General features: G+C 37.8%; 10 protein-coding genes and 1 long non-coding RNA gene across 21 annotated transcripts in view; 6 read left to right on the top strand and 5 right to left on the bottom strand.

Annotated features, from left to right (window-relative positions):
• LOC129436071 (ferritin, middle subunit) overlaps positions 1-1,175 on the top strand; it is a 1,464-nt gene extending 289 nt beyond the window's left edge. Inside the window, exons 2-4 of the mRNA XM_055193940.2 lie at positions 203-349; positions 474-599; positions 787-1,175. Coding sequence (XP_055049915.1) covers positions 203-349; positions 474-599; positions 787-942 — 429 coding nt within the window. The 3' untranslated portion in view covers positions 943-1,175. The remainder of the gene's footprint in view (positions 1-202; positions 350-473; positions 600-786) is intronic.
• Positions 1,176-4,284: 3,109 nt separating this feature from the next.
• LOC129436072 (ferritin, middle subunit) lies at positions 4,285-5,561 on the top strand. Its single transcript, XM_073857275.1, has 4 exons — positions 4,285-4,519; positions 4,685-4,831; positions 4,941-5,066; positions 5,215-5,561. Exons 1-4 carry the CDS (start codon positions 4,418-4,420, stop codon positions 5,368-5,370), a joined length of 531 nt encoding a protein of 176 aa, XP_073713376.1. The 5' UTR covers positions 4,285-4,417; the 3' UTR covers positions 5,371-5,561.
• A 5,951-nt stretch (positions 5,562-11,512) lies between these two features.
• On the top strand, positions 11,513-31,474 carry LOC129436066 (ferritin, middle subunit). 3 transcript variants are annotated; one of them, XM_073857274.1, is made up of 4 exons: positions 11,513-11,756; positions 11,886-12,032; positions 12,124-12,249; positions 31,105-31,474. In XM_073857274.1, the coding sequence occupies exons 1-4, from the start codon at positions 11,655-11,657 to the stop codon at positions 31,258-31,260; spliced, it is 531 nt and encodes a 176-aa protein (XP_073713375.1). In that variant the 5' UTR covers positions 11,513-11,654; the 3' UTR covers positions 31,261-31,474. The 3 variants fall into 3 exon arrangements, with proteins under 3 accessions (XP_073713375.1, XP_055049913.2, XP_073713374.1); XM_055193938.2 differs by lacking the exon at positions 31,105-31,474 and adding an exon at positions 12,434-12,772 and having other exon boundaries at positions 11,514-11,756; XM_073857273.1 differs by lacking the exons at positions 11,513-11,756; positions 11,886-12,032; positions 12,124-12,249 and adding exons at positions 29,539-29,785; positions 30,231-30,377; positions 30,772-30,900 and having other exon boundaries at positions 31,108-31,474.
• Positions 18,373-19,669, top strand: LOC129436069 (ferritin, middle subunit-like). The gene is made up of 4 exons (XM_073857272.1): positions 18,373-18,604; positions 18,771-18,917; positions 19,033-19,158; positions 19,314-19,669. The coding sequence occupies exons 1-4, from the start codon at positions 18,503-18,505 to the stop codon at positions 19,467-19,469; spliced, it is 531 nt and encodes a 176-aa protein (XP_073713373.1). The 5' UTR covers positions 18,373-18,502; the 3' UTR covers positions 19,470-19,669.
• Positions 22,369-23,987, top strand: LOC141351074 (ferritin, middle subunit-like). Its single transcript, XM_073857271.1, has 4 exons — positions 22,369-22,662; positions 22,829-22,975; positions 23,068-23,193; positions 23,431-23,987. Exons 1-4 carry the CDS (start codon positions 22,561-22,563, stop codon positions 23,596-23,598), a joined length of 543 nt encoding a protein of 180 aa, XP_073713372.1. The 5' UTR covers positions 22,369-22,560; the 3' UTR covers positions 23,599-23,987.
• A 2,747-nt stretch (positions 31,475-34,221) lies between the features above and the next one.
• Positions 34,222-39,932, top strand: syt5a (synaptotagmin Va). 2 transcript variants are annotated; one of them, XM_073857269.1, is made up of 10 exons: positions 34,222-34,344; positions 36,531-36,697; positions 36,839-36,853; positions 37,021-37,193; positions 37,981-38,076; positions 38,304-38,471; positions 38,697-38,864; positions 38,986-39,103; positions 39,201-39,334; positions 39,455-39,932. In XM_073857269.1, the coding sequence occupies exons 2-10, from the start codon at positions 36,541-36,543 to the stop codon at positions 39,662-39,664; spliced, it is 1,239 nt and encodes a 412-aa protein (XP_073713370.1). In that variant the 5' UTR covers positions 34,222-34,344; positions 36,531-36,540; the 3' UTR covers positions 39,665-39,932. The 2 variants fall into 2 exon arrangements, with proteins under 2 accessions (XP_073713370.1, XP_073713371.1); XM_073857270.1 differs by lacking the exon at positions 36,839-36,853.
• A 37,700-nt stretch (positions 39,933-77,632) lies between these two features.
• tnnt1 (troponin T type 1 (skeletal, slow)) lies at positions 77,633-94,296 on the bottom strand. 4 transcript variants are annotated; one of them, XM_055193932.2, is made up of 15 exons: positions 94,019-94,296; positions 91,994-92,025; positions 91,859-91,872; positions 90,993-91,028; positions 90,716-90,742; positions 88,961-88,984; positions 88,120-88,141; positions 87,969-88,029; positions 87,183-87,299; positions 86,702-86,779; positions 82,075-82,188; positions 81,868-81,977; positions 80,149-80,239; positions 79,963-80,003; positions 77,633-77,965 (listed from the first exon to the last, which is right to left on the bottom strand). In XM_055193932.2, exons 2-15 carry the CDS (start codon positions 92,017-92,019, stop codon positions 77,920-77,922), a joined length of 807 nt encoding a protein of 268 aa, XP_055049907.1. In that variant the 5' UTR covers positions 92,020-92,025; positions 94,019-94,296; the 3' UTR covers positions 77,633-77,919. The 4 variants fall into 4 exon arrangements, with proteins under 4 accessions (XP_055049907.1, XP_055049908.1, XP_055049909.1 ...); XM_055193933.2 differs by having other exon boundaries at positions 88,967-88,984; positions 94,019-94,290; XM_055193934.2 differs by lacking the exon at positions 88,961-88,984 and having other exon boundaries at positions 94,019-94,280.
• A 1,361-nt stretch (positions 94,297-95,657) lies between these two features.
• Positions 95,658-113,492, bottom strand: pih1d1 (PIH1 domain containing 1). 4 transcript variants are annotated; one of them, XM_055193929.2, is made up of 11 exons: positions 113,354-113,492; positions 113,080-113,162; positions 105,103-105,160; positions 104,800-104,988; positions 102,641-102,702; positions 102,442-102,523; positions 100,148-100,244; positions 97,834-97,866; positions 97,363-97,441; positions 97,131-97,274; positions 95,658-95,747 (listed from the first exon to the last, which is right to left on the bottom strand). In XM_055193929.2, exons 2-11 carry the CDS (start codon positions 113,158-113,160, stop codon positions 95,712-95,714), a joined length of 861 nt encoding a protein of 286 aa, XP_055049904.2. In that variant the 5' UTR covers positions 113,161-113,162; positions 113,354-113,492; the 3' UTR covers positions 95,658-95,711. The 4 variants fall into 4 exon arrangements, with proteins under 4 accessions (XP_055049904.2, XP_055049905.2, XP_055049906.2 ...); XM_055193930.2 differs by having other exon boundaries at positions 113,237-113,382; XM_055193931.2 differs by lacking the exon at positions 113,354-113,492 and adding an exon at positions 113,246-113,320 and having other exon boundaries at positions 113,080-113,163.
• A 353-nt stretch (positions 113,493-113,845) lies between these two features.
• On the bottom strand, positions 113,846-123,329 carry LOC129436060 (uncharacterized). Of its 2 annotated transcripts, none has more exons than XM_073857267.1 (8): positions 123,204-123,329; positions 122,827-122,847; positions 120,329-120,373; positions 118,032-118,076; positions 117,696-117,740; positions 115,455-115,529; positions 114,804-114,889; positions 113,846-114,665 (listed from the first exon to the last, which is right to left on the bottom strand). In XM_073857267.1, the coding sequence occupies exons 1-8, from the start codon at positions 123,235-123,237 to the stop codon at positions 114,600-114,602; spliced, it is 417 nt and encodes a 138-aa protein (XP_073713368.1). In that variant the 5' UTR covers positions 123,238-123,329; the 3' UTR covers positions 113,846-114,599. The 2 variants fall into 2 exon arrangements, with proteins under 2 accessions (XP_073713368.1, XP_073713367.1); XM_073857266.1 differs by lacking the exon at positions 117,696-117,740 and adding an exon at positions 117,373-117,417.
• LOC141351072 (uncharacterized) lies at positions 118,368-119,154 on the bottom strand. The gene is made up of 3 exons (XR_012359233.1): positions 119,007-119,154; positions 118,683-118,724; positions 118,368-118,395 (listed from the first exon to the last, which is right to left on the bottom strand). It is a non-coding gene; the product is annotated as an uncharacterized lncRNA (long non-coding RNA).
• Positions 123,312-138,003, bottom strand: LOC141349153 (uncharacterized). Its single transcript, XM_073856647.1, has 6 exons — positions 137,756-138,003; positions 130,733-130,827; positions 126,268-126,342; positions 124,621-124,677; positions 123,435-123,566; positions 123,312-123,320 (listed from the first exon to the last, which is right to left on the bottom strand). Exons 2-6 carry the CDS (start codon positions 130,766-130,768, stop codon positions 123,312-123,314), a joined length of 309 nt encoding a protein of 102 aa, XP_073712748.1. The 5' UTR covers positions 130,769-130,827; positions 137,756-138,003.
• Positions 138,004-144,179: the final 6,176 nt, after the last annotated feature.

Genomic DNA, 144,179 nt, shown 5'->3' with positions numbered 1-144,179 from the left:
GGTGGTGGGGTTTTTTTGCATCGAAAATTCTGTTTTTTTTCTATTATTGATCGAGTGTTTAACTGAATAAGTCTTTGTTTACTCAATTTGGCACTGCGTCATAAGTCTGCCATCAGACTAGCCCGATTTATCGTGCGTAAGTTCTACGCCGTAGCGACTGCGTGAACGAACGTGTTTCAACGTTTCCTTTTGTTTTCAACAGGCTCATTACTTCAAACGAGATGATGTCGCCCTTCCTGGTTTTGCCAAGTTCTTCAAGAAGGAGAGCGAGGAGGAGCGCGAGCATGCCGAGAAATTCTTGGAGTTTCAGAACAAGAGGGGTGGACGCATTGTCCTTCAGGACGTAAAGGTGACACTATTTGAAACTAACACTGATCTTTAACGGGGTTTTTTTGTATGCAAAGCAGAGTATATAAGGCGTTTCTGTGCCCATTGTTTGAATTGTTTACTAATGTGTTTGTCTCCCTCTACAGAAGCCCGAGCGTGATGAGTGGGACAATGGACTGACTGCAATGCAGTGTGCTTTGCAGCTGGAGAAGAAGGTCAACCAGGCTCTGCTTGATCTCCATAAGGTTGCTTCTGAGAAGGTTGATCCTCATGTAAGTTTCAAGATATTAATCCAAACCTACACTGACCCTTAGGCCAATCTCTCAAAACCTACATGTTCCGTTCAACCTCTTGTCAGATTATGAATCTCCTATTTTTGCTAATTGACTAGCATCAATGTTAGATGGTATTAAAAGTGACTTAATTTATGATACTTAATCCTTTTTTCTTGTCCTACAGCTGTGTGACTTCCTGGAGACTCATTATCTGAATGAGCAGGTTGAGGCTATCAAGAAGCTTGGTGACTACATCACCAACCTTTCCAAGATGGATGCCGGCAACAACAGGATGGCAGAGTACCTGTTTGACAAGCACACCCTGGATGGACAGAGCTAAATACAGCCATCTTCTCATCTGCATGCTGCAAAGCTTCTATTCTTTGCTCCTAAGTCATGATGTTTATTATACAGCTTTCTGCTCCAATAAATATTTGACATTTTTCAAAACTAATAAAGCTGCTCAATTTCACTAATGCTGTGGTCATTTAATCATCTTGTGATCAAGCCATGCGTTCTTGCTGAATGTACACTACTTTTAATGGTGAATTTGAATAAACCTTTTTGGCTGAATTTTTGTCATCTCTCATTATTTGAAAGTATAGTAACGATAGTCTCTGGAAAAACAGAATGTCTCATTTTGGTTTTCCTTGTTTCATGTACACACCATGTTGAGATTGTATCCCTCTATTACGTGCACAGAGGAAATTAAGCAATACTTGTTCTTCCATCTTAAAATACAATGGGTCTTTTTTACGTGCATTAATGTGATAGCCCTTTACATACAGAAAACGAAGTGAACGTTTCTGTTTATCTTGATAAAGACCGTCTGTTACTTGAAGATACTCAAAGTTAACAGTTTTTTTTTCTCATGGGTGGAGTTTGGGCGTCCCATTTTGTCTGGGCTATGAATGAAATATAATTCATACTCTTTCATTTACTATATTTTAACTGTATTTTAAACCAGAGAGTCCCACTCTTGCATTCACAAAAGTGAAACTTTGCTTATGCTTCTATTTATTCATATGACATATAAAGATATGGACGGGAAGACAAAAATAAAAGTCTTTATTAAATAACCAGACTTACAATTGATATTTTAACATTATCAATATTTTTATTATTTAAAAACCTCAAGATAATTCTTTCCTTGTGTCCCTGGCCCCTGGTTGGCTGATCCATGTCCGATATTGTTGGGGTTGGTGGTGGATGGGTGTGGCCTTGGGGCAATTGCTTTCTTGTGGCCTCCCCTGTAATCTCTTCAGCCTCAGGCTGGTTCTGCTGGTTTCATGACTCACCCTCTTTTTAACATTGCACCTTCAGCAAAATACAAAAAACAAGGTGGCATGTGTGTTGTGTGTTGACGTGGCCTTTGCTCTGGGTTGGCTCTGCACTGCATGTCCCACTTTTTAATGCATTGAACACTAGTTGATCTCTTAACATATATACAACGCCAACAAAATCATAGCCAAGAAAAACAAAAAGTGTAACAAAGGATAAGCTTGGCGTGCAAGTGGTGGCCTGGGGCGGGAACTATCCTGTCAGGCGGTGATGGGCTAGCCCTTGGGCACAGTGCCCCATCTGTTCCTAACACCTTCTGGGGATATTACAACTACTTTTTGTCATTTCCCTCAACCTCCAACTCTCTTATAAACCCAATGAATTTACTTTATTATCACTATTAATGTTATTTATGCCACAACTAATTAAATTATCCATTTTAAACCTGTATGCATTAATTTCCGTGGCATATTCATAGAATTTTTTGCTCATTTTTCCGTGGCATTCTCATTGATCACCGCATTTTTCCGTGGCCCTGCTACGGACTGTCTTTTTCCGTGGCATTCTCACGGATTGGTTACTCAACTGTTTTGTCCTATTTTCTTGCCATTTTCGCTTCGGTTTAGGGTTAGATTTACATGAAATGACATGCTTACCCAAACCCAACTTAACCAACGCCAGGCAACAATTGTTTAAAGTTTAAAAAATATAAAAGAATAAAGCAGAAAAAAATAGTATAAACCAATAACTAAAGTGACATACTAACGCAAACCCCAAATCTGACCCTAAACCGAAGCAAAATGGTTTAAAAATAGGAAAAAGCAGTTAAGTAACCAATCCGTGAGAATGCCACGGAAAAAGACAGTCCGTAGCAGGGCCGCGGAAAAATGCGGAGATCCGTGAGAGTGCCACGGAAAAATGAGCAACAAATTCCGTGACTATCCCACGGAACTTTGTGAGATCATGTTGATTAATCTTAATAACTCATTAATATTATACACACATGCATTCACAATTATACAGAATTTATCAGAATGGATTTGCATGGGCAGTCAATAGTTTGCTTGTCTTATTTGTTTTTGTTTTGTTCTCTTGGTATTATCACATCTAAATAGAGTCACTTTCTGTGTTTACATTATATAAAAAAACAACAACAGACTTACAAAAACCAGTATGGCTGGAAACAGATTCAACTGGTGTTTCTACTTCACATGTGGAATAAATAAAATAATATTAAATATATCAGAACAAGTAAATACATGTAAGAAATAAAAGGGGAAATACAAAACAAATGTCATCTCTCAAACAATAAACAAACATAAGTTGTTTTTAAGAAACTGACAGTGTGATGCAGAAAATTTTGTAAATCATTAGACAAGCCACAAAATCATTTTTTCACTTCTTCCTTTCACTCCCACTTAAGATCTATGTCGATTATAGCCATATTTAACCAATTTACATCTTGTAAAGATCAAATTTATGTCAGGTGTAAGTGATGGATGTTATAGATTTCCTAAAATAAAGCAAAACAATTTTAAATGAAGGTTATACCTGGATCTTTTGAGCTGATCAAGTTACACATGCGCACTGTTTACATAATAGGACACACCTTTGTAATAAAATGAAAACTGCTGAGTCACAGTGACACAGTTCAAGGACACGTAATACATTTACACTTGTTGTAAAGCCTCTTATGAACTTTTATATTCTATGTTGTTTATCGTTCCCTATCTTCAAGTTATATTCCAACTTATGAATATAGCTTTGTAGATTTTGCTTAATGTTGGTTCTTTAGACAAAATGTTAAATGCTCTCTTGTTTGTAAGTTGCTTTTGATAAATGTGTCTGCTTAATTAATAAATGCAAATAAAGTTGTTGTAGATTTGTATCTTCCGACGACTGCATATTTTGTGACATAACATGAAAGTCGAATGGATTAAAAACCATATTAAACATATGGCTAACCTATGAATTCACCTTAACATAGGTGCAGTGTTAACTATGAACAATTGTGAACTACCTTACTTTATATTAGGTGTAACATTGAATAATTAGCTAATGAGATTCAATTCGGTTCTTCTTTTGATGATACATGCAAAATAATACAAGTACCTTTGGAGCTTAATCTACAATACAAATAAAGCTAAACCATTTTGAGATAAACCAATGTCACATGTCACAAATCATGAGGTTACAGCAATTTCAACTTGACATTAATTATTAACAAAGAAAAACAAACTCATCCATGAAACATGAGCTTGTCCTGGTCTGAACGTCATAAAGAGGACTGTCTTCTCACTTCCTCATTCAGCTCTTCTTTTTGATTGGCTGAGCTCTTTTCCACTGACACAACATGCTGTGAGCGTATATAAAACAAGGGCGTACCTGTTATTTCACAGCATTGGGAAGATCTGAGGTTCTTGCTTCAACAGTGATTGAACGGAGCTTCGATTTCTAGCGGATAAAAGCCATCACATTTCATATTTATTTTTTTACCAAGGTTTTGATAAGAAAACAAGAAAAAATCAGCAGAAATGGATTCTCAAATTCGTCAGAACTACGACCGCGACTGTGAGGCTTTGATCAACAAGATGGTGAATTTGGAGCTATATGCTTGCTACACTTACACCTCTATGGTAAGTCTCACATTCATTTAATCTGTGTTTGATGAAGTTGTTTGTATTTGTATAATAATTCTCCACTATTTTCAACAATTCACCTGCAAACTGCTTCTCTTCACCCGAGTCAGGGTAATATTACCACATTCCAGATCTTTTCTCACCTCGATTTGTTTCCAACAGGCTCATTACTTCAAACGGGATGATGTCGCCCTTCCTGGTTTTGCCAAGTTCTTCAAGAAGGAGAGTGAGGAGGAGCGCGAGCATGCCGAAAAATTCATGGAGTTTCAGAACAAGAGGGGTGGACGCATTCTTCTACAGGACATTCGGGTACATACACAGTGTTTCTTAAATGTTGTCCTTAAAATGTTGAATGCTGTAAGAAAACTCTTGTGAAATTACCTCTGACCTGAAATCCTCTGTTTGTCTCCCTCTACAGAAGCCTGATCGTGATGTGTGGGACAATGGACTGACTGCTATGCAGTGTGCTCTGCAGTTGGAGAAGACTGTCAACCAGACTCTGCTCGATCTCCATAAAGTTGCTTCTCAGAAGGGCGATCCTCATGTAAGTTCTCAACATTTTCCTCCTGACATCTATAGATCTTTAAAAAGGCAAAAAGAAAATAATATACAAGTCATAATGCAAGTCTTTAGTCAGCAGTGATTTCTTGATTAAATGTCTTTAACATGAATGTTTTTTTCTTGTCTTACAGCTGTGTGACTTCCTGGAGACTCATTATCTGAATGAGCAGGTTGAGGCTATCAAGAAGCTTGGTGACTACATCACCAACCTTTCCAAGATGGATGCTGGCAACAACAGGATGGCCGAGTACCTGTTTGACAAGCACACCCTGGATGGACAGAGCTAAATACAGCCCTCTTCTCATCTGCATGCTGCAAAGCCCCATCTATACTCAATCACAAAATGTTTATCACAGAGCTTTCTGCAGCACTATAAAATAAAGTCATTTTGCTCATAAGTAGTCATCTTGTTATCATCAAGCCTTGCATTTATGCTAACTATGACAGTGAATTTGATGAATAAACATTTTTGACTGGATTGACGTCTCATTTCTCGTTATTTTAATCCTACAAGCTGTTTTGGAAACAAATCAAGCATTCTTTTTCATACACCCAGACATTAGAGATGTTAATAAGAATAATGTACAGTAATTACTAGTTACAAATGGATTATTAACCCTTCATTAGTCATGATGGGTGGGCATTTAAAAAGCAATACTTGTTATTTTTATGTCTTATAAACAGTGTTGGTTAAGTTACTTTAATAAAGTGATTAACTATTCATTATTAATTACATTGTCAACACTAGATTTAATTATTCACTAATTACTCTGTCTGAAAAGTAACTGCATTATTCACTACTAATTTCAAATTAGTTCAACCTTGACCATGTGGACAACTGAATTAAAACAGCCATTTATTTTTTACATTTTTAAATTAATAAGCATTAAGCATAAATTAATAATTCCAGACAGGGTTTAAGTAGTCCAAGGATAAAATGCTTGTTTGAGCAGTCCTAACTGAAAATAGCTTGCACCGACTTATTTAAAAAAATATCATTGCCATTGTTTTGTCTCATGATGCACATATGTCTGTAAAACTACTTAATATAGGCCTAGTCCTGGTTTAATATCATCCCTGTCCGGGAAACTGTCCGTCCCTGTTACAAGCTGTGAATGTTACATTTTTCAGTCCTTATTTTCAATTTTCAGTATTGAATTTCTAATGCATTGCAGTTAATTTACATCTAACTAAAAGAAGTCATTTGTTACTTCAAGCTTTGTTTTCTTTTATGGTCTTGTTTTATGATGATGCAACAACCAATGAGTTTTACACAGTTTGAGCAGTTAAGATGTTTCTTTACACTTCCAAATTTTGTTTCCTCATCTTTATTGATGATGTATCTGCAAATGGCAAAAGAATTACAAAAATTAAGAAACAAAAATATTTGCCCTAAACACAATGGAGGGCACATGTGTTTTGTGAAAATGGAAAAGTGGAAAAGCGTTGCATTAGCAGCACCAAACGTTGTGGGTTCAAACCCAGGGGACACACAATATAAAAAATACCTTGTAATGCACTGCAAGTTGCTTTGAATAAAAGCATCTGTCAAATGCATAAATGTAAATGAGATAAGGGTAGGATGTATGAGACTCATGTTAGACAAGTAGTCAAACAAATTCAAATGAAGGTTATACCGACCTGGATCATTTGAACTGATCAAGTTACACATGCACACACGATAGGACAAACCTGTATACTATAATGAAAGCATGCTGAGTCACAGTGACACAGCTCAAAAGCATGTAATGCATTTACAGTTCACTTGTTGGTGACTAATATGTGTTTATATTATGGCATAAATAATCTTTTAAAAAATGGTAACCTTAATGATTACATTTAAATACGATAATAAACTGAAAAAAATAATGTTTTGCTTATATGCGTGTCCTGGAAAAAACATTTTAAAGATATTTAATTTGTACATTTTGTATATTTTGACAACTGCATATTTTGTGACATGACCCAAATGGTGACCAGTATGAATGGTATAAATAAAGAAGTTGCCATTACACCATGGGACGATAAAATGGTTTATTCCGGATGAGAAATGTTCCACGGATATGCATTATTTTTCAATAAAAACACACCTGAACTGTCAAATGCTTTAATATAACCACCAAAGCAATGTTTTAGCAATGTCTGTGGTAACAGTGGTATATGACGAATAATTGATGACAGGCCGCTGAATTATTCAAAAATAATGCACACCCAAGGTGGCAGGGCTGGACTGGGACAAAAAAATTGGCCCTGGCATTTTGGCCCAGACCGGCCCACTAGATAGGATCACAAATCTTTGTGCAATCTTGACTACCAACTCCATGATTAAGTAGAAAAGTATAAGAGCTGACACGTGACATTACAAAAATGTAAGCACTGTAAAAGGCTTTGCAGGTTTTAAAAATAATAGTGTTAGCCAGTGAGTGCACAATGTGTAAACTAACCATTCTGAACACCTTATGATAACACTGGGACCAGATAAATGTCACAATAAAGTCGCAGTCTCGCGGCAGAGCCACGAGTCTCATTACAGTGTTTGCAGAATATTTGTATCACTTTTTCTGAACACCTTTTACCAATTCCAAACAACAGTAATTTTAATAACTAACATTCATTTTTTTAAATATATATTTTCCTTTCATCCTATTTTATGACCTTGCTGCCTGAATCAGGATTTGTATAATGGTCACACCTCAATTTTGCAATTTCCATGCATGGCATCTTTCTTATGGACATCAAATAATGAATTTCCAGTGTGTGTGTGTGTTAAACTTTTTTGGCCCATTTTAAATGCAAAAACAAATGTGCCTAATAATTCTGCACACTTGAATATAAGGTGCTTTATTCTGCAGCCAGCCATCATTAACAATAATGCACTACTTATAAATGCTTTACTGTATTTACAAAATTGATGGTAGTTATTAAGATTGATTTGGAATTAGTAAAATATTTGATAAATACTGTGATCAAAATTTTGATGTAGCTGCCTAATAATTCTGCCCACACTGTATTTTATTGCAGTGTAATCACTGTTATGTCAGCCATTAGTCTATCACTTGTGTTTTTGACTGCGTTTTATCAAGAGGATATCTAACGAGTGTTTTAAAAGCAGTTCTGCTTACCGCACGTCAACTCGATTCTCAGTCGTCTCTTATTTTGAAATTGACAGATGCACTGACACTGGATACTTCATAAAAAAGCCCGAAAAGTTGTGATTGGGATAGCCAAATGTCAAATAAAAAAGAACCAATGGGCTGCGGATTAGGTGCTCCTGGGCCGGTCTGTCCGAAAAAACATCATCACGCCAACTTTTTTGGAAAATGCAGTACATTGCCATTGCGCCTTTTAGCGCCATTAATGAATTAAAAACAGAAATTAAGAAAGAAAGCAACGGGCTGCGTTGCACGATGTCTGACCAGCCCATAGGTCAGACCCTGACCCCCATAACACTCGTACATCGTGCAACGCAGCCCGTTGCTTTCTTGCTTTTCATCATGATACTCCCCCTCTGCATCTGACACAAGAAACAGAAGTGGAGGGGTGGAGCCTGAGCCTGTTAAGAGATGATTGGGCCAGCCAGCCCGGTGCCAGTATGGAAAATGAACCAATGGTCCGCTGTCCCTGCTATGGGCTGGTCGTTGGCCAATTAAAAAAGTTAAAATGTGGAACGATGCGGAGTGCCGTTACACCGCAGGTGTGCATTATTTCCAAATAATTCAAAGACCTAGCTGTCGTCAATTATTTCGCCTTTACTACGGTTACCACATACATTGCTACAAGCCCTGACATACATATGTCGCATAAAAATGAATTCACTTAATTGGTGCAGTGTTAACTGTGAATATACAACTAATTTCCTAAACTAACATATTAGCTGTCGTGTTGGATAATGTTAGCTGATGAGAATCAATGATCACTGTTGATTTGTTTCTGGTTTTTGATGATACTTGTAAACTAACACAAAGTTTAGATCTAGTTTAATCAACTATATGTAAAATGTTAAACACTTAAAGAGATATCCCAAATAATGTCAGAGTGATAAATCATGATGTTATTGCAGTTTCTTTGTTGAGTATTATTGACAAAGAAAACAAACTCATCCATGAAACCTGGGGCACGTTCAATCTCACACCGGTGCACAACGTTTTGCTACGGTTTCCGGGTTGAACGACATGTTTCCCGGAAACGGTGTGCAACGGAATGCAACAGGTTTTAGAAGCGTTTTCTCTTGCTTGGTGGGTGTGTCAGAAATGTCAGCCCAATCAGGGGCAAGATGTATAAAACCACGCGATAGTAAAGAGACAGGGGTTCAAGTTGGAATGTTGCCTTTCATTCTGGACGGCAAGGTCAGTGACTGTAACATTGAGAGTCTTTTACAGTATTAAACACACATTTATAACGATTTCATCAGGCTTCAGAAACATTTAAAAAGGACACAACGAATGGCCTCTCAGCTACCGTAGTTGCAACTCTTGCGTCATCACAACAGGGCGTTCAACACATCACCATTTCTGTTTAATAAACATTGTTCAACGTTGTGCAACGTTTTGTCGGGGCTGAACGCAGCCCTGAGCTTGCCCTGATCTGAACGTCATAAAGAGGACTGTCTTATCACTTCCTCATTCAGCTCTTCTGTTTGATTGGCTGAGCTCTTTTTCCACTGCTGTGAGCGTTTCACGAGTTCACACTTACAAATAAGTTGGTTAGATTAAATTAGTAAACATATTTGGCGTGCTGTCCGGGGAGAGGGCTCTGAGCTCGTAAATGGGCCCGAACGAGTACCCCCCCCCAGGTTTAGGAAATATCCTGGGGCCTCATTTATCAACATTGCGTAGAAAATGTTCTATATTTGTACCTACGAATGAAATTTAGAATGTGCCTAAGTACAAAAAAATCGGGATTTATCAAACGTGCGCACGTGGTTCGTACGCACATCAGTTAATCCTTGATGATAAATCCCACTTGTTCTTAAGCACCATGCTCGTGCACGTTCATGTTCATTTGCATTTCGAAACGCCTCCAATGAACCATATATGGTGACAACACCTCCCGTTATAAGTCACGTGGTTGTGCTTTTTCCCTCATCGCAATAATGGCAAAGAGAGCGTAAAAGAGAAACTTTACAGACGCAGAAATTGAGTTACTGGTGGATGAGGTTTAATCCTAATAACACATCCTGTTTGGTTCACTTAGTATGGGAGGAATGACTAACAAAAGAAAACAAATCTGCATGGGAACATGTTACCAGTGAGTTTAATTTTGTTGGGTATGAGAACACTTTTAGAAATAAAAATGTGGTTTGACATTAAATTATCAGCCCCCCCCCAAAAAAAACGCGTCACAGCACACCGACGTGAAACGAGTGCAACTGGAGGAGGACAGACAACTTTCCACCTTGGACAGCAGCATATATAACCAGCATCATTGGCGCGATCTTTGAAAACGCGCTACCGGCGGAATGGATTATTTGCCAAGTCTTCCAATAACGCAAGATAAGCCATTGCACTGTGTCAAGCATTTGACGGAGACTTCATTAATACAAATCACATGTGCTTTCACAGATACATATCACAAATAAATCATTATACTTATTTGCTGTTACCATACTGACATTAATCATTTTTAACACCTGCTTGTGGATAATAAATAGACACTTTATACTCACTGGAACAGGGTCCTGTGTAGTATCGCTATTCTACCACTAGATGCTCTGCGTACGCATACTCCGAGGTGTGCGTATATTTACACACATTTCTAAGTATAAGTGCAATTTGATAAATTCCTTTGCGTAAAACTGTTCCTACGCACACTTTACGCACACTTCTGTGCGTACGCACGCTTGATAAATGAGGCCCCTGGTGAGTGAGAGGAGACGGGGTGGTGGAGGGATTCTGAAGATTGCAGAGGATCTTTGGAGAGTTCTTCTTCTTTGATTTTATGGCAGATTGTGAACCAACTTCATAGGTGCATACCGCCACCTACTGTGGTGGAGTGTGAAGAGAATGAACTAACTAAACAAAATATATTTTTTAATCCACTTATCCTGATAAATCTCATGATTGCATTTATCATTTTCCCTGCATTTGATCTGTCAGTTAATATTTCAGTTAATGTGAACTCTTGGATTCCCAGTGATTGCATTTCCTCCTTAAGACTTTGCCTTTCTCTTCATATACCTTATTACATACCATCATTACATGTTCCACTGTTTCCTCTATTAAACATACTTCAAACTTTGCAGAGTTAAACTGTGACTTACATATGGCTTGCCTTTGTGCTGATTGGGTAGATATGGTGATAACTGATTGTGGACCGCTGGTGGTATTAGAGTATTTGTTAATTACTGATTATAGACAGCTGGAAGTACTCAAGTGGTTTATTTGACGTGCTTCTCCTGAACTACGTTAATAAAACATCATATATAAGAGGAGTGCGCAGCATTTCACAGCATCAGGAAGATCTGAGGTTCTTGCTTCAACAGTGATTGAACGGAGCTTCGAGTTGTAGTGGATAAAAGCCATTACAGATTTATTTCTTTTTACCAAGAAAACAAGAAAAAAAATCAGCAGAAATGGATTCTCAAATTCGTCAGAACTACGACCGTGACTGTGAGGCTTTGATCAACAAGATGGTGAATTTGGAGCTATATGCTTCCTACACTTACACCTCTATGGTAAGTCTCACATTCATTTAATCTTTGTTTAATGTAACTATTTGAATAATTATTCTCCAAATTTCGCTTTACCAGAGTCAGTGTAATATTACTACTATCCAGATCTTTCTTACCTTTTGTAATTAACAGGCTCATTACTTTAAACGGGATGATGTTGCCCTTTGTGGTTTTGCCAAGTTCTTCAAGGAGAGCAGTGAGGAGGAGCGCGAGCATGCTGATAAACTCTTGGAGTTTCAGAACAAGAGGGGTGGACGCATTCTTCTACAGGACATTGGGGTACATGCAGTGTTTCTTAACAAGCTTTTTTCCTTGAATGTTGTACTATACTGTAAGATGACTCTTGTGATATTCTTGAAATCCTCTACAGAAGCCTGATCGTGATGTGTGGGACAATGGATTGACTGCTATGCAGTGTGCTCTGCAGCTGGAGAAAAACGTTAACCAGGCTCTGCTTGATCTCCATAAAGTTGCTACTGAGAAGAAAGATCCTCATGTGAGTCCTCAACATTTTCCTCTTGACATCTATAGATCTATCTCTGAAAAGAACATAATTAAACAAGGCATAATGCCAGTCTTTAAACACATGAGGTTGTTTGTGTTCTGTGATCAGCAGTTATTGTGATTTCTTGGTTACAAGTCTTTAACATTAATGTTTTTTTGGATGTCTTGTCCTACAGCTTTGTGACTTCCTGGAGACTCATTACCTGAATGAGCAGGTTGAGGCTATCAAGAAGCTTGGTGACCACATTACCAACCTTTCCAAGATGGATGCTGGCAACAACAGGATGGCCGAGTACCTGTTTGACAAGCACACCCTGGATGGACAGAGCTAAATACAGCCATCTTCTCAACTGAGACCTATCTATACTCAATAAAATGTTTATTACATAGCTTTCTGCAGCACTATAAAATAAAGTCATTTTGCTCTTAAGTAGTCATCTTGTGATCATCAAGCCTTGCATTTATGCTAACTGTAAACTATGACAGTGAATTTGATGAATAAACATTTTGAGCTGAATTGACTTCTCATTATTATTTCTCACAAGCCCTGCAAGCTTTTTTGGAAAATGCAAAGCATTATTTTTCATACACCCTCACATTATGGATGCTAAAAAGAATAGTGTAGTAATAAGTTAAAATGGATAAATGACCCTTTATGAGTCATGATACCGGGCATTTAAAAATGAATACTTGGTACACTAATATCTTATAGACAATGTTGGTTATGTTACTTCAATAAAGTGATTAACTATTCATTAAATTACATTTTCAGTTTATTTAAATTAGGCCTACTTACTAATGGCTCTGTCTGAAAAGTATTTGCATTATTTATTACTAATTTTAAAGTTATTTCAAAATCCATGTCAACCTTGAACACGTGGACAACTGAAATAAGTTATTCAATCTTTACAGTTTTAAATCTATTAGGATTAACTTAAACATTACCTGTTATAATAAGCTGTCAACATTGCACTTTTCAGTTCTTTTCATTACTTAGTTTGCAGTTTTTAATTTGTATTTCATTATTTGTATATAATATATATATATATTTGTATATAAAGCCAGAACATAATTCGAAACAACAAAACATTACATAAAAATATAATTCCTTTACGTTCCAAAGGAAAAGTAATTTAATTACAGTAATCAATTAATGCATTACCAAGTATTGCTTGTGGATCTCTCTTCGGCAGGAAGATGATTATCCGTCAAACAGATCTCAACCACAAGACAAATAGAGTGATAAAGGAAAATATATATGTGCAGCACTTTGGTAAAACATTTGTACAGTGTACGTAGACTTTAAAAATGAAAACACCTTAAAATATAAGAGAACATAAAATGAAGAGTGAACTTTACATTTTAATTAAATGTGTGTTACTTTTATTGCATGAGCATTAATAAAAACCTTTAAAAATTGTATTTGCAGTTTCTTTTTCACGTTTAGCTTTAAATTTTATTTTAGTCTTCCCTCGAGATTGTAGTGAAATTGAAACTTTAAATCATTAATTGCATTTTACTTTTCAATTTGACAGGAAGGGCCTGTACAGTGGCTCAGCGAGTACAGTTGCTTAGCAAGAAGGTCCTCAGTTTGAGCCCCAGCTAGCTCAGGTGCCCTTTCTGTGTGGAATTTGCATGTTCTCCTTGTGTTAGCGTGGGTTTAATCCGGGTACTTCGGTTTCCTTCCACAGAAAAAAAAACATTTCCTAAAAGAATGATTAGCAAACTATATTCACGAGTCCCATTTAAATCCATTAGCAACAAGAGAACATCTCGGTTTCATATGTAACCCTCGTTCCATAAAGGAAGGGAATGGAGACATCATATTGTGACCGACGTATTAGGAACTCGCTTAGAGGGACCAATTTACTTCGAGAAACTTACAAAGAGCCAATGAATGTTACACGAGTATAAAATGAGAGGCATGTGCAATGCATAATCGGCTATTTCCGCTGAGAAAGCCAAGCATTTAGTATCAGCCAACTTAGCAATGGTACAGCAAGTGACATCTCTGTTCCCTTCCTTCAGGGAACGAGGGTTACATAGGTAACTGAGACGTTCCCTTACGACATCACATTGTGACTGATGTACTGGGAATCCCTTGCAAATGGGTGCTGCCCCTTCCAGTGCCCTGCAAAAACATTCCGCCTCTGAATGTAGAGTAAGTGGAACCTGGATTTAATGTAGAAAGGCCGGTCATTACTTGTTCCTTAACCCACTAAAGTAACCTTAGGTAACACTGGATAGCATACCCACCTGGGTGGTTGGTGGGGACGCTGCGGGAGCCACTCCCTTTGAGGTTTCACCAGGTGGGGTAATAGGATATGGAATAACCACAGAGCGTTTTGCATATCCATGTCTCTGGGGTGGATATCTAATGAGACTACACCTGTACAGAGACTGCAGAGGTAACTCTACTGAGGGAAAAACGTGGGTTTAATTTTTGTTGCCACAGACATTACACATATGGGATCCCCCTGTACGCTATGCTTCTTGTGGAGTATTCTTTGTGGAGTGTTACGCTGGAGTCAGCAGGCCTGAACTGTAGACACGAATCATCGACCAAAAATGTGCGTAAGTCCCCTACACTTTTTCCTTTTTTCATTGAGAGAACTTTGATACTCACCGACTGCAAAGGGAGGGAGTGCCCTGGAGACATTTCAGCACCATGGACAGGTCCTATGCGGGTATAGAGGGAGGACTAGATGGATTTAATCTCCTTGCTCCCCTTAGGAACCTAAGGACCAGGTCGTGCTGGTTGACTGACCTGCCATCTATTGGGTCATGGTGAGCGGAGATAGCGGCAAAGTATACTTTGATGGTGGAGGGCGACAGCCTCCTCTCCAACTGCTGCTGAGGGAAAAAAACACAACGCTGATCGGGCATCTCCGGGGGTCCTCTTGAAGGGTGGAACACCACTTGACAAACAGGTTCCATTTCAGCACATAAGTATGTTGTGGATGGTGCTCGGGCTGAAGCAATGGTGTTAACCTTGCGGTAAACCACTTAGAACCTTCTCATCCCATCCAGGGTTTATACGTGATGATTCCATAGGTCGGGAAGTGAGTGCCATATTGTGCCACCACCCTGAGAAAGAATATTCTTCCTCAAGGGAATCCGCTGGGAGGGCTGTTGCGAGGAGCCTGAGTTCCGGAGACCATGTCCTGGTGGGCCAATACGGAACCACTAACAGGACGTGCTCCTCATCCTCCCTGACTTTGCACAGTATTTGCGCTAGCAGGCTCACTGGAGAAAACGCATACTGACTCTGCAGATGGGCAGCTGGGTCAGGAGGATGGCAGTGTAGGCCCCTTGGACACCAACACAGGGCCGCTGGCGAGAGAGGAGAGAAATGACGGGTCAGTTGTTGGCAGCCCGTAGCACCCAATGTCCTCTGGAGATGGAAGGGAAAACTACTCTTTTTGTGTACATGTGGGTGAAAAGCAAAGGAATCTCTACTCCGCCCTCCTCCAAGGGAGGGAGTGTTGCGCCCACCATCTCCCGAAGAGCATTCCCAGCCATCTCCAAGTTGCCCGTCTTAAGGCCACCTGCATTTTCGTTTACCTCCATGGGCAGGGGACTGAGCAGGCAGGGTGACTTACTTACGACCGATTTCTCAACACTGCCTGGATAGAGTACAAGGTGAAGGAATGAAGGAGGCCACAGCAGGACACCCTTGGCAAGAAGCAGGCTGAGACGCCAGCGTACATGGTTCGGAAGGGGCAGCTGGCTTCCGATGCGGCAGGATATGTGAGATGGCCTCAGTCTGCTTCTGGGTTGCTGAGAGCTGTTGGGTAAAGCTCTTAACCACGTCGCCAAAAAGGCCGGCCTGAGAAATCAGAGCACTAAGGAGGGGTTTTTTATCCACCTCTCTCATGTTCCCCAGGCACAGCCAGAAATGGCGTTCCTGGAACCTTAGTGTGGACATTGCACGACCAACAGCGTGTGCAGTGATCTTGGTCACACGAAGCGCCATGTCAGTGTCCGCATGGAGGTCTGAAAAGACACTGTTTTAGTGTACGACTGCTTACAGGCTTGCGTGGGAAGGGCTGGCTTGTCCTTCCAAGAGGAATTGGAATCATGACTCGCCACTCCGCTGTCTGGACAGCAGTGTAGCCCTTAGCAGCCCTGCCATTGTGAAAGGTGAGGGGTAAAGGCTGATAAGATTGGTTGTGGGAAGAGAAATGCACCTAAAGGAAGAATGGCACTGGAGGCGGGTGCTGCGGTGCAACACAAACAGCCCCCAGAAAACAATTGTCGAGGCGGGATAGTACGGATGGGGGGCGGTCCCCCGAGGGAGCATAGCCGTCATCTCTGAGTTGGCTATGGGCTGCGCTACCGGGCCCGAAGGAATGACCCCACCCTCCAATGCAGCAACACACATGTGATCGTCATTGGGAGCCCTGAAGGATAACGGTGGTCCCGCACTAGGCGGGCCAGCCCTTTCCTCTGGGATCTCTACTGGCCATGCTCTGAGGCCCAGAGGGTTTGTTCCCGTAGTGGGAACATGACTCCTCATCAAATGCCGCCTCAGCGTGCAGAATGCCAAAGCACGAGAGGCAGCGCTCGTGACGATCCGCCGGACCCATGAACTTGCCACATCCAGAAACTGCAATATGACATTTTCTTAATGAAGCACAACACCCGTGAACACGAGAGAACGGCTGCCTTCAAAAAGACACAAATATTGCAAATATTGCATGCCAACATTCATTCAAGTTTTTTGAAGCAGATTGGTCCCTCTAAGCAAGTTCCCAATACATTGTGAAGCCACAGTGACCACCTGAAAGGAAACTTGTGATTATTGTTGGCTCTGGAAAAACACACCCCAGGTTGGGTGAATTGGAGATACCAAAATTAGACCCCCCCCCAACTTGTGTATCCTTGCCATGAATATAGCCATTGATGCTGTAATAGTGTTAAGAATAAATAAACCAGCATATGGTTATGGCACATATTTTTCTTAAAGTTTTCTATAACGGTACTGCTGGTTTTAATTTTCATTTTATAAATTGATAAATTAATTTAAAATTGGCAGAATTACTTCCATATGAGATTTCCTGTTTAATAAAAAGTCAAACAAATTCAAATAAAGGTTGCACCTGGATCATTTGAGCTGATCAAGTTACACATGCACACATGATAGGACAAACCTGTATACTACAATGAAAACAGCTGAGTCACAGTGACACAGCTCAAGGACATGAAATGCATTTACAATTGTTGCTGACTAAGACTAAGTGTTTATATTATGGCATGAATATACTTTCTCACATTCACCTTAATGATTATACATTTAAATAGAATAATAATCTGCAAACACTGAATGTTTTGCTATACCACATAAGGGGTGGTTTCTCGGACAGGGATTAGACTAGTCCTAGACTAAGATATATGAAAGAGCTGTCCAAACTGAAAACAACTTGCATTGACATATCTTAAAATACATCAGTGTCCTTTGTTTTGCCTCATAATGCACACAGGTAATGTTTTTAGTAAGGCATGTTTGTTAAAACTAGTTATATTTCCTAATTAAACTAAGGCCTAGTCCTGGTTTATGTCAATCCCGGTCCGGAAAACCACCCCTATTTTATATTTTCTGACAACTCCATATTTGGTTATGACACAAATGTTGATCGGTATGAATGAATTAAGAACAGATATTACACATGATTCAAAACAATGAATACACTTAACATTTGTGCAGTGTTAACAAATTATTTCTGAACAAACATATATTAGCTGTTGTGTTGGATAATGTTAGCTAATGAGAATCATTGTTGATGGGTTCTGCTTTATGATACATGTAAACTAACACAGAAAGTAGTATATGTTAAGATCTAGCTTAATCTACAGTATGTAAAGTTTGAAGCACTTAGAGAGTTACCCCAAATAATGAATGACAAATCATGATGTTACTGCAGGTTATTTGTCCAGTATTATTGACAAAGAACGCAAACTCATCCTTGAAACATGAGCTTGTCCTGTGATCTGAACGTCATAAAGAGGACTGTCTTCTCACTTCCTCATTCAGCTCTTCTTTTTGATTGGCTGAGCTCTTTTCCACTGACACAACATACTGTGAGCGTATATAAGACGAGTGCGCACCTGTCATTTCACAGCATCAGAAAGATCTGAGGTTCTTGCTTCAACAGTGATTGAACGGAGCTTCGATTTCTAGCGGATACAAGCCATCACAGATTTATTTATTTTTACCAAGAAAACAAGAAAAAAAATCAGCAGAAATGGATTCTCAAATTCGTCAGAACTACGACCGTGACTGTGAGGCTTTGATCAACAAGATGGTGAATTTGGAGCTATATGCTTCCTACACTTACACCTCTATGGTAAGTCTCACATTCATTTAATCTGTTTTTGATGATAAGTTGTCTCTATTTGTACAATTATTCTTCACAAGTTTCAACAATGCACCTGCAAACTGCTTCACTTCACCCAAGTCAGGGTAATATTACTGCTATTCAGATCTTTCTCACCTTAATTTAATTTCAACAGGCTCATTACTTCAAACGGGATGATGTCGCCCTTTGTGGTTTTGCCAAGTTCTTCAAGAAGGAGAGCGAGGAGGAGCGCGAGCATGCCGAAAAATTCATGGAGTTTCAGAACAAGAGGGGTGGACGCATTCTTCTACAGGACATTCGGGTACATACACAGTGTTTCTTAACAAGCTTTTGTCCTTGAATGTTGTACTATACTGTAAGATGACTCTGGTGAAATTACCTCTGACCTGAAATGCTCTGTTTGTCTCCCTCTACAGAAGCCTGATCGTGATGTGTGGGACAATGGACTGACTGCTATGCAGTGTGCTCTGCAGCTGGAGAAAAACGTTAACCAGGCTCTGCTCGATCTACATAAAGTTGCTTCTCAGAAGGGCGATCCTCATGTAAGTCCTCAACATTTTCCTTCTGACATCTATAGACCTATTTCTGAAAAGCAAAAAGCAAATAATATACGTTAAACACGCCCATCGCATCCAGTGGTCAGTTATTGGGTGATTTCTTTATACATTTCTTAAACATGATTTTTCTTGTCTTACAGCTGTGTGACTTCCTGGAGACTCATTATCTGAATGAGCAGGTTGAGGCTATCAAGAAGCTTGGTGACTACATCACCAACCTTTCTAAGATGGATGCTGGCAACAACAGGATGGCCGAGTACCTGTTTGACAAGCACACCCTGGATGGACAGAGCTAAATACAGCCCTCTTCTCATCTGCATGCTGCAAAGCCCCATCTATACTCAATCACAAAATGTTTATCACACATAGCTTTCTGCAGCACTATAAAATAAAGTAATTTTGCTCTTAAGTAGTCATCTTGTGATCAACAAGCCTTGCATTTATGCTAACTATAAACTGTTACAGTGAATTGGATGAATAAACATTTTGAGCTGAATTGACTCATTTCTCATTGTTATTTCTCACAAGTCCTGAAAGCTTTTTTTTGGAAAACATTATTTTTGATACACCCTCACATTAGGGATGTTAATAAAAAATATTGTACAGTAATTAGTTAAAATGGATTAATAACCCTTTATGAGTCATGCTACCGGGCATTTAAAGAGCAATACTTGGTACACTAATATCTTAGGTCTTATAGTCAGTGTTGGTTAGGTTACTTCAATAAAGTGATTAACTATTGGTTATTAATGATATTGTCAACACTAGATATAAATTACTCACTAATTATTCGGTCTAAAGTAACTGCATTATTCACTACTATTTTCAAAGTTATTTCTAAATTCATGTCAACCTTGAACACATGAACAACTGAAATTAAACAGTTATTTAGTCTTTACACTTTTAAATCTATAAGGATTAATTTAAACATTGCGGAGCAGTTTCCCGGACAGGAAACAAGTAGTCAAAGGATAAAATGCTTGTTTGAGCAGTCCCAAATGAAAATAGCATCCACTGATTTATCTTAAAATATATCAGTGTCATTTTGTCTCATGATGCACATACGTTTGTAAAAACTACCTTAAAGCACACTAAAGAGCTCCCCCTACAGGTTGGAAGCGGAATTGTCCATTACCACTGTTGTAAATAATTTAGCCTACTGCTGCAAAGCTGGCTTTGATTGGATGGTAGGTCTGTCGTAAAGCAAGTTTTTGTAGTTTTCACTCGAACTACAGGACCGCGACCCGACGGTTGGAAACTTCTTTAGTGCAGTTTTGGCCGATAGAGGGCTGCAAAGCGAATGTGAAAGTGCCGTTCACCCTATTTCAAGTGGATGAACGACTGAAACTTTTTTGGAAACGTTATTTTAAGGTAAAAAAATTCTTTAGTGTTGCTTTAATATCCTGTATAACTAAGGCCTAGTCTTGGTTTAATCTAACCTCTGTCCGGAACACTGCCATCCCTGTTACAAGCTTTTTTTCAGTTATTTTCAGTTTTCAGTATTGAATTTCTAATGCATTCCAGTTGCTTCACATCTAAGTACATAATAAGAAACTGCAAATAAATGAATTAAAAAGGAGTTTAATTCCTTACTTTACTTTTCAAAGGAAATAATTGCGGAAAATGTATTTAATTACATGATTACTTGGTTAATATGTTATACATAACATTGCTTGTAGATCTCTCATTGGCAGGAATATGAGTAGAAGTGTTGTCCATCACCCACAACACTTAGAGAGATAAAGGAAAATGTCTAAAAATGTAACACAAAGTGATTCTAACCTCAACCCCAAGCGACAATGGTAAGAAAATAGGGGGGAAAAAACTATGAGAAAACAATACATAAAATGAAACGAAAAAGAAAGCTGTGCAAACCACACAAAAAAACTAATTATAAAACTTGTGTAAGTGTCACGAAAAAACATTCCTGCTCAAGGCACGGAAAAAAATCTGAATTATGTGCCATGGAGATGAATAAATTAATCAAATTTTGCTTGACTATAACCGCGAGACCAGTCCAATTAATTTCCTGAACTAACACTGCATATTAACTGTTGTCTTGGATAATGTTAGCTAATAAGAATCAATCATCATTGTTGATGCTTTTTGATGATACAAATTAGGGATGTGCATCTCCATAACTGTCCAATATGCGATATGCATCTCGATGCATAGCCTACGATGCAATACATTAAAGATACATATGAAACAGCTACATATGCTATGCGATTCACCCCTCTACGATGCAGTGTTGTCGGATGCAATAAATGCTATGCAATTTAATATGGTACACTCAATGTGTTAAAACAACACATTTTGTATCTAGTTAACCACAACACATTTAATGTGTTATTATTTTATTTATTTTAACACAAAATCATCATAACTAGTATAACACAAAACAATTTGTAAAAAATTAACACATACTTTCTTAGATTGTACAAATAGTTTTCACACATTGGAAAACTTTAAGAAAGGAAATTAGACGTACTTTTTCTCTAATTTAGCGCATTTGTTTTTTTTTACTTATCAGGGAGGCGTCAAACAAATCCATTTCACTAGATAGAAATACCCTAATAATTTAAAGTCCGTTTCGTATTTTAGCTACAGCCTTGAACTTCCCGCTGCTGCTTCCTCAAATCCATTCCACTTGACTCATTTAGAGTCTATATAATTTAAACTTCATTTCGTGTTTTTTATGTTTCATGTGACTTTCATGACACGTCTCGGTATCCGTAGTGTTGTGAAAAACCAGCAGGACGTAGCAACAGTTTAGAAAGCAATTTTAAAATATTAGTCAGTTTCTAAATAAAAAGTATAGCGCATTTACTAATAATTATACGTAAATAAATATGTTTTTACCGATGGAATATGTTAGAAACGATGCATCGACGCAAATGCTAATTTGTAACTTTTTATACCGATACACCGAGCGAATAGGGGAATCTTCCCATCCCTAATGTTTACTAACACAAAAAGTAGTATATGTTAAGATCTAGCTTAATCTAGATATGTAAAAATTTAAGCAATGTCAGAGTGACAAATCATGATACTGCAGTTTTTTTCCAGTATTATTGACAAAGAAACAAAATGCATTCATTAAACACGAGCTTGTCCTGGTCTGAACCTCATAAAGAGGTTTGTCATATAACTTCCTCATTTTTGATTGGCTGAGCTCTTTTTTCTCAGACACAACATGCTGTGAGCCTACAGTATTTAAGACAAGTGCGTATGTAAGTGGGCATCTGTTTTTTTCACAGCATCAGGAAGATCTGAGGTTTTTGCTTCAACAGTGATTGAACGGAACCCATCACATTTACATCATACTTCATATTTATTATTTTACCAAGGTTTTGATAAGAAAACGATAAAAAAAAATCAGCAGAAATGGATTCTCAGATTCGTCAGAACTACGACCGTGACTGTGAGGCTTTGATCAATAAGATGGTGAATTCGGAGCTATATGCTTCCTACACTTACACCTCAATGGTAAGCCTCACATTCATTTAATTTATGTTTGATAATAAGTTGTCTCTATTTGATTAATTATCACAATTTTCAACAATGCACCTGCAAATCACTTATTTTTTATCAGACTCAGTGTTATATTATCCCTATCCAGATCTTTCTCACCTTTAGTAATTGTTTCCAACAGGCTCATTACTTTAAACGGGATGATGTCGCCCTTTGTGGTTTTGCCAAGTTCTTCGAGGAGAGCAGTGAAGAGGAGCGCGAGCATGCCGAAAAATTCATGGAGTTTCAGAACAAGAGGGGTGGACGCATTGTTCTACAGGACATTCGGGTACATACACAGTGTTTTAACCAAGCTTTTTTCCTTGAATGTTGTACTATACTGTAAGATGACTCTTGTGAAATTCTTGAAATCCTCTACAGAAGCCTGATCGTGATGTGTGGGACAATGGACTGACTGCTATGCAGTGTGCTCTGCAGCTGGAGAAGAATGGCAACCAGACTGTGCTCGATCTCCATAAAGTTGCTTCTAAGAAGGGCGATCCTCATGTAAGTCCTAAACATTTTCCTCCTGACATCTATAGACATAACTCTGAAGAATCAAAGGAAGTATAATGCAAGTCTATTGCACATGTATGGCATTCAGTGGTTAGCACTTATTTGTTGCTTTAAGATTTGGGTCTAATTAGTTTATATTTATATGTCTCTTTAAAGCACTTTCATCCATTCTACTAATTGAATTATGTACTAAACATTAATGTTTTCTTTGGATTTCTTGTCCTACAGCTGTGTGACTTTCTGGAGACGCATTACCTGAATGAGCATGTTAAGGCTATGAAGAAGCTTGGTGACTACATCACCAACCTTTCCAAGATGGATTCTGGTAACAACAGGATGACAGAGTACCTGTTTGACAAGCACACCCTGGATGGAGGGAGCCAAATACAGCCCTAAGCTTTAAATGATGCCCAACATATATACACTGTAAAGAAAAATGTAGAAATGACAGTATTACTGGCAGTAACAACTTACTGTAGATTTTACATTTATGTTATTTACTGCCAAGTTTGTTCAAAGTTAAATGAACATGAAACATTTCCAGTATTTATCTTCCACAGTAAGTTACTTGCAACCAGCTGCATAATTACAGCAATTTTTTTACAGTGTACTTTACATCACTATGTTCTTACAAAATCAACAATATAACAGTGTTCTAAAAGTTGTGTGACAAACTGAGAAAGATAAAATCCATGTCACAAATAATATCACTGTCATTGTTGTTTTCTTGTTAAATTTAAGTGGTTTTAATGTAGTGTATCTGATGAATAAACATTTGAGCTGGACTGACTTGCCTCTTTAATTTTTTTTATGGTATTGTGTAAATGTTTTCTTCCATGTGTGGAGATGATAAACTTAGATCAGCAATGATGAGTTAAACGGCAAACCTGCAAAACAATTAGACACAATTATGATTAAAATATAAAGTCCCTTCCTCAAAAAATTAGTACAGGGGAATTGAAAGAAACAAAATGTTATGCACAAAGATAATTATCTTATGCAACCAGAATTATAGGAATGCTGAAAAATATTTGTCTGGGAGCAAGAGCTGAGACCACTAAAAAGCACTTCACATTTGCAAACAGCTATGAGCACCAAGTGGTTTAAATGGACCGTAAGTAGGATTTTCCCCATCTGGTGGTAAAATTATATGTTGCATTTAAACAAATAGTATTCAGGGTGTCAAACTCAAGGCCCGCCCCCTCATTTTATCTGGCCTGCAAGAGATTACAAATTATGTTAATTATGTGGCCCAGTATCTTTGACTAATAAATGCAGATACAGTATATAATATGGTGGAGGTTGTAAAACTTTTTATTAGTAGCCTATCTGTTTTTAGTTTTTGTTAGCACTATTTTAAAAATAATCTAGTTGTACATCTAAATACACGTTGTCATTATTTGCCTATAGGGATCTTTCAAAGCTGGGTACTAATTGAGTTATTAACAAAACCAATAGTAATCAAAGGCAAAGAAAATTATGAAATGTACAGCAATAAAAGAGTTGATACATTCATACACTGAAAACCCTAATAAGTTGATTCAACTCAAATGATTTGAGTAAACTCATTCCCTCAATTTAATTGAGTAATGGGGTCTCCCAAAACGTGCATATTTAAGTTTACTTTTGGTGCTTATGTAGATTTGACTTAAATTGTTTAGTTCACCAAACTTTACAATTATTTACTGTACTTAAACAATAAAGTTTTTTTAACTTAGTGTCAATTTCAAGTGTACTTGTATATTTAAGTAAACATGATAATTTAACTGAAATTAGAATTTAATTCTAAAGAACACAAAACTTAACACAAAATTTATAACTGACTTTAAGTCAATCATTGAATACACGTGAAATTCCACAGAAACACACACATGCCATGTGTGTCATGCCATTTAAGGCGTTATTTCATGTTAAAATAAATGAAAGGGACAAAACAAGATGTGTTAAAAACAGTAATGGGAGTAACGCGTTACAATTAATTCTGTTAATTCCAATATTTTAGAGGTAATAAACATGTAACAAAGTATTCTTTTTAAAATCAAGTAACACAGTTACAATTAGTGAAATTTAAATGAGTTGGTTACTCACGTTACTCTATTATGTGATAAATGAACACTTGCAGACAAGACATTTCTGATCTAACGTCGCAGGACCATGGGGGGTGGCACAATGAATAATAACACAGAAGGTGTAGTTCAGGTGCAGTATTTACGACAGTGGTAATGGACAATTACACTTCTAACCTGTAGGGGGAGCAAAGAGCAAAAACTCTTTAGTGTTGCTTTAAGTAAAGACAATTTCTGGGTTACCAGTGTATAGTCTTACATATACAACCAGCTCTTTGAGAGCAACCTTAAAGGAATATTCCATTTTCTTAAAAGAAAAATCCAGATAATTTACTCACCACCATGTCATCCAAAATGTTGATATCTTTGTTCAGTCGAGAAGAAATTATGTTTTTTGAGGAAAGCATTGCAGGATTTTTCTCATTTTAATGGACTTTAATAGACACCAACAACTAACACTAAACTCAACACTCAACGTTTTTTTTCAACGGACTTTCAAAGGACTATAAACAATCCCAAACGAGGCATTAGGGTCTTATCTAGCAAAACGATTGTCATTTTCGACAAGAAAATTTTTTTTACTTTTAAACCACAACTTTTCGTCTAGGTCCGGTCCAGCGCGACCTAACGTAAATGCGTAGTGACGTAGGGAGGTCACGTGTTACAAATATAAAACGCACAATTGCGGACCATTTTAAACAATAAACTGCCACAAAAACATTAATTAGTATCATTCCACATACAACAACGAACGGTCCTCTTTCAAGACACTTGTAAACACTGGGGCGGAGTTTCGCGTTCGTCCTCTGTGACCTCTTGACGTCATGACGTATTGAGTGGGGTCAGCTGGCGCATCACGACCGGATCAGGATTATCTGGATTTTTCTATTAAGAAAATGGAATATTCCTTTAATGCTGATGTGGCCCTGGATAATATTGAGGCTATACGTTGGTAAACGTGGGTGCTATTTTCATAAACACACATTTGAACCTCTCCGCACACATGTCAGTTTTTAGAACTGTTCATTTACACGCCGTCAAGAGCATGCCTCTTGGTGGCGGTGTAACGGGAAGCTCAAGCCCACGTAAGCCAATCAGAATCCCGAAAATAGCAACAACAACAACAAATGACTTCCTCTTTTGAAAAAGGACGCACTTTTGACGTAGGTGCGAGCTCTGATGAATACTGTACCAACCCAGCGATGGGCAATATTTTTTCTATTTTCGGCGTGATGCTCGAGTCTGTCCCAAAATACGACTACAGTGCACCCTCTTGGACTCGCGTCAAGGGTCCCTAAGCTCTGCACTACATGATGTCATCAAAGTGTGGACTCAGAAGGTCCAAAAGTTTGAAGTGTGCCATTTGGGACAGGGCCATTGTGGAAACACGTTGCGGTTGGCTAGTGCTTTTTGTCCCAAGGAAGCATCCTTGGACTTACCCATTTAATGTAAATAAAGAGAAGAAATTCTAAGCTTACAAAAAAGTCTCATCACTGGCAGAGGTCATTTGACACCAATAAGAACATTATGAATAAAGACATTTATTTTGACTAATAAAATACTTAAAAAACTACACGTTGTCCGTTTAAAGGTGCTGGTTATAGAGTAAAATAAATAGTTCTGTTCCCTGAAATATAACAAATGTTGCTGATCTTCTTGCCTAATAATACTAACATTGCATGGAATATTGGAAAACTGAGATGGGTGCTTCTCCACGCATTCATTACTGCTCCTTGCATGATTTAGTGGGATTTAATACATTTTATTATTTTCTGCTACACTCTAAAAAAACAAACGGTGCTATATAGAACCAAAACTGTCGCTCTGGATCGTAATCATAGAAGAACCGTTTTTAGTGCCATAATAGCACCGGTGAAGCACCGGTGAAGCACCAGTGAAGCACCTGTGTAGAACCATATGTGGTGCTATAGTGGTGCTATATGGCCCCTATATGGTTCTACACAGGTGCTTCACTGGTGCTTCACCGGTGCTATATGGCACTAAAAACGGTTCTTCTATGATTACGATCCAAAGCAACAGTTTTGGTGCTATATAGCACCGTTTGTTTTTTTAGAGTGTACGGTGTTGCTACACTTTAAGTATTTTTTTTGCAATTTTTAAGTTTAATCAACTTAGGAATTGCTGTAAATTATAAAAATAAAGTTAAATTAGCTTTTGTTATTTCAACTGCATTTTTTAAATGTATAGCACCCCCTCACTAGTCAAGAAAGTTCAAATGAATTCAATTTAAGTTGTTTACACTTAAACATTTAAGTGCAACAAGGACTTTTTACTCTGTACACTGTAAACTCAGATTTAAAAGTCAAGGAATTTGACTTATTTTATAAGCTATAACAACTCATCTTTAGATCTTTAAACATCTTTAAAAAATATTTTATGGACTAATTTGCAAATGGAAATGTGAATGTTTTAAAATAAATTTTGTATGCACTGATTGTTTGAATTTGTTTATGTGTTTTTTAACTTTTTGTTCTGCTATTTTCGTAGAAGAAGAGCTTTTGTATCTCAATGGAACTATCCTGGTAAAATAAATAAAAATAAAACAAGCTTTCAATATTAATTTAAACTGTAGGCATTTATTAAAGATATGCATTTTTTGCTAACTGAAGTATTTAGTTGATTAGCTGAATGATCCTTCATTATGAAAACAGGGTATACGATTTTGTATTTTAATACTTCTCTGTTAAATCTATAAGACTGAAATTAAATAGATTAAAAACTACAAAATAATCTTATTCTTTTTGTTCAGAAACTTATATTAAGTATTATTATCTCTTATTATCTATTTTCCACTTTAGGACAAACAAAATATTTGTCTGAAATTGCTTTCATTCTCCAGGTGTCTGGCACTTTGTAGTGGACTTGTGGTGTATAAATTCTGAGTGAACAACATTTGTTCACTCATTTATTCGCATTTACTGATGTGCACTCACTGATGTGCATTATTTACTATCCAACATAAAGAGGAATGACAAGCTGAAATCATGAGAGAGTTATTTGGAGATGCAATGTCCTTCATTTTTGGCAACTATTATTTTTTATTTGTTTGTTTATTTGATGAATTATTGCTTATTTAAAAAGCCTCAAGTCAAAATGATAAAGATGTGTCCTTTATTTAGCCAATTACTATTGATTAATTGACGGATGAATTATTGCTTAATATATAAGAAACTCAAAGATATTGGCAAAAAATACAAATCAAATATCTGAAGATAAATTAAATATAAAATTAACACGAAATAAATTAATTGATCAAATAATTATTTATCATTTAGCATTTCATTTTCTAAAGATTAGACAGCATTTCGTAGACATATTGTAAAAATACTGACAACTTAATTTACCTAGTGTGATGTATGATTATGACTAAGGAATACCATTTATATTCCAGACTTATATGATGTGAGATGCTCAAATTACAAAGAAGGCCACTCCAATTTAGCAGAATCGACAATAAATAACAGAATGCTGTGTAACAGAGACACAGCACAATAGGACAGCCCATGCAACTGACACATGCGGTTACGTTACAATGAATTGAATAAAATGCTCAGTCATTGTCACCTGACTACATCTAGATCCAAAGACACTTGCTCAGTGGAAAAACAAACTGACTACCTACATGTAGTTGAATAACATGTTGTTGAAGAAAGTCCCATGATACAAAGGCTTCTATTAGTAACCTATTGTCCATGTAAAGTCTGAGATATTAAATATTTACTGGTAGTGCTCTAATGTTGTAATATCTTGTATTGATGTTAACTAAAAGCTCCCCTTGGGGGTCTTGCTTAGCTGCAGCACAGCCCTACCCCTCTTAAGGTTTCAAACAAGCATCGGTGACATACATAATACATGTAGGTCTTCAAAGAATCAATAACCTGCTTAAATGTGCAGAACAGTAAATTTCAGGCCAAATGAACCATTAAGGATTTAATCCCAAAGCTTTAATCCAGTGGGAATCATGACAGGAGAGATGATGTAAGCTTTCAAGTAAAACGGTTTAGACACATTGTATTTATTTAATAAAATTACGTAAATGTTTGCTACGTGTATCTTTAAAAAGTGACAAAGGAGAATTTAATTTCCTGCTAGATTGGGTTTTCCATTAATAATGAAAAAGATAAAAGACTCATCCATGAACTTGATCTTGTCTTTGATGTCAGTAACGTCATTATTCAGCACTTCTTCGTGATTGGCTGGTTTCTGTTCCAGTCACGCGTCATGTTGTGAGCGTATATAAGCGAGACAAGCGCGTACCTGTCGTTTCACAGCTCTGCAGGGGTTCTTGCTTCAACAGTGATTGAACGGAACTTCGATCTCGTCTAAGTTGCTTTTAGGCAAATTTCAGTTATTTGTTTCATACAAAGGTGTGGACGATAAAAACCGCCGAAATGCAGACGTCTCAGATTCGCCAGAACTACGACCGCGACTGCGAGGACTTGATTAACAAAATGATGAACTTGGAGCTTCACGCTTCCTACACTTACACCTCTATGGCAAGTATTTCTAACTCGCTTTTACTTTGCTAAGTATCTTTTAAATTGTCGCTTTTTCCTTGTTAAGTGTGTTGTCCTGGTAACAAAGGTCAGCTTTTCATCCAATTTTTGTACACTTATTTTCAGCATGTGTGATAATTATTTGATGATTGTTGCATTAAAGAAATAGTAACTGAGGCATAACATCTCCTTATGTGTTTCACGAAAGAAACAAGAGATTTGAATGAAGGCTGAATGATATATTTTGATAAGTGAAATTTAATGAAGTTGCTTAAGGAATGCATGCAGACACAGTAATGGGTAAAAAGGCAGTAAAGAAGAGTATGCTTTTAACTTTTTCCAGTTAGAATAAATCTGTTAACTTTTTTTATGTCATTCAGGTCATTTTAGATAATTTATGTATGTTATGTACTAACAATACAATTTTTTATTTTCCCCTCAACAGGCTCATTACTTCAAACGGGATGATGTCGCCCTTTCTGGTTTTGCTAAGTTCTTCAAGGAGAACAGTGAAGAGGAGCGCGAGCATGCTGAGAAACTAATGTCATACCAGAACAAAAGGGGTGGACGCATTGTCCTTCAGGACATAAAGGTGCATTTTACATTATTTTAACTATATAAAGGGGACCTTTTGTAAAGGTCTGTGAAATTAAATGAGGTTTTATTAACAAGGTTGGGGAGGAAGACTTTCAGATAATTAAACACAGGTGGAAGCACTTAGCAATCAACCATGAGGGTACATATAGAATCAGCAGTCTTGCCTCGATCTTTTAACGGTTTGCAGCGTCCCCCCACCACCTCTTCTCCACACTTCTAGTCCTAAAACCACTTACACAGACGGGGGAAAGTCCTCTGGGTTCGAGCCGAAATCCGAGCTTGGAGCCCTCCCTCCGGACAGCACGCCAAATTAAACCTTAACTCCTCATATTGTGTGTAAGTGTGAACTTGTGAATCATGCTGAGTGCTGTGTTTGTCTCCCTCTACAGAAGCCTGAGCGTGATGCATGGGGCAATGGGCTTATTGCTATGCAGTGTGCTCTGCAGCTGGAGAAGAACGTCAACCAGGCTCTGCTGGATCTCCATAAAGTTGCTACTGAGAAGAAAGATCCTCATCTGAGTTTTCAACATTCTGATTTTCACTTTTCATTCAAACATGTCAAGCATTGCTTGCTGTATATGATGCTTTCTTTGAGGTTAAGAAATTGAAGGCAAAGTGACTGATTTGTTTCAATCCATTATATACTCCATTTTTCATATAGCCTACTGATATACTTCATTGCTCCTTAAAGCAGTTTTCTAATTTTTTGTTTTGTCCTACAGCTGTGCGACTTCCTGGAGACTCATTACTTGGATGAGCATGTTGAGACCATCAAGAAGCTTGGTGACCACATCACCAATCTTTCCAAGATGGATGCTGGCAACAACAGGCTGGCGGAGTACCTGTTTGACAAGGAGACCCTGGAAGAAAAGAGCTAAATGCAGAATTCAGATCATCTTGCTGTGAATCAATACTCACATTATCCTGCAATGTTCCTAGTACAGCTCAAAAGTTTGAGATGATGAAATGTTAACATCAAGTAAAGCACAAGTTCTGTCAAGCCTTAAAGTCTTTAAATAATCAACTTCTGATATTAAAAGTGGATGATATCATGTAAGTGGTGAATTTGATGAATAAATATTTTGGGCTGGATTGACTTGTCTGTCTTATTTGAAAACATATGCAGTTTACCAGTCATTAAACAAAATGCTTTTTTATTTTAGCAATTGTTTATTACAGCGGTTCTCAATTCCAGTCCTCGGCCTCCCCTCCCAGAACATTTTAGATGTCTCCATATATAAAACCACCTGATTCAGTTTTTCAGCTCGTTAGTGTGTTAATTAGGAACCTCATGAGTGAAATCAGGGGCCGTTTCAATAAGGAGGTTCAACCAACTCTGAGTTTAAACTTGAACTCTGAGTTGACTTACTCTGAGATAGTAAACTCTGAGTTTTCGGTTACAGAAAAGCTGATCTGAGTTAGTTCAATCGACTCTGAGTAGGTTGACTCTGAGTTAAGCGCGTGCACAGCCACAATGAAAAGCCATCATCAATGGAGCTCAGATATTACGATTTACCATGGCAACAGCACGTGACAAAGAGGTCTTAATCATTTTTACTACTAAAACTGAAAGTGTTACTGCAAGTGTACAGCAACTACGAGCATATATTTTAAAGAAAAGAGTTGTTTTTTTAAATTGCTACTCTAGTAAATGCGTACATTTAATTTTTCATCACAGTTAAAATATCAGAAGTAAATAAACTGAGGACTGTACATTATTATATTCATTTACATGCACATGCAATCCCATAAACAAAAAGATGACAGCAGTTCAGCTAAAATAAAATTAAGCATAATACTTTGTCATATAAGGCTACGAACTTTACAAATGTTTGTCATGAATAAAACAAAAATTCCCCCAGCCGGGATTCGAACTCCGATCGCCGATGGTACGTCTGGCCCAACTATCACAAAGCACTATCCACTAGACCAGCGGTAATGACGAGTGGATACGTAAGAAATGTCAAGGCAACTGTATAAATGTAAGAGCACCACAAAGACTGATATTAGTCATATAATGATATTTATATCTCTAAAATGACTGCAAAAAATAATAATTGCGCTCACATAAATGTAAGTGGATATGACAAAAAACACCCGGGGTCTCAAAATCCTCTCGGGACATAAATTTAACTTTCTACAAATGAATGCAACATCATCATCTACAAGATTCTCTATAAAGAAAATGACATTTTAGTCACTAAGACGATCTATGCACCTAAGTATATCATATTAGCTTTACAAGTCATTTCAATTTACTGTTTTAAATTTTTTTAGTTGAAAGTTTAGTGTAATATATAAAAATATAAAGTCGTAAGTTAAAATGGTTTGCACTGGCAATTTAATTATAACTTAAAGACAGCTAATTTTTTTTTACAGTGTACATGATAAAAATGTGCACAATGAATGAATGTACTAAAGCAACTAACAAGATTAAACACCGCTACTCCTTTAAAAAAGGGGAGGAGACCACAAGAAACTCAGAGTTTACAGGATAAAACCTGCTCCCGACCAGGTTAGGTTCAGAGAGTATGTTACTCCGGAAACAGACTCTGAGTATAAGTAACCTCTCCTTCTGAAACAGGCTTGACTTACCCCGCTGTCTCAGGTTTAACCTACCTCCCTTTTTGAAACGGAAAACTCAGAATTTCCCTTATTTCAGAGTTAACAAACTCAGAGTTTTCACTTAACCACCTTTCTGAAACGGGCCCCAGGTGTTTCATATAAGTAGACATCTAAAACATGGGAGAGGGGGCCCGAGGACTGGAATTGGGAACCACTGGTTTATTATGTGTTGTGTCATTCCTCAAGTGCAAGTCTCTGGGCAAAACTATAGCATTTAAAGACAATAGACACAAAAAAATTCAATTTGTCAAAAAATATCAAATCCAGCATAAATCTAAAAATGTTGACGCAGAAATGAAGGCCTGGTACTTGTGCACAAATGCAATGCAGAAAATATGCTCACAAACACACACACTTACATTTCTGTGGAATTTGTAAAAACAGACATTTCAAAATGCATCAAAAACTACAAAAAATGACTATTTGAAATATTTATTTTGAATGTCCTTTCTAATGTTTATATAAACATAAATTCACAAAATGTGTCACTAAAGTAGTGATTTGAGCAGTTGTCCATATCCAGTAAAATGAATGGGTCTCTATGGTCATCTGCTGGTCAAAATGATTTAATTCCTAATCTGTACTTTTAATGTTTTTTTTCTAAAAACATGGCTGAATTCAACACCTAACACCTATATCAATATCTAAAAACAATTTAAAGCAAATTTAGATAATTTATATGAATTTTTATTTAAAAAATTATATTTTTCAAGCAAGCTAATGATGTAGTTGAGGAATTTAGTGGTAAACGGGTACAAAAGTGCTTCAAATCTCTCAAAACACTGCTTTATTGTATAGATGAGAAGTAAACAAAAAAGATATATTATTTGTATTATTGGAAATGTATATTTTTCTTACAATTATGCTTTCAATTTTGGAGTCATATAGACCCCAAGGGCCAGTAGTGTAAACAGAAAACGAGGAGCGTTTGAGGGTTAAATACGCATAACCTTACCAAAGTTCATCCGGACTCTTATCCAGAGATCACAACTAGGATTCTGACATAGTGGTCACTGGACAAAAATCATATTGGAAATTAAAATTGGATAAACACCATGCAAGAGATTATTGGAAACCGATAAACTGATTGCCATACGAGATGAAATAAGATTGTCACACGAGAAAACACAGAACACAGCAGCGAGCAGAAGGCAGGGAACTATTAATCCAAAGAGAAAGAGGGTTTGGTCGTTCAAATGAGCTTTGGAGAGAGAGAGAGAGAGAGAGAGAGAGAGAGAGAGAGATAAAGTGGATGAGTGTAGATCAGTGTGTTAGAGGTGCTGTGTAACTGTCCTCCTTATACATATTAGAAAGCTGGAACAACAGAAGGTCATCAGGTAAATTTGACTGTTTTTTTATTTTATGTGTAATTATTTTAATATTATTACTTTTTATTGTTATGAAATTGGAATCTTTGTTTAGTTGACATAACTGTTCAGTAGTGTCCTAAACTATATTAAGTTAAAACTAAAGTATTTTGTAAAGTAGTATCTACAAATACTTTAACCATACTTTTTATTGCTTGCATAATTATACTTAACAAACTGACAAAGGACATACAGTACTACTGTATATTGCACTTTTGTCAAAGCTTTATTTAAAGTGAACTGGAAAGGCTAAAATGTGATCAAATGTACATGTTATTTGTTAACTACACAGTCAAGAAACATGCTTGGTTAAAATAACACATTTTCTGTGTTAGGTTAAAAGCCTAATTCATATTTTGTTTTGGCTTTCGTTTTTTTAAATATAATGTTGAGAATATCTGAAAATTTAGCTTGACTGACTTGATGTTATCTATGTCCCAAGCATCAATTTTTTTCCTAATCAGAATGGGTGTCTCGGTGAGATTTAGGTAATCTGAAAATACAGCAGTTGTGCTCAGCTGGGAGCAAAGTAGGGATGAAGAAAAACAAGGCCATGACGCTGTCTGATGTCCTGTGACGTACTGAGTGACAGACAGATTAGAGCAGTTGTGTGTATGCAGGTGATACAGTGCATATTTTGTTTGCAAAAGGTGTCTGTTCTTTTTAAAAAAGGAATATAAGAGAAAAAAATCAAAGTTGAACTAAACTGAAGATGGCCTCATGAAATATTACTACACGGGGAATAACACTGGTTAATTTAACCCATTAACTGGATTTTTCTATACCAGTGGTTCCCAACCTGTTTCACTTCATGACCCCCTACTTCCCCACAACAATATTTGAAGGCCCCCCACTCACTCAATTTTTTTCCAAAAAAAGTTAACTAGAGCTTGGAATGACTAGCCAGATGTATATTCGCTACTAAAATTACCAAAAAAATAAGAAAAATCTTGATTTTTGCTTGTTTCAGTTTATTTTAATGCTTGTTTCGTCCAATTTTTAATAATTTTAAGTCATCTTGAGGCCCCCTTGGAAATCTGCTGAGGCCCCATGTAAGCCCCACCCCCTGGTTGGAAAACACTGGTCTATACTTTACACAGCTATACCCAGTGTTTTTTAGTGTGCAGAAAAATAAATTTACTCCCAGGATATATCCATTGGTAATTCCAATGTGACAGATGGGTACACAAGTGCCAGGAAGCAAATGATCCCACCTGTCCGAACCCAGGCATTAAAGCAACACTATGTAGTTTTTTTACCTTTAAATAATGCCTCTAAAATTATTTTAGTGATAGAACAACTTTTAACTGGACAAATTGTACTGTTGCTGCAACCTGAGCAGCCTCCTAGCTGCTACAAGCACACTCTGAAAATGGCGGTGGAGGGTAGGAAACACCTGCAGAAGAGTGTCGGATACCAGGCACTGTTGCACTTTTCAACCACATGGGGGAGCTGCAAGTCATTTTTACATGGAAACTACATAGTGTTGCTTTAAGATTCTTTTGAGATACTGTAGAAGAACAGTACAGGAAGTGGAATGCGATGTATTTTATATAAATGGCTAAAGGAAAAATGTTGTCTATGGAAAAGTGTCTGCAAATGCATACAGCACGTGTACATGGTGACCGGATGATTGGTGGCTGTGTAGGCTCAAATGTAAGTAGAGGGGACCTGTTCCTAATTTGGCTAAACCCACAGTAGGATTAGCTTTGGCAATTAATCTCATTACGCATCTGTTGGACTGTTATAAGAGGTCAGTTTAGCAGAGGAAGCGGGTGAAGACATAATCATTGTGTGGAAAACATTAGCACGAAGAGTATTAGTATGAATTTATGTGTGTATCTGAGTAATATCCATTTAAAACCCTTAAATTTGTATCTTGGTAAGTGTATGGGTGCATATATGGGAATTCTGCATGCATGGTTGTCATTGTTGGTTTTAATAATGCCAAAGGATTAAAAATGGACATGCAAGGTCACCCCATCAGAGTTTACCCATCAAATGTCACACTATCTAACCGAAGAAGAGGTAGTGGATGGTATGAAATAAATGCTTGTGTTATGGGACAGATTTTAGAGTATATGATTACGCACATGTAAATGAAAACAGTGTATGCTGTCCAAGGAGAGTAATAGTCTCTGTTTTCATGTTTTTAGCTGATCAGCCATGCGATTGGTCAGCATGCAGCATAGGGGGCGGAGGGCAGCAGAACCTGAGGAGGAGCCTAATCGTGCTCCACCACCTCTGCCCCCTCCCTCTCATCACTCTCATAACTTCATAAATATAAAGAACAAGTTTTTCAATGAGCTTGGGCATTTACCAAGTAAGTAGTGCATGTATGTTGGAGATATGTGGCAAATGTCATACTGCATCAACAGAGTACACACATCCTCATCAAACTGTTTATTTTTCTATCCCCCTTTCAACCAAATCATATTTTCATCTTATCCATCCATCATCTCAGACCACAAGATCAAAAGTAAGTTTTTATTCTTCATCCATCCATTCATCCATCAATCCCCCCACTCAGTTTCAACATTTTCTATTGGCAAGATTTATTAGCGGCAGGAAATAGATGCTGGTGATTTTTGTATGCGGTCCCCTTCCTTTCTCGCTTTTTCACTTCTTCTTTTCTCCACTGCATAGTGCCCATGTGGGCAGTTGGAGCCATAGTTGTGGTTGTGCTTGCCCTGGTTGGCTGCCTTGCTTTCTGCATCTATAAGAAGTGCTTGGGAGGAAAGAAGAAGACAAAGAAAGTAAGAGAGAGAAAGGGAGGGCGCAGACGGATGAAACAGGAGACAGAAGGTGAAGCAGGCGAGGTAAGAGAGCTCAAAAGCTCAAAGCAACATCATACTTAAAAGACACCAGGTCTTGCATTGTACAGCTCATGAAGTGTTTATCCTGAAAACCTATTATGCTGTAACATTAGCAGAAACACAGGGTGTATCCCAATTTAGCGGATTTAAAGGCAAGGCTCGGTTGAAAGTCCACGAGGCAAACTAAAATGAGACGGTCTAGCTTACGGGGGGAGGGGCGTCACTCGCCTATCAGCAGGACACCACAGCAGAGACGTTTCAGACTTTTATAAATAAATATGGAGCCAGATTTTTTTTGCTTTTAAATAATATGATGCGCTGATGCAGATTTAACTACCTAAAATTATATCAAATCGAACAATCACAAATATACAAAAGTAAAATGCACCGTGCACACTATTGCAGCAATAATATTAATTTGCATCAATAAAACATCATTTATAATACTAAGTGACAAGGACCTTAAATTGGCTAAATATAAAATTTTATTTAACTACTGTTATGAATGTTTATTTTAAAATACCCAAACATCACAGGCACACATAGAATCTTGGGTTAGCCGAGGCGGTGAAAGATCCATATGGATCCTTGGTTTCAGGGGAAATGAAGGCCACATTTGGAGGCTGCATGTAAAGGAGCCTTCGAATTGGGACACACCTGCCATATTCACAGTTTACTAAATTTTAAGGACATGAAAATCTATTTCAGTGTTCTCTGTAAGTTAATATGGAGTTTTCTTCCATAAAATAATCAATGATGCCGTATCATCTTAAATATTCACCCCTATCAGGAGCAGCCTAAAGAAGGGGAGGGCGAGGGTGATAAGGAAACTGAGCTTCTTGGAAAGTTGGAGTACACACTGGACTACAACTTCACTGAAAATCAGGTGTGTATTGTTGCTGAAGGGATAGTTTTAATATGCATACTTATTATACTTGCATATTGGGGCTAATGTATATTAAGTCATCATGATGAAACCGTGTTTAACATGCTTGCATGAGACCTTTTTACACAAGTCACGAATGTTGCATGATGTGTCTTTAATAAACCATAAAGGCTGACTGGTGCACTTGATTTGAGTTAAGTGCTTGACCCCTAAACTTCTTTTTGCAGCTCATTGTTGGTATCTTACAAGCCCAAGACCTTCCTGCTATGGACTTAGGAGGAACATCTGACCCTTATGTCAAAGTTTACATGCTACCAGACAAGAAAAAAAAGTTTGAGACAAAAGTCCAGCGCAAGAACCTTTGCCCTGTTTTCAACGAGACTTTCATTTTCAAGGTATTGATGTTCATGTCCAATAACCCTTTGCATGTTTTTGATGTATCATCAGAGCATTTCTGTCTGCATGCTTATAATGAGAATCATGTGCAACATTATAATTTATATTAAATACTTGACCTGAATTAAAACCTGTATTCTTTCTTTAATCATGAATTGCATAAAACATTCTTGATGTTTAGTGTTTAAACAGGCCTTCACATACATTGCTATCTTTGTTTCCAGATCCCCTTTAATGATCTTGCTGGGCAGACTCTGGTCCTGCAGGTGTTTGACTTTGACCGTTTTGGTAAACATGACGTAATTGGAGAGATCAAAATCCCAATGAACAGTGTTGATCTAGCCCAGCCCATACATGAATGGAGAGACCTGGTTGGAGGAGAAAAAGAAGAAGTAATCCTATCCACGAGACTGCTTAATAATTTCAATACCATCTGTAACCTATTTCATCTATTTTTGATACTTTTTATATTGTTACTTGATATTTATACATTTTCTTCTTCCATCCCAACAGCAAGAAAAACTGGGTGACATCTGTATCTCCCTGCGCTATGTGCCCACTTCAGGAAAGCTTACTGTCTGTATCATGGAAGCCAAGAACCTAAAAAAGATGGATGTTGGTGGTTTATCAGGTAAGTGTTGCAATACTTTGATTAATATAGTATATATATTTACTGTATATATCAGAACTTTAAAAGCAATTTCCGTTCCAATATTTTACTCTCTTAGATCCTTTTGTGAAAGTGGTGTTACAACACAATGGAAAGCGCATTAAGAAGAAGAAGACAACAGTTAAGCAGAACACACTGAACCCTTATTTCAACGAGAGCTTTAGCTTTGAAATCCCCTTTGCTCAGATACAGGTACAACATCATATATAGACACTGCACTAATAGTTCAAAATTTCAAAGTAAAATGATAAAGAATAAAGTGCATTAATTGTGTATTAACTCTTTTTTTTTTGCTTCTCTTTATCGCTGTAGAAAGTCCAGGTGCTGATCACAGTCTATGACTACGACAAACTGGGCAGCAATGATCCAATCGGGAAGTGCTGGATCGGGTTTGGTGCAAGTGGCGTGGGTCTGCGCCATTGGTCAGACATGCTGGCCAATCCCAGACGGCCTGTGGCACAGTGGCACACACTTCAGCCTGAAGAAGAAGTCGATGCTGCCCTTAAGGCACCTATCCGCTAAAATATATATATTTCGTCAAACAACAGATTTGGAAATACTGATTTGCAGATACCTGTATTCACACATCTGCCATCATATTTGACCATTGTTGAGAATTACTGTATTTTTATGCTATTTGCACTTTGTACATACTAGAAAAACACTATTTTCAAATGAACTCCTTACTTTTGGCAACACACCCTTTAAATCAGTTAACGCACATCTGTCCCCTTATTTAAGATAACTGTCTAATACATTCTGTACCGATGTTGTTTTTTATTCCTTCTTTACTTTGTTCAATAGCTAATGTAAACTTTTTTTTTTAATATCTAAATCACTAATCAACAACATTAAGTACATTTGAATCTTTAGCCACCAGTAGGAGGCGCAGTTTAAGTGCATACCGTTCTTATAAAATGTTCATATAATGTTATGGCAGCCAGATGGCGATAGCAGACTAAGACATTCAAGTTCACCCTGAAAATTCTGTCATTATTTACTCACTCTCATGAAGTGTATAAATGCATTTGTTCCGATAAAGACAAAGGAAGATATTTTGAGGAATGATTATAAACAAACCATTCGTGAGCCCCATTTACTTCCATAGTAGTAAAATAATACTATGGAAGTGAATAGGGCTCACAAACTGTTTAATTACAAACATTCCTCACAATATTGTGTTTCGTGTTCATCAGAACAAAGACATTTATACAGGTGTGTAACAATATGAGAGTGAGTAAATAATGACAGAATTTTAATTTTTGGGTGAACTATCCATTCATTGTTCAAGACAATGGCTCCATTTTTATCAAAGTAAAACCGAAACACAAGGGGTGTGGTTATGTGACCCTGCCTGTGAAATCCAGGCTAAACTCAAATTATGAGATTTGGAGCATCAAAGTTTGATTTCACATTGATTTTAATCTTTGACATGACCTTTTTCACTTACTATTAAATATATCAAGGTTTCACAGAATGATCTTTACATTAAGTAGAATGAGTTTAAACAGTAAATCACAAAAAAACAATTTTACCGGCAAGATCACATACTGTATGATTACTCTTTTTGTCTTACAGTGCAAACCTAAATCTGTTGTAATGACTTCATCAGATCTGGTTAAGTCTTCTGCTGTGCTGTAGTACTGTATGTATTTAAACAATTTGCAGCAGCCATTACAACTATTTACATTAGATAAGTGAAAGGGGAATTCAATTATTAGATACACTTTCTAACATGTCTCTCCCTTGTTTTCTACATCCTCATGCAGACGGTCTCATATTCAGTCTGTGATCGTAAAACCCAGAACGCCATTTGTCTTATTGCGTGTCCTGGGGAATTTTTAATGTGTTTCTAAAGAGACATTATTGTATTCTATGACATAAATTACACTTTCAGACAGGCAACTGTGTTTAGTAGCCCATTAGTATTTCCAGAGGGATACATACTCTCAATGAGAGTGGGGGAGATCAGAAAGATGCCACAAATTGATTTAATGGAAACAAAGAGACATGGTATCATGTGCATGTATTTTGTTGATTATTATTTGATTGCCTAAAATGATTTATGATCTGTGTAAAGTACAGAAACGTTGTTAGTCTTTAGTTGCTTGTAACTTTGATAATTAGGCTTAATAAAATCTTCATTGCCATCAGTGGTAGACATGGTTGAGAGTCACTACATCCCTAATTTAATACGTGATACAGGAATTACATTTGCAATGTAAAAATTGCTTTTTCTGACATATATTTAGCTTTTCTTGGGCTCTGAATGAGAACCCACACGCTCAGAAATAAAGATGTAAAATCTGTCATAGGGTGTTACCCTTACAAAAATACACATTTGTACCTAAAGGGTGCATATTAATTCCTCAAACATACATACTGCTACCTCAACATATTGGCAAGGAAAGATATATTTCTGAACCTAAATAGTACATCTTAAGAATTTTTTTTTAAGGGTACCATTCCAGTGCAGCTTTTGTACTTTTTTGGGGCAGTACAGCTCACTCACATTAATCATAGCGTGGCACTGACAGTCAGTCTACTTTCTGTGTTTTCAAAGCAATGAAAGCATACTGGTTTACTCAACCAAGTGGATTATAAAATGGATCATGTAAAACATTTCAAGTATGGTTTACTTGACTTTACCTCAGAACAGCTGGACTTTACACCTGCTTTTGTGGTTTCTTCTTCTTCTTCCTTTATTTCTTAATGCCATTCCAGCACCTACGGCTATATTCATGGCGAGAGCCAGTTAATCCATACACAAGTTTTATTCAGACAAGTTGATCCAAACACAGGTTGGGGGAGGGACAATTTGGTATCTCCAATTTGTGTAACTTGCATGTTTTGGGCCTGTGGGAGGAAACCAGAGTAGCTCTTGTGGTTTAAACGCATATGTGTTTATGTGTTCGAACAGCCACAAAAGACCACCCAATCTGCCTATTTAACTAAAATGTTATATAATGTAAAGTGCACAATGTTTTTCCATTGCTCCGAAATCTATTTGTCTAAATCCAATGTTTTTATTGGCTTTTAACATCTTACCACAGACCATCGCCTTGAAGCATGACAGAGGCAGTCAAAAGTGGACAGAAGAGACAGATTTAATCACCAGATGCCTCATTTATAAGCATGCAAAAATCCACGGCACTGTAAATGGTCTTTAACATGAAAAGTGCTTAGTGCCACATCAGGGCAGAGCAGACGTATGCACTTTTGCTTGTTCGATTGCTGCACATTGTAAAAAATCCAACTTCGAAATTCAAGTAAATTGGACAAATATTTTTTTGTTGAAGGGGGTCAATTTATTATTTTGTGTTTACTGAATGAAATAAGCATAATCACCCAGATAACAAATATTATTTGACTGGACTAAACAAACAATAAAAAAAACAATGGTCTGAATGGTTCCCAGCATGCATTGCGACATGTTCACTTCTTTGGTTAATATTTATTAAAAAAGATGACTGTTTTAAGGTTTGCTGGCTTTATTTATGTTGTTAATGTTAGTTGTTGGATTTAGAGTTATTTTGAAGGTCTGTTCATTGTTACCATGATTGAGAACTGTGTGTTCAGTAGAGGATGACACAGTGGGTTAACGCGCATCATTGTCGCCTCACAGCAAAAAGGTCTCTAGTTCAAGCAAGGGCTAAGTCAGACAAAGACTTTGTTCAGGAGATGTTTCTGCGTGGAGTTTGCATGATCTCTCTGTGACATTCACTCCCACAGTACAAAACATGCAGGTTAGTGGAATTGGAAAAACTTAATACTCAATTCTTGGGTGATGTAATTTATCTAACTCAATTTACTAAGTTATGCCAACTTAAACTATTTGGGTTTAAGCTTGTGACGTTAACGCAATTTTTAAGTTAGGTGTCCTTGTTGGTTTGGTCCTTGTTGGTTGAGTTTACTGAACATAGCATTAATTAGGCATCGTTTAAAGCAGTGTTTCCCAATCCTGGTCCTCGAGGCCCCCCTCCCAGAAAGTTTTAGATGTCTCCTTATTTAACACACCTGATTTAACTCATCAGCTTGTTAGACATTATTACCATTTTTGAAGTAGGCTGATAAGTTGAATCAGGTGTTTTAAATAAGGAGACATCTAGGGGCCTTTTTGCACCTGGTTACTTCATGTGTTTTCTCTGATCGGATAGCTATCTGATTTGTTAAAACTGTTCCATTTACATTTGGCCACATAAATGCATCTTGGCAAAACGGATATGAATCCGATCTTTTACCCCCGCCCAAAATGCAAATACACTATTTATTACTCCGCCTTAAAAAACTTAAGATGACGTTTATGCAACAATAGGCGGCACTTATTGTATGTTGTACTGTATGTTAGGCAGGGGACGCGCGTCTCCTTGCTCAGCATGAGCTAAAGCTCGCAGTACAGCGCAGCAGGAGAGTGACAGCGCGGTGATTTCATGTACAGGTCCATGACAGGAAAAGCATTCACAAAACTCTCTCTTAACGTTTATTTCTTTGTTTAATATCATTTGAGTTTGTCATTAGACTCTTTTATTGATTCTAGGAAGCTTTTTTACCCGCTGTCATCACTCCATAAAGCAATAGGCGTGTCATCTTTGTTTGTTTGGCGCTCTTCCAGCTTACTTGCGAGTGACGTGTTTACGTTTGGGAGGAGTAAAGCGCGACGTATGTGGTTTCATCAACCAGATGCATTTACACTTCTCTGAAATGTGTCCCAGAACACCTTCTGAAGTGGTTTGAGTGATCGGATTTAAATCCGTCTCGAAATCGTTTCAGAGGGCATTTATACCTGGTCTTTTTACGATCAGATAGCTATCCGATCGGAGAAAACGCATGGAGTGACCAGGTGTAAAAAGCCCCTAAAACTTTCTGGGAGGGTGCCTCGAGGACCAGGATTGGGAAGCACTGGTTTAAATGATAAAATCTGAAACTGTTCAGCTGTGCATAATTTCAAAAAGTACTCAAATGTACATACTTTCCCATAACAAAAATAGTACATACTTTTGTACTAGCACATTTCCAAGGGGGCCTCGAGATGACTTAAAATTAATGAATACTGGACAAAACAAGCATTAAAACAAGCAAAAATCAAGATGCAATTTTTTTTATTTTTTGGCCATTTTAGTTATAGATATGTATAAAGGCTAGATGTCTCGCCTGAGCTGCTGGCCAATTGAGTGGAACGTCCGCATTTGGCGGCCATCTTACCACAGGGCGCTTGCTCACTCGTAGCATTGTGTTTAATGGAGCATGTACTTTTAAATGACCATAACTTGCTCAATTTTCTACCGATTGTAAAACGGTTTGGTGTGTTATAAACGTCAGAGATTTACCTATGACACTGCATGCTTAATGAATAATTTTCATAAATCATGTTAAAGCATCCAGAATTATGGCCATGTTAATAACGCCTGTAAGAAACCAAACCGTTTGACAACCGGCAAAAAACCGAGCAAGCAATGGTCACCCAAAAGTAGCTGCACCATCAAACACAATGCCACGAGTAAGCGAGCTGTCCGAGGCAAAACGGCCGCCAGACGATGACGTTAGGGACTTCGGCGTAAGACATCTAGCCCTTATACATATCTATGATTTTAGTAGCAAATCAATTCAAGTTCAATTTAATTTTATGTGAAAAAAATTGAGTGAGTGGGGGACCATATTGTTGTTGGCATCTGTAGGGGGCCTTAAATTGAAAAAGGTTGGGAACCATTGTAGTAGGCGAATCATGATGCAGGCATTGTCTTTTATGGCAACAAGAGATGACGTCATGAATTACGGCTGAACTGGAAGGTACAGTATAAATAGGAAGCATATCAGCTTGTCCGGCTTGAAAATACACAGCAAATTGTGCTCAATCAAGTGTTTTAAATAACAAACAATGAAACACATTCATCTGTGAGAGAGTGAGATGAATAGGTATAAAAAAGATGGGTGATTCAGAGAAAAAGGAATCGATAAAGGAATCAGAGGAAGGAGATAGGATGGAGGTAGATGGGGAAAATGTACAGATGTGGCCTTTAAAAATGCGCGGCTCAGAGAGCAGAATGCCGCGAGCACTTCCGAAATTCTGAGGCATTCTGCAGAATGGGTGTTCGGTGGGCAGTTGTGTTTCACGTAGACCATACTGACGACAATTTGTGTGCTCGACTTCATGCTAAGCGTATACTGTATGATACTGCACGTCAACCAAAACGCTAAAGTGACGAGGGGTTTCAATTGAAAGGACGCACGCAGCCTGTGTCTCTGCTTGTTTTACTCGCACCTGATTCCGCATTGCAAGACTTTGCGCGCGCGTCTCCTACAACAGTCTCGACAAGATGTTTAAATTTGACCCACGCGCGAACCTTGTCTCTCTCAATGCTTATGAAATACTAGCGCCTGTCTCTCCGCCTCGCAAAGCCTTCATGCCCTCATCTCCAAAAATGGACGATGCGTTTAAACCAATTTTTTTTACATTATGGTTTAAACTTGACGCACACGCGCAGCCCAACACTGCTTACAAGCCTGGCTCGTTATTGAAAACAAACTAAAATTTCATTTAACTGGTTTGCTAATTTCACTTGAATGAAATGACAATGAACACATTTTCTACTCATTTAAAAAATCCCAAATGTATTTAATATTTTGATAATTATGAAGTTGAGTATTGTTTACAAAAACAAACATGCATACAAAATCTTCCCAGTAAAACTCAGTCACCCATTTAAATATTTTAACTTTTTGTCAAAGTTGCAGATATAATGACCCCACTTATTTAAATACTGTTAGTCCACGTTAAATACCATTTTACATTTCATAAAATAAAGCAGTGTTAATTATATTCTTAATTTCTTTTTTTTAGAACACACAGTGTGTCTACTGGCGCACCCCTATCCAAAAAGCACTACCAATTTTATTAATAAAGTAGTTATTAACAGGAAGTGTTACAAGAACGGGTTAGAAATGAGCATATATGCTTTCCAGTAAGAGCTTATGTGAAGATTCCCAATGAGATGCTATAATGGCCAAAGATTTGGGCTTATCGCAAAAGTGTGCAAGGCAAAAAAATGTGCGAGATGTGGAGTAGAAGATGATTATGGGAGATGTGAGGAAGAGGCTGAGGTAAAGGACTATAACTGCGGGGTGCCCTCAATGTTGCATATGGCTGCGCAGTTAAGCTGAAAGCTGTAGAGGTACAGAAATAGAGGGATAAAACAAATCTTTTGTATGTGGAAGCAGTGAAACCACTGGAAAGAAGGACTAAAGAGAAAGTAGAACAAAACAATAGAAGGGGACAGAATGTAAGTGAAGCAAGAAATCAAATAAGGAAGGAAGAAGCAAAGGGAGTCAGTAGGAAGAATTTTGTGTTATGGCAGAAGGAAGACTCAAACAGAAAAAAAGAAGATTCAAATAATTGTGAAGTCAGCAGAAAGATTTCTAGGGGTTAAAGGGCTCACATGTCAGAAGGTAAGGGATGGACTAACTTTGGAGTCACAGCAATGTCAGGAAACATAGCGTCGCTGTCCGATGAAAACCACGCATGTCCATTTTGCAGATTTTGAGATTTTTCAACGGATTGAATGTCCAGGTTCATTTCCGTATACAGTATGCTTCACATACCTAAATGACCAATGAAAAGTTGTGAAATCATGTCATCTGATTTTCACGTATATCCATTTGGTGTCAAAGCTGTCAATCACGCCGAATATCTCCCGCCCTGTGAAAGCATCTCGCTGGTCTCGTGAAGTTTCATCGCATTTCAGCACTGGATAGCCGAATAAACATAGCCTGGTGAGACGATTCACGCTTTTAAATGCGTACTTTTCCCCTGCAGATCAGATCACAGATCGGAGTACACCACCCCCTTCAATACGATCCAAATTTGCATCCGATCGTCCTCAATCGTATTGATTAAGGTGTTTACATGAAGGCTTTTCAATACAATCAAGCCATCAATATGATTAGAAACAGATTATTTGGTTGCATGTGGTTGCTACTGACTTTCCTTCATCGAGGTAAACGTTTCCCCCCTGACGCCAGACGTACGTCTAGGAGTGACAACATTACAGTAGGACTGTGCAAACAAAGTATCTGTCTAGCATTACCATGTCAGTGTATTGATTCATTGTCCCTTCATAGTTCGCAAGAGACAGTTAATAAATGTATAATTAATATTAAATAAACTAAGCGTATTTAACAAACCAAGAGGTAGGCTATTTAATAAACTGAGCGTTTTCATCTGTCAATATGAAACGCGACTTGGCCATTCTAATTAATGATCGGAAGAACGCGTATCGACCACCGTTACTGTAAAATATGCACGTATGTCCATTTAAATTTTGGTCAAATGTGGATTATATCAGTGGTTCTCAAACTGGGGGCTGGGGCCCCCAGGGGGGCCGCGAGATGGTGTCAGGGGGGCCCCAGTTTTATGACATTTTATAAAATAAATTAATTTATCATGAATTCTTTGCAATTAAACCTAAAAAAATAAGACTACTAACCAACAGCACTACTTCATATCATTTAATATGTTTTGTTTAATCAAAAGTTGAGTTTTAAAACAGTTTCTTGTCATAAATTTTCTTTGGGGGGGCCGCGAAGGAATGCGCCATACAAAAGGGGGGCCGCACGCTGAAAAAGTTTGAGAACCACTGGATTATATCATTACACTGGCAAGAATATCATTACATGTAAAAATGCCGTACCAAGTATGAAAACGTTACATTCAACTGCTTTTATAATACGATGTTTTTTCCACTTCCTGAAAAGTAACTGTTTTGGACATATGTGAGTTTCATTGGGCAGCGACGATAGGCTGGTCATTATTCATGATGAAATTAATAATGCAGTGGAATGCAAGGAGCCTTTGGCTAATGGATTGGAGTTTAAAGAATATCAATCAGGGGCAGAGGCAGACTTTGTAGACATTGGGGGCTTAGCCCAAATCTAAAGGTTTCAAAGCTTGGTTCCCTGCTGATATTTTTTCTCCATTTACGGCAGCTTTATAAACTATTTTTTAATCTAAGTGTTCTCTGTATTGTAATTTTGAAACTGTAACATAACAAATTTTGACAATGACACTTTAACTTCTCTTATCCAAAAATAGGCAAAATATGTTTGCTGAAGGCTAATCCAGTAACTATAAAGCTACATAAGAACGAATAACAATTTTGACTTCACTAGCAGAACAATTTCTTACCTGCTTATTTCTCTCTCTCTCTCTCTCTCTCTCTCTCTCTCTCTCTCTCTCTCTCTCTCTCTCTCTCTCTCTCTCTCTCTCTCTCTCTCTCTCTCTCTCCCCTCCTCTTTTCCTATTTGCACTGACAGTTATCACACATAAGGATATTTTAATGTAAGAGATTGAGAATTTACATTTTATAACTGTCTATCAATGTATTTCTGAAGTAAAATCATTGCGAATTTCAGTGAAATGCATTTGAACAAAACATAATTTGCCTAAGTAATGTTAACTATATACTTTCTCACCTTATTTCTGACCTCTTTAAAAAAAAAATTGTATATCCATCTATAAAAAGGGATATATGCAACAATGAGCCAGTTTTTTTCAAAGTTTTAATTCACTGTTATTAAATGTACTTTAAATACAATGTTACCAACGACAGTGTTCAGCAGAGGAAGCAGACTAGATCAGAACGCAACAGTAAGTTACACGTAACGTTAGCCATGCAGATAATATATCAGTTGACGCTATTTAACAGTATTTAAATAACATAACTATAAATATACACTTACAGTAATAACGGAGGCACTGTAATAAAGAGACTTTGAAAAAATGTGTTTACTGTGGGGAGATTCAGCATATTTATTTGCCTTCAACTCGCATCTCTCATTCATTTTCAGTGAAGTGGGGGACCGGAGAGTTTATAGCTGAATGCCGCCACCTAGCGTACTGGATTAATTCATTTTAGATCTGAAAAGATTCGGGGCTTTTGACAAAACAATCGGAGCTTGAGCCCCATAAGCCACCCCCTCGCTCCGCCCCTGATATCAATAAAAGATATAAATGTGATTTGTATTCAGGATTCTTGGCTTAAAGCGTCACTATGTAAGACTGGCTCACGGCTCCCCCCGTGTGGTTAAAAAGCTTAATTGGCTGTTATTAGTGTTGTAAATACTGTTGTTAGCCTCTCCGAATTTGTTAACAGAACTGAAAAAGTCATTTGGAAACCATGTCAACCGGACAGGTAAAATAGACCGTGCTCCAACCCGACCATGCGACTTAGAAAGTGTGGTTGTAGCCGCTAAACTTGTCTTCCGCCATTTTGAGTACCTGAAGTGGTCGCAAAAGAACTAGAAGCTATCCCTTCAATATGTTGTGAGCATCAAATCGCTATTTTTACAACACTAAGAAGGCTCGACACAACATGATAATTTGCTCGAAGTATCACCTGGGTTTCTACACATGATGGCGAGCGGACACCATAACAGCCAAAGTCAGTTGTTCAAAACCTCTTTTTAGTAAACTCTGTGTACGCAAACAATGTTCTCAATGCTCGCGTTCATGTGTAGAGATCCAGGTGATACTTCAAGCAAAGTTTCATATTGTGTTGTGCCTTTTTAGTGTTGTAAAAATAGTGGTAGTTCAGTAGCAGCAGACAGTGGCTGGAAGAACACATCAGGGGTCGAGTAGGCACCCTAACCAAGACATTTTTTTAAAGTAGTGTTTCTTTTCATGACAGTCGAGGTGCGAAATGTTGTCTTTCATAGCCATTTTCCATAACCGTAAAAATCATAGACAGTAAAAGATAATAAATCCGTAAATTGTAGCAAGCTAGCTAATGCTTGTCAGTAACCTACTGGTACTCTGTAGGTACTCAAGATGGTGGCAGGCAACTAAAATGACGTAAAAGATCACATGACTGATATTCATGAATAGACCTTTCTCACAACTTCCGTATTTATGACCGGAAAGAGGCAATCGTCACGGAAATCTACTTCCTCCGCAGTCAAGGCAACATAAAAAGCTATATCTGTTCCATTCATTCCCTGTTGATGGTGAAGTTAGACAGAAATGGATTTATGCTATCCGGCAGAATGAAGGACCTAACTTCACCATAAAAAAGGGGAGCACTTATGTATGCAGCAGACACTTTACTAAAGACGACTACATTTTAGGGCTCACTGGTCGCCGCTTGCAACCACATGCTGCCCTAGTCGTTTTCCTTGGAACGAGTTCACCCCGACACAAACATACGAACACGGACATTACATTACCAGACAAAAATGTTAACTGATAATGATAGCATCCGGCAAACGTTATTGTTGCTACACACAAGATGTTCACTTGGACAACCATAGACAGTAATTGAAGGTAATTGGTACCATAATGCTTCATTCAAAGCAGACTATAATGTTTTAGTAAGGTAGTCTATATCATCTACTATACATACATTATGTGTAAGTGGACACGCTAATAATGTGTCGTTTTAGTTAACAGGTCAGTAACAGTTAGCCTTGCTCTCTACTTACCTTGATATTTATGGACAAATTCTTCATGGAAAAAGTTTTTCTACATGAGTGGTATCACATCATCAGATGTAATATTTGGCAAATCCGTTAACGAAGTTGAGTAGACTCTTTGATCCATTTTAAACTTGCCCGGGTTTATGTTTTTCTGGTGTGTTGACGCTTGACAGGAACTCCGCTTTCACAACGATTACGTATTTCCGGTTATTGTGAGAAAGGTCTATAGGAGGCAGCTCAGATTGCAGCAGCAATAGAATTCGTCCAGTTAAGAGTTGTTCTAACACTGAAATAATTTTAGAGACATTATTTTAAAGGTCGATAAACTACAAGGTGTTGCTTTAAACCTACTGTATACTTTGTTCTGAAAGGATACTCGACAATGAGAAGAGATAGAGCGGGAGGTAATAAAGTAAGAGTAGGTATTCAATATAGGAAAGTAGGAATATGGAAAACAATTGAGTATGTAGTAGTTGAAATATGGAACCAAGGGAAGAAGTGTGTTATAATAAATGTATAAGATATTAAGATTTAATAAATTGGGAAAAAAAGGACAAGATGATGAGAGAACTGTACTGGAGGCTTAATGGTACATTCAGGATAGCACTTAGTTTCTTTGTGTGGAGTGTGTAACACCACCTCATTGTCCCTAATGGTTGAATCATCTGATTGTGCTAATCCTGTTGGAATTTAATCACGACTAGGATGCGATGTCTCTTTTGAGATGGGATGTTTACACAAATCTTATCTCCATTGTTACAGTCATCCTGATGTGGCAAAATCTGATTAACACGGTGCCTCAACAGTGTATGATACTGGGCCTGTCTTGCTGATACTACACCATGTCTTTCCTCACTCAATAATCATGAATTAATACCTTGTCACCCATTGCAAAATGATCTTTCTTTTGAATTAACTTGACATCGCTGGCAGTTTGCCTTTTTTGAACACGATGTAAAAACAACATTCCTTTGTGGTGGCGTGCAGGGTGTTTCAATACGCCAGTAGGAAGGTGTCCAATCTCTTTTGAATGGAAGTTGATCCTAATGAAAAACATAAAGCCTGATTTACTGTCTGAGCCATGCTTTCTGCAAAGCTATTCATCGCAGGGTGAAAAAGTTCAGAATGTGTGTGTCTCTTCATTGACCTTGAGAGACACACACATCTGAGTCTGAAACCTTTGGGAGGTAAACTGTACTTCGGGGAGTCCATAATGACTAAACCATGTCCTAAGAAATTGAATGGTCTTAGTAGATGTAATTGAATCCATTACACAGACATTGATGCATATGGTGAGCATCTCAGATACATGTGTCCTTCAAATGAACCTGCAAAGTCCACATGTATGCATTGCCATGGTGAGTCAGACTATTTTCACGGGTGTAAGAGTAAGAGTGCCAATGGTTGTCCGTGGACGGTGATCTGTAAACAATGTAATCTTCTGCCCGTGCAGATATGGGACAAATGTCTGTACTCCAAAAACAATACCAAGTGCCTCTCTTTCTAAGCTTTTCATGTCACTTCCGCCACGCTGGTCACTTCCGCCACACTGAGGGAGAGAGAGAGAGAGACGAGGAGTCGCAAACCCGGAGCTCCGTTGAGCTTATCAGCTAAATCCTATTTTTTTTTAAAAAGGTAAGACTCCGCTTGTCATTGTAACCTGCACTGCTTGCCACATGTACAGTTTAGCTTCTTCCGTCAGCATAGAGGGGTTTACATGTGCTAAGTGTATTGAAGTAGTAAGGCTGACGGAGAAGGTTGCAGAACTACTATTGCCGCAATAGTTAGCCTGTCTGGAACCGAGCTGACTTAAACCACTATAATGTATGACACTTGCATTACATGCGAACGGCCCCTACGCTAATAGAACTCTGTTTTTGTCTCCCTGTCTCGTCCTCGACCCCGAGGACAATGAGACAAACAGACCCAATTCCTGTTGCTGTGAAGGTAATCGCACCACTGATCTACTGGCTGTCCTTCAACGTGATGCCCAGCCGATGCGCGACCAACGACCACCGGCTGAACCAGTTTAATCCGCTTACCCGCTTCCTATCCCTACCGAATCTATATATATATATATATATATATATATATATATATATATATATATATATATATATATATATATATATATATATATATATATATATATATATATATATTAATTTCACCCAAGGGTATTTTGTCCTTCTAGGAGTTTTTCCCACCGGGTTTTCTCCTAGGTGTTTTTTTCGTCCCAGGGAGAGTCAGCCAACTTTGGCTTAACTTAGCACTTTACTGTATACGTGACATTATTAATACGCTTGCTTGTATGGTTTAACCTTAGCCGCTATATTCTACTTCTTATATTATCTATTGATTTTCTGTGTTCTCCTCTACATCTACTCATGTAAAGCTGCTTTGCAACAATTAACAATTGTGAAAAGCGCTATATAAATAAAATTGAATTGAATTGAATTGAATTGAACTTATGTAGAGCCTGAGCATCGTTGCTATGTCCCAAGTACTCCAACAAGTTTTTAAAGAACTCACACTTCTCACGCTGGACACTTAGCCAAATTTATCCAGACGACTGAGGACTGCATCCACATTTTTGAGATGTTGCTCATCATCTGACTCAGTGACTAATATATCATCTACAAAAAATTGGCCCTGGCATTTTGGCCCAGACCGGCCCACTACATGATCATAAATCTTTGTGCAACCTTGATTACCATTATAACTCCATATAAAGATTGAAAAATATAAGAGCTGACACGTGACATTACAAAAATGTAAGTGCTGTAAAAGGCTTTGCAGGTTTTAAAAATAGTTTTTTTTAAATAGTATTAGCCAGTGAGGCACAATGTTTAAACTAACCATTCTGAATACCTTATAATGACACTGAGACCTGATTAATGTTACAATGAAGTCTTGCGACTGAGCCATGAGTCCCATTACAGTGTGCACAATATTTTGATCACTTTTTTTCTGAACACACACCAAAATCAGCAGTGTTAAATCAACATGAGTAACACAGTATGAGTAACACCAGACCTGGTGGTCCCCATATATACACCAGCAGTGTTGATTTAACACTGATGATCTTGCTGTGAACCTTTTACCAATTCCAAACCACAGTTATTTTAATAACCAACCTTAATTTTTGTATATATCTTTTCCTTTCATCCTATTTTGTGCCCTTACTGCCCGAATCAGGATTTGTATAATAGTCACACTTCAATTTAGCAATTTCCATGCATGGTATCTTTCTTATGGACATTAAATAATGAATTTCCAGTGTGTGTGTTAAACATTTTTTGGCCCGTTTTAAATGTAAAAGAAAATGTGCCTAAAAATTCTGCACACTTGAATATAAGGTGCTTTTATCTCCAGCCAGCCATCATTTACAATAATGTATTACTTATAAATGCCTTATTTACAAAATTAATGGTAGTTATTAAGATTGATTTAGTTTGGAAATAGTAAAATATGTTTGATAAAACCTGTGATCAAAAGTTTGATGTAGCTACCTTTTAATTCTGCACACACTGTATTTTATTGCAGTGTAATCACTGTCATGTCAGCCATTAGTCTATCACTTGTGTTTTTGACTGCGCTTTATTAAAAGGATATCTAACGACAGTGTTTTAAAAGCAGTTCTGCTTACCGCACTTCAACTCGGTTCTCAGTTGTTTCTTATTTTGACAGACGCACACTGATGCTGCATGCCTTATAAAATGCCCTAAAAGTTGTGATTGGGCTAGCCAAATGTCAAATGAAAAAGAACCAATGGGCTGTTGATTAGGTGTCTCCTGGGCTGGTCTGTCCGGAAAAACAAACAAACATCTTACGCTAACTTTTTTGGAAAATGCTGTACATTGCCACAGGGCCGGCCCTGGGCATAGGCAGAATAGGCAAATGCTAAGGGCGCCGCCGACCCCTTGGGGCGTCCGTGCGCCCAAATTATATATTTTTTTAATATATGTATATAAACATTTAACTATAAATATTTAATTTTGCACAAGAGAACAGCAGTTATTAATGAATTATTAGTAGCATAGTATCTTGGAAGATCGTTCTTGTTAAATAGCTCTGTGGCTATACTGCACTGAAGCGGCAGTTTAAAATATTACAAAATATTTTCAAAATAAAAAAAACAAGACAAAGCTGTGCAGTTTGTTTCTGTGTAAGTTTATGAACAAAATTATTGGAACACAATTGTGATTCTGTGATTCTAAAGGGCACCAGGTGAAATCTTGCCTAGGGCAGCAAATTGGCCAGGGCCGGCCCTGCATTGCCACCACGCCTTTTCGCAATATTAATGAATTACATTAAAATAAAGAAAGAAAGCAACTGGCTGCGTTGCGCGATGTACGAGTGTTATGGACTGGTCAGACAAAAATAGTGTGAGATGTATGATACGTCTGTATGATACTCTCTCTCTGTTTCTTGTGTCAGATCATCGCTCTCTGTCCATCTGACACAAGAAACAGAGGGAGAGGGGTGGAGCTTGTTAAGAGATGATTGGGCCAGCCCAGTGTCAGTATGGAAAATGAACCAATGGGCCGCTGTCCCTGCTTTATGGGCCGGTCGTTGGCCAATTAAAAAAATATATTATACCGGCCCCCAAGGACGTTGGCCCACCAGGCATTTGCCTGGTATGCCAGATTACCAGTCCAGCCCTGATCATCTAGGTCAGTGGTTCTCAAACTTTTTCCGCGTGGGCCCCCCCTTGCGTACAGTGCATTCCTTCGCGGCCCCCCCAAAGAAAATTTATGACAAAAGTGTTCTAAAATTTAACATTTTAATTAAACAAAACATATTAAGTTAGTAGTGCTGATGGTTAGTAGCCTTGTGTTTTTTAGTTTTAATTACACCGAATTCATGATAAATGAATGTATTTTATAAAATGTCATAAAACTGGGGCCCCCCCGGCACCATCCCACGGCCCCCCTGGGGGCCCCGGACCCCAGTTTGAGAACCACTGATCTAGGTAGTAGTGCACATTAAGTAGGCCTCGTCAAATCTGACCCATTGCCCTTTGGAAAAAGGCAGGTGCAGATGCAATTCTAAAAGGTAATTATTTGTAATGGAAAAGCCCCTTTAATGTGGTAATTGCAAGGTACTTACGTGATCTTTCAGTCACAGTATCTTGTAGGTATGTATTTGAAAGGTCTAATTTAGTGAAGCACTGACCCCCTGCTAATGATGCAAATAAATCCATTATTCGTGGAATTTGGTAACAGTCAACAAGGGCAGGATTCACTGTTACCTTAAAATCTCCACAAAACCTCATATCCCCATTTCTTTTTACAGCTGGCACAATCGGTGTGTGTGGCCCATAGACTGTAAAAAAAGATGGACGATGCCCGTTCGCTCTCTTCCATTGGTGAAAAGAGAAGCCGCCAGTGTCCCGATATGGCGCTGACATCTTGGGTCTTGAGTCTGAGCAGTAGCGATTTCGGGACCAGTCCTGCGCAGTAGTGAGCGGGAATTAAAGCCGTGAAATCAAGATCCCGCCCTCGCTCTCGCAGAATGCGCATATCACACAATATCACAGCTGTCAAACATGAGGTGACACCACCGTTTTAATATAATTAAATAACTAACTAAACACAACTAACTAAAAACAAACACAAGGCGGGCTTTATGGCCTATACTGGGACCAGTCACTGGGCGCCGATCGAGATGTTTTGGCTTCACTTTTCAGGGCTTGTGCGGCACGCTTGGTGTGGCCCATAGACAGTAAAAGAAATGGACACAGCGACCCCGTTGGATTCAACGGAGACAAGTGAAGCCAATTGGAAGCTCACACTTCCGGGGGGTCGAGCGTACTGCGCAGACTCAAACTTAGCTTGGTGACGTGAGCAACCTGTCTGACAATTGTAAGTCTTCTAATAGCTGTGCCAAGAGAGATCTGAATCACCCACCGAATCTTGCAGAAACATTTTGTATTAAGTATATTTAGTATTCTGATTAATTACTTTGTCATTTTGCATAGTATTTATTTATTTTAAAGATTAACGCCAGTACGCCATATTCTACATACGCTTCTCCTCCTGTCCAGAGTAACCCCCCAGTCACATTAGCTACAAGAGACAGAGACAGAGCGACAGGCTACCATTCATTTTCAATGGAAGTGGCCGTTTGCCAGCGACAAGCGACGAGCTTAATAGCTCACAAAATAGACAATTTGCCAGCGACAAAATAGACAAGCAGGCTATTTTATGCAAATATTGAGAGATGCGACAAAGCGACTGCCAATCGGAGTGAAGAAGCAGCGTGACGTAGGTCTGTGGTCGAGTCTGAGAAAATAATTCAAGATGGCGGAAAATGCACATTTACTGTATGTATATATCTGATAAGTTTGGCATTTTATCTCATATATTTTGTTACTTTTATCGAGAAATAAATACTTTTAAATCCAAAAACACCGTTCTTGTAACTTAACAATACCTCGAAAGTGACTTTTGATACCGCTTTTAGAAACTAGCCAAGGAACGCCCATCAAGCGAGTGCGTGTCGCTCGGTGTCGCTCACTTTTTTAGCTAATGTGACTGTAGGGTAATTTCTCTACTGTGCGACAGAGAGTCGCGTGGTTCCCTGCTGAAAAACCAGCATCAAACCAGCATGAACCAGAATGGGAATTATGCTGGTCTATGCTGGTTTAGCTGGTGGTCACCAGCATACCAGCACCAAAACACAACATATGCTGGTATGACCAGCATGGGATGCTGGTGCTAATGCTGGTTTAGCTGGTGCTAATGCTGGTTTGATGCTGGTTTAGCTGGTGCTGATGCTGGTTTAGCTGGTGTTCACTAAACCAGCCCTTTTTTATGTATTCTGTGTATTTTGTGAAATGTTTTTGTCTAATGTGTGTACTGTACGGCTGCAGCATGGGTGTTGGCCCAAGACAAATTTCCCACGGGGGACAATAAAGTTTACCTACCTACCTACCTACCAGCACCAAAACACAACATATGCTGGCCTTGATGGTATGCTGTTTTTTTTCAGCAAGGTTATGACGCAATCGTTAGCAAAGTTTTACTAAAACTGCTTCTACTGGGCCATAATGTAAGATACAAGGTAATGGAGCCTTTTATACATTTTTGTGTTTCTTTAGAAATAATTGATGCACAAATTGAGTCTTTAAACGCCTCAGATGTAAAGTGACACCAAAATGAGTGGGAGTCAATGGAATGCTAACAGCAGGTCGAGGTTCGCTAGCCAATGGCGGTGCCCAGGACTGCTTCAATAAAATATGAAACCCTGCGCCCCTGGTGTGGCCCCATTACTGCATATCACAGATGAGATAACCCTCAACTTCAAAGGCCATTTATCTCAGCTTTAACTTTTACCTTCAACACATGTGCGTTTGGAAAAATTGTGTCTGATACTGTGGCTTGCTGACACTGTGGCTTCGATACATTTTCACAAGCCCAATCCTTTCCTGAATAAAATTTCAATCTCAAGGGCAACCTTTTTCACACTCTTGTAAGAGTTAAAAGTATAAGAGTTAAAAGTGTAAAAGTTAAAAGTATAGTACATTATATTAAAATATTAATGCTGATGTTATATTTGAATATCTGAATGTTAATTCTGATGTTATATTTGAATATCTCAATGTTAATTTAGCTGTATATACTTGTGTTAAAGTGGATGTTGTTGTGAGGACTTTTATTATGACGAGGGGAGACGGAGAGTACTTGCCTTGTACTTGTGTAATGACAATAAAGTTGAATCTAATCTAATCATATAAGCCACACAGCTATGTATTGTAATGTTCTAATATGTATCACATTACCTTCGAAATTCAGTCGATGATGTGAGGAACTCCGACACCTTCATAAACCTCCACAGCCTTGATGCAACTTCTTTGTGTGTTTACCTGTTCCACGTGCTCCGCAAGACCATTTTGTGCTTGAGCGCCACCAAGTCGTGTTTTACTGGAACTTCATCAGCGCCAGGCACGTGAACAAAAGCGACAATCTCATTGGTCGCCCAACTTTTAACGCGTCGCGTCAAACCAAAAAAACGTGTCCGAGGCGTTTTTCTGAAAATGACGCTTTTGCGCTTTATGCGTGGGTATGCGCACTCACATTGGCGCTCGTTCTTGAATCACGAGACGTTAAACGTCGACGATAAACACGCACAAAAAACATCCCGGTGTGTAAAGACCTTAATGCGGCTTTCACATAGGACGCGGTGTGCATAAGGAGGAAACACATAAGGAGGAAAGAAAATAAAAAGGGGGTAAAAAACCTTGTCCGTGGGTTTTATTTTATATATTCCTAAAGTTATACTTGAAGAGTTTCGTTGCAAAACGAGATAACCTTGTTTTTTGGTTGTGCATTCCAATTAATTTCAATGCAACTGCAGTTGGTTTATTTTGATTTAAACCTTCATAACTTAAATGTTTTGACAAAAATGTAAAAAAATGGATTTATCTCGTTTTGCAACGAAACTCTTCATTTAGTTTTAAGCCCCGAGAACACCCACAAGCATCTATTACACTCTTAATTTCATGCCATTTTAACCGGATTTTCTTGAGCCACTCTATGCCAAATACAGTTGGGGTGCTTCCTTCCACGGCATAAAGCGGTAATTTTGCTTTTTGTTTGTTCATTTTCACTTAATCTAATCGTTAACGAAAACGAATGAAAAACTAGGTGGGAAAAACATGGTCTTTAACTGAAATAAGAGTAAAAACAAGGCATCATAAAAAAACAATAACTGACCAAAACTGTAATGTGTGTTTGGCAAAACTAGCTAAAATAAAATGTTCGTCTTTGCCAATGTCTTTCATATGGACTACCGGCACATCCGGGAACTTGACTGTAAATTTCGGCACCGCCCCTTTTTGGGGAAAATAAACCAGACCTTCCTTTCACTTCCATTCAAAATAGCGGAACAAATTAACGTTTTTACACAGCTGGCAGGCGTAAATAGCTTATGAAATCACTCAGATTAAACATGAGGAGTAATGATCTGTCCACCCTGCCTGCCACAAAACGTGAAAGACACATTAACACATTTAATTCGGTTAATATAAAAACATGTCCCTTTCATTCTCCCAGTGTCAAATTTGTGTAACAACGCTTTCCAGTGATTGCTGGATATATCACTAAGGCTAGTTGTATGGCTGGACGGAAAATTGCACTCAGTAGTGTAAATATAAAGACATAATATATAAATACGAAGTAACTTTCAAATACAAAGTAAAATCGTTCACTGTCTTCCCTGAGAACGAGTGTTCGACGTTGAAGCAAGTTCGCGAAAGGTTGGTATCTCATGAACACTTTTCCACAATCACAAATTTAAAAGTGGTATAAAAATATTTTAAATTCAGAATATAATTTTGGCAGTGTGTGTTAATGTTGACCCTGAGAAGCAATTGCTATTTTAGAAAGTTAACTAGTCACAAGTTTTAGGTGAAATGCACTTGGGTTGTCGATGTCAAAACACTATATATGCTGTAATTCAAATATTAAATAATGTTATGTAATTTGTTTACTCTTACACTAAATGTTTGCTGCCTCAATCCAGATGAGTAGGCTATTGTATAGGGTAAAATTAGTATATGGTGTGAAAATTGTACAGCTGTGGTATTTGTATAGGGTGTGAATTCTGTATAGAGTGTTTTCACAGCATGTCATCAATCTGGCAGTCGGCCATATGGGCGATAATGAGCGTAAACAATGTCATTGAACCGAATGGACCTCACACATTTTTGCTGCTGAAAATGGTCAATTACTGTCATGCTTTGGGCTGTACTAATCGGTTGGACTGGACAAACATTTTGAGTACTACAGACTGCCAAAAGTTATAACAAACCAAGGAGAAGAGTGTAAAAAACTGTAAGATGAATGAAGGCGCTTGTGGTTGGCCAAACTGAACAAGGATTTCCAGGGCAAGACTGTTGATAACATTTGTGTTTCTTCTTCCCAACCCAAAAGTGGTATTTCTTATCCAGACATCGTGAATAGGGCCTCTAAGGAATAACTAATAGAAGTAACAATTTCCAAAAAATGTGTAAATCTTGTACTATTAAAGTAGATAATTAAATTAGATAAGAATCACATTTTAAAGTATTTCACAAACAGCAATGTAATACACTACAAAGTTGATTAAGATATTAAGAACTGGGAATAACAACACACATGTTGTCAACATTCTCAGTCCACAACCAAAGAGTCAGCTCATACTGATCTTTAAAGCATAATAACTTTAGTTTATCAAAATATTGCGCCCTTTCCTGTTTACCAAGCCCTTCTCTGTATGATTTAGCAACTTCCAAAAGCTTTTTCTGTGGTTTCGACATCATAAATTAGTAGGATAACGTCTTGAATATTACTTTAACCATGCAATTCATGCTGTTGTTTACATCCGAGTATCTCCAACATGGCCGTGCAGCAGGGTAACTGACCAAACTGTGACGTATGTGAAAACACTATAGATGTGTAGATTTTTGGAACGGCGTGTAGATTTTGTAAGAAGTAAAGAGAAGGGCTTGGTAAACAGGAAAGGGCGCAATATTTTCATAAACTAAAGTTATTATGCTGTAAAGATCAGTATGAGGTGACTCTTTGGTTGTGGACTGAGAATGTTGGGCCTTCAGTGGGGAAAGGAAATCTGAATCTAAATTATGGTCCCTTAAATTCACATATCAAGCCTACTGTGAAAAATCTGGGAGTTAGTTTTGATTCATGTCTTAAGTTTGATCAACAAATAAATTCGGTAGTCAAGTCATGTTTTTTTCATCTTAAACTTTTATCAAAAGTGAAAACTTTCTTGTCTTTTAGTGACCTTGAGAGAGTAACACAGGCGTTTGTTTTATCTCGATTGGACTACTGTAACTCATTATATGTTGGGTTACCTCAATCCTCCATGTTACGGCTTCAGATGGCTCAAAATGCCACAGCTAGGTTTTTAACTGGGGTTCGTAAACGAGAACATATTACTCCAATTTTAGTGTCTCTTAATTGGTTGCCAGTGCGTTATAGAGTTGATTTTAAGATCTTGCTCTTTTTAAGTCTTTAAATGGTCTGGCTCCCTCCTATTTATCAGACCTTTTTAAAGTAAACACAACAGATCGAAGCTTGCGTTCCTTGCGTTCCTCAGACAGTATTACGCTGTCTTACCCTAGAACACGACTGAAGTTGAGAGGTGACCGTGCGTTTGCAGTGGCCGGTCCTAAATTATGGAACAGTCTTCCTTTATCTGTAAGGTCTGCATCATCTGTTTATGATTTTAAATCAAAGTTACAGTCTTATCTTTTTAGTCTGGCATTTTCTTAATTTTGTGATGTCTCTTATATCATTTCTGTTCTGATTTCTATTTTATTTTAGTCTATTTTATTATTTGTTCTGTACAGCACAGTGGTCAACTTTTGTTGTGTTTATTTGTGCTTAATAAATAAATGAAATGAAAAATGAAAAAAATGTAAAGGACAATCTGTCAGAAATGTTTTGTTGTGGGTTGAATACATGTGGTTTATGCATGTCTTCTTTAGTCTGTTGGCTCTTTAAAGGTGACAGAGAATGTAAAACTTTTTTACCTTGTCTATGTTGAATAATAGTAGTCTACCTGCATTCACGAACATACGAAAAGTGCTACACTGCAAAAAATGATTTTCAAGAAAAAAATTCTTAGTATCTTTGTCTTGTTTTCAGTAAAAATATCTAAAAATTCTTAAAGGAACAGTATTTAGGATTGTGGCCAAAACTGGTACTGCAATCACAAAACTGGTGGCCAATACACAACATGACAACATAAACATCAGTTGATGCAAGTCCACTTAAATGACAATATCCTGGCCGGACCACTGTTGTCAGTGATATAAGTATTTGAAAAAAAAAAGGTTTCTTAATGTCTGGTGGCATATCAGGGCCATTTTATGATTAATTGATATAAATATCTTACATACTGTTCCTTTAAATTAAGATGCTTTATCTTTATGAGCAAAATGACACAAGAAAATAAGTCTTGTTTTAAGACCAAAAATATCAAATTTAAGTGATTTTGTGCATAAAACAAGCAAAAATCTGCCAATGGGGTAAGCAAAAAAATCTTGAAAATTTTTCTTAAACACTAAATTCAAGACAAATTCAAGAAAAATGTGCTTACCCCATTGGCCGATTTTTTTGCTTGTTTTATGCACAAAATCACTTAAATTTGATATTTTTGGTCTAAAAACTAGACTTATTAATTTAAGAATTTTTAGATATTTTTACTGAAAACCAGACAAAAATACTAAGAATTAAAAAAAATAATAATATTTTTTTGCAGTGTAGACATTCTCAACATCTCCGTTTCATAGAAATGCCTCCTTTAGAAATGTCTGCCAGAAAATAGCCCAATCTGAACAACGGATACATACATATTACGTCAAATGCATCTCACTTCCCCCCAATCTCATTCAATTTCCTTACCTGAAAATTATGTGCATACATGAGGCCTCTCGCCTCCAACGGGAAGTAAATTGCAGCAGTGTTCGTGAAGTTCAAGGCGAAATGTTGAGTCACGTCCTGAGGTGCGCTCTTCTGTAAAATTTTGGTCTGTCTGCTTTCTGAAAATGGCAAAATTTACATTCTTTTGAGTAGCAGCAAAGGCAGCCAATCAGTGTCAAGAGCTTGCATTTCATAATGAGGTTGCCAGTTAAGCCCGAAGGGACGCCAAATAGATGCAAAATCACGTGTTTAAAATCCCCCACCCTAATATAGCTTTCTAAGAGAGGTTTTTAGGAAGCTTTTAAGGAATTACAGACCCAACCAAAATTTTGTCTACATGTCACATCACAGAACAAGGATAAATACCCAATACTCAATCATTCTATGTTACCTTTAAGTTTTTTAATGGCACACGTAACTTACACATTTTGCACTTACTGCTGAGTGTTGTTGAGACTGTTTACATATCTGTGCCCATATGTACATTTTATGTACTGGTTTTATTTGTGAATTAATATTTTCTAAAATTGCGTGATGTTTTTGTTGAGTTATTATTACACAGTACTTTTTCTGACCTTTCTGGCCTCTTTGATCTTTGCATTGTCCCAGTCTGCACGTTTAATTGCTTGCCGCCACAGATGTTGTATTTTTGGTTTTTAAGATTCTGCAGGAATTCTGAAAAACTTAATGGCAGACCTGGTGCGATTTTTAAAGCCCACGACGCAAGTAGGCATTTTTGAAGATACCGAATAATACGCAACTCAATCTGCTGTAATGACTTTTCTGACCCCGACATGCGCAGTGGGAACCGCCTGTGACATGAACTGTGAAGGGGTCTATAAAACTAATAAAAACTAAATGAAAACTAAGCATTTTCAAAAAATAAAAACTAAACTAAACTAGCAAACCCACTTTAAAAATGAATTAAAACAAAAAGTCAAAACGAAATAAAAACTAATGAAAAATGCAAAACTATAATAACCTTAAGTTAGGTGGCCTTCTGTGTGGAGATTATTCTCCCGGTGTCAGCATGGGTTTACTCCGACTACTCCGATTTCCTCCCACAGTCCAAATACGTGCATGTTGGGCAAACTGGAGATGCCAAAATTGTCCCTCCCCCAACCTGTGTCTGGATTACTTGTCTGAATAAACTTATGAATTAACTGGTTATTGCCATGAATATAGCCATAGATGCTGGAATGGTGTAAAGAATAAAGAAAGATGAGTCCTTTACATCCATCTGATGCACTTTCTTTTTCTCTTAAACATTTTTCACCCTCTTTGACTTTTAACCTTCAGTCATGTATTTCCATTTAATTTTGCACATTCTGGAAATGTGGCTTTTTTAAACAACTGGGGCAGTGTTGTTCTTTGTCATTATGGTTTCCTTTCCTTTTTAAGTGTTTAGATTCCCTTGCGGCCATTCCATAGATCTCCACTGTCTTTTAAGGGAAAGCTGGCTTACACAGCTTCTGTACAGCCTCCGTTTTCAGCCCACACGCAAAGCGATGCCACAGCATGTTTTACACATGCATCCTAAAAATGAAAGATTGAAACGCAGACTAAAAGAATGAAAGATTAAATCATATTAAAGTTGTACAAACACAATCTAGAACAGGAAACACTTGGAAAAGACATATTGAGAAAATGAAAGTGAATTGTAAAACAGTGTGGCTGGCATTGAAAACTATATATGTAAAATATTATTCAGATCAGTAATGGACAATGTAAGTATAGTATATGGATCAGCAATAAAAACTCATCAATATAAATTAGAGCGAATTCAAGCAATGACATTAATGATTTGTTGTGGGGCATATGCATATCCATCATCACCAGTATCAGTGTTCAGGTAAAAGTATCAGGTAAAAGTAGGTGACATGCCTCTTAGATTAAGACAACAGTTAAATGCAGTATTACTAGGCAAATCGTAAGGAACAGGACAAGACACATCCTACTTTAAAGGGTACTAGAGGTACTAGAGACTGTTGTAAGAATGTTGGAACATAAAAAAGAAGGGCAGAGTAAATGTGAGGAAATACAGCTAAGGGAATAACTATGGTTAAATTATGGGGATAAAACAAATAAAACAAATATATATGTGTGTTTTATTGGTATAAAAACACAAGTAAATACTTAAGCGCTGGCTTTAGCATAGATTTTGGCATAGAGTGGGGAATAGGAAGTGTGGTTGAGTCTCTAGATCGAGTTCACAGTAGGTGGCAGTAATACGTGAAATTGGGGCAATCTGCCAAAAGAAGGAAAGAAGAAGCATATCAGCTTCTTTCATTCAGTGAAGTGCAATTTTTGGACAACATGGTATGACACAGAAAAGACACAAAGTTGTTTTTTGTAACTAGCTTTAGGAGAATTGAACGGTAGGATTTTAGGTGTTTTATTAATCAAAATCAATGTCTTTATTCATAAATATGTCCTCATTGGTGTCAAATGACCTCTGCCAATGAACTTACCTTTTTGTGAGTGTCACAAGTCGGGGTGGACCCAGATGTAAATGAGGTCACGCCCCTTTCTCCACCTCGAGGAGATTCCCAAAGCCACCCCAATGACCAGACACACAAGGTAAGCATAAATTAAAAATTTATTTTATTTAATTTACTTAAAAAAAGATAAATAGGGAAGGGAAACGGGGAACTTAAAATAATGGCCACTCTAGGCTCTCCTCCTTCACCACCAACTGGATCTCCACACAGTCCATTCTCCGAATGTTCATTCTCATCCTCCTTTCTCTCCACAGGTGGTCGCTAGGACACAAAAACACTGTTACCTGGACTTCGAGTATTTCTCACCGGCTCTGCTGTTTACAGCTTTCTGGGTAGGTATCACGTTCACAGTCTGTTCTTCAATTATTCACTCTCGTTCTTCTCTCTCTCCACAGGTGGTCGCTAGGACACAAGAACACTGTTACCTGGACTTCGAGTATTTCTCACCGGCTCTGCTGTTTACAGCTTTCTGGGTAGGTATCACGTTCACAGTCTGTTCTTCAATTATTCACTCTCGTTCTTCTCTCTCTCCACAGGTGGCTGCTAGGACACAAAGACACTGTTACTGAGACTTCGAGTATTTCTCACCGACTCTGATGGTTACAGCATTCTGGCTAGAAATCACGTTCACGGTCTGTTCTTCAATTATTCACTCTCGTCCTTCTCTCTCTCCACAGGTGGCCGCTAGGATACAAAGACACTGTTACTGAGACTTCGAGTATTTCTCACCGGCTCTGCTGCAACAGCTTTCTGGGTAGGTATCACGTTCACAGTCTGTTCTTCAATGATTCACTCTCGTTCTTCTCTCTCTCCACAGGTGGCCGCTAGGACACAAAGACACTGTTACTGAAACTTCGAGTATTTCTCACCGGCTCTGCTGCATACAGCTTTCTGGGTAGGTATCACGTTCACAGTCTGTTCTTCACTTATTCACTCTCGTTCTTCTCTCTCTCCACAGGTGGCCGCTAGGACACAAAGACACTGTTACTGAGACTTCGAGTATTTCTCACCGGCTCTGCTGCATACAGCTTTCTGGGTAAGTATCACGTTCACAGTCTGTTCTTCAATTATCCGCTCTCGTTCTTCTCTCTCTCCATAGGTGGCCGCTAGGACACAAAAACACTGTTACTGAGACTTCGAGTATTTCTCACCGGCTCTGCTGCATACAGCTTTCTGGGTAGGTACGGCTTTTTCTTCTCCGTAGGTCAGCAGAGGGGCGAAGGTCACACACCACCTCACCGGGTCGAGCGCTGCCCTATCTCCACTGCCCGTAGGCCGATCGAATCCTGGACAGGGGCGCCCCTTTGTAGGGACCGCGGGGGCGGCGGACTCTTTCGCCTCTGACTCTGCGACAAAAGACAGACACAGGTAAGTGTACACCACGAATACTTCCAATACTTCACTCACAGCCCTGGACAGCTCTTGGTCCGCGTCCCTTCGTCCTCCGAAACAGCACACAGCGTATGGTAGCAGAAATTTCTGAGGTCGTTAGCCCCTCCGTCCTCTGCCCAGTAGAGAAGATGGATGTACGGGGCTTCGTCTACAAGACACACAGCAACCCACAGCAAATACACAGCACCACTCCAATGTGAAAGCTTATTATTTGTAAAGTCTCACTCACCACGCTATATGTGCAACACCACAAGCAAACGCGCCCGGTGTCCTCCACTGCGCTTGGGCTAAATAGGGGCGATGGCAAACACGACCAAAATAGAGTCTCGTTGCTGTGGCTGTTTTGGATCTATACTTCCAGCGGCTCGCCCACCACGCTATTATAGGGGCAGGGCCGCCCGTTTCCTCCTCGAGGACTCCAACGATCACACAGGTTAATCTCTGCAGTTTACTCCACACCAAACAAGTATACTCACAGCGGATAGCCTTTGTTTACGTTGTACAACAAGGTCAGTTTTCTTCCTGCTTTACTCCTTCAAAAGTACTGGTTAAACCAAAGTTCCTTTCTACTCATCGGATTTCCCGTTTACTCCAGCAGGTCCACCGTCAACTACAGTGAGAGAGGGAGAGAGAGAGAAATACAGACAGCCACCACGTCTGACAATGAGCACAGCTCCGTTCCTCAGCACACACTAACAACGCCCCAAAAAGCACACGGGGTGCTCCTTTAAGAGATCCACAGCTCGCCCTTCTTTCACCTCCTGTGGCTCCGTCTTCTTTCCGCGCGCTCCTCGCGCAGCCCGGATCAACAGAGCCTTCGGGCTCTTCAAAGGGTGCGTGTCTCTTCTTGCCTTTGGCAAGGGAGCTTTCCCCGTGTCAATCGCTACTCGTGTCCATTCCTGCTTGAACTGTGATTTAACTGTGCTTTTTATACTCCTCCATGTACTCCAGTTGTCCAATTACCCGGCGATCTCTTTAACTATGTACAGCTGTGCTCAATCGGCTGATTACAGCCTTCGCGAAGCTGCCGGATGTCCGGTGTTTCTGTTCTCCGGCCTGGGCGGAAACATCCGGGCGGAACCAAACTTTCCCAACTTTTGGTTCCGCCCCAAAAAAGATCGTCACCTTGTGACATGAGCTTAGAATTTCTTCTTTTTACTTACATTGAACGGGTAAGTCCAAGGAGGCAATAGCAGAGAGGGACAAAAAACACTAGCCTACCAACGCATTTCCACAAACACATTTTTATTCAGAACACGTGAACCAGCTGCAACGGACAAGGAGATCATTGAATTCATAACGGCTATTGTAGTTGCAACATGCATTTGGAAAAGCGAGGCGCTAGAGAGCACTGCTCGTTTGAATGCAAAATACAATTTCACCACTAGGTGGGGGAAAATCCTACTTACTGTCCCTTTAAGAATATGGCAAGCAAAGAGTTTGTTGTGGTTGGTATGTTTAGCCGGGTTGTGGACAAGTTGCCACCGGGTCGCAAGAACGCCCTGACAAAAATCATCTCTCTCTCTCTCTCTCTCTCTCTCTCTCTCTCTCTCTCTCTCTCTCTCTCTCTCTCTCTCTCTGGTGGAGAACTCTGTATAAACCTCCAGTGGAGAAAAGAACTGCAGATCTTCAATGGAGAATCATTCATGGTGCTATAGCTACAGACAAACATGTGGTGCACCTGAATCCAGCAGTAGGGGTGGGATGTAGGTTTTGTGGTGAAGAAGAAAATTTAGAACATTTGTTTTTAAAATGTAAAAAATTGGAAGGTCTATTTGATGTTCTTAGCAGATTGTTTCAAGCTTTTGGGGAGGAATTCTCAGAACAAGTTTTTATAGGGGGTGTAAAATACAAGTTTTCAGAATGAAGGAAGATGTGTCTGTTAAATTATTTAATAGGAACTGCAAAATTGGCAATATGGAAAACCAGGAAAAATCAAGGGTTACAGTTGAATAGTATCAATGTTGAAGTGATGTTTACGAAGTTGGTAGCAGGTAGACTTAAAATAGAATTTGCGTACTATAGTCTTGTAAATAATGAGATGTTTTTTCAGGATTTGTGGTGTCAGGGCTCGAAATTGCGACCATTTTGGTCGCATATGCGACCGAAATTTAATCTGTGCGACCTTAAAATATATTTGGGAGCATTTGTGCGACTGCCCATTTTGTTGTGACGCGAGTTGATTGTAATCCTGCGTGCTGGCGCTGTCCCAGGTTCAGTGTTCTCTCCAACGATACATAACCAATCAAATTTCACCATTTAAGTTCTTGCGTTTAATGAAGAACGCAGATTGGCTAATATGAGCGTCAGTCATTCCTTGTTGCCGTGAAGCGCGGAAATGTGAAAAGACGAACGCGTCGCGAGCATGACGAGAGCGAGCCGATTACAGCCAAGGTTATTACTGTATTTTTTGACGACGATCCGGATTCAAATGTAACTCCACCACCGGAAAATACGAGTTGACGTTAAACCTTTCAGAGAGAGTGGCTTAAAGATTTAGAGTGTCTCTGCTATGAAAATGTAACTTACTGTGTTTACTGTAAATCCTGTAAAACGGCGTTAATGGTGGAATCAAAACATTTTAAGCGCCAGACGTACCTTGCTTAAACATGCCGAAAGTGCCAAAAACACAAGACGTGTCATGACAAATGTGTTTATTATTGATGGAGACACCGAGCTGTCTGTCAAAGTGTGTTTGATGGTGTATGTGCGCATGCGCTGGTGAATGGACGTCCGACAAACATTCTTGTGGTCCATGTTGCTGTGGAATACGACAATGCTGATGGTATGTTTTTGTTGTATTTTTTAAAACATTGCCTATTTAGTAGTAAAAGCATCCTGGTAATGCAGTTATCAATACCAATATATATTAGCCTTCTATATTAGGGTCACTTTTTTAATGTCACATTTAATCAGTGTTTTACGTGTTTGCTAGATTTTCTATGTAATCTTAATCATGTTACCTGTAATTGTTAAATTATTATTGCTGCTATACTATTTCAACAGCATTTGGGTATTAATTTAGGAATTTATGCAGCAAAAAATAAAATAAAATAAAATAGAAGACCAACTTTTAAATGCTGGCCATAGGACGTGTAAAGCCCGGTGGTGGTGTTTTATTTTTAAATAAATCTATTAACATTTACATTGTAGTTGTGGTGCTTTTACATTTTTTGATGGATGCGCCTAAATTTTTGCTTTTGCCAGTGCTACCAAATAAAAAAGTTAATTTTGAGCCCTGTTAATGATGTTTTGTGTGTTGTTTCTGATGGAAATCTGTTTTTGGAAATTTAATTTAATTTATTATTATTATTATTATTATTATTATTTTTCCCTCTCTTCATATGATGTGAATTGCTGATTATATGATGTTTTAAATAAAGTTTTGTAAATCTCTCTCTCTCTCTCTCTCTCTCTCTCTCTCCTTCTCAGAGGTATGACTTAATGAATCATTTGCAAATGTACCTCGCAAACATTATGCGAAGACGTTCAACTCTGTCATCACAAATGACTTAAAAGTAATCACTGCTAAAAAAAAAGAAATTCTCTGTGTGTCTCTACTGATACGTGTTACAAGTCATTTCAACTTAATATTATTTTTCTTGACTAGAGATGAGTTATTATAACTACAGAGTTGTTATAACTTATAAAATGAAGTAGACCTTTTTCCAACTATATTTTATAAGTTGTACTGTAGCAACTCATCTAGTAAGTTGACTTGTAAATCTGAGTTGATTCAACAACATTTTTTTAATGGAAACCATTAGAATTTCTGTGATGGTTTCTATTGATTTTTTCAGCAGGGATTGCAGGCTTCTGGAAATCAACTACAGAGTTATCCAGCGATCATGGCACCATGATCAAAATAAATGTTTTACTGCAGTAACCATATTTTAACGGGTACATTTTTAATATAGGATTGAAAGGAAGCTACACATTCAGTCCTGTGTCAATTATTATTAAAACATATGGTAAAAGTCTCCGTGCCTGCAATACTTCTGGCATCCCTCCTCATTTTCTTCTACTCGAAAAACAATAAAAAGTAAAATAATCCGCCAAAATATGGTTTTACACGTCTACTAGAATAAAGCGGTTATTAATTTGTCTAATGCATTCTTTGACCTTTACTTTTGGTTTTCGTTTTGGTTCTTTAAGAATAAAAAACTAGTTTCATTTTCAAAAGAATAGACTTTTATTATCCGGACAACAAAAGCCAAGTCAGTCCTGCCAACCCATCTCAGAACCAACTGAGGTCTTTCCCTATACTGCAATATTTTAAGCCTTGCTTCGTAGGCTATAAATGACCTTTACTTTGACCTCAGCATATGTTTCAAAACAAAGTGTTCACTATGCTACCATAACAGGGCATTCATTCATGCTGCCTTAACAGGGCTTTCATTATTCTACTGGGGGCTCTTGCTATATCAAAACCAGATGTGAGTCTCCACAGAGAGTAATGGGTAAACGTAAATTCTCACGTAAATTCTTAGATTATGATGGCTTACGTTTCTTTCCCGTCACAGAAATCTTTCACAGGTCAGAGCGGACCACAGATGTCGTGAGTCACACCCCTTCCTAGTTTCCACCTCGAGGAGGTCCCAAGAACACCCCAATTTCCAGACACACAGAGAGCGTACGTATAATTAAAACAAACTTTATTAAATTACTTAAAAGGGATAGGGAAGGGGCAAAGGGGAGGCTAAAATACAACCCTCTGGCTGGGAGGGCACAGTCTCGACTCTCTCGGACTCTGTCACAGATAATTCTTAGGTGGGTCCTTCCTCTTCTTAGATCCTGACTATGCAACAGCAATCAGCTTATTCATGAGGCTCCTTTGTGTTCTAGCTTGCAGGGGACCGATCCGGGGCCCTCTCCTTTCATGGGCGCAAGGGAGACAGAGGGTGAGTATTCAAGATTTGAATCGTCAAAGAAATACCTTGATCCATACGTGCTGCAATCCAAGATGGTCCAGCGGGGTGCACTCCCGGCCATGTTACTACCAATGAGGCAGTATCTCCGCTGCCGGGTCTAACTCCACCCGTCCAGGTGGGTATATGGGAAATCGCTGCTGTGGGTGTTTCACCGAGCCCTGGGCAGAGATGCAGCTAGGCGCCTCGGGAAGGAGACTGCTGGATCTACGATGGAGCAAACAGGTAAGTATGCGACACAATAGATGTCAGAGACGGGCAGCAGAGTTCCGGTAGCTTGCGAGCGGATGTACAACACAAGGTGAGGGCCTTAGCTTTTGACACGAAGTGGGCAGGTTGAGGGTACTTGGGTCATACAGACCGGCGTGCAACACAGTATGCTGGCTTTAGCTTTTGGCATAAGGTTAATACAAGGTAGGTAACTGGGGCTTGGCTTGAGCGTACTGGGACTCAACTTGGGCTTACAGGCGGGCGTACAACACAGTATGCTGGCTTTAGCTTTTGGCATACGGTAAGTACAAGGTAGGTAACTGGGGCTTTACTTGGACTTCAGGCGGGCGTACAACACAGTATGCTGGCTTTAGCTTCTAGCATAAGGGAAGTACATTACAGGTAACTGGGGCTTTGCTTGGACTTCAGGTGGGTGTACAACACAGTATGCTGGCTTTAGCTTTTAGGCATAAGGTAAGTACATAACAGGTAACTGGGGCTTTACTTGGACTTCAGGCGGCCGCACAACACAGTATGCTGGCTTTAGCTTTTAGGCATAAGGTAAGTACAAGGTAGGTAACTGGGGCTTGGCTTGGGCGTACTAGGACTCGACTTGGGCTTACAGGCAGGCATACAACACAGTAGGCTGGCTTTAGCTTTTAGCATCAGATGGGTGCTTCACACGACAGAACTATACTGGGCGGTGGACTCATGGTAGGTATACCAAGGGGCGGGAAGTAAATTAAACTCACAGACCTTATGAAGTGATGGACGTCACGGGTTGACCTGCTTTGGGGCTTCAATAAAAGGCCGTTAGGGAATGAGAGCTGCTGCGTTGGGCCGAACATTAGTGACGACGATCTGCAGGAGAAATTAAGGTAGGGAATTTGTAAATAGATAATACAAATGCTGCTTTTTTGTGTGGTGATCTACTTTTAAAATGATAAAGCAGACAAGTTCTACATGCTAAAAACACTTTAAATGCGTGGACTATACTGCATATATCTCTACATTGGATTCAGGGATGTCACCATTACTCTGTTTTCTTGAGGAGTTTAAAAAAATCCTGGAGCACATGTCGAGTACTGTTTAAAATAGCGGAGATTTAGCAAAACAAACTAGGAAGAAAATTACAATAGTATCAGAAGCATAAATCAGCACAACGCTGCCTCTCTCTCTCCCTCGTTCGCTCGCTCTCGCGTGCTTCAGCTCGTGCATGAAAGCAAGAATGCGATGCGATTGTATGCTTCTAAATTTCAGAAGTTTACACGACTGAGCTGCAGCGGGCAGGCATAAGATTTATAAAAACACATATGAGAAGAAAGGCACAGCAACTCAAAAAGACTTAAGTGTTTCACAATTACTCATAATACCAATTTTCCCGTGGAGGCATGGAGCAGCATGAGAATACACAGTTAGCTTATGTGTGATCTACCGGCATTGCCTTTGGGATCGATGTATTGGACACCCCTGGTTTATCATTATCCTATTTCTATATTAATATGAACATGCTGGTTTCTATTGCTCATTCGTGTATGTTGTTGCCAGTTTACAGGGCGATGTAATCTAATGGCTGTTTGTTTCCAAGCACTCTTAGGCTGAAATAAACCCTCTTTTTATTTACATTACAAATGCCTAGTATGTCTATTTTAATGGTCGCGGGCGCTGGGCGGTGCAGGTTGTAAAAATAGATAGTGTTGCGGGGCGGGTTGGGGCGGGCCAAATATTTCATAAAAGCGTGACCCGCGGGTTGGAAAAAACGCCGACCCGCGCATCACTACCGAACATGGCCTCCGCTGGTGCCACCACACAGGTGAGTTCAGGTAAAACGTCAAACCTTGGGTGCGCTACACTGGGTGGGTCGAACGCTTCCCTCTCCTCTCTTCAAACCGACAGGGCAAGAGATTTAGACGGGGCGAACCTTCGAAGAGACTCCACAACAGGTAATGTTATCCACACAGCTGATTTTTTCCTACAGCAGCCAAACTTTTCACTATGAATACTTTCCACCTTATTCACACAGTTCTTACTTGGTTCGTAGTTCACCACCGCCTCCGTGAGGGAAGGAAAACTCCGGATGTCGCAAATGGCATATGAATAAAGATGTTCGCTTGACCAGCCTCAATGTCCACTTCTTCCACGAGGGCTCGTCCAGCCTAGAGGTGGTTACTGACGACACGGACACAGCACAACAATGGAAATTTTCAGGTGTATACACTCACGGCAAGGACAAAGACTCACCCACTGCACTCCACACACTCCAGGTGAATTAGGGTCACAACCAAGACTGACTGGGGACTCGTCCTGGGGTTCGTTGGGCACTGATACAGCAACGGGTCAGAATGCAACCGTCGTCGTCGCGACACCCCTGCGTCTTCCTCTACTTGTTATTCCCGGCTCACCCACAACTCCTTTCCACAGTGGGGCCACTCACATGCTATTCTATGACTCACAGAACTCACTGAATGATTCACTCTCGGGTATTATGCTGTTAAGCAATGCTTTAAGGTACTCATACGGTGGTAACCACTAGCCCTTTATTTCCTCTACTTTCCAGCTGCCGGGTAATCTCCCCGCTGTCGACTATCTATCGCTGGATGGCCTCCTTCAGCGATACTTCCGGTAAGTTCTCCTGTTTGCAATCACTCAGAATTCATTATACGTTTGCATAGGTCGTTTCACAGATAACTATTCAGCACACTATACTCAGCCCAATCACTGTTTTCCTAAAATGCTTCTTCGCCCAGCCAACAATATCTTCCGCCTTCTTTCCGCTGTACTCGCCCAAACACTCGAACTCTCTCACCGGATCGGCTAGAATAAACTGCGACTTCTGACGTTTCTGAGGCTCTCTTTATCCTCCTCTCCTTCTCTTCATCGTCCCATCCGCGATCGCCACACTCGCTGACACACCTGCGCCCGATAAAGCCTAATTTCTTTCCCGGAGTTCCCGGAAGTGACAGTGTTTGGGATTTGCGGTCCGGGCGGAACCAATCTACATCATCTTTAGTTCCGCCCTTGTAAAGTCACCCCGTGACAAAACCACCACAGGTTTATCAATGCCATCAAAGTATTATTTTGTTTTTGTTTGTTTGTTAATCACGAAGTAGATGAGGAAAACTAAGATTCTGTGTGTATTCAACGCGCCACCATTGTTGTGTACAAAGCATGGAATGGAGCATTGTGATTTATTGAGCGGATTTATTGCTTTATGCAGAAAGTGGCATTTATCGCATTTTGTGGAAAAAAGGGAGAAAAGATGACAGAATAACGTGGCGGATATTGGATTTTGCGTAAAATTAAGAATTAACTTTTTAATACTGACCTGATACAATACAGATTTTGGCAGTAACTCTTTTTTTAAATGGTGTTTATCGCGTTTTAAAACCAAACTATTCATTTACATATATTATACTTGATTCCTATATTTTTTTATTAATAAAATATTCTTCAACTTCCATTTTAAAAAATTATACATTTCGCAAAGGAGGACTTTCAGCACTTTGTTTGATCATCAACTCAGCAACCTCCCGGTCAACAAATTTTTTTCTAAGCTGAAACCAGTCCGCAGTGTAAAAATGTTGGAGACCCCTGGTTTAGATAGACAGGGACATACACACAAGCTTTGTCTACATTCCCTAGGGCATCACTGTTCGACGAGTTGGGCAATGTAAGCATCCTTTGTGGCACGGGACCCGCGTTTGCAGAGGCAGCACAATGTCTTCGGTCATGGCGGGTTCGGAAACGGAATTAGCAAAGGAAATATAGATGGCTTCAGCCCTTTCTAAGCCATCTACCAGCTCCTCAAATCAGCAGCACAAAGACCGAATGTGGCCACTCGATGCCCAACCCTCTCCCCGACTTGGAGGTCAAGACAGCAGTCTCATACAATAAGTAAAAATGATTAACATTACATAGCTGTCTGAGAACAATAATTTTGGCCATTCGCATAAGCTTCTGCCAGGATGTCCTGACACTCACCCCAAGGCCTGACACTTACTGCAGCAGGCCTCAAAATACTGCAGATCATTCGCTTAAGGACATCAGACTAACACACCTCCCACCCAAATCCAACCACATAAAAAACACACGTCAAAATATGGCTCGCCGTGTCAAAAAAATGTGTTTGGCGTGTCATGTGAACCATGTGCATCATGCGTCTTGTCAAAATAAGTGCCTGCTGCACAAGCGTCAAAAGGTGAAACTCGCTAAATTACATGTGTAATCTGTGTACTGTTAAAGAGCAGCAATTATCCGATTCACAATTTTAAATTTCCTTTGATGTTCAAGTGTGTATTAGTACATGTTAACCAGCCGCCACTGTTACTCCCTGCTAAAAAAAATACAATAGACACAATCACAGAAATTCTATTGGTTTTATTGGGAATTTTATTGGTTCTAATGGAATATGGCCCAAAACACACTACGGTGTATTGGTCTTTGTTGGTCTCTAATGGTATGTACATGTATTGGTTCTATTGGTTCTATGTATTGGTTCTAATGGAATATGGCCCAAAAACACACTACAGTGTAGTGGTTTTAATGGTAAAAGCTAATGGTTCCTATTGGTTTTATTGTTTTTTCAGCAGGAACTGTTAAGTCAGTTTTTCTGACACACTTTATGGCACACGACACAACAAACACACATTTTGAATTTGCGTTTCTCCGAAGAGAAGTTATGAGTCGCCACTGAACAGTTGCTGGTTGCAGCCTACGAAGAGACTTCTGAGGAATCAGTAATTATCCTGATTTCTAATTTATATTTTATACAGGTGGATAAAATTCAGCAGCACCTGAGATTCATATTTTATACAGGTGGACAAAACTCAGCAGCACCTCATATGCTGATTTTTCATTGATTTTTTATACATTTTCGGTATTATTTTAAGCATGTTGTGCTTTTTACTTTTATGTGTAAAATATATTGAATATATAGTGGAAAGTGGTGGGGCTATGTTCATGTAGGCTACTAATAAAACATGTTTATGCTTAAAAAAAATTTTTGCTACTTCATAGGTCTTTATCCATGAACACAATGGAAACAAAATAAAACTGCTGACAGAAAACATTTTAGGAACGTTATTGAGGCCAATAAATCAACAATGTTATCCCTGATCATTTTTAGAATGTTTTGAGAAAATGTTATCCTAACATTTAGGAGAACATTCTGGAAACAAAAATAAAACTACTTGCTAAAACATTTTAAGAATATGTTCAGGTGTACAATTTTCTGACAAAAGTATCATTAAACATTTGTTCCAGGAAGAATCAAAGCTATTCTTCACCCCAGACCAGGGTAAATACCTAGGTTCTCACGCAAATATGTTCAAGGTTAGTAACAGACTAAAATCCTGTCCAGATGAAGCATTGAGAAAGCCAGCTGTGAATTTTAGAGCTCCGGCTAACACGTGGCACTAGTTTAGCCTACTTGGATTGTGAAGATGAATAATGGGAATTTCCATTTAGAGCAACAAAGTGTAGTTTGACCCGTCTCAGTGGGGTAAGCCTCAACCTCAGATTATTTTAATGTTATTCTATTTGTGTACACAGGAAACTATCACATAATTACATAATCCGCGAGGGTTTTATTATGAATACATTCAGAAATATAATCTCATTGTTAGAAGTTTTAGCAGATGCTGAGTCAGTCAGAAGAATTAAAGAAGAGATAAAGAAGCAAAATATATGTCTTCTTATATTTAAGCATTTTTCTTATTTCCAGCAACTGCATATATTCAGAAATATAATCTCATTGTTAGAAGTTTTAGTAGATGTTGCGACAGAAGAGTTAAAGAAAGGTTTGCCTATAGGAGTAAAATATATCCTGTCTTCTCATATTTTTTGCATTTTTCTTATTTCCAGCGACCTCCAACCTTTCCTTTCCCATGGACTTTTTTACTGTAAAAAGAGAAAGTTGTGAAACATTAGCACAGTTGATACATGATTTTGACTCTTTGGTCAGGTAATCTTGGTTGTTAATGTTAACTTGAAAATTTTATTTAAAAGTTAAACTGGTCAATGGTCAAAATGAGAGAGTTATAGAAATATATCTGAAAAGTGACCAGCAAATAATTGCTGAAAATAACCGACTTATTAGGAAATACACTCTTAGAAAGGATATACACATCTTTGTGCGTTAAGCTTTTAACACATTGGGCTCTATCATACACCCGACGCAAGTGTCTTTGCTAGTTTCAACCTGGGGGAATGATAATTTTCACGTTTAACGCCATGTTGTTTAAATAGCAAATGCATTTGCGCCCAATTTTGCACCAATGGGTGTTCTGGTCTGAAAACGAGGTGTGTTCAGGCGCATTGTTGGCACGTTGCTATTTTGAGGCAACTAAAATAGACCACGCCATTGACCAACAAAAACCTGGTCTAAAGTCTAAAGTCAATGGTGCAGTATGTTTTTTGATATTTAAAGAGCGCGTTCGTAATATGCGCCTATAAATGGGACGACAACACGGGTTTGCTTATCACATACATGGATGCGCAGCAGCACAAAAATGCTTTTAAATATGAAAATTTGAAGATTAAAATGTAAAAGATTATTATTATGTCTCTTGGACATAAATGAGGACCGATTATGAGACGTAAGAAGGCGTAAATAAAGAGCTGCCTCACCTGTAGCCAGGTAAGTAAATAAATGCTTTGCTTTAAACAAATGCATTTATTTTTAAATGTTTTTTTCTATATGATGACTTTGTATCTGTGGATATGACGTGATCCGTTTTTAAGTAATGCTTTAAAAAAAAAAAACATGGCGCTGTCTGAGTGCTGAAACAGCTCTCTGCACGTTTGTAAATTCTTTATCTCGTGTTTGTTACAAATAAAGTATTTTAGAGTTCAAACCTTTTCTTGCATATTTGCAAATTATTTTATATTTGCATATTTGCAAATTATTTTATAAGATTACAATGATTATCAATACATTTACAGCAAATAAAAGCCTGCTAAAGAAAACGTCTTTCAAAGGTTTTAATCAAAAAAATAACAATTTAAATAAAAATGAAAAACACAATTTTTTTAACATTATTCTTAAACTGGTGGTCTTCTTCCTCCGCTTAGATTTTCAGTTTACAAAGTCCGTCATCTAAATAGGGATTAGACATAGCGTCAGGGCAACTGGCTTTTAAATTGGTTTATTGCACGTTACACCCAAAATACACCCATTACTCATTACAAGAATAGGAATAACCCTTTTCGACCATGCGCTTGGCGCATAAACTATTTTTCCTGTTGTTAAATTAGCAAAAGTGGAATCGGACATGCCCGTTTAGACTGTGCGCTGTGCACTTTAGACAATGCGCTTAGATCATTAAAATAGGGCCATTTATGTGTAATTTTAACACATTATGTGTCATTTTGTGTTGGTTTTGTGTTGAAATAAAACATGTTGTGTTAAAAGTAACACAAAATGTGTTGTTTTAATAATAACACAGAGATGGGTGGATTCCAGGACAACGCATTTAGTGTGTTGTCCCAGAATCAACACTAATGTGTTGTTTTTAACACATCCGTTCTAAGAGTGTATGTGACCCTGCCTGTAAACACCCAACTATTGACTAATGCCATGTCAAAGATTGAAATCGATGAGTGAAATTAAACTTTGATGCTCCAAACACTTCATACTGGATTTCACAGACAAGGTCAAAAATGCATGTTTTGATATTTACTTCCATTACAAAAATATATTTAAAACATATATGCTGTGCTATCTTAAACTTTTGTTCAAATATTGTTGTCAGCATTCATTTGATTTCACAAAACAAGCATTACATGTAAACACACAATTAGGTTCTGTAACAGTTTATCAGTTAATAGGCTATTAAGTTAGGCATTTCCTTTTGACTTAAGTAATACGAATCTGTTTATAGATTTGTGGGACTTACAACTTCTGAGCATGAGAAATCCTGTTCAGCAGAACAACAATCTGTTGTGAAATAATGAAAGTCTATGTCATCAAAAAGTAGTAAAAGTTGTTGCACAAAAAACTAAAAACATGACTTATATAACTTTAAGTAGTATTTTCACCACACCTCATACTTCTACAATTTAAAATAATATTTTTCCCACACCTCATACTTCTGTCTTTTCATTTGATCCAACAGATCAAATTTCTCTGACTCAAGCTGGTAAATCCAGTTCCACATTTCCTGAGCTCGCTGTCTGTGGAAAAGTAAAGCAGCATTACCAGGAAAGTGAACAAAAGTCTATTCATGCTGCTCTTAAGTGAAAAAAAGACCAACATCTGTACAGTCAAAACGCATAAATCTTACTGACTTAAATGCATGGAAAAAAAGATTTTTTTTAGACATATACTGTATATTCATAAAGCAGCACTGTCAGCAAAGTGAACATGCTACATGCAACAGGTCTACACTCACCACCCACTTTATTAGGTACACCTGTCCAACTGCGCGTTAATGCAAATTTCTGATCACCCAATCACATGGCAGCAACTCAATGCATTTAGGCATGTAGACATGGTTAAGACGATCTGCTGCAGTTTAAACCGAGCATCAGAATGGGGAAGAAAGGTGATTTAAGTGACTTTGAAAGTGGCATGGTTGTTGGTGCCAGACGGGCTGGTCTGAGTATTTCAGAAACTGCTGATCTACTGGGATTTTTACATACAACCATCTCAAGGGATTACAGAGAATGGTCCGAAAAAGAGAAAATATCCAGTGAGTGGAAATTCTGTGGGCGCAAATGCCTTGTTGATGCCAAAGGTCAGAGAAGAATGGCCAGCCTGGTTCGAGCTGAAAGAAAGGCAACAGTAACTCAAATAACCACTCGTTACAACCGAGATATACAGAAGAGCATCTCTGAACGCACAACACGTCGAACCGTGAGGCGGATGGGCTACAACAGCAGAAGACCACACTGGGTGCCACTCCTGACAGCAAAGAACAGGAAACCAAGGCTACAATTCACACAGGCTCAACAAAATTGGACAATAGAAGATTGGAAAAACGTTGCCTGGTCTTGGCGTCAACAACATGAAAGCATGGATCCACCCTGCCTTGTATCAATAGTTCAGGTGGTGGTGGTGGTGTAATGGTGTGGGGGATATTTTCTTGGCACACTTTGGACCCATAAGTACCAATTGAGCATTGTTTATTGTTTCTGACCATGTTCATCCCTTTATAACCACAGTGTACCCATCCTCTGATGGATACTTCCAGCAGGATAACACGCCATGTCATAAAGCGCAAATCATCTCAGACTGGTTTTTAGAACATGGCAATGAGTTCACTGTACTCAAATGGCCCCCACAGTCACCAGATCTCAACCCAATGGACCATCTTTGGGATGTGGTGGAATGGGAGCTTCGTGCCCTGGATGTGCAGCCAACAAATCTGCAGCAACTGCATGATGTTATCATGTCAATATGGACCAAAATATCTGAGGAATGTTTCCAGTACCTTGTTGAATCTGTGCCACGAAGGATTAAGGCAGTTCTGAAGGCAAAAGGGCGCCCAACCCGGTACTAGTAAGGTGTACCTAATAAAGTGGCCGGTGAGTGTATACTGTATATTCATAAAGAAGCATTGTCAGCAAAGTGAACATGCTACATGCAACAGGTCTATGTATGCTGCTCTTAAGAAAGAAAGAGCAACATTTGTACATAATGACCTAAATACATAGAGAAATATAGCCATAGTAATTATGACGGATGATAAAAATTAATTTCGGGCTTTGACCCCTTAAATCCAAAAACTCTACTATACATACATATACTGTATATTCTTAGTAATATTTACAATAAAATATGTATATGAATATTTGTTTACCTCAAGCCATCCTCTCGCAGGTTTTCAATGCCAAGAGGACTGCGCCTCTCTGCGAGAGTCTTCCTCTTGATCTCTCGTCCAGTCAAACGTTTCCCTCTTCTCTGCTCTGCCTATAACTCAACCACATATGGAAAATATAGAAAACATAGTACGTACGAAATTGTGTGCAAATAGTAAAAACACAAATTCAGAGTAGGTACACTATACCTTAGCTAAGAAGCCTCCAAAGTTGGCCCCCATATTGGAAAGAACTTTTTTCTTTTTGGCTTCATCATCTGCTCTTTTCTTGGCCTCCTCATCCTCTTTCCTCTGACGCTCTTCCTAATACACAGAATATGGAAAGTGAAAGAGTGCAAAAATACATTAAATGTCTGGGTGATCTTTGATCGCACAGCATCTCTTCCACTATGGAAGCAAAACAGTGACCATTTAGAGCAGTGGCGGCCGGTGACTTTTCATCAGAAGGGTGCAAATTCAAATGATGTGTTCATATTTCACATTTCAGGAAAAGTACATCATGACAAAACAAAATGAAGACTTTGGAGTGGCCTAGTCAAAGTCCTGACCTCAATCCTATTGAGATGCTGTGGCATGACCTTAAAAGGCGATTTATGCCGGAAACTCTCCAATGTGGCTGAATTACAACAATTCTGCAAAGATAAGAGGGCCAAAGTTTCTCCACAGCGCTGTAATAGACTTATTGCAAGTTATCGCAAATGCTTGATTGCAGTGCCATGTGGGTTTGGATTTTAAAAACGGCACATTGTATTTACTTGTATCATCTTTGAATAATATTTGATTTAGCTTGATGATCTAAAACATTAAAGTGTGACAAACATTTTTGCCAATTCTCTTTCTTATGGTGGAGTCATGAACACTGAAATTAAATGAGGCAAGTGAGGCCTGTAGTTCTTTTAATGTTGTTGTGGGGTCTTTTGTGACCTCTTGTGACCTTTAAAAATGCAATAATGAGTCGTCGCTGCGCTCTTGGGGTAATTTTGGTCAGTCGGCCACTCCTGAGAATGTTTCACTACTGTTCCAATTTGTGGAGTCCCAAAGCTTTAGAAATGGCTTTATAACCTTTTCTAGACTGATAGATCTCAATTACTTTCTTTCTCATTTGGTCCTGAATTTCTTTGGATCTCAACATAAAGTATGTGATTTCTTGATTGCGAACAGGTGTAGCAGTAATCAGGCATGGGTGTGACTAGAGAAGCTGGGGGGTAAACAAACCACTGTATTTTGACATAATGCATGATGCACATAGGTTCACATGATGCGGCGAACACATATTAGGTGTGTTCGACATCGGCTGTGGCTGGATGTAACCGATCGGCGAGATTAGCCGCGTGCAGGCGGGGAGGAGCTGAAAACGGAGACGTGAAGTCGGAAACGCCGTGGTTCCCGTAGTTTGCTGCATTTACGTCAGGCATGGCTGATCCCTACTGAAAAATCCAGCTAAAACCAGCATAAGCTGGTAGCTGGTTTAAGGTGGTTTACGCTGGTCCTCCCAGCCTGACAAAGCTGGTCATGCTGGTGGGCCAGCTGGTATTCCAGCCTGACCAGCTAAGTCCAGCTAGCCAGCTTAAAATGTGACCAAAACACAGCTAGACCAGCTTGCTACACCAGTAAAACCAGCATCCTACACCAGCAAACCAGCTAAAACCAAGCTGGAGACCAGCTTAGGCCAGCTCACCAGCTTGTGCTGGTCTTAGCTGGATTTTTCAGTAGGGATCACGTGCCGTTTGCTTGCTTTATCGCTGTAAATATGATTTGTAAGATGTAAGCAATATAAAAAGTGAATGATACCGTTTTGAATGTCCGTGTATGAGCATGAGTGGAACTGAAGAGGCTTACAGCATCTGTTGTTACAAGAAAAAAGTTCAACATAAGCATATATTCCTTAAATACCAATGTAGGTCTACGTTTTTATCCATTTTATTTTGATGAAGATGACACAATATAACATTGCGACTACATGAAAATAGCTTAAACTGTTATAAAAATACAGATTTGTGAGCATTCGTGGAACTGGGGGCGTGAAAATAAACACGAAATACACGTGATTGTTGTCATGTGGTGAATCCGACCAATTGTGAAACAGCTGTGTCGTCATTACAGTACATTACAGTTCAGCTCCTCTTCGGTAAATGCGCTGGCTGACTCAGGCGGCTGATCTCGAATCGATCTCGAGGTACTTAAAAACCATATGACACGTTCCTGCAGCGCCAGCTTAAGTCGGACAAAATTACTAACCAGAATGCACTGCTTCAAGTCAGCCGCCGATCGGTCTGCGCAGCGCCGCATGAAGTCGAACACACCTATTTTGACATGACAAGCCACACACATGACGGGCTACATACATGTTTTGACGAGCTTCGTATTGTGTGCCCTCAAAAACAAAGTCACCGGCACCACTGATTAAAAGCATGAAGTTTTAGTCTTTATTTGGTTGAATGAGTGCATCATTAAGGTACTTAAAATGTACATATTCTTGTTAGAAATATGAACACACTACTCGCATTATTATCCTAAAAGTATGCAATTTGGGATGCATCTCTTTACCACATTTTTATAAATGTAATTTTCTGTATAAACAAAACTGTAGTATACACTCACCTAAAGGATTATTAGGAACACCATACTAATACAGTGTTTGACCCCCTTTTGCCTTCAGAAATGCCTTAATTCTACGTGGCTTTGATTCAACAAGGTGCTGAAAGCATTCTTTAGAAATGTTGGCCCATTTTGATAGGATAGCAGCTTGCAGTTGATGGAGATTTGTGGGATGCACATCCAGGGCACGAAGCTCCCGTTCCACCACATCCCAAAGATGCTTTATTGCAGGGGTCCCCAACCTTTTTTACACGGTGGACCTGTTTCAGCTTTGAAAAAAATTCGCGGACCGGGGGTGGGATTGGGGCGATAGCTAATTTGCTGTTTGAACAAAGTGCTAAAAATCTTCCTTCCCGAAATGTAATGGAAGTAAAGACAACAACCATGAATTAGGAAAATGTATAATTGCTTTATTTATAGTATATTTTCTATAGACATGTAAAACCATATTTTGGCGGATTGTTTTTTTACTCTCATTGTTACAGTAGTTTGCCTGCCCATTTAGACTTAATAATTAATGGTAGCCTAAACGAACTTTCCTTGCTGTTTTTGAAGGCAGCTCGAATCGTGGTCGGTGTAGGAGCCTAATATAAATAACATGTTAATCCAGTAGGGGGCAATCTCTTTTAATCAATAAATAAGTACACCTGGGATAGAGGGACAGGTGTTTGTGTGTACGGGGAAGCTCACAGTTTTTTGACCGTGAAACAACGTGAAACAGAAGTGTGAAACAGAAGCGTGACACATGATCTTTACCACGAATATGTGAGATTACTTTTCAGTCATTTGCGACGCCTCCGCTTATTTACATGATTTGCGACGTACATTTGCAGATGATTCATAAAGTCATACCTCTGCAATTCTTTGATCAATTGTGTTTTAGAAGTACTGTATGCTCAAACTCTAATGACAGCAATGTGATCGCTTATGCGCTGGTAGAAAGAGAGAGAGGCGGAGAAAAAAAAGAGAACGGCCCTGTACAAAAGTAGAAATTATTTATGTTATTTGAAATCAGCTCTTAAAGTACATAATACCCAATTAAGCTATTACGTGGCTATTATACAAAAAAATTTTCGGGACGTTCTTGCGACCCGGTGGCAACCTGGTACTGGGTCGCGACTCGGTGGTTGGGGACCTCTGCAGTCTACTGGGTTGAGATCTGGTGACTGTGGGGGCAATTTAGTACAGTGAACTCATTGTCATGTTCAAGAAACCAATTTAAAATGATTCAGGCTTTGTGACATGGTGCATTATCCTGCTGGAAGTAGCCATCAGAGGATGGGTACATGGTGGTCATAAAGAAATGGACATGGTCAGAAACAATGCTCAGGTAGCCGTGGCATTTAAACAATGCCCAATTGGCACTAAGGGGCCTAAGTGTGGCAAGAAAACATCCCCCGCACCATTACACCACCAGCCTGTGGTACACCAGTGGTAACAAGGCATGATGGATCCATGTTCTCATTCTGTTTACGCCAAATTCTGACTCTACCATCTGAATGTCTCAACAGAAATCGAGACTCATCAGACCAGGCAACATTTTGCCAGTCTTCAACTGTCCGATTTTGGTGAGCTTGTGCAAATTGTAGCCTCTTTTTCCTATTTGTAGTGGAGATGAGTGGTACCAGGTGGGATCTTCTACTGTTGTAGCCCATCTGCCTCAAGGTTGTGCGTGTTGTGGCTTCACAAATGCTTTGCTGCATACCTCAGTTATAATGAGTGGTTATTTCAGTCAAAGTTGCTCTTCTATCAGCTTGAATCAGTTGGCCCATTCTCCTCTGACCTCTAGCATCAACAAGGCATTTTCACCCACAGGACTGCCGCATACTGGATGTTTTTTTCCTTTTCACAACATTCTTTGTAAACCCTAGAAATGGTTGTGCGTGAAAATCCCAGTAACTGAGCAGATTGTGAAATACTCTGATTGGCCCATCTGGCACCAATAACCATGCCACGCTCAAAATTGTTTAAATCACCTTTCTTTCCCATTCTGACATTCAGTTTGGAGTTCAGGAGATTGTCTTGACCAGGACCACACCCCTAAATGCAATAAAGCAACTGCCATGTGAATGGTTGATTAGATAATTGCATTAATGAGAAATTGAACAGGTGTTCCTAATAATCCTTTAGGTTAGTGTATGTGTCACTTCAAAAAAAAAATTCACACACATTTTGAATGCATCTGTGTGCTTTACTAACTATGTTTAAGTTCATTTACCGCAATCCTTGTCTGTCTATCTCTTTCTTTTTCTGCTCTAACACGCTGTTGTTCTGCTCGCTCTGAACGTCGCTTTTCCTTAGAAAGATAAAGAGGAAAACAGGATGAACTATGGGCATAGAACATTTAAAACTAAAAAAATAAAGGGGCAGTTTCCCGGACATGGTTTAAATTAATTTAGGACTAATATAACTATACTTATTTATAACTATACTTAGTTATATTAGACATTTAAGTCGTTTTTTTATAAACAAACCCTACAAAAAACAATACTGGTGGGCATATTCAGATAAAACTAATGCACTAATATATGTCATACGTCAATGCAAGATGTTTTTAAATAAGGCAGCTCAAACGTGCATTTTATTCTGGGAGTAGGATATGCCCTGTCTGGAAAACAGCCCCAAAATAAATAAATGATTAAATAACAGTTCATAAATCAAGAAAATGAATGTTGGGAAATGGGGAGCAAATAGCTTACAATTCTGTCCTTTAGAAAAATCAGTTCTTCCTCTTCCTTCTTCCTCTGCTCAAAGTGGACATCAATTAAAGTCTGTAATTCTAGGAAGTCCTTCTCCATTCTTTTCCGGTGTATATCCTAAAAGAGATCATTCTTCCTTATTTGAACAAAAGATACAATTTAATTATCATAAAATGCAAAATACAAACACAGTTAAAATGAGAAAACTCTTTTGATTTATTTAGCAATTACACATTGTTACGTTAAAAGACGTATTTTGATTAATGTTAATTAAATTGAGTTGATATGACGTTTTTTTCAACAATAAAATGTTTAATTGACAGCAGAAAGGTGTAAGCCTAATTAAAGCACAATACATTTTATTTCTTTTTTTTAACATGTAAAAAAAGCACGTAATCATAGCACCTATGAAGAACCATCCGGGGGTGATATAGCACCACTATAGCACGAGATATGGTTCTATATAGCACAATATGGTTCTACACAGGTACCGCATAGGTGCTATATGGCACTTAAAATGGTTCCCCTATGATTACGAGCCAGTGAACCACTTTTAGTGCCATTTAGCACCGTTTGTTTTTAGAGTGCACCTCAATCAAATCACCAGCTTATTAGAAAAAAGCTCCATGAACTGAACTGGGCACGTTACATAAGAGTGATACAAAAGTGCAGTATCATGGGTCATTGAGAACTACTGTGCTACACTATTGCTCAATTTGTTATTTAGATTAAATCTAAATGGCTTCTTTAGTTTTTCTTGTACAAACAGAAAAACTGGGCACTTACATCAAAATCTACCCGCTCACCCTCTGGAATTTTTGGAGGTGCCAGTTGGGGAGCCACGGGTCTGTGAGCGATAGGGTGACAGAAAGCAAGAAAATCTCAGGAATAACAACTTGAAAATCCTGAACATGTCTGCGGTTGTCTGAATGCTTACTTGGGACGTGGTCTTTCCTCCTCTGAAAGATAAAGGGGGACATAGAAGAGAAAAACGAAAACAGGGAAACTCTTGTAAAATGTGACCATCCATCAGTACCCATACATCTGCCATCTGGCACACTCATACTGAACTGCAGTCTAAATTTCAACTTCTCACATTTTTAATGAGCATCTGGGATCAATCTTTAAATAGAGCCAGTCTTTCAGAAGCAACATGAAATGAAAGGACATGATTGTGAATTATCTACTGTGAATGTTCACACGCCATCATGGGGAAATTTCAATGTTTTTAGGTCAGTGATATAGTTGTATACAAAAGTTTGTTTGTTCAGATATCATGACAGTAGCGCTAAAATGTTGTCCATTTCAGGAAGTGGATTTCAGAAGTACATATTTACAAGCACCAAAGCAACTTATTTGTATATTTCATTATTTTGATATTTAATTTGGACTGAATATTGTGTCATCATGTGTGTTTATAACAAACCAGATTCAGTGTAAATGGGTGATTAGGCTTATTGCAGTATTCGTACAGAAACCGTGTGCATTGACTAAAAAGATTCATTTGAGTATAAATGAATGAAACAGACAGACTTGTGAAATAAAGCAGACACGCAAGTCGAGAGAAAAATCTAAATGGGTGCTCCCATCTGTAAGAGTAAAACACAACAGCATGCAGTCAACGAGTCATTATGAAGCATTTCTGGTAGACACATGAAGAAGAGACATAAGACTAAATAGAAAGATGATCAGTACATGGGATGATGCAGTTATACAGAACTCAGGGATAAAGGTCAAGAGTTAAAGGAAACACTTTTACTGAAAAGTTTTTCGCCTACCCTCACCTTCTTCCTGAGTCTCATCTGATGAATACAATAGTGAAAGTGAAAGAACACAGGAAGACATTAGCCATGAATACAGATGGGAAGTTTGATAAAGATGAAGATCAAATACCAGTAAATGAGACAATATTTGACAGAGTGTGATTTATAACAGCACTCAGCTGAATTCTGACCGAAAGAGCCATTTCCCATTGGGAAAGTGAGATCAGACCATCCGTCGTATTAATGTCAACTTTGATGACATTAATGTCTGCGAGGCCCTGGTTACCAATAAAACTAAACAATATGTCCTTTCAAACATTTGGACATAAATCAGCCATAAAATAAGAAATAAGGTAAACTTAAAGGCAGGATAGGCAGGAGTTGTCTAAAAAAAAAAATCCAAATTTCTTTAGACTGTCTTTACCAATACACAAGTAAAATGTAAGTACCCTGAAAGAGAGAGCACAAAACTCGAGTGTCTGTAGACCTCTCACGACACAGCTAATGTTTTGATGCGGGACGAAACAAATGATTGGCTTGCGCAACTGTCACTCTCTCTCGCGACCATGGCTACCACCCCTGTTGCTACAGGATCTGCCCACACATGCGCACACCCAATTAATTTGAACGTGCACGAGGCACTCTAGGAAGAGCAAATGTATGGCAGAGAAAGAGCATTCAGAACTCACAGTACCTGCATATGCAGTCAGCGAAGGCAAACAGGGCAAAAAAAGGAATAAACGAAGAAACAAACAAGAGTAAATATCGCGTGGCTTTCCCTCGAGTCACGATGCGGTAGCAGTATTGTCTCCGGTGTGTAGTCCTCATCATAGTCAACAATGCTTTCATCACGGAAACTCTTACATGCAAAACCCTTATATGTTATGAATCTTTCACTAAATTCACCTTTTATCACAGTGTAACTGATAATAATGAAAAAACTTGTATCAATGCAACCTGTTTTTAGCTTTGTCGTTTCGTTTAAATATAACTAGCTCGTTCGTTACCGAATCAAACAAAATATATTTTAAACTTTACCAGTATCGATATGCAAGCTTGATAGTGAGTACTAAAAGCCATCCTATTTGTTTATATTCATAGTGATAAAGTTAGGTGTATTATAACATGTGATTGTGACATGATGTTACTACATGCACCGCGATCCTTCCTCTCCGCTTGTCTGAGGTAAATGCTGCTCCCAGCAAAACAGTTGGAGTCACGCGTTTGTGTGTTTCGGGGGCGTGGCTTTACAAGAAGAAACCCAGAAGGGAGGGGGTGGAGTGAATGGAAATAATTTGTGAGAGGTCTACAGACACTCGATTTTTATACTCTCTCTTTCAGAGCACCCAGATTCCACTTATGTATTGGTATATAAAGACATTTTAAACAGATTTGGAAAAAAAAGTGTTTTAGACTTTTTTAGACTTAAACCTGCCTACTCTGCCTTTAACCTCAATTTTATATTAATGGCAGATATGCTCTTTCTATAAAGAACAGACTTTTGCTCAGTTTCGTACAGCATGAAGCCAAACATATACAAAACACCCCAAACATGCACTTATGGGAAGCAATATTGTGTCAATGAAGCAAGTCTACTAACTACATTATATTTATTGAAAACTGCACTCTGCTGCAAAACAAATGTTGCAAAAATACCAATAGCAATATAAATGAAAGATAAAACATTATACCAAACATGTTTTGATTTGTTTTTTTACATGCTATGCTGATTATGCATGCCTTTTTTTTTAAAGAAGATGAATAAAGTACCTTGATATTCGCTGTAGTCTTGCTGCTCTGTAATGTAAGTCAAAGAAACCGAATTTGGGAAAGAAAGATGAAAATAAGCTGACACACAAATCAAATTATCAAAATGTATCTAAATGTATTCAAAAACATGAGGGAGTCTTCAATGTCCTCAAACATTTAGCTTATACTAATCATGATTTCTTGTTGGTATTTGATTCAATGCTCTTTCAGTGGACACTGTATTAGACCATGTTCTGTCAATATAAGCCAACTGGAAGTATTACATTTATTATTTTACCTGTTCCAGCTTCCTCTGTAGCTTCCTCCTCTTCCTCTGTTTTTCACAAATACATAAGCAATAATGACATGAAAGACTTTCTGACTTTGTTATTGGTTCATGCTCCACGCCTAGTCAAGTCAGTTTGGTGTTTTGTTTTTCATTGTCGGTTTTGTTTAAATAAACGTTTTGTCCCAAACCGGTCTGCATCTGGGTTCTGCTTGCAAAATCAAAACAGTTTGTATTTCTTTCACCATAATAGCATATTACCTAGACCTAGGCTGATTACTGTTATGCAATAGTAATGTTACTAGTCATTTTCCAATCTTATGACCTATGATTAATTAAGAGCTTGATGTGTTTTTGTTTCTCTAGAATTGAGAGCACCTGGTCGCAGGCTTGCATTCCCATGCACCATATGGTGCAATTTCACTAAAGGTGTTACGTTTGCTGTGTTATTTGCAGTGAATGTTCAGTGTGTTCCTGATTGGTGGTGTTTGGTGTTTTATAGATTTGTGTGCCAGCTCCCTTTGTGTAATGGTAGTATGCAACTGGAATGTTAACTTTTCTTTTTTGTGTCCTGTCACATGACCAATGACGATCTGTTGAGCTGGTTTTAAATAATATTGCGCAAAATTTTAATCCATAAACTATTCTGTTTGTACAGAAACTCCCGCCGCCTCTTTCTAAATGGATTAGACTTTGGGTTTTTTCCATTATTTCGGGCGGGCGAAGTCATGACTGTTTATCCGCTTGCCAGATGCACTAGTTGTTGAGGACGTACTGTGTGCCAGTAAAAACATCAAATGTGTAATAAGCAGAATTAACCAGCCTGGGAAAATCTGAAACAATCTGAAGGCTTGAACATAAAAGTCACCAATACTCACCCTCTGCTTGTTCTCTAAAAGACATATTGGAAAGAGTAAAGAAGTCAATGCAGAAGTTCTGCACGTGTCTTTTGTATTAAGTTTTAGTAATAGTAACAGAAATTGTCAATAAAAAGGAAAAAATAAAGTACTTACTCATATTCCTCCTCTATGTCAGACATGTTGAACTAAAGCAGAAAGAAAAACAACAGAACCACCTGTCATAATAACATCTTGTTTAAAAGTCATTTGGAGAGCAGAAAAAAGTGGCAAGTCCTCCTAAGTAGCACGAGATCTAAATGTGCCATTGTTCCAAAGTGCTGACAACCATCTGATCTGAATGCTTTACAGCAAGACTGATGTGGTGAGAACAGGTGGGAATGTAGAGACCGGATAGAGTTTCTGACACTTTTTTATTGCTTCAATTCTACCATTCATTTTGCGCTTTTCTGTTGGTTATGGCACTTTATTTTTGTCATCTGTGAATAAGAGGTTCCTACTTTCTGGTTAGCTGTTACTATACACACACTGTAAAAAATAGCTGTAATTATGCAGCTGGTTGCAAGTAACTTACTGTAGAAGATAAAAACTGAAAATGTTTCATGTTGATTTAACTTTAAACAAACCTGTTTCCAGTAAATTACATAAATGTAAAATCTACAGTAAGATGGCAGCTAGTTGTATTTTACAGTGCATTGGTTCCAAACCCTGCTGCTCCTGGAGGCACATCAAAACCACACATTTTCCAACTCTTCCTGTTTAAAAAACCTTAATCCAGTCATTATGGAGACTCAGAAATGGGTCACAAGATGTGTGACACATCCAAAATGTGCACTGTTGGTGTCCATCCAGGAACAGGGTAAGGTTAAACAAAGGTGTAAAGTACTTATTAAAGTACATTTTCCAAGAGAATCTGATTTATTATACAGTAGCTGTCACAACCCCCCTCATACTTAACTGTCTCCATAAAGACTGTCCATCTGAAGCCAGAAACCTTTCAACAGTTTACCCTGCTGTCACTGTACTAATGAGATTCTCAGCATCTGAAGGGCATTATATAGTCTAGCTAAATTCTGCATGACGCGATAGACAAATCAATCTACAAATAGAAAATGATCTCTCCTCAGATGACCCGTGTTCAAGGACAATTCCAGGGGGAGATGCAAAAGTAATATTGAGATGGGATATGTGGCAGATAAAGAGGGGATTGCGGGGATTTAAAACGTTAAGGCTGTTTAAGTATTAACCATGGAACATTAACTGTGTGAAGGTAATTTTAGCCAAGAATGATGGGGGAGAATACATGAGCCAAAACAAATCTTCACTTTTAAGACAGTAAATGTTATTAACTGTGTTATTAATAGAGCGGTTAGATCTTTGTCTAGGGCAGTGATTTACAATCTTTTCTCTTTGGTGCCAAACCCCCCACCCCCAAACCTTTATATGAAAATCTGAGACCATTTTTTTCTTTAAATTTTGCTGTTATGTTGAGATGGAGCATGTTGAGCGAGCAAAACTGAAATAATTATTTTATGTTAGAGAATATTTTATGTGTGTGATTTTAAGCATATGATTTTTTTTAAAGCATGTGAACATTTAATTTTTTTAATAAAGTTAGTAGTGGAAAGTTTTCATACCAGATTGGGAACCGCTGGAGCACAACTGACCAAAACAACAGGAACTTGCCATCATCATGATTTATGCCTCATGATGAAACTTGTGTAAATGTGTTTCAATGTTATTGCTCAGTTTTAATTTGAGTTATTTGATCCTAAAACACACACACACACACACACACACAAATGTTTCCCTAAAGCAAACTTTAAAAGATGGCCAATTGAACAAATATTTTAGTTTCGTATTGAAATTTCTAAATTAATCTTACATGAGTTACTATAAATACTGTTGCACAGTCTGACCAAGACTATCTTACTTTTACATTTATGTATTTGACAGACGTGTGCACTTTACAAAGTATGCCTATTAGTTTGCTTATTAGTATGTTAATTGCAATAAAATCAGTTTTTTGCAATGTATGGCTAATGCTCTACTATGTAAGTTGCAGGAATCTTTAACAAATTGTAAAAACAGACTGATGAGATGGTTATGATTTATAAGTATTACTTTCTGCAGAAAAAGGCTTTTATGTTCAATTAAGAAATAAAAAATTAATAACTTTACCTTTTAATGAAGTTAGGATGAGTTTTCTATGGAAAGATGGAAGACAGGGGCCCACAAAGGCTTTCAATGACAGGAGTGTCCCGGTGAATTAAGACCGTTTTGTTATGGGGGACAGTGGGGTGTCTTTATATGAGCACAGTGACAGATGGAGGGTGTTAGCAGCTACGGCATACGACCATGGATGGATTAGAAATGAACCCTGGGACAGAAAGATGACCACCATGAGGGATTAGGGGAGACAGGGGAATGATCTCACACAACAAAGACAAGGATATAAAAAGAGATAGAAAAAACAAAGGGACAGTCGTGGACAAAAATAGCACAGGGGACTTAGATACAGTTCTTCCTAGAATACATATTTTCTATCTTACATCATAAGGTAATGGGTAAAGCATCTCTTATACATGTAGAGGACGGTGGTCTTTTTAAAGGGGAAATATCACTCAAATCAGACTTTTTCCATGTTACAGTGCTATAATTTGGTCCCCATTGTTTGTATCAACATAGAAAATGTGGAAAAAAACAGGTTTTGGTAAACCATTGGCTCCCCTTGTGATGTCAGAAGGGGATAATACCGCCCCTTAATCTGCACTATCCAACCACTGCACTGCCATTTAGTGCCGAGATCAGCTCATTTGCATTTAAAAGGACACCAAAAACAGCACATTTTTGCTCACACCTACAAAGTGGCAATTTTAACATGATATAATAAATTATCTATAGGGTATTTTGAGCTAGAACTTTACATACGCAAAACTTTAAATTGGACTTTACGCAAAAGTTTTATTGGACGTCTTTAAAAAGTCATTGTGAAATGTCTCCTTTAAAGGATAGATTCAAAAAAATGAAGATTGTTATCCTTTCTGCAGACGAGGTACAGTTTTCCAAAATTATATAAGGTACTGTTGTTATATAAGAAAATATTCAATATACCCAAGCGACTAGTTCTTCTTAGTCATTTAGCTGTAAATGTATAGTGTGGTTTTGACTTTTCATTTGGCTCTGCTGAAATTCAAAGTATAATGTAACCATGCCAAGTGACATGCCAGACTGAAATCCTGGCACAGTTCTGTGTTCATAATAACTACTACACAGAATCTTCTTTCAGGCAGTTCATGTGGTATCCCGTAAACCACTGGCATAACTTAAATTTCAATTTCCTGAAAATGATTTATATATCCACTCTAACAAATAGACTGTAGTGTAATGTAATTGTAAAGTAATGTACTGTGATAGTGTATTGGTCTCTAGGCAATGTTCTGCCAGGAAGCATTGGGTCCAGCCATTCACGTGCATGTTATATGTAGATTGCAGACCAAGTACAACAATCCATGGCATACTTTTCCCCTGGTGGAGGTGGCCTTTTTGAACCGAATAATTCACCAGACTGCACACATTTGTCCAGGAAATGTTTGAAAAAACATGATAAAAAGGTATTTCCCTGGTATTTCCCTGTTGTACTCCAGACCTCAGTACAACAAGTAGGCAGCTGTGGTATGTGCTGGACCAAAAAGTTCAATCCATGGCAGCTCCACCTCGTAAACTTGAAAGATTTGTGATTCAGCAGCACACAGGTGTAATAATTTTATGGCTCGTCAGTATAACATTGTAATAAATAACACACCCATTTAACACACACTTTACGTACAAAATAAAAATTTTATTGTGCATAAACAGTCTTGCAATAAAGTTTTTATGAAGACATTACTGGCATGGTAACAGTGAGCACCTGAAAGGAAGAGCAACAGATTGTGTTAAAGATGGCCTTCTAGTAACATACAACCACAAACCAAAAAACAACTGTAGTGTAAATACAAAGAACAGTAAGGAGGCGTGCACACCAAAGCTTGGAAACGCGGCTGAAAATGCCAGGCAAATGCCGACCGTCAGCTTTTTTTCAGCCGACTGCCAGCTTCCTCCAGCTGAGCGCTTCAGGTGCTGTGATACTTCTGCTTTGTTTAACAGTGGTTGTACGATGCGCCGATTGGTTGTTGAGATGTTTGCCCCACCCCTCTTCCACTGTCATTGGACGGCTGTGTGAGAACTGACATTGACGAGCTGAGCTTTTCACCCAAAGTTGAATATTTTTTAACTCTCGGCGCTCAGCACTGAGCGCGGAAAAACGCAGAGCGCCAGCTTTCAGCACGAAAAAAAAACGTTTTTGAAAAACGCAGCGCTTCCGTTGGAAACAATTGAAAACATACTCCGGCGTAAAAGCTTTGGTGTGCACGCCCCCTAAGTGTCAAAAAAGGTAACTCTACAAAAAGAAAATTATTTGAAGCTTTAAAGGGATAGTTTGGCCAAAAACCACACCAAACCCATGATTCACTCACCCCCAAGCCGTCCGAGCCGCACACGTCCATCGCCCCTCAGACAAACACACCTTCGAATAGAAAATGTTTTAGATCCTTCAGCCGACCAAATGCGAAGTTACGGGATCCACGACCCCCAAGTCCAAAAAAGTGCGTCCATCCTTCAAAAAACAAATCCACACAGCTCCAGGATGACAAACAAAGGTCCTCTGAGGGTAATCCGTGCGGTGTTGTTGTAGAAATATCCATATTTAAAACTTTAATAACATAAACAACGACCTTCCGGTAGCGCCGCCATCCCGGTCGCATCCGCACTCAGGATGAGTGCTTACGCAGCCTACAGAGGCTACTCTGCTGCTGCTCTGTGCCCCTGCCGTCCGAATTTGTCATACGTCACTAAGAAAAGTGCGTACACTACGCTAATACTCTCTCCTGAATACAGAGGAGTCTAAGATGGCGGCGCTACCGGAAGGTTATTATTTTGGTTTATAAAGTTTTAAATATGGATATTTCTACAACAACACCGCGCAGATTACCCTCAGAGGACCTTTGCTTGTCGTCCTGGAGCCGTTTGGATTTATTTTGTGAGGGCTGGACGCACTTTTTTTGGACATGGGGGTCGTGGACCCCGTAACTTCACATTTAATCAACTGAAAGATCTAAAACATTTTCTAAACTATATACAAAAAACAATGGACATATGCAACTCGGACAGCTTGGTGGTGAGTAAATCATTTTTGGCCGAACTATCCCTTCAAAAAGCAGGAAGGAAAGTACACTGTTCTGAACTACGACTTTACCTGCGTATTTGTGTTGTACTGTGCAACACTGTTTTCTTGGTCAATAAGCAAGGGAAAGAAAATATCCAGGTGATAAAGAGACGGTCGGGCAATAAGCAATAACCTGTCTTCTCCCAAGTCCAGAACAAGAGAGCGAGCAGACATCTGAAAGTAAAGAAGTAAGCAACTGAATCTCTGACTTATTTCACCGTAAATGTGATTGAATGTTCGTAGGACTTCATTCATTACTCACCACCCCAGGTAGCTGGACCTCAGCTATCAGATGTTCTGCATTACCAGTTGGGGGCTCAACCATTAAACAAAACTCTGGGCTGGAGTTAATGAAAGTAGTTCAGTTATTAGTAAGTTTCAGCAGCATGCATTCAATTCAGCATAACAAAGCAGAGCCACACATCACTGGAAAATAAAACATTTACAACACTGTAACAAACAACAAACAACTAACAAACTGTAAAAGATGTGTACAGCTAAACTGCCCTAACAAAGGCAAAATACCTTAAAAAATACTTTTTAGCTTAGACTTTTAGTTGTCAGTTATTTTCTTCTTGATAGTTAAAATAACTGACTCAAGATACTTATTCACATGATGAAGGAGGTCTTGAATGTCCCAAAAAAAAAAAAACAATTCACTTTCGAAAAAAACAAAGTTACTGCCTCTGTAGGGCAGTAAAGTGCAAACTACTAAGTGATAAAAATCACTCACCGCTTTGCTGATGAAGGCAATGAGTGAGATTCCCTGTTCACAGAAAACAAACATGATTTACATATGGATGAAAAGATTTTGGTGTCAATGTTAAAGCACAATTTAATGGCTAAGGGACCGTTCTGTATGTATGGAAGGGGCCACCGGAGGGAAAATAGGGGAGGGTCATGTCTTTTTTCTATGTTGAGGGGAGGGTCATCCAACTTTTTCAGTTTATGGGGGGGTCACTCAACTTTTGTATTCATGAAAACATAAAATTTTCAAAGTGGCTTGTTCAGTGCATATTTTCTATGTAGCTCCACGTAGCTCCCTCAGTCCCCCCTCCATCGCTAGCAAATGGATCTGACCCAACAAAAAAATCGCACCATGCACAAATGATTGATAATATTATTAAACTTTGAATAGAATTATACTGAAAAAATATTTTAAAATGCATGCAAAATAAATACTTCATATGTCACATGACCCACGTCCAACGAATGAGCTGGTAAAAAAGTCGCTCTAGAAAAAGTTTGAAAACGAGAACCAGCAATTAAATAGCGAATGTGTGTAGGCAACTCTTCAAATATCTTTTTGGTCCCGGTGATTTGAAATTGTGCAAACGAGAACATTTTCAAGGCATTTGAGAAGGAAGGAGTGGATGATAGCTCACAAATTTACCCTCGTCTGAGAAATGAAGTTTTGGATAAGGTTTAGCTTCGGCAGCATGAGCGGAGCGTGTGTTAAGGCTGGCAGCCTTCCCCTGCAACGCACTCCTTGATACATGATTAAGATAAAAAAAAATCACGTATATCACTATATGAAAAGCAGCCGTTTCTGCTGCTTTTACATAAAAATGCTCACAACTGCTCAAAATAGTTTTCTCTATTCCAAGATCTAAACAGCGGCGGCCGTTTCTCAAACAGAAGGCTGCATCCTTCGAAGGTCGCATATGCAGGCTGCATACGTCACCAAGCCTGGTTTATTTCAGTTAACTGAGCATTGCATTCGCAGGTCATACTCATATTACAACAATTTACGATTAATTAAGTATAATAGTAAACTTTATAGTTGATAATATTCTGAGATAAGCATGCAGCCCTTCGTTTGGAAACGGCCAATCAGAAATCCTGGCGTCATCAGCAACAGAGTAACTTTGGGAATGCTGTAAGCAAGCCCAAAAATTAAGTTATTTTTTTTATATTTCATAGACAAAGGCTATACAAGTAATTCATTACAATGTTTTTAAATCTAATTGTGATTACGTTAATTAAACATTTATTCATATTAAATCTTATGCATATTTTTATGACACATATCCAGTACGTGCTTAAAAAAAATGCAGGGTGATGATCGTAAAGTTAGGTTAATATTAAATCTTGCAGGCAGCCAACATTTACAAACATGGACATACGCACATATTTCAAGACCAAGACGGATCAGAACAACAACAACACATCAAATTCAAGTTTGCAGTCGACATAAAAACAGCATTAAAGTTTGAAGACATCATTAACACATATGATGATCCAGTAGGGCCAAAAGCAGGATTTTGCTTCATGAGGTAAGATAATGGCTATTTATTATTATTGGCTGCCATGCTAAACCACACATACACTATATCTGCTTTATTTTAAAAGTAACATTACTTTCGGAACGTATAGCTTTTAAAATAAATGTACGGTAACTTTATGGGGAGCGTTTATGCTTTGATGTGTAGATTGTTGCTATGGCACCTTGGAGGTTTTGGGGAAAAAAATATATAATTTGGTTTTGCATTTTAAGTTTAATTCTGTAGTGACAGACCGCATGTTTACGTCTTAAACTGAGGAAGCCACGAGTCCATTGCAACCAAATGTGTTGAATTTGTTATACCCACTGTGCTTTGTTGAATGGTCTCAATGTTTTAATGTTATATTTCATGTGAACACTAGTTAACGTGAGATGAGTAGTAACTGCAGGAAGTTTGGCTTTATATTGTGTTTCCACAACAATGTTAGTGAGTAAATCTACTAAAATGGGAGTGTGATGTGTAAAGTACGCAGAGGTTTGTCGTTTGTCATAGTTGTTAAAAACAATGACTTCTCAACATCTTTGCCAAGCGCAAACCAGAAATCAATCAATTATCGGGGAGGGTCATGCATTTTGTCACAATCATTTTGGAGGGTCACAGAAAATGTATTGCAGGCGAGCGAGGGTCATGTCTTTTTTGTCAACTGATCTCAAAACTCCTCCGGCGGCCCCTCAAATAAATAACGAACAGTCCATAATGCATTTAATACAAAGTGAAAGACTGTTTTGGAAAAGCAACATTAATAATCATGTAAGAACGCACTTTGAGTTAATTTCCTGGATAACTGGTTTGTTCTTGGTGCGAATGTTTTGCTCTACTACAGAACCCATAAACTTTCTGTTCTTCAATATCTTCACATCTAAAGAGAGGAAAAATATGCAAGATTTTAATTTTATTATACACATCCGAATGCTCTATATCTCTCAAATATGTCTGCAAAGTGTACAATGTAAAAATATCCTTTTTTATTGGAAAAACTTTTCAAGTTTCAAGAGTAGTTTTTGTTTTATACAATTTTTTTTCAATAATCAATTTTACATTATCTGTTAATTAAGAAACCCAACAATTAGTAATTTTTTATTATGCAAATAATGACAAATTATGACATAAAAGTCATAAGCTATCATAAAATAAATCTTATCTAAATAAACATTTTCTTTGTGTAAACACTCATACATGTGCATGTAAAATTGGAAAAGCTCAACCATACATTTGAAAGGTGAAATCATGACCTTCACATTAAAATAATTTTTTTAAGTTTTTAGCAGCTTTTTTCTTTTAGCTCTGAATATCTATTTCTGAATAACATGTTGCAATTCAAATACTTATCTTAATTCTTATTTTTCTAACTATCTTATTTATCTGAATGATTGCATAAACTGCAAGAAGGTTAAAAAACTGTTCAAACCTTAAAACAGCACAATCATGCATATAGGAATGTTCCTATTGAGATGAATTATAAATAAAAAAGGAAATCATATCATCTTAAAATAAACTTTAAAATAAAATTTGGCTACAATAAAATTATCCATATCAGTTTTCAGATGTTATAATGATGATTTCAATTCAAATTTCATGGCAAGATTGTTAACATCTTGGGCCCTATTTTAATGATCTAAGCACATTGTCTAAAGCGCACAGCGCAACGTCTAAATGGGCGTGTCCGAATCCACTTTTGCTAATTTAACTACGGAAAAAATGGTTTGTGCGCCGAGCGCATGGTCGAAAAGGGTTGGTCCTATTGTAATGGGAGTATTTTGGGCGTAACGTGCAATAGACCAATGAGAGTCACAGCTCTCATCCCCTTTAAAAGCAAGTTGCGCTGGTGCTATGTCTAATCCCTATTTAGATGACGGACTTTGTAAACTGAAAAACTAAGCGGAGGAAGAAGATTCCAGTTTAAAATTAATGTTAAATAATTGTGTTGTTTTTCACTTGTATTGAAATTGTTATTCTTTATTAAAACCTTTAAAACCCGTTTTCTTTTAGTCATGGAAGTAAAAAAGCAGGCTTGTAATTCCTTTAAATGTATGGCTATCCAATATCATCAAAAAATAATTTACAAGTATGTAAGATAAGGTTTGTACTCTAAAAATACTTTATTTGTAACAAACAGGAGATAAAGAATTTACAAACGGCTCTCCTCACGTTTCAGCACTTTGGACAGCGTTTTTTAGCAAAGAGTTTTTTTTAAGCATTACTTAAAAATGTTTCTCATCTCACCATATCCACAGGTACAGAGTCATCATATACAATAAATCCGCGAGGTAGCATTAAAAAAAAACATTTAAAAACAGATGCATTTGTTTAAAGCAAAGCATTTATTTACTTACCAGGCTGCAGGTGAAGCAGCTCTTTGCGCCTTCTAACGTCTCATAATTAGTCCTCATTTATGTCCAAGAGGCTCAATAATAATCTTTTACATTCAATCCTTTAATCTTTCATATTTAAAAGCGTTTTTAGTGCTGCTGCGCATTCATGTACTTTGTGATAAGCAAACCCGCGTTGTCCTTCCGTTTATAGGCGCATATTACGAATGCGCTCTTTAAATAACATAAAACATAGTCTATTTTAGTTGCCTCAAAATAGCAACGCGCCAACAATGCGCCTGAACACACCTCGTTTTCAGACCGGAACGCCCATGGGCGCAAAAGGGGGCGCAAATGCATTTGCTATTTAAACAACGCGGCGCTAAACGTGAAAATTATAATTGCGCAGGGTGGAAAATAGCAAATGACACTTGCGTCGAGCATTGCGCCGGGTGTACGATAGAGCCCCTTTTCTTAAAAAAATTAAAAAAGGCATTCAAACAAAAACAATTGAAAGTGACGTATTTGCCAATTTATGGTAACCTCTAAATTAAACCCATACAGTGAATAGTGAACACACGCACTGTGAACACCTGGAGCAGTGGGCAGCTATCATTGCAGCGCCCGGGGAGCAATTAAGGGTTAAGGGCCCTCGCTCAAGACACCACAGTCGCAACCCACCAGCAACTCTCGAGTTAAAAGCCTGACACTCTAACCACTAGGGTACAAATGCCAACAAAGACTAACCTCTGCTTAACTCTAGGTTGTATTTGTTTTCCAGTCCCTCCAAGGAAACTGCAATCAGAAACTGCTGGAACAGTTCGTCTTTCTGTAAGGTACAAGCATATAGTGTAATGACCATTACTTAACCACTTGGCAAAAGCCCAAAAACAATTCAGGCTCAATTTTACAGTTTTTAAGTCTTGTTAAAACACAAGACACGCACCTGGCATTTCTGGAAAAATTCCTCATTGATCACTACATCATACACTGTGCAGCCTTGCGAACCTGAAAACAGGAGAATATATACTGAACAATGTATATGTGCTCCATTCTCATATGAAGGCATCAGTTCAATCAAAAAACCATACTGTGTTTTTTTCCTTTCAGAGCTGTTTAGTCTTTCAAATAAAATTAGTCAAGTAGATATAGAATGCGCTTAAAACAGACACTTTTTTTAAAAGTATGTTAAGTCCAAAAAGTTGAAGGAATCGTTCACAAACTGAACAATTTAATCAGACTATCAAAAATATTTTAATTGTTCATATACAAAAGTGAAAAAGTGACAGCAGTGCAAAATGTATAAAAACAGACCAGAGAGCAGACGTTTAAGCTCATACTTTTTCAGTGCTCATGAAATAAAGCAACATCACACTTATGCTGCTGTTCCATTGCATACTACCCCATGAGTTGGGTCGGGTCAGTTTACTTTTGGGGGCTTTTCCACTGGCTACCAAATACTTTTTTTAGTAGCACCTCGGTCGGGGTTCCAAGCGAGCTGAGCTGATACTAAAACGTGAGGTGAAATACTGTAGATCACTGATTGGTCTGCTTTGTTGTAAATTCCCAAACTGTGTTTTAACTGTGAAAACATCTACAGGGTGAGAATCAGGAACACCATACAAGTGTTTTCATGGTAGTTTGTGGCGGCACATTTGCAACACGCACGTATGCGCAGCATTTTTGCAACTCAGCGGAGAGCGTCGACGGACACCATGTGTGTTTGTACAGAATTTGTCATGTGAGACAGAGGTAGTTGTAATTCCTAGTTGCTTCTTATTCTTCTGTACCACCTTTTGAAGTTAGTCAAATTTGAACCAGTATTTGAAACACGAGCAAACCACGATCTTCGTTTTAAATGTTTACTTCCAGAACATTATAAAAGCTGTTACATAGACATGGTACGCACAGTCAAAAAACTGTGTTGCTTCCATCATATCTAACTTCAAACTAAACTAAACACATCCAATTGCTAGCATTATGATGTAGTGCGATCTGTCTGGAAGCTCAAAATAATTAAATGCCATCAGATTTAAACATTACTAAATATGCATTTTAAAGCAAAATTATCTTATTCATTTTAATAAATTATTATTTTAGATGAACTAATTCCTATGTGGCTCTTACAGTAGTGATAATCGGGATGTGCAAACATCTATTTGTGGTGGTCAATTTAGATTTTGTGGCAGACTGACAAATAAATGAATGTATGGGAAACACTGCATTTCAATGATGCTAGCTTGCACGTTTTGTATGATGTCACAGCAGTAAGCAGCGCAAATATATATAATGACACCTATAATCCCTCCAACTCTGAAGTGGTACTAAACTCAATGGAAAAGGTAAGCGAGCCAAAATACTCTCTCAGAAACAAGGTACAAAGGTTGTACAAAAGTTGTACCTTTTTTGTCACTAGGACAGTACCTTTTAAATATGTACCAGTTATGTTTAAACATGTACCTTTGAGATACCAGTATGTACCTTTTAGGCAGTGAAATACCAATAATGTCTGAAATAAAACTCACTGAAGCCCAGTGGCGGCCAGAGCCTCCTCTTCCAAAAAGGCAGAAATGCAAAATGTGTGTTCAGGTTGTCATATCAAAATGTGTTTGGTGCATCATGTGAACCTACAGTATGTGCATCAAGCATTATGTCAAAATACATGCCTGCTGCAGACACGTCCAAAGAGTCCATAACAAAAGAGACGCCTACGTTCACAAGATAATCGCAACACACTTAACAAGTATAGCAAGTATCTGGCAAACACAAGCGTCTCTTTTATTATAAATCCATTCAATGCGTCTGCTGCAGGCACATATTTTGACATGATGCGACAAATACAGATTTTAAAATGAGCCACAGATAACAATGTTTTGACGAGGTTCGCATTAGTGCCTCCTCGGAAAAGAAGTAACCAGCCGCCACTGTGGAAGCCCTGCACAGATAACTAAACAGATAAAAAAAATAAAAGATCATAGGTACAAATATGATGTTAGTTCACATATTTAACTGTATCCTGATTTGACAAGTGTTCGTTTTGTCATTACATTTGATTAGTGGAAACAATGGCAAACAAAAACAAAACATGTCAGATTAACTGCTCACTGTTGTCTTTTTCTGTATGGGGTTCGCCGAGGCTCATAGGCACTCTGTAACTTGTGGGATCTTCTGACTCCAGTAGCTCCACCAGTTCTTCCTGGGACAGATGAGGAGGGGGTGGTACCGCCTGTGACTGACAGATATTCAGAAAGACTTTCTTTTTGTCTGACACAGAGAAGGTCTTTACACAAATGCCTGTCATAGAGAGGAAAATAATTAAATAACACTAGTTACGCTATCAGTTGTTTTAATACAAATTTCTCAAAATGTACCAGTCTGCAAAATAAAAGATTTATGTATTACACTAACCTGGCTGAGGACGGATGACTTTGCAAGGGGAACTGTCGCTTTGCGTTTTTCCCATAGTCTGTAAGATTGCACAAAACAAATATTTTTTATCTTTTCTTTACAGGAAAAACAGGAAAGTCCCACTAAAATAAAAAGTTGCTATTTTTAAACAATGACACAACTTTTAAATGTGTTCAACTTGCATGCAGGACTGCACGCATTGATGTGCCGTCGACTAAATGTTATCAGACTTTAATCAGCACTAGTGCTCTAACAACTTCACAGCTATTGATGTAAATTCTAATGTAAATATCTTGATATATTGTGAATAACTGAACATCACTTGATAGCCTCGGCCTGTCAATAAAAATGAGTACTCTAAACATCATGACAGAAGTGTAATTTATAGATGAACTATTTCTACATTATTTTATCCTCAGTGCCACGTCTAGAAGTAATTAAAACGTGTTGTGTAACAAATGACGCAAGCCCATATAAAATAATGTATTATACTATAGTAAGTTTACTCTAGTAAATTGTGGTAAAATTCCTTTATACTATAGTTTTTATTTAGCTTACAAAATAAGCATTAAAGTATACTACAGTATTTACTACAGATTATTATTTTACTTTAATTAATACTACAGAATACTAGAGCAAAATTTAGTTTTTTTGCTAAATTTAAATTTACTTTATAAAATTATACTAATACACTACTAGTTTACGATACTAAATAGGCCTACTTATGTATACTACAATCTAATTTATAAAGCATGCATACACACAAAACGGGGCTGGGAATGTGCGTATGCCACTTCCCACGCAAAGCTTGTGGGATCTATAAAAAAACATGACAGGAGAATGTGTGCTCCTGTACTCTGAGCCGTGGGTACACACATTTTGAAAACAATGGGAATTGGCGAAACAGATTTCTTGAAATTTAACTGTAAAAAAAGATGGACGATGCGGTGTTGCCTCCTTCCATTGTAATGAATTGAAGCCAAAAATGTCCGACCATGGTTGCTGCCATGTTACGTAAAAACGTCAGTTTGGAGCCAAGGCATGCGCAGAAGGAATTTTCTGTGGAACCAGAGGCGGAGCCGGCAGTATCAAACTTCAGCCCAAACGCTTGCGCGCCCAATTCAACCACACAAATCATAACGACGATGCGCCCCATTTCTATAGCATCAAATACTAGCTACTAGCTAAAATGAAACTTATCACAAAAATGAACAATTATACATACATCAGCGTGATAACAACTACCTTAAAGAATCAAAACCATCTTTCGGAAAATTTTATTGGAAGGGTAAATATTTTTATTTAGAGCACATTTGTTTGCATGGAGAGGGCTATGACTCGTACTGAAGCCAGCCACCAGAGGGCGATAAAAGAGCCAGAGGCTTCATTTTTCAAGACGTATGAGGCACACCCGGTATAGACCCATTGCAAGTAGACATCACAGTTACATCACTGCAAGCTGGGCACGCAATGTGGTGGCAGAAAAACAGTGGAAGAATTATACATGAGTGAAACAGACAATATAACCCACTAGAAAATGTCTTCTTGTGCTGTTGGGTGTCAGAATGGAAATAACAAAAAAGATGGCCTTCATTTTTATAGAATACTGTCGCCGAGGAGACCAAATGAAAATAAACACAGGCGTTTATGGTTGCAAGCCCTTAAAGGTAGGGTAACAGATTTGATCCTGAAACATTTTTAGTTATGCTGGTTAAAAGTCTCCTCACATCCTGATAGCAATCACTGTGTTAAGTTGTTTAAATGTATTTGTAGAAATTTATGTCATCTGTGAAAGGCATAGGACCAAAAAATGTTCAACCAATCATAGATTTCGGTCCGAACAGACGTTTCCTTTTTTGTCCCTCATACGTAAGCGTAATTTGAATGGCCACCGCGCAGCGAGTCCACACAGACACCATACGTCATCGGCGCATTCACGTGCGCTCACCTCCTGCCTGTAAACAGTGAGAACAGCAAACTTTTCTGCTGAATTAACAACCTGTACACGGAGCCACAAAACTAAAGGCATCTTTTATAACAACAACAGCAAAAACTGCCTGGATCAGCAAAGAGCAAAAAGCCAAATTAACATCGGTAACTTTACTGCTTTACCACGAGATGCAAACAGCTGCAGGAGGCAAAGAGTCTGAAATGGTCGTTGCACTGTTTATTTTGGTAAGGTAGGTACGCGATATGTTTGTATTGAGATGGATTCAGATATTCTACTTTGATGAAACATTGTGTTGCTTTATATAGTATAGTTACTACTTCTACACAACCGAACGTGTGTTTAAACTAATTCTGATGTAAACCAGTTGTTTATGTTGGTTATTTTGGAAGTGTTATTCACTTTATACCGCAAAGTTTTTTCTGTGCGTATTCATGTGTTTTGAAAGAGGCGTGACTTTGTATGGCAATTTGACTTGAGGGTGGGATCAGGATTTCACTGCTAGGCGGCTACCGTTAGCATTTTTTCAAAATGTGTTACCCTACCTTTAAACGGACAGACTGAAGTGATGAAAACTTTCGGATATAGCTGCAAGCAGGTCAAGCTGAACAAAGGCACAAAAGGAAGTAAAGTTAATTTGGATGAGCAGTTTTTTCCTACGGTGGTTTTGAGTCGATCAGAATAACATTCGCGGAGATATTTGCACATGTTTTTTTTACATTTACATTTAGTTATTTAGCAGTCGCTTTGATCCGAAGCGACTTACAAATAGGGATGCCCCGAATCCAGATTTTTTGGGTTTGGCCGAATACCGAATCCACTGTTTAAGACTTGGCCGAATCCAAAACCAAATACCGAATCCTACTCGCATCCTTATTCCATTAACACAGTAAGGGGCCAGTCACACCAAAAGCGTTTATGGCAGCTGCAGGCATTTTTGAAGGAGCGCTGAGAGCGGAGAAGCGCCCGACGTCATTCGTGTCTTTCCATTGTCCAATCGAATGAGGGGAGAGGCGGGCCTTACATTGTGGTGAGGGAAGTTTACAGGTGCTTTGAAGAACCGGACACCACCCGCTCACTGTCTCCTGTGTGTTTGTGCACCTCTCACCCTCAAACAAGGTCAGAGCGAGCGTCCTCTTTTTAAAGTTTCTGCTAATATGACAGTTAACAGCAAAAGAGCGCTCACGCTTCAATATTTGATTGACAAGACAGCTGACTCGGTGGTTGCTTAGCAATATGAAAAGCCGCGTCTGCAAGCGTTTAAAGCGCTTTTGGTGTGACTGGCCCCTAAAACACATTAATGAAGTAAACAACGTCAACAGCAGTGTATGTTTCATTTTATTTAATTTTAACTGCAAAAAAAAAGGATCATTATGCAACATTATGCATAATGAAAGCGATGCGTTGCGACACGCTCGTTTTTCCAGGTGCGTCCGCGAAATGTGAACCACCCCTAAGGTTCACCGAAAGAAAAAGCTCATCTCCACGTCAGCGCCCGATATGTGTAATCAAAGGACGCGTGACGCCGACCAGCATAGCGCAAGCCTAGGGTTCGGTTCGGTGGGAAAAAATCTAGGATTCGGCCGAACCCGAACCCCGTCAAAAAGCCCAGTATTCGGCCAAATCCGAATCCTGGATTCGGTGCATCCCTACTTACAAATGAGGTAAACAATAGAAGCAATTAGAGCAACACAACTGTGTCCGGTCACAGCTGCACATTCTGCTTTAGTCTATGGTCACAGCAGCCACAACTAACAGAGGAAGATCAATACAACACTCCCAGGAGGCTCACAACAAAATTGCAAAACCCACAGGTCATCAGAGAAACACCAAAATACAATTTGACTTTATTCCAAAGTAGCAAGATCGTTATCAAGTAGGCTAATTAAATAATCAAGTAAATGGTCAGTGATCAAATAAGAACAAAAAAAGAATAATTTGATTTAACATACACTTCGCCAATAGACATTATGAGGAGCATATGTGGCCATCATGTGCAAGCCTGAAAGGAGAGCACAGTTTGGACAGGCAGCATATGCACATTTCTTCCCGATGTTACTGGACAGGACAGCAGATTTTCTTTTGTCTCCTAGCAACCTACTATAAGGACTACAAAACAATAAATAATGACATTGATTTACCAGATCCATGGCATTTATACAAGACAGCATGTGTGCCTAGAAGGTTTTATAGGTTTTAAGAAGTGTTCACGTGTGTTTCCTCATTATTCTCGCGTTTCATGAAATTGATTTGAGTTGGCTGGCACAAATTTTGGTTGGAGAGCTTCAGAAAAGGTCACATGATTTCCAGTAGAGTAAAAGTTTTTGCGTTCCACCAATGCAACACAAAAAAACTGTGAGCAGTGTGTCTCTTATTCCCCTACTGGAAATCACGTGACCTTTTCTAAAACTCTCCAACTAGAAATTGTATGAAATGCGACATAACGTTTTTATATAAACACACATCACACATCACGTGTTTAAAAGTTGAGTCGTATGTTGGTTTTGCCAGTTGTAGATGAATAACAGCTGTGAATGATCACAATGAATGACCTGAAGCAGCCTGGTCACAGGAAAAGAAGTGAACAATGTCCCAACGTGACGTGAGCTAGGGTCCTTACCAGTGTCTGAACTAGGGCTGCACCATTCCAGGAAAAATTATGATCACGATTGTTATGCTCAAACTTTTGATCACGATTAGAAATCACGATCATTCTCTAAGTGAAGAACTTCTATTCACTTCAGTATTTTTATTACACTTTACAACCATGTATATAATATTAGGCTATATATATATATATATATATATATATATATATTATATATTATAAAATATTAAATTTTTTTGTAATATTCACAGCTCCCATTCTCTTTTTAAAACATTTAAAATCATTCCGCAAAATTCTGCATAGATTTTTCAAATGAAATCAGCAGAAATAGCAAAAATAACTCCTTACACAGATGCAATTGTAGCTGATACTCTTACAGCAATTAAAGCAGTTCAGTTTTGTTTTAACTGCCAAAATAATTAAATATATTTTATTTCTTACATTTTAGAGCCTTTTGTGTTTGTTAAATTAAGGTTTTTGATGATGACGGTTAGCGGCCGACTGCAAGTTAACGACATGTTTGATCAATTGAGGCTCTCAAATTAACACTTCACTTGACTAAAATAATATTTATATAAAATATATATTTTCAGCATATAACAATGTTTGTTTAAATGTTTATTATCAACACACACTATTTTTAAAAAGCGGAGGCAGGATGCTCTGCTGCTCGCAGTCGCGACGGAGTGCAGAAAAATAATGAAAAGGGCAAAACGAAACGAAATAAACATGTAGGTTGCATTACCTTACACATTCGCTATAAATCAATTAAAATGTAATGCTTTAACAGACAACATTGTGTATCCAACAGTTAGGCTAAGAAAGACGTCCAATCTCAAACAAGAAAAAATTACATAGCATTGTTACATGACTACAGGAAGAAGTTTTTTATAGATTGTGTCTTATACGCTGTGTGCATAGATTATGCGCAGTATTTAAGGTTTTAATCTAGTCCTCCATTTATATTTTCCCCTGGTGCTGCGGGCGGAGACGCTAAACACCTTTGCAACAGGTGCATTGTGAATGTATGTGTGTGCATGGCGGACTCGTGTGATAGGTTAAACGTCTTTCTTTTACAATCATGAATGGCTCAACGTTTTTTTTAATTAAATTGAAAAATATAAAAAGATGAAGAAGCCTAAAGCCGAAAGTATACTAGGGACGTCCGCGTATGCGCGCCGTCCGCATGACGTCATTTTCGTCATTAAGAGGGACCGTCCGCGTGCAGCCCAAAATTTGAGACCGCGCAGACAGTGCGCGTACAGTCCGCGTACAACAGCGCATGCTCGTGAAAATATTTAGACAGGGCACTCCACTATAAACAATTATACAAAGAAAATAGACAGCATTTGCACACACACTATCGTTTTTCTTCTTTAACTTTTACTTCTTCCAAGAACAGAAAGCCCTGGAGCATGTTTGTTTGATTCATGTTCTTTGTTGTCTTATTGTTTGTTCTAAACTGTGTTTGCAATGGTGGATCAGTTACTTTTCTTCACCTATCGTAATGTTTTAATGTACTGTAAATGTCGCCAAATCAGTGCTGCCCTGACAGCCTGTTAGACTAATAATTTGAATAAGAAATCATTTGTATTGCGTATAGTGTCGAACGCGGCCATCTGCGTGTAGCCGCGGGGAGTATACACGTCCGCGGAAAAAAGGTATACCCCGGCCTTAAAAAAGCCAGAGGCATGGCCCGCGTATCAACTGTGACGTTAAAATTGGCCCGAAACCCGACCAGAGGGACGTAAAAAGGCTGACATGCAGGGCTCTAATATATATCTATATGTCGTGGATGATCGGGTTTTTTTTATGGTTGCGGCTTGTGTCTTCAGCTTTTAAAAATCTTGATATTTCACGTTTGGATGAAACAAAAGCACAGTTTGCATAATACTTACCTAATCAACATCACCACTTTCCTCAAATTCGAAATATCCAAACAAAGCAGTATATGACCCTTTTCGGGGAACTAACGTACGTATTTTTGCACTTTCTTCTTGTTGCTCTGCCATTACGTTCGTTCAAGAAGAATTACTGTAAATCTCGTGATGCCAACTTAATTCCACCATAACCCAGACTGCACTTGCAAATATCCACTTCATATACTCTGACTCCACCCATATCAAACAAACACATTGCTTGATTCTGTCTGCTTTGTGTTTGGTCTTTACACATTAATCGCGACGATTGTCTTAAACTAATCGTGGGGCGCACATATCGTTATCACGATAAAAATACGATTAATCGTGCAGCCCTAGTCTGAACCTGCATTCACGATATACTGATTCATGACCTAGGGTGCTAGGGAGCAGATTGAGACACAGTCGAACAACCCTATTATTGTCTGGGCGCATATCATCTTACAAAAATCAATTGCCAGTCTCATTAGTATGCTGATCAGAATTCATGAGGCGAATTGCAATGGCTATATGGTTAAAATTGGGTGTGTACAGGGCGGCATATGGGGCCATTTACGTACGCACACTTGCAGGTGATCTGTGACTTATAAAGAGAACATCACTGTTTGAATTCCGGACCTCCTATAAGCATTGAGGGACCCCCTATAAAGCAAAAAATATATAAATTAGGGGGGTCCCCTGGTTTTTATTCAAATTAAAATACTAAATGGATTTTTTAATTCTCATCCGGAGCTGCTACAAAGCAATACTGTCCATTATTTGTTCCAATTTTGTAATAAACTAATCCAAAAGATTTCTGTCTGAAATACCGTAAATGTTTAAACTCTCAAATGAGCCTCAATTATTTTCACCTCGTTGGGGTTTCTTTGAATAAAAAGTTGTAAAGATTACCATTGCACACATTGCAAAGGTATGCTTCTGTGCTTTTATATTGCGCATTGATGACCTGTCACCCCCAATCAACAACAAATGTCTGAATATATCTTCATATGATATATCAGGCCACTTCTTCATTTCATCCTCCAACTGGCAGATATATGGCAAAATATTTACCATAACAGTTTAAATCATGTTTTATGACAGTGTTTTCAAGCTACTGAAATGGATATCTCGCACAAAAAAGGAAATACGTCACTTCTCTTACTTCCGCGTTGAAAAATACCGGGGGGGGGGGGGGTGGTTGGTTGGCTTAGCTATGGGACCCCATCATTCCAACACTGGGGAACATTGCTTGCACGGTTTTTTTTTTTTTTTTGGCTTATGACATTTTGGCTTTTGAGTGCACGTAAGTGAAACGTTTGGTAAGGATCCTATGGGCGATTTTATTAATGAGACCCCTGATATTTTTCATGTGGGGTTTTCTGAAATCGCACATCTAACGTTACATTAATAAATTTGTATTATGTGGTACGCACCATTTCAAAGTGTTCATATCAACAAGTTCAGTATTGTATCTTTGTGAAAAGTCAGAGTTGTGATGGTTTTTAGGGTGGTGTTAATACCTGAAGTAAGAGTTGCTGATAAAGTTCTTCCTGCTTTATCTCCTCCAGTTCGACGTTCAGGAGAGTCGTATCTGTTTCCATGACTACACAAATATACACAAAGGACACATGATTGATAAGAAATTATAATGCTCCATTAAACTCAGATTACCCTTACCGTTACTGTGTTACTGTGTTAGCTTTGCTAATTCGCTAACGTATGAAGCTAAAAGCTGGTGTAACGCACAAATTCCAATTAAACGAAAGACCAAATGTAGCGATATGATATACTCACTGAAGGTAACTTAGCCTACTTCTGTGATGAAGCTAACATGTGCAGTACTTGAGTGACGTATTTTCCGTCGTAAGCATGTCAAAATAAAAGTACCTTTCTTAAGGCTCCTCAAAAGAAAATGAAACCATGAATGCCAGTGTGTGAATTAAAACATTTCTGAAGCTGGTAGGTAGATATGATATCGCTTTAATGGCAATACTGATAGCGTACGGTAAAGTCGGTAACAGATGAATAACAAGACATGTTTATGTAATGGTTTGGTAAATAATTTGTACAAAATGTTGGTTTAATGTAGACATTGCTAATAGTTAAACAGCAGGGCAGGACATCAAATGTCCTGCAAAAGAGACACCCCACTTTGTATAATTGTATACATTTTAAGGTTTATGATTCAGTCATTATCTATGGCCTTACAATCTCAGGCAAAACATTTATAATATGATTAAAAACAACCAAACATTCATATCTTGGTAAGTTAATAAACTCAAAGACTGAAATTAAAAAGTAATTTAATTTTTTATTAAGAACTTGCTTAATGCCATTTTATATAGATAAACATAATCACACTTCTTTATAAGGTGGTGCAGTTTGCAGCAAAACAGTGTAATATCACGTACAATGTCCACAGTATTTACACATAAGCCCATAAAACAAATAATATATACTATTCTGAGATACCCAGAATACTTGCAAATATATGTTCTAAGTTCCCTTACACAAAAATAAAATGCATCAAAATATAAACATATATCATGATAATGTATAAAATACAAAAAAACTGCTGAAAAGGCAGTATATATTAGCTTTATTTTAACAAAATTAGTTTTATTTTAACTAATTTTCTGTTAGAAAAACACTTTCCCTCTCTCTTCCTTTCTAAAGAAACTCCAGCTCAACCATTTGGCAATACTTTGGTACACCTCATTGGTACAATCCTATTTTAAGCTATGTCTTTCAATGCAAGCTTATCACAATATAAAGTGAATAGTCAACAATGCATTAATTGATTAAAGATAACAGATGTGTTTTCACAAAATTTAGGAGAAACATCACTGCTACAGAAGAACACAGACACAGAATGAAAATGGAAAGTCTCATGGACATCTTTGGTAGTATGCTAAATCCACGTTAATGATTGTGTAAACTGCACTTTCAAAGATATCACTGCCATGCATAGGATTATACAGTTTGTAGTATTAATACAAGTGGAGTAATGTTGAACCCGGAGAAAATTTCAAAGTCTGTTTCATACTTCTGTTTCTTGAATTAGACTGCTTCCATCTATATCACTCGTCCCTCTCTTCTGTTTTTTCTAAAAAATAAAGAGTTTATACATAGATAAAACTTATTATATTTGATGAGAGATCAATGTAATTTAAAAAGCCTCACGCAAAAGCATTCTTCTACATACACCTACACACCCACAACACAAATGCTTGGATCATATTACCTGACGATTTAAATTCTTCTCGTGAAGGAACAAGAAAAATAGTATGCTGTTCAGCAGTAAAGTGACACCAAGGAACCAGAAGATAACTGTACATGAAAAAAATTATGTAATATGTTACAATGAGATTTGTTAAGACAAAACATATCAGGAAATATGGTTGAAACAATAAAAAAATTACATGCACAAACAAATCCCTTTTGACATCACTGTCTGACTAAACGGGTTATATGAGGCATAACTTTTCACCATATGCTTGAGCAGGGGCAGTTCAAGAATTTCATTCTTAGTGAGGCTTAGCCCTTAATGATGATGTGAAGAGAGCATTGTAATGCCTTTTTGCAAATTGGGACCAGTATTATTATATTAATAATTATTAATACATTATAAATCACATTTTTACTTTCCAGTTGTATTATGCATGCATGTAGCATGCATACCGGATTCATAAAATTACTACCAAAAACCTGCACTTATTCTAAATATGACTGACATAAATCATACATGACCCCTTTGAATTAAAAAAATTGGAGGATGTTATGTTTTGGAACCACATAAAGGTGAGTAAATAATGGAATGATTTTTATTTTAAGGGCTATTAATCTGTATCATGACTATGAAACTGCTACATTCACTTTATTAATCATCTCTTACCTTTCTCTGACACCTTTAGTCTCTCGAACTCTTTCTCCACCTGTTTGCTATTCTCCCCAGCATTTGAAGATCCATCTATAAAAGCAAACAAGTTGTTGAATGTTGTTTATAGTCTATCAAATTTGTTGTTTATAGTCTATCAAATTTGTATGTTTCATTTACAAAATGTGTAAGTGCACTGGGTTAAACTCAGGTGACGTTATGATAAATGACAAATTTCTCAATGGCACATTCGAAAACTTTATATTCTTGTTAGCATCATATCATTCACAGCCAGTATTACTGTTAACTAGATGAAGGCAAAAATATAGACCTTGTATTCCAAAATGTGTCGTTTACTTTTAAAAATAAATATGGAGCCAGATATTATTTTTTATTTTAATTAAGAAATTACACATTTACCTGTATGCAGATTAAACTACCCTATGTATACTTCACCAACCTTAGAAATATACAAAAGTAAAACACAACATCCACAATATTACAGCAATAATATTAATTCACATCACTAAAACATAATTTATAATAGTAAAACAATGGACCTTAAATTTGCAAAAAAATACACTTTTATTTAATACTGTTTTGAATGTTTATTTTAAAAAACCCAGATGGCTTGTGTTTCAGGGGGAAAAAAGGTAATATTTGGAGGCTTGCATGTAAAGGAGCCTTCCAATTGGGACAGCCTTCGTTGTGGTCCGATGACATCATTGGCCTTCAAATTATGGCATTGTAAGGTCGCAGCCCCTGAATTGGGATGTACCCCCTGACTTTCACCACTGGCGGTTACAACGCATGCACACAAAACAAATTAAACGCCTCATAAACTCGTTATTCTTTATCCTCGAAATGTCCTGCATTTTGCATTATTTTCATTATTATTTTTGAATTAATTGTTTTACAAATAAATAAATCTTCTCAAAAATATATTTGATTGTTTGGTATATTAAGACTAATTTTAGAGTGGCTAAGACCCTTTGCTTGAGGTATTTAGCCAATCACAACGTGTTGCATCCGAGGGGCAACCTTCCGATCTCTCTGATGAAGCCAATACGGAAGTGACTTAAACTGCAATTAATCGATTGGCCGCTAGAGGCTGGCTCCATAAAGGAGTCAATTACCATAAACATTCATGTTAAAGCAACACTGTGTAGTTTTTTTACCTTTAAATAATGTCTCTAAAATTATTTCAGTGATAGAACAACTTTTAACTGGACAAATTGTACTGTTGCTGCAACCTGAGCAGCCTCCTAGCTGCTACAAGCACACTCTGAAAGTGGCGGTGGAGGGTAGGAAACACAGACCGCCCCTCCCCCTGCCTGCAGAAGAGTGTCTGATACCAGGCACTGTTGCGCTTTTCAACCACATGGGGGAGCTGTAAGCCATTTTTACATGGAAACTACATAGTGTTGCTTTAAAATGACCAACTTTACAACAGAAAATAATATGTTTACAGCCTGGTACAAAAAGTGTTTTTGGTCTAAATAGCAATTTATCCCTTCATGACAACTGTGAGGGGAGTGGTTTTTTTGTAACTCATGGCAGGCACCGCCTACATTTTACAAACGTATGGGTGATATCACGGACACTACGTCCACATTTTTTTACAGTCTATGGTTGTGTCGGTGTGAAAAACAAAATTATTTTTTAATCCTAAGCCATGTTAACACATTGTTTTACACCAAATACACAAAATGTTATTTTAAAATAGATCATAAACATTAAAAATAAACAAAATAATTGCTGAAAAAATCTGTTTTATGACAATTAATTTGTAATTTGTAAAAAAATACCACAATATTCCCAAAAAATTACAGTTTTCCATTTCAATTTCATTTCAACTTTAAAATATCTGTGCTATAATGTGAGAATGCATGTGAAAATAAAAATAAGATAAAAAAAATATATTGATTTTGCTTACTTGTAGAGACAGTGTAAGTTGTAGCTGATGTTGAAGGTGGTGTGCCTGTGTGATTTATTAATATTAATTTCAATCAAATTGTTATGTTGATTTCCAACAAAACATTGTTTGAAGTTATCAAAGATTTTAAAAATAAACAAAATAATTGCTGAAAAAATCTGTTTTATGACAATTAATTTGTAATTTGTAAAAAATACCACAATATTCCCAAAAAATTACAGTTTTCCATTTCAATTTCATTTCAACTTTAAAATATCTGTGCTATAATGTGAGAATGCATGTGAAAATAAAAATAAGATAAAAAAAATATTGATTTTGCTTACTTGTAGAGACATTGGATGTTGTAGCTGATGTTGAAGGTGGCGTGCCTGTGTGATTTATTATTGTTAATTTCAGTCAAATTGTTATGTTGAATTCCAACAAAACATTATTTAAAGTTATCAAAGATTATAAAACTAAGCAAAACAATTGCTTAAGGAATCAGTTTCATGACAATTAATCTGTAAGTCATTTGTAAAAAAAAAAAACACAATATTCCCACAAAATTACAGTATTTCATTTCAATTTCATTTCAACTTTAAAATATCTGTGCTATAATGTGAGAATGCATGTGAAAATAAAAAAAGATAAAAAATAAAAAATATATTGATTTTGCTTACTTGTAGAGACAGTGTAAGTTGTAGCTGATGTTGAAGGTGGTGTGCCTGTGTGATTTATTATTGTTAATTTCAGTCAGATTGTTATGTTGACTTTCAACAAAACATTGTTTGAAGTTATCAAAGATTTTAAAACTAAACAAAATAAATGCTGAAAAAATCTGTTTTATGACAATTAATTTGTAATTTGTAAAAAATACCACAATATTCCCAAAAAATTACAGTTTTCCATTTCAATTTCATTTTGACTTTAAAATATCTGTTTGTGCTATAAGGTAGTAATGCAGGTGAAAACAAAAATAAGATAAAAAAATATGCTTACTTGTAGAGACAGTGGATGTTGTAGCTGATGTTGAAGGTGGTGTGCCTGTGTGATTTATTAATGTTAGTTTCAGTCAAATCTGTAGTGGATGTTGACTTGTCAACAAAACATTAAAGTTATCAAAGATGATAAAATTAAGCAAAACAATTGCTGAAGAAATCAGTTTTATGACAATTAATTTGTAATTTGTAAAAAAATACCAAAATATTTCCAAAAAATTGCAGTTTTTCATTTCAATTTCATTTCAACTTTAAAATATCTGTGCTATAATCTGAGAATATGTCAAAATAAAAATAAGATAAAAATAAATATTATATACTGATTTTGCTTACTTGTAAAGACAGAGGAGGTTGCTGATGTTGAAGGTGGCGTGCCTGTGTGATTTATTATTGTTAATTTCAGTCAAATTGTTACGTTGATTTCCAACAAAACATTGTTTGAAGTTATCAAAGATTTTAAAAATAAACAAAATAATTGCTGAAAAAATCTGTTTTATGACAATTAATTTGTAATTTGTAAAAAATACCACAATATTCCCAAAAAATTACAGTTTTCCATTTCAATTTCATTTCAACTTTAAAATATCTGTGCTATAATGTGAGAATGCATGTGAAAATAAAAATAAGATAAAAAAAATATATTCTGATTTTGCTTACTTGTAGAGACAGTGGATGTTGTAGCTGATGTTGAAGGTGGTGTGCCTGTGTGATTTATTATTATTAGTTTCAGTCAAATCTGTAGTGGATGTTGACTTCCAACAAAACATTATTTGAAGTTATCAAAGATTATAAAACTAAGCAAAACAATTGCAAGGAATCAGTTTCATGACAATTAATTTGTAATTTGTAAAAAATACCACAATATTCCCACAAAATTACAGTTTTTTATTTCAATTTCATTTTGACTTTAAAATATCTGTGCTATAATGTGAGAATGCATGTGAAAACAAAAATAAGATAAAAAATAAATATTATATACTGATTTTGCTTACTTGTAGAGACAGTGGATGTTGTAGCTGATGTTGAAGGTGGTGTGCCTGTGTGATTTATTACTGTTAGTTTCAGTCAGATTGTTATGTTGACTTTCAACAAAACATTGTTTGAAGTTATCAAAGATTTTAAAACTAAACAAAATAAATGCTGAAAAAATCTGTTTTATGACAATTAATTTGTAAAAAAAAATACCACACAATATTCCCAAAAAAATTACAGTTTTTCATTCCAATGTCATTTCGACTTTAAAAACCTGTTCTATAATGTGAGAATATGTCAAAATAAAAATAAGATAAAAATAAATATTATATACTGATTTTGCTTACTTGTAAAAACAGTGGAGGTTGCTGATGTTGAAGGTGGTGTGCCTGTGTGATTTATTATTGTTAATTTCAGTCAAATTGTTATGTTGACTTTCAACAAAACATTGTTTGAAGTTATTAAAGATTTTAAAACTAAACAAAATAAATGCTGAAAAAAATCTGTTTTATGACAATTAATTTGTAATTTGTAAAAAAAAAATACCACAATATTCCCAAAAAATTTCAGTTTTTCATTTCAATTTCATTTCGACTTTAAAAACTTGTGCTATAATGTGAGAATACATGTGAAAATAAAAATAAGATAAAAATAAATATTATATACTGATTTTGCTTACTTGTAAAGACAGAGGAGGTTGCTGATGTTGAAGTTGGTGTGCCTGTGTGATTTATTATTGTTAATTTCAGTCAAATTGTTATGTTGATTTCCAACAAAACATTTGAAGTTATTAAAGATGATAAGACTAAGCAAAATAATAAAACTGAAGAAATTAGTTTTCATGACAATTAATTTGTAAGTCATTTGTAAAAAAAAAAAAACACAATATTCCCAAAAAATTACAGTTTTCCATTTCAATTTCATTTCAACTTTAAAATATCTGTGCTATAATCTGAGTATGCTTGTGAAAATAAGATTAAAAAATATAATATTCTGATTTTGCTTACTTGTAAAGACAGTGGAGGTTGTAGCTGATGTTGAAGGTGGTGTGCCTGTGTGATTTATTATTATAAATTTCAGTCAAATCTGTAGTGGATGTTGACTTCCAACAAAACATTACTTTAAGTTATCAAAGATGATACATTTTCATTTTTAATTATAAGAAGACAATTAACAATTAATTATGCTGTTAAAGAATTTGGTGTCAAACATTATTTTAACACAATCATCTTCACATTAAAGGAGTCATATTACGCTGCTAAAAATAACTCTATTTTGTGTATTTGGTGTAATGCAACGTGTTTACATGGTTTATGGTTAAAAAACATAATTTTTTACACTGTAAAAAAATCCGTAGAAATTGCAGCTGGGTTGCCGGTAACTTACCGTAGATTTAAATTTATGTTATTTACTGGCAACATTTTGTTCGAAGTTAAATGAACATTAAACATTTACAAGTCTTTGTCTTTACAGAGTAAAACTAAAAAACAGTATCAAGCAAAACATTCTGGGAAACAAAATCTGAAGCAAAAAACAGAAAAAGGTTGATGATGATTTCTGGTTCCCAGAATGCTTTGCATGAGGCTTTTATTGTATAGTTTTATTCTGTAAAGATAAAGACTTGTTAATATTTAAAATTTATTTAACTTTGAACAAACTCTTGCCAGTAAATAACAAAAAATTAAAATCTAAGGTAAATTACGGCAACCCAGCTGCAATAACATTGTAATTTCTGCGGATTTTTTTTACAGTGTACATACAGTACATTAGTGTTCCCCCTCTATGCCCCACCTTTCTGAAATGCATCAAAACTTTTGGCTCATTGTACGATTAAAAGGGCAGGGTGCTCTACTTTGCCTGCTATCCAGTACTTTGTGTTTGGCCAAATACCTCAAGCTTGTCATGGAAATGTTACGCGTTTTACTATATTTGGCATATCTGGTCCTGAAAGCAATACTGCATAGCGGTGCGGCAACAATACTACAGTGCAAAAAAGTGCCTTCTTTCTTTGCGTATACATTTGGGCGGTGTTATAAAAAAATTTCCCACACTATGACGTGCAACTGTGGGGCATGTTTGAATAAGGCATTTTAGGAAGGCGTGGATGAGCCTTCACTTTTGGCGCTTTTTCATTGAATAGTACCACTCGGAATGTTTCAACTCTGCTCAGTTTTGTGTTTTTTTCCACTGGGTACAGTACGTAGTATCCAATACTTTTTAGTACCACCTCAGTTGAGGTTCCAAGCGAGCTGAGCTGAAACTAAAATGTGATGTGAAAACACTGTAGATCACTGACGGGTCTAAGAGAATCATCACTATCACCGTCACTGCTAAATACAAGATTAGCTTTACCCTCGTGCATTTGCTGTCTTGAGCAAATCAGTGATGTTGTCATCTATACTTTGTTGTATGTTCCCAAACTCCCTTTTAGCTGTGAAAAACATGCACAGGCTGAGAATCAGGAACACCATTCCAGTGTTTTCCACAGACGGCACGTCCGCATGTATGCACAGCATTTTTGTAAATTAAATGAGGCTCAACGGAGCACATCGACTAACACCACGGGTGTCTTTACAGGAACTGTTATGTGAGACAGAGATACAGTGATAATAACTGCAAAAAATTGATTTGCTGTGGTGGTCAATTTTGATTTTGTGGTGGACACAAATAAATGAATATATGGGAGGCATTGCATTCCATCTATGCTCTGTTGCTCCCACCTTTTTGTACGATGTCACAGCAGTAGGCACTAGGCAGCACACCCACTCTGAAACGGTACTTAACTCAATGAAACGCAAACTATACCCAATAAGGCAAACTAAGTCGAGCTGCATGGTACTGGTTCAGACAATAGAAAAGCGTCTTTTAAAAAAAATAATATTTCTTCGGGTTTGAGACTTTAATCTTTTCAACCTTACAGATCGTCTATATGCACAAACACATTTTAACACTTTAAAGACAAAGGAAAATATGAAATCAGATCATATGACCAGTCACGGCCGGTGACTTTTTTTGAGGGCGCACGGTGCAAAGTTGGTCAAAACATGTATGTAGCCCATCATGTGTGTGGTTCGTAATTTCAAAATACGTGTGTGGTGCGTCCAGTCAACATATGTGCATCACGTGTTTTGTCAAAATAAGTTCCTGCTGCAGATGTGTCTAAAGGGTTTTTGATAAAAGACACGCTCGCGTTTGTCAGATACTCACATAATCTCATGTCAGTTTACTGTTAAGGGAGTGTCTTGCGTGTATTTTGTGAATGAACGGTTTTGCAGCATGCAGGCACTTATTTTGACAAAACACGTGATGCACATGGTTCACACGACGCAACAAACACACACCCTGAAAACACGAGCAACACACATGACACTCTGAACACATATCTTGAATTTGCACCCCTCGGAAGAGCAGTCACGAGCCGCCACTGCATTTGACTCAATTAAGAGATACTGTAAAAAGAGATACTCTGTGGTAAAAGTAAAGTGAAAAAAGTAAAATAACTTACTTTTAGATGGACATGTTAGACCTGATGGATGGAAATTTAAAAAGTAGACAAAGACAATGTTTTAGTTTAGGAGTTATGTTAAAATGAAAATCACAATTTATCCATTGAATCAAAAAATCTGCATGGAGCTTCACACATTTCCACAAACCACTTACTGTCATAAAACTCTACATGTATGCATATTTATGTAGATATTTTGACGAATGAAATTTTTTCAGCTACATACAGAGTGAAACATTTTCAGATTTATTCAACACATTTTACTCTATTTATCAGACATTTACTGTAGTATAATAGCCTAGCCAATGAGACTCATCCTGGATGGCCATACTATGAGTTAATGTAAAACATAAGAGGAAAACTGAATCAGTCCATACCTAATAATGATTTGTTGCAATTTTCTTTATACATATTTCCAAATGTAGTTTTGTTCACAAATTGTATTTCATAGCCATCAGTACAGTTGTATTTGTCACACAGTGGTTCTATGTCTTCTGTGCCAAATAACTGAAGAGAAGAAAATAAGAAACATGTAGTTAGTTGTGATATCTGAGGCCCAATTACTTAGACAGAAAGTGACAAAATACATGCACTTCATGAATACTCACCGCTTCTAACATTCCTTCAAAAGTTGCAATAACTTGGAACTTGTAATTTTCTTTATTACAGATAACCTCTTTGTCCGGGTTTCTTATCCAATTTGAACACAGAGTGTTTATTACTGAAAGAAGTTGGGGCTCCTAGTAAAACAATCATGGAACAAACTTATTAAACAGTAAATGTGACCATTATAACAAACTGTAATCATTTTAAAAGATAAAATAACTACATAAACTGAAATGCAAATTCTTATTTGAAGAATTACTCTCTAGATTGCCAGATCAATACGATCTTTATAGCTGCAGTTACAAAAACCTATTGGGATTGCTATAGACCCTTTCACTGTTTGTACACAATGATGACGTGGTAGCATATGCGCGCGCATTTAGGCAACGGAAGTATGGCAAGAATCAGCAGAGAAGCAACACAGATGAAGAAAGTTATTTTTAAAAAGTTGACTTTATCAACTTTTTCAACACAGCTACCAGATCTGTGTACTATAGTGGAGTGGATAGAAGACATTATCATGGCCAAAAATAAAGTTGTCAAATACATATATACGTATATTATATTAGTGCAACCAAACGCAACAACCAGATATTTTGATGCTGGGAAATTGTTTTAATAAACTTTCTGAGTTGCTAACACGTAAGAACCTATAGAGACAGAGCGCAGCGCATCATAATCTAAAACGCCCACCGCTGGGAAACGGTCCATTTGTCTCCATTGACTTTGTATTGTGTGGGGCTGCCTCCTTGTCATTTCTGGCTTGTGGCAGAGACAGAATAATGCCTAAAAGCTGCTGTGGGACAATATGTACCAGAAATGACAACAAGCCAAAAAATCCAGGAATACGTTCGTATTGTCACACAGCAGCTTTCAGGCATTATTCTGTTTTTGTTATAAGCCAGAAATGACAAGGAGGCGGCCTCTCGCAATACAAAGTCAATGGAGACGGTTGGATTGTTTCCCCCCAGTAGGCGTGGTTTTCAATTTTGCATAACTGCGCTCTGTCTCTATGGGGAATAACACCACTTCTGTTGCCGAAATGTGCGCGCAGGCTATTTAATTACGTGAGCTGTAAAACGGTCTATAACTAGTACTCCTAATAACAATAATAACTGAATACTAAATACTGATAATAATAATTAATAATAATAATAAAGAAAAACCTCATCATGTTAAAGTTCTTACCTTTGAGTCAGAGAATTTCTTAATTTGAAACCAGTGATCTTTCAATAATTCGTAATACTACAAAATAAAAAAAAATCATGTAAAGTCAGTTGATTATGATCCAAAAAAAATAACAATTAAAACATTCCCAAAATAATCCTAATCCTTTCACAGTGTAACGGATTTACCAGGTTCTTCCTTCACTCATCCTCAACCATCCACTTCACCTGATTATTAAGGTCCGTCACATGTTCTCCATCACCTGCCTGAACTACAAAAGCACTCCCTATTTACTCAGTCACTGTCTGATCTTGTTTCTACATAAATCTCCTAGAGTCTACTGTGTAAAAACTATCCTTGTGCTCATAATCTGCCTTTATCATCCTCCTCCTCATCATTGTCCATTGTCCAACGTCTATTGTCAAGTTCAGGAAAGTCTATTGTCTTTATCTTTGTCTGTAAAGAAAGTTGCTATCTGTGCCATCACCCATATCATCTGTTATCATCGCCATTTACCTCCTTTAAAATCACAATATATCTGTCTGCCTGTTTAGTGTTGCACGTTTGTAAATAAACACTCGATTTGATCCTGTTGTTCTACTTTTTTCTGTACCATCTAATTATTTATTCAAATACAACAGCCAATGGCAAGTCTCAAGCCGCATACCTTATAATATTTTTAGATTTTGTTTAAGACATAGTGCTGTTTATTAAAATTAGAATGTGCAGTTTGGCTGTAGTATGATATATAGATGTAAATGATACAAGATGGTTATACAGTTAGCATACAGGTTTATATATGATTCATGATTCCTTTGTTCAGCTGTGCAATGCATCCAGTCTTAAAATCTAATATTGTGCCATCATCATTTTAATCAGCTCAATCAGCTCACGTTTGTATAAAACCTCACACACAAATTTTACAGGAGTGGGAAGGTAAAGTTCTTAGGAAATTTCACTTCAAGGCCCGCCACCTTTAGCTATTTCAATGGTGAGTACATTGTAATACTGTATGCTACAGACATACATGTTTATTTTTATCTGGTATGTCTAGATATGTTATTGGTGGACATAAAGACTCGTGTTTACATAGTGTATAGGCCAGTGGTTCTCAAAATGGGGGCCGGGGCCCCCAGGGGGGCCGCGAGATGGTGCCAGGGGGGCCCCAGTTTGATGAGATTTTATAAAATACATTAATTTATCATGAATTCTGTGTAATTAAAACAAAAAAATATATAAGGCTACTAACCAACAGCACTACTTTGAATCATTTTATATGTTTTGTTTCATAAAAATGTTACATTTTAGCACAAATTTGTCATACATTTTCTTTGGGGGGGCCGCGAAGAAATGCACTGGACACAAGGGGGGCCGCACGCTGAAAAAGTTTGAGAACCACTGGTATAGGCATTAGGCAAATGGGTTTTGTGTAGTTGTAGGCTGGACAGCCTTGTGTTTTGGTGTTCTTTTGTAATATGGAACTTGGTCTATTTCAAATACAGTGTTTATTGGTAAATGCCTGTTTCCTACATTATAAAAAAGTGTGCCCCCACCCTCCATGAAAACTATTTGGCCCCATTCTGTATGTTGTGGCAATGGTCCTGATTGGAAGTAATGCTGTGTAAAATACAGAACAGGAAAATAGTGAAGTAGTTTGGATAGACTTACCAAGTGAGACACTAAATCACCTGGATAACATTCAGACTGAGCATAATGAACATGACTTGTGATGAGTAAAGCTGTCTGTGAAGAAGAAAAAAACATGTTTTAAGATAAGGCAAAAACCATTTTAGGACAATGATCATCTTAAATTGTTAACAGCTTGGTAAATGTAAACCCAACACTTGGAGAAATCCATCAAAATTTTAAATTTTAGATTTTTTGTGATGTTATCATGGTACTTATATGATGTAGGGGCGGTTTCCCGGACAGGGCTTATCCTAGTCCCAGACTAACAGCTTGGCCTGACATATTTTAACATATATCAGTACCATTGTTTTGTCTTAAGATGCACACCAGTAATGTTTTTTGTAAGGTTTGTTTGTAAAAACTACTTAAATGTCTTAAAATAACTAAGGCCTAGTCCTGGATTAATCTAAACCCTGTCCGGGAAACAACCCCGTAATGTTTTAACAACACTCAGTAAGTGTACTCTTCATAATTTGCATTATAAAGCATATGGTGCAGTGGGGAACCTTCAGGGCCTTCTACGCCTTCAGAGAAGGCCTAAAAAAATTAATAAAAATATTTTTTATAATAATACTAATAAATAATAAAGTATTCAATAAAAATATGTTTTTACATGTTTAAATTTATATTTAATTTAATTTAATACATGTAATATATTTTCTCTCATCTATGTTCTAACGTTAAGCTTACTGTCAGGTTCATATCCAATCAGAATCGTCTGTCTCTATTAAGGCCCGGTAAACTGGCTCATTCATTGGTTAGGACTTCAAGAATCCCAAGGAAGGCCAAGCTATGTGTTTTGGTGTGGAGAGTGACGGGCAAATCGACCAATCACGCTTTGATTTCAAGTGGGCGGGTAAAAAACAAAGCATTGTAAGCCTTCATGAAGTCCTAATCATGCAACAAGCTGGATGCGAGCTGCCGTAAAACACCAAAGAAGAAGAAGTCCTAATCATAGACCGTCTAATGGCCCGAATCTCTGCGGTGAGAGTGGTTGAGGTAAATGGCAGAAAACGTGATTGACGTTGTGGCTAGTTTGATAGGGCTGAGGTAAAAACGAAATTACTTAAGCGGGTACTCGTGAAGAGCACAGCCGAGAGATGCGCGTGCAGCTGCGCTGCGCATATCAGACGTGAACACGAGAAAAATAATGGGTTTAATTATACTTTCACTTCCTGACAGTTTTACTTGAGGATAGTAATGACTGCAGGCGACGCCGAATTACATACAATATAATTACCTAACTAAATCTCAGAGAATGCAAAAACATTCACCGGGGCTCGGGCTAGGGATTTTGCGAGCCCGCAAAATATAACAGTTATAAGCCACAAGGAGGTGCACTGAGAACGCAGGGTGCTATATTTCCCCTTATGAAAAAAGACTAACAAGCTATCCTACAGCTAAATATTATATATTTACAAAAAACTAAAATTAAATGCAAATTTACAGAGCAGCAGAGTCTGTATTTGTGTTTATCAGTTAGATTAAAGTAATTTTAAACTTTAAAACTGCATTTAAAGGCAAACGATGCCTATTCTGTAATTTAACTTTGCGTGCTCAGAATTTTTACACGTTCACTGTATGATTTAACGAAATACGAATAGCCTAGTATTATATTCAGAATTTTAAAATTTATGAAAAACAAACTACTCTCAATTTATTTTGGTGTTTTTTCCCCCATGCTCACTTGTCTCCATTTTCCTGTTTTTAAGAATTAAGGCGGTGTAGTAAGTAGAACCTATCCATTAAATTTGTGACTTTCATTTATTGCGCCATGCGTAATTGCGCATGGAGAGGCATTTGCACTTCATTGCATATTTTGAAGGCCCAGCTGAAGTACTCACGGTTCGCCACTGATATGGTGTATTTGTGCTCAGTTAGGAATGCTTTAGGGGAAGGCGGGGTCGAAGGTAATGCGAGACAAAGGCAACAAAACTATATTCTTAGAGCCCTGACTACATTTGCATTCCAACTATGACAGCACGTTTAGTAGGTAACCCTTGATAGGGCTGCCAATTATTTTGTGATTTTGTGATCATTTACCAAGGTTATGTCTGGAAAGCTTTATTCGATCATGAAAGGTGAATTATTGAAGCGGACTTTTTTCTAACAAGTTGTGTTTTTTTATTTTATGTGTTACATACAGTACTGATGAATCTACAGGTTATTTAGTGCTGTACCATATCCTGATGTGGTTGACTTTCAGAGATTTCAGTTTAAAAGTAAATTGGGTTTAAATGTCCAGAGTTTATTTTGGGACTAAAGTAACACTTGTTACTTTTGTCCTGCTGCTATTGTTGCACATTATGTTATATTATACTAATTTAATTACATTTTCATAGTGTTAATACTATTGAAAAAAACGTTTTATTCTAACAATTCAAGTTTGTACTGTCAGGCTGCTTTTGAAACATTTGTTGAAACTGAAATTTTTATTTAAAAAAATATGTTTGCACTTACATATTTACACGGTCAAAGTTTAATAAATCACCAAAATCTTTCTTGTACTTTTTTTTATTTCGCCTCAAGTTGAAAGTAACAACGTGCAACTTGTGTTCAAAGTGAAATTATACGGAAGTCGTTCTACATTCGTACAATCTGCTATTGATAGATCACATTTGTGCGTTAATGACCACAGCAAAAATTTATGTCTGTCTAAAGTTTTTACTAAGTTTTAAAAAATGTCTTTCGGCCCCACTCTCCCCTACTTATAATGTCTTACAGCAATAACATATCTTTGTGAAGTAACTAGTTTCACAATTACTACATTTTTTTTTTATTTTAATTTATTTGTACCATTACTATTCTAAGATAAAGCTCTTAACAACGTTACTTTTGCAGTGGAAATTCAATCATTCCCACCGCAGATTAATCTTTATAAGTGTTGCATGCCTGATGTGTTTTCAGCATTGCGCAGCAAGCTACCACTTGCTTCCAACTTCCAGCTCCCCTAGAGTTTAACATTAAGATAATATTAGTCCCCTGCTATTGAAAGTAACCAAGGGGACTATTTTCGGGCAGCAAAGTCCTTGATTATTACACCAGAATGAGAGTATAGTCCTAGCCATATCTGCATAGAAAATCACGACTTTTAATTTAACATCGGTCTTAGCACACAATGTAACTACAGAAGAGTCAAGTTTTAAAAAGGAAAACTATCGAAACTTGTTGGTCATTTTTGAGCGTGATGCTAATGGTCTAATCAGATTTAATGGATTATGCTAGGATATGCTGGAAGTGCTGGCGCCAGACCCGGGGATCGGCTGAGTGGATTCCAAAACGTTAATCAAATATTTTACTCTAGGGGAGCTGGAAAATTAGCCTATTTTTTTTTAAGTGGAATGTCCCTTTAAGATGCCTTTAGTGACTCTTTATTTACAATCACCTTGCAACAAATCTAGTGTTTTTGGATGTGCCATATACTCTCTAAAAAATAGCACTAAAAGCTCATAATCATAGGGGAACCGTTTTAGTGCTATATAGCACCTATAAAGCACCTAAAAACCATCCGGAGGTGATATAGCACCAATATAGCACCAAATATGGTTCTACACAGGTGCTACATAAGTGCTCTTAAATTGGTTCCCATGTGATTACGAGCCAGTTAACCACTGTTAGTGCAATTTTGCACCGTTTGTTTTTAGAGCGTAGCTACACAAATATGCAGGCCTGTAATGCCCACTACCACTACTTGCTTTCCGGTCGATTAAGTAAATCTGTCTTTATCTACTCTGTACAGTACAGCAGCACATTCAGATCAGAATTACATGAAAGAGCTGCATACGTAAAAAACAGTGTTTACAGGACCAATCACTTATTGTTTGCTTCTCAATTGTTTTGAAATGACAGTTGGATGTATGATCATGAACACTGCTCAAATAGTTGCTTGGCACAGTTATTAGCAAGACAGACTTTAGCACAGTATAAATGACAGTCGGTTATCACAAGATTTTTGCAATGTCACATTCTAATAAGTAATCTAGTGGAATTTAGTTTCCAAGCTGAAAAGGTTGGCAACACTAGTAGCCTGGTAAGACTGCAAATGGTACATGCAGACTTAAATAAAATACATACTGACAAATGCAGGTTGAAATGTTATTCCAATAACAGTAGGATTAAGCAAAGGGAATATGTGATGCTTTTTTTGTTACAGAAACACATGCATTACACGAGGACTATTAACAATCAGATGTTTATTCAGTCGGCTAAAATCGGCCTACGTTTGGCAGATGTTTGGCAGATGTTTGGCTTTGGCCATTTATTTTGTACCAATGTTTCAGATTTAAGTATTGGAAAAGTACGAATAGTGTAAATTATTAATATTTCTTTTGAAAAGAGTAACAAGTAATATAAAAATGACTTTTTTATGACTGACTGGTGGTGCTACTGTTATACAAACTTGTATGTGCTCATCTTTTTTGTTTGTTTGTTTATTTGCACTCACTGTGAACAATGTGAACATCCAGGCTTTCCCACTCATTACGTTGTCTTGTTAACCATCAGAGTTTAGCTCCATAAGAAAGTCTTTCATTTAACTTGCTGAATACATAACATGGGAAACATAAAAGAGAGGAGTGAGAGAGAGAGAGCATTCATGCAGATATAAATAAACAGTATCAAGAGAAAATCAGCTATTAAACTTATTCAAACAACAAACAAAGCTGTCAATATAAGGAGAGAGTGGGGGGCACAAAGTAACGCGGGGTTAATTGCAACAGCTATTTTACAGTTACACAGAGCTGAGCAATCTGTGCCTTTGATCTTTTTCTCGAACTCTCTGAACAGTGGCGGCCGGTGACTTCTTTTATGAATTCAAAATATGCTTTTCGGAGTGTCATGCGTGTGGCTCATCATGTCAAAATATGTGTTCATTGCATCATGTAAAGCATGTGCATCATCTGTCTTGTCAAGATGCGTGCCTGCTGCACACACGTTGACAAAGAGACGCTCACATTCACAAAATACTCCCAATACACTTTTTTTACTTCTGCGTATCCAAGTCAACAAATCTAATATAACATTCATGTCTTGTTAAAACATTGCATCCTTTTGAAACATGTCAGCAACTCCTAGTAACTGATAGCGAAGATTAAAAACATTTTACACCGCAGGGTTAGTTGTAACATAGTTACAATTGAGCTTCCATGATAGGGAAATATAAATAATAAACTGTAAATACAATATCAGAGGAAATAATGAACATTTGTGATATTGTCTTAATTGTTTGACCCTTTCAAAAATGTTCATCCATATGCATAATACAAGAATATTTAGATGAAGGGTCATGGATGAAAGATGGGTCAAAATCTATCTATTATAACCAGATGGACAAACAACATTCAACAATTTAGTAATAGACAGGCCTGGTTTTAAAATTCCTAGCCCTCTGTGCACAAGACGCCAAGGCAAGCAGGAAGGAGCAATGTGCTACTCCCTTTCCTCGCTTTATTACGGACAGGGATACTTAAAAGTATTGACTCTCTGGGAGTGAAGCACGCACACGATTTCTTTAAGGGGAAGGCATGTGAACATTGTGAGAGGCTACAACTGAAAGTGCTTTGCTCCCGTATGGCATTGTTTAAGGGGTCAGGCAATGTCTGTGAGCCTCACGGTTCGGGACCTGTGTCTGCTGAGGCAGCACGGTGTTAATGACCATAGGGCTCGTAGATGGAGCTCGCTAAGGGTTATGAGATGGCTTTGGCCTTTCCTCACCCCTCTGTTTCCATATCTTCCGGGCGGGATACCAAAGCCCTGACTATGGCTTCTCCCACCCCAACCAGGAGTCTTATGCACTATTCCAGCTCTGAGGAGTTAGTTTAAGTGAGCGTTGAAGTGGAATAAAAAATGAAATCAATGAAACAAAACTATCCTAGGGTATGAAATATTGACTGGCCAGTAGAACAAAAAGAAAAATATTGGCAGTAAACTATAAACAGGCAGCCCTGATAGCCATAGAAAGACATCTGTGGCTTAATTTATCAGGCATAAAATAAATAGATGGCCCGCATTCCAATACTGGTTTGTTTGGAGAAGCAGTAAATTATGTAGTTTCCAAGAAGAAAAACATCTGACGATGGCTTTTAAAAAGTTTTTGCCTCATCGCTCTTTCCCCCAGAAAAGTGGGGAAAACATCCAAGTGTGACAAATGGCTTCTAGAGGTGACAGAGTAGGGCTAGAAAATTTAGTTTGCGTCCTGTTCTCCCAGGTTCAAAAGTTTTTTTTCCCACCTAGGTGGGCACTAATATTAAAGGAAGAGGTCACTTCTCTCCTGGCTATATTTCCCTCCTCAAGAGTCAAGATGGGTTTACAGCTGTTGTTTTATAGTTAAATAAACAGATGGAGGGCTGTGGCCCATCCTGGATCTCAGGCATATCAATCTGAGATACAAATTCAAAATGTTAACTATTTCTTCGATCCTGTCAGCAATTAGGTCCAAGGAATGGTTTGTCATGATAGATTTAAAGGTGCTCTAAGCGAATTCACGGGTTTTAAACCATAAAACATTTTTTGTTACATAGAGCAAACATCTCCTCAATATCTGCTTGCTGCCTGTCCGCTGATCAAACTGTAAAAAAACGCAATCTCTGTAGACAGCCCAGCCTCCACAAACTGCAATAAAAACAAAGGGGCCAAACCTACCACCAGAAATGATAACAAAGTGCTCCAGCCAATAAACGACAAGAAGGATTTGGGGGTGTGGGTTGGGCGCATTCATGAAATCACGGAAGGGAGGGGGAGGAGTTAGCTACGCTTGAAACAGTTTAAACATTAACAAAAAGTAATGTCACACAGATTCACTTAGAGCGCCTTTAAAAGATTCCTATTTCCTCATATTCATCCTTCCTCAGCATCGGACGTTTCTCAGGTCCGCTTTCGGGGGGCAAATCGTACCAATATCGTGTTCTGCCCTTCGGCCTAGCACTTTCCCTGTGCACTTTCATAAAATGTATGGATTCAACCCTTGCTCATCTGAGACTTTAGGGATCTGCATATTACATTTAATAGATGACTGGCTGGTGTTAGCTTAGTCTCAAGAGAAGACAGTTCAACATTGAGATGTCATTCTTGGCCACAAAAAGCACCTGGGGCTACGGCACAACTACTATAAATACTTTCTCCCAATCCTTAGAGATCATCAGTTCCTAGTGAGGATGGGAAATATGTCAGTGAACCCTTATATGAATCACCAGGGAGGCCTGAGCTTGTGCTCTCTGTGCAAACTAGTGCACCAGGTTTTCCATGTCGCAAGCGCATTAATACATTCATGTAATATGACTGTCATGTAATCTCTCTACTCGCACGCCAAAAACTGGATGCGCACTCTCAATCATATGCTGCCCTCTTATGAATTTTCTATGTTCTTGCTCAGTGACTGTGTGCGCACATAAAATGCATACTGTGCGTTCGCGCATCCTTTGGTACTCTTGCATCAGAGAGTTCCTCCTGTGTGTTGCTGGGATTATAGGCTGTCAGAAGTAGTCAACTAATCAAAGTATGGGGCTCGGAACCATTGTATGTGGGTGGGACAAGATCCACCCACTATTTAAGACCAATGATATTGGACCCACCCATTTTTATCGTCTCTTTATGTCTGTTCACTGAAAGCGGCATTAGTAGAATCCATTCGGCTTAAAAATATCCATTCCACGTTTTAGCTACAGCCTTAACTTCCATGCTACTGCTTTCTCATATAGAGACAGAGTGCAGCGCGTCATAACCTGAAAACCACGCCCACTGAGGGGGAAATACAATCCATCCGTCGTCATTGACTTTTTATTGCGAGAGGCTGCCTTCTTGTCATTTCTGGCATATAACAAAAAACAGAATAATGCCTAAAAGCTGCTGTGTGACAGGATGTACAGCTAACAAGCCAAAAAAAAATCCAGACAGTCAGACAGGGCAGCAGTAGCAGGCCACTGCACAGCAAAGTCTCACAACTTTGCAGCCATCAACTTCTCAGCAGCCAGCGGCAGTTCAGAGGGAAATCATCAGGTTATTTACATTATGCACATGAGCAAAGGAAATCGGGGTGCGAACAGAGAGATTTGCGCTCGTATTACATGAATGCGCTCTTGTCTTACACACTAACATCCAGAGGAAAAGTAACTCATCATCGAGGTCTACCTCTACATCATAAATGTATGGCTGCGTCCCATACCCACACTTGCGGTCAATTATTCACCCAGTGGGACACACGCAAGTCTAAAAATGTCAAACCAGTGGCAGCAATTTGCACCAAAACATATTATTTTTTATTTAGGCTACTTAAAAATTTGTATAAGTTTTTCTTAAATAAAAATGAACACATAAACACTCAATGCAAATGCACTCAAATCCCTCTACTATGAAGAGATAGTGGGTGTTTCTCAAACGCGAGGATGCGTCTTGGACCAATCACACCAAACGCGTGCAAACTCAAGGCGTGCAGCATTGCCTTTTTTGGTCTCTTTAAAAAAAGTAGTGCAGCGGTGCGGCTTTTATATTGCTGGGGAACCACCGAGTCAGCCGTCTTGTCAATCAAATATTGAAGCGTGAGCGCTTTTGGCTTTTAACTGTCATATTAGCAGAAACTTTAAAAAGAGGACCCGTGTTCTGACCTTGATCGATGGTGAGAGGTGCACAAACACACAGGAGAGACTGAGTGACTGCAGTCTCCGGTTCCAAACAACTGTAAACTTCTGTCACCACAACGGAAAGCCCGCCTCTCCCCGCATTCGATTAGACAATGGAAAACGCGAATGAGGTCGGGCGCTTTTCCGCTCTCAGCGCTCATTCAAAAACGCGCGCTGTGGCAGGTGGCAAAAAACGCAAGGCGTTCGGTGCGCATAAAGGTCAAGGTATATTCTGGCCGATAAACATCGCGCATCACTGCCCTAGATGATCATTACTTCAAATTACCCTACTTTGCACATAATCAAAAAAAAAGTCGCGAGAATCAAATTGGCACTTTTGTCACCCAATTTCATTCTAAAGTAAGTAATCGCAATGTAAAACTGGAAATTCTGTTGACATATGAATCTCCTTCACATTACTGAATTAATGGAAAGTTGTAATATCATTTTGTGGTGAATGATACATTGCATTATCTTAAACTTCTCACTTTAAAGTTTTCATTACATGACCAATGGGTCGGGAACCATTAAATGTTGACATGGACACTTATTTGACTCATTTTAGCGTTTAAAGATGAGGAAACTATACCATGAACTGTCAGAAGGACTGTAGAAAGGAAACGGCACTTTAAAAATAGCTGGGTTGAATTGAATTGAATTGAATGCTTATATTGTCATTGTATTACAGCGTGAAATTAGGAGTGGTTGGTATGTAATACTGTATGTAATACAATGACAAAAAAGCATTCAATAAAAATAGCTGGGTTGTTTATTTTTAGCCATCTTGGGTAGCTAAATATTGGACAGAACACCCTGCTGGGTTAAAATTGACCCAGTGCAGTTTTTTAACCAAACTGCTGGGTAATTTTTAATCATTTTCTACCCAGCATGTGTTCTGTGCAATATTCACCCATTATGGGTTAAAAATAACCAACAACCCAATCACCTTTACAGTGAGCTTCCTATAGGGCGCGTCTTAGGAAGGAAACAATCTTCGCGTTTAAGAAACACAGTGTGCATTTAGTGTGGGTTAAGGGCACTGCGTTTTGCCAGTTTTAAGACACGAGACAGTCTTGCGCATTTACTTCTTTTCGTGTGCATGCGCTCGAGTAGCCAAGACCGCAAGTGTGGGTATTTGGACGCAGCGCATTAAGCGCATTGATCTGTTGCTGTGAATCGTCTGTGATGCCGCCATATTAGTCCTGGTAATGCTGCCCTAAATATTCATGCAGGCGCTGCGCTCTTTCGAAACCAAACCGCAATATTGTTTACATCTCAACCGGTTTTAATTATCTACAATTTATGTTAAGTAGTAGCCTACCAAAACTTTTGTCTCCAACTTGGGAAATGAATTCCTAGGCATATCAAGAAATTGAAATAACTTTTAAGTTTTTGCGTTGAGGATAACGTTGTACAGCACCCAGTGCTACCATAATCGAGAGCAAAAACAAAAATGTTGAATGTTGCAATTAAGGAGCTCAGTTGCAAAGCCTCTAAACGCCTCCATGAATGAGTTTGCCTGATATTGAAGAGTTTGGTTCCAAAACGAGATAACTCCGTTTTGTTTTTGTTTTTTTAATTTATCAAAAAGCTTGTTTTTTTGATTGAGCATTTAAATTAATCAAACCGCAGTTGGTCTGTTTTGATTTAAGCCTTCATAACTAAAAAAAAAAAAAACACAGCTAAGTAGCACAATAAAACACAATAAAAACATGATAACATAATAATAAACATGTTTTGACAAAAAATAAAATAAAAACGGAGTTATCTCGTTTTGGAACCAAATTCTTCATATTGATCGAAAGCTCTCGGCACGTATTATACGTCCATCAAATATTTTAATTAAGGCCTCAGATGAAAATGCTAAATTACAAGAAAACATGTCAGACGCATTTAAGTGTATTTTGCATTCTGAACTCTTCAATTGTAGTCTATTTTATTAAAGGTTAAGTAATTTATTTAAATCCTCAAACAAAACAACAAAGACAATATAATTTAATGTACATGGTATTTTACAAAAGATGACGTTATTGTGGAAATGGCAGCTCGTGCTCCTTCACAGAAATTAAATAACACGCAAATTAATTAGTAGGCTACTTTTTTTTTAAGAAAAGTATAAAAGCATAGATGCTACTCCAAAACCTCACATTACTAATCCTTACTAAGGGATCCAGTAAAACAGTTATAGCTGTGAAACATTTATATCATATGCTAAAAGTAGGCTAATCATACTAATGTGCAATAGCATATAAACAGTAGCAGTATAGCAATGCACTTCTTAAAGACGCACTATTTCGATAATTTTCCAGTATTTCAAAGAGGACGGTCACATTATTAACCAAGCCAAATCAAAACTCCACAAGCAACTGCTTAATAATAGTGTTTTGCACTCCAAGTAAATGTAAAATGTTTGAAATCGGTTAAGAAATGTAAACGTTATTTTGCTTTAATCCAGAAAAAACGCGGCTCCCCTGTTCACTTGCATGTATTCTGTAATTTTATCAAGGCTAATGGTAGCGCTGTTCACGAGGACGTCAGTGTGTCTATGTGGTCTACAGCACACAACGTCTACAGCTAACAACTCACACATCCAACACCCTGCTGGATCTCATCTGCTTATCTGTCATTCAGAGGACAGCATACATAAAACAATTTTAAAAGTATTAAAAGCATTAGAAAAATCATGATGATTTCTTAATTTGCACAATGGTTTCAATATTTTGTGTGAAGATTTTTACAGTATTCGTTTATATAGCAATCCGTCGTAAATAAATAAATCCCAAATTCAGAGATAAATCTGAAAAGCAAGCACTTCATTCTGATTTTTCGAGCACGTTGTGAAGCATACGTCTTACCTTTCAGTAGCTTGGTCTTGTAATGCAACATTTTACTTTCGGTTTGCCGCTTCATGCAACAAGCCCCCCTTGTCCTGTATGGACTTTAAAATCCCCTAACATACCAGACACTGAGCAAGGACAGTATGACCAAGTGAATAGTGTCATTATATATTGACATTTATAAACAAGCAGCTAATATACGCGTGGGATAAGTTGCGCGCTTTTAAACACATTTCGTACACGCGTGTCCTTAAGTATGAACAGCTAGAAAAGTCCCCGCCCGCTAAAAAAAAAAATACTAATATTAAAAAATCTACCTGAAATCCTTGTTGTGTTCAAAACTAAATACTGTATTGTTTTTTAACCTTATCGTACACTTTAAAAAAAAATAGTAAAAATATGTAAACACAGATGTTCCCTTAAAAAGGGCAGTACTCTTTAAAAAGCCATTAGTACAGATATACATTTAGTACCATATGTAGCCTACTTTAAGATGCTGTTACCTCTGAGGTATTATACAAACTCTTTAAGGGCGAATGTGTACTTTCTGAAAGCCCCAGTGACAGCAGTGTAGAAAATATATTACAGTATTTTATACAATTCATCATTTCACTATACTTAATACTGCAGAATTATATAGTATACATTAATAAAGTGAAGTATTTACTAGACGTATACTACAGTTTACTGTATTTTCATGTAGGCTAAATGAAGTAAAAGGCTTAATGGCCATTCATTCTTCATCCTTCCTGCCAATCTATCATCCAGGACCACATCAATCTTCCTGACATACATATTTTCTTTACTGCCAGTCACATAAAAATATGGCTTAACAGTTTCTTGGCTTACTGAGACTCATTATTAGGCTTATTTCACTTCATTACAGCATAAAATATTTAATACTTTCTTTAAATTAAAGCTTTAATTAAAGTAAATTAAAACTTATTGAAAAAAATTCAAGCAAGACATTATGGGGCAGTTTCCAGGATGGCTTATCCTAGTCCCTAAAATGCATGTTTGAGCTGCCTTGTACTGACATATCTGGTAGTGTCATGTAGTGACATTGTTTTGTCTCAAGATGCTTGTAAAAACTAAATGTCCTAATATAAGGCGTAGTCCTTGATTAATCTAAACCCAGTATGTGAAACCACCCCTTTAAGATAATAATCGTCATGCATAAATCAATGTTTAGGCTTTGCGCCAATTTTCTTTATTACAAATCTGTAGCTTTACATACCAAACCTTACATACACTCTAAAAACAAACAGTGCTAAATAGCACTAAAAGTGGTTCACTGGCTTGTAATCATAGGGGAACCATTTTAATTGTACCTGTGTAGCACCCTATTGTGCTATATAGAACTGGTGCCTATAGTGGTGCTATATCACCCCCTATGGTTCTTCACAGGTGATATATAGCACTAAAATGGTTCCTCTGTGATTACAAGCTTTTGGTGCTATTTAGCACCATATTTTTAAAGTGTAGGTTCTTAATTAGGCAAAATGAAGGGAAGAGAAAATCCAACTAATCTGCAACCTCGGTGACTCTTAAATATCGTGATAAGCCTGTGTTTCTTAGAGATGTCCCATTATTCTTATCTCAGTGATATTAGTGGCATTTGTAGCCTATAGTGGTACAAGAGTTGGGCTTGTAAAACAAGAGTTGCCGGCATACTTGACAAGCTTGTCACTTTCATTGCTGAGTTGGTTGAGCAATCTGTGCTTTTGGTCTTTTCTCTTACTGTCAAAAGATGATCTCCTGTGAATTTGTAAAAAGTTTTGATGTGCTTTCGTTACGAAATTGAACAAACAGTGTTTTGGAGGCATGAAAGTAAAATTTTTTCATCTTGCGTTCTAAGTTGGGTGTGTAAGTCACCAAATTCAACCTTATATCATTTTAATCACTGTCTTATTACCTAAAACATAACACAGTTTTGAAACATGTCAGCAACTCACTGATAACTCTTTTAAAACAGAAGGGTTAGTTGTAACACAGGGTTACAATTAAGCCTCAGGTATACAATGATGTATGAAATAAAAACTAAATTATAAATAGACAGAATGTTATTGAATTATTTGTGTTTAAACAAAAACATTCTAGCAGGTGCTACAAAAAACATTTGTTTGTTACAATAAACCCCACCTATGGGTAAGTTGTAACGTTTGCACTCCTCTCACTTTTGGTGTAATTGTACGATAACAGTAGGTCCCACAAACAAACTTTAAGTGTTCATTTGTAGCAGAGATTTGTGTATTGATTGTGTAAAAAGAGTGTTAATCTAACTTTAATATTTTTTGAATGATAGAGCCAAAGCAAAAAAGCGTTAGTTTGTGCTCTCTCCATTTGTTTTGTGATTATCATAAAGTCTTAAAGGAGCGGTGAATCAAATATTCAATTTTAACTTGATAATTTGTTATATAAGAGGTCATCATACTTAATTGAACGTCCTGCAAGTTTCAGAACTGAAAACGTCCGTGCTACTGAAATATAACAGTTTTTGGCACCAAACCAACCGAGTGTGGAATTCGGAGAAATATGACGTCAGAGTAGAATTGAAGCACCTCCCCGAAACCAAATACAACGACCACTTTTGTAGCCCTGCCCACAGCTTCGCGTGACACACGTGTGGGCCAGGGACAAAAACAAACCATGCAGTGTCTCAACAATCAGTAAACATGTCTTTAAAGATTGCCAAATGTAACCAAAATGACTTTTAAATAAATTTTTTCTGAGAGACTTTTATTTTGACACGGTGATCTGTTATGATAGAGTAACCATGGAAAGTTGTGGAAGAACCGTCTATGGGAAGAACACAGACGCTGGATAACGGAGGCTCAGAACATAACATTAGGAATGCTTTGTTAAAGTTTGTTTTTGAAGAAGTTCCAGCTCGCGTGGGGAGTGTTTGTTTACTTTGTGTACCGCGGATTCATTTGTAAAGAAGTCGATGCCGGATTTGCAGAGAGACTGTGATTAAAAGCACCACTAATATTGGATCTGACAAAAATGCCACAGCAGTATACACAGTAAGGAAAACATTGATTTTACTTTATTTAAGTAACTGCTTTTCACTATTGCTTTGTAGAGATCGCTTGATATGTCCTGTTGTAACATCCGTGTCTAAACACGTATGTTTGACTCTTTTAATTTACTAAAAACAACCGATTAATAAAGGTACAACACTAAACAATAAGACAGTAATATAACGATGGAAATATACAAAGTTAGTGATAAGGAAGGACTTACCAGCCGCAATTTAGATTCTGATGCCCGGTAATTTTAGGCAAGTTGCGTTTGAGCGGTCCCACACACAACAAAGCTTTTTTATCATATAACTGTGGTATGTAATGTTACGTGTATGTAAGAGCAACCTCACAAGCACAATAGAAATATACAAAGTTATTGATAAGGATTTATCAGCCTCAGTTTATAATCTGATGCACGCTTCCCACGTTCTATACGGTAATTTAGTCACGTCGAGTTTAAAGTTTTGTTTCTACTTTACTATACGTATTGTCATTTATGTGTATCATCTTTAGCACCCAGAATCTTTTGTGGCTCAAACATATTTGTTTTCGGCTGCTATTTTTACACATTAATGTTTTTATAACATTTCCCCACATGTAATGACAGGAAATGAAGCTATCCAATCATAGCAGTGAGCGTTTACGTCCAGGCCTTCAATGCGGCCCGCCCCTTCAAACGAACCATTTCTCCCGAGAGCCACTAATCCATGTTACAAAATAGCCTATTAATTCAAAACAGTAAACGCAATTGCATAACATCTCACTCAATACTCCAAACATGATATTTTCACAATGGTGCAATAAATTCAAAACAATATATCCAAAACTGGTAAGTTGCTTGTGGTTCTCCCGCTCAAAAACCTTTTCATATAACCAAAAAAGACACAATCAGTGTATGCATTAGCACATTTTTATTCATTCATGTGCTACACAGCACAACTGTAAAAAATATATATATATTTTTTAATTATTCCTCCTCAACATCCCGTCTTTGTTTTGGGTCAGGCCAGAGAATCTCATCCACATCATAGACTATATTGGTCCTAGCCAAACAGCGAAGATAAAATCCTCTTGCATGATCCACCCCTGCCATTCATCTACTGATATGTCTATCGTATGGAAGCCAATTTGATTCATTTCATTATTCCAGTAGCATATAGTCCAACAGTGTATGCACACTAAAGTTACTGTACAGAGCAGTCTTACTGTAAGTACATCTATCTGTTTTCCTCCCTGAAGTCTCTGAAGATGGAGGCAACAGTGAAGCGACTCAAATTAGGCTGCACTCGTTGCTCAGCCTCCCTCATAGTCATACCATGGACAAGGACATGGTCAGCTAGAGTGGCTCGAATTTCATCTGAGACTGCTTGTCACCTTGCCCTTCGTTTTGCTCCTCCTCTTTCACCATGTCCTTCTCCATCATCATGTCCTTTTCCTCCTCCTTCACCACATCCTCCTCCTCTTTCTTCTCCTTCACCACGTCCTCCTTCTTTCCCTTTTCCTCTGCCTCCTCTTCTTCCTCTCCCTACTCCTCTTCCTCCTCCTCGACCTATTCCTTAATTTCTCTGTGGATCCATTGTTCCAAAGCTCAGTGAACTGATTCAGACCCTTTTATCTTTCTACTGAAGAATTTGAATGCTGTGTGTTCAATTTTGACTCAGTGTTTCCACCTTGGTAATTGTTTGCTAACTGAGCCTAAGCTTTGCTGACTTGAGTAAACAGTATTGAATGCTGGTGCTTTCCATATCACCAGATGTTGTAAGCACTGAGAAATGTAGGGATTTGTGTGTAGAGTTTTGAAGTAAAAGTTTCCCAAATTTGACTGATGTGTTAAAGCAGGGGAGTAGTGTTTATAGTTCAGCGAAATGATTGTGCTTCTTGAAAAATGGCATTATGGTTTTTAAATTTTAGTTCAAAAGCCTGGTTATAGTGTTTTAGCAATTGAGAAAAACTGTAATCACTGTTTTGCACTGTTAAGAAAAATGGTCAAAAATGTATAGGCTACCTCACCTGTCACTAGGGCAGTTTCCTTTAAAACGGTCCTAATACAGTATATACCATTAGGTACAGATATGTATACATTTAGTACCAATTTACCAGTATATAAAGGGGGTTTTCTTTATCGTGGAGAGGATAATACGATCATCCACCACTGTTAGCCTATATAGACATACAGGATTTATATATTTAGTTTTTTGTCAGAATATTCCTGCTGTCTCTTTGATGGATTTGTTGTGTTATTAAAACTTACATATGGAGCGTATCACTTGCATGGAGATCTACACGAGCCACATGATTTGTTTTCACAGCCACAGCTTTCCAATGCAAATGTCAGACTAACTCCAAAAAATTAACTCCAGACCTTTAACATCTGTCATTCATGAGGAAATTATTTAACAAATAGCCAATACCTGTCCATAAAACAACTTTTAAGTCAACTGTCATTACTTTTGACCCCTTAAAAAACTGGGAGTTACATATTAAACGGCTTTAATTCCTAAATCCTTCAGCCAATTTGGATGTGAGTAACCTTTAAGTAAAGCTGAGAATGTGCACTGTAAGCCAATATTCATTCATTATATGACTGTAACTGGAATACCTTTTGGTAAACACAAATAACACAAAATGTGCCTCTGTCCCAATATTTATGGACCTAACTGTATATACGAGCATCTATGATAAACAAACCTGTTTTTGGAAACCTGACAGTTTTATCAGAATCTTGTTTATATCAAAACTGCTTCTCAAAAAAAATCTACACCACACAAGTAATAGTCTTGGATAGTAATACTACCTTTCAATGATATATCTCTCATTAAACATGGATTTTTTCAACAATTGGTGTAAAAAAAACTCTCCTTTTGATCTTTACAGATTGCAATAACTAGATATTCTACTACCTCCTTGACTCGTATACTATATAAATATATAAAAGCTTTAAGGTTACTTAAATAATTCACACTTAAAGGACAAGTTTGGTATTTTACACTTAAAGCCCTGTTTTCAGATTCTTTATGATGAACGGTTTTGATTGAAATTTGGACATATGATGCTGTCCCGAGAATTTTCGGGTGTTTGTTGTTTAATCTCCCACTTCTACAATGGCTGCACAGGTGCACAGGAACAATCCTTCCCAAAATGCATTCAACTTTCGTTTGCGGGGGCGTGGGGCTCGCCGAGTGGTCGGGGGTGTTCACTGGTGTGCTCACACGGGAATCGCTGCAAAAGATGCTTTCCACCAGGTGTTTTAGCATTCGTTGTAAACTTGTGGACCTATTTTTCCAAACGCCTCACACCCGTATATTCTTCCGTTGAGAGCTTGAATAATAGACACTCCAGCCCAGTTGGTGGCGATAATCCACCTTTGCCAATTGCAAGAATACAAACAAAGTTCCCGGCGCGGAGTAATACCGTAC

Source organism: Misgurnus anguillicaudatus, chromosome 19 (assembly GCF_027580225.2).
Source record: "Misgurnus anguillicaudatus chromosome 19, ASM2758022v2, whole genome shotgun sequence".
Lineage (NCBI taxonomy): Eukaryota > Metazoa > Chordata > Actinopteri > Cypriniformes > Cobitidae > Misgurnus > Misgurnus anguillicaudatus.
The sequence above is the reverse complement of the archived record's forward strand: the minus strand, read 5'-3'. Positions and strand labels throughout refer to the sequence as shown.

Coding starts and splice junctions, on each gene's coding strand:
- LOC129436072 (XM_073857275.1), top strand. CDS start 4,418: ATGGATTCTCAAATTCGTCAGAACTACGACCGCGACTGTGAGGCTTTG. Junction 4,520..4,684: donor GCTACACTTACACCTCTATG/GTAAGTCTCACA, acceptor TGTTTCCAACAG/GCTCATTACTTCAAACGGGA. Junction 4,832..4,940: donor TTCTTCTACAGGACATTCGG/GTACATACACAG, acceptor CTCCCTCTACAG/AAGCCTGATCGTGATGTGTG.
- tnnt1 (XM_055193932.2), bottom strand. CDS start 92,019: ATGTCTGACATAGAGGAGGAATATGA. Junction 88,142..88,960: donor GACTCAGGAAGAAGGTGAGG/GTAGGCGAAAAA, acceptor TTTATCTTTCAG/AGGAGGAAAGACCACGTCCC. Junction 82,189..86,701: donor ATAGACAGACAAGGATTGCG/GTAAATGAACTT, acceptor TCTGTGTATTAG/GAAGAGCGTCAGAGGAAAGA.
- LOC129436066 (XM_073857273.1), top strand. CDS start 29,681: ATGCAGACGTCTCAGATTCGCCAGAACTACGACCGCGACTGCGAGGAC. Junction 29,786..30,230: donor CCTACACTTACACCTCTATG/GCAAGTATTTCT, acceptor TCCCCTCAACAG/GCTCATTACTTCAAACGGGA. Junction 30,378..30,771: donor TTGTCCTTCAGGACATAAAG/GTGCATTTTACA, acceptor CTCCCTCTACAG/AAGCCTGAGCGTGATGCATG.
- LOC129436060 (XM_073857267.1), bottom strand. CDS start 123,237: ATGTATAAAGAAAATTGCAACAAATCATTATTAG. Junction 122,848..123,203: donor TTGCAACAAATCATTATTAG/GTATGGACTGAT, acceptor TCCATCCATCAG/GTCTAACATGTCCATCTAAA. Junction 114,890..115,454: donor ACTAAAGGTGTCAGAGAAAG/GTAAGAGATGAT, acceptor TTTCATGTACAG/TTATCTTCTGGTTCCTTGGT.
- LOC129436069 (XM_073857272.1), top strand. CDS start 18,503: ATGGATTCTCAAATTCGTCAGAACTACGACCGTGACTGTGAGGCTTTG. Junction 18,918..19,032: donor TTCTTCTACAGGACATTCGG/GTACATACACAG, acceptor CTCCCTCTACAG/AAGCCTGATCGTGATGTGTG. Junction 19,159..19,313: donor CTCAGAAGGGCGATCCTCAT/GTAAGTCCTCAA, acceptor CTTGTCTTACAG/CTGTGTGACTTCCTGGAGAC.
- LOC141351074 (XM_073857271.1), top strand. CDS start 22,561: ATGGATTCTCAGATTCGTCAGAACTACGACCGTGACTGTGAGGCTTTG. Junction 22,663..22,828: donor CCTACACTTACACCTCAATG/GTAAGCCTCACA, acceptor TGTTTCCAACAG/GCTCATTACTTTAAACGGGA. Junction 23,194..23,430: donor CTAAGAAGGGCGATCCTCAT/GTAAGTCCTAAA, acceptor CTTGTCCTACAG/CTGTGTGACTTTCTGGAGAC.
- pih1d1 (XM_055193929.2), bottom strand. CDS start 113,160: ATGGAAACAGATACGACTCTCCTGAACGTCGAACTGGAGGAGATAAAG. Junction 105,161..113,079: donor ATCAGCAACTCTTACTTCAG/GTATTAACACCA, acceptor GCAATCTTACAG/ACTATGGGAAAAACGCAAAG. Junction 97,867..100,147: donor ATCCAGGAAATTAACTCAAA/GTGCGTTCTTAC, acceptor TTCTGTGAACAG/GGAATCTCACTCATTGCCTT.
- LOC141349153 (XM_073856647.1), bottom strand. CDS start 130,768: ATGAGTGGGAAAGCCTGGATGTTCACATTGTTCACA. Junction 126,343..130,732: donor GGATGTTCACATTGTTCACA/GTGAGTGCAAAT, acceptor TCTTCTTCACAG/ACAGCTTTACTCATCACAAG. Junction 123,567..124,620: donor AGAAATTCTCTGACTCAAAG/GTAAGAACTTTA, acceptor TTGTTTTACTAG/GAGCCCCAACTTCTTTCAGT.
- syt5a (XM_073857269.1), top strand. CDS start 36,541: ATGCGATTGGTCAGCATGCAGCATAGGGGGCGGAGGGCAGCAGAACCT. Junction 38,865..38,985: donor TTGGAGGAGAAAAAGAAGAA/GTAATCCTATCC, acceptor CCATCCCAACAG/CAAGAAAAACTGGGTGACAT. Junction 39,335..39,454: donor TCCCCTTTGCTCAGATACAG/GTACAACATCAT, acceptor TTATCGCTGTAG/AAAGTCCAGGTGCTGATCAC.